General features: G+C 37.9%; 1 protein-coding gene across 1 annotated transcript; it reads left to right on the forward strand.

The window, feature by feature from the left end:
• Positions 1-44479: 44479 nt before the first annotated feature.
• On the forward strand, positions 44480-101749 carry LOC149160313 (putative protein phosphatase 2C 59). The gene is made up of 5 exons (XM_089434577.1): positions 44480-44537; positions 57963-58015; positions 58185-58237; positions 60349-60466; positions 101498-101749. Exons 1-5 carry the CDS (start codon positions 44480-44482, stop codon positions 101747-101749), a joined length of 534 nt encoding a protein of 177 aa, XP_089290703.1.
• The last annotated feature ends 42430 nt before the right edge of the window (positions 101750-144179 follow it).

A 144179-nucleotide genomic window follows, 5' to 3' on the forward strand; every position in this document is an offset into this window, starting at 1 on the left:
ACAAAACTATATATACGTCAAAGCTATTACAATAGATTCTGACTGTCAACACCTCGAGGTTCTGTTTATATGTGGCTACCTTTTATGGTTACTATTGAATGTGTGATTGGCAATAGTAATGGCAACTTAGGGCTGCCAAATTTCCTTCGATTCCCTCACTACATCCTAACGCAAATAGTTGTTCAATGCCTTGGGTGTCTTTCAAAACTGGTAGGCAGCGTCTTCTTTGATATTTCTCGATGGTTTTAATTCCACTACAATCACAACTTTCATTTACATAAACTTCGTGTTTTCGCACGAGCGACGATTGTTCCAAGGTGAAATGTCACTTGGATGGTTTCAATGTTGTTGACCCATCATAACTAACTAACGGATATGCCCATTACAATTTTATACCACCCCATTATCAATATCAATTATGCATGGGAACCAATTAAAGCAACTTTTCACATTAATTTTATATGAGCATGAGAACATGTGTTAACAAGCAGCCCATAAAGCCTCATTTTGAATGCCATAGTCACTTAGAAGGAATTCCTCTTGTAGTAGCATCCTCCCTACTAAACTTTGCTAGTGCTAACATTAGAACCACCATTACAACAAGATATCTTTCTAGTGTTGACAACACCATTATAGTAAGATACCTCAAGAGAGACAGAAAATTTAAAAAGTATGATAGTAATACTTATCCAGAAGATGGTATTGAAACTAGTAATTGTTCACGAATCCATAAGATTGTAAGGTCATTCTCATTATCATAATCATTGTCATCATCATCACCATCATCCTTGTCATTGTTATTGCCATCATTACATTATCATCATAATCACCATTCATGCCATCATCATCATCATTATGGACATTGTTTGCAATTGTTCATAATTGTAGATGTTGTAAGAAATATCATCAACCCAAAAAATGTGATCAGTGCTAGAAAAGGGTTGTTTAGGACACATTGATATACGTAAGAGAAATAACAACTCTATTTTTGACAGATGATCGATGATCATCATCATCACCACCATTATCATCGTCATTGTCATTTTTATCATCCCCATCATCATCATTAATGTAATTTCTATCGACATTGTTGTAATCATGCATCATCATCATTCATGCCATTATTGTTTTTGATGATGACCTAGATGAAAATGATGATCATGACACCAAAGATAATGCTTATGATTATGACAATGACAACATCTAAAATTGGGAAGATTCGCCAACGTCATTAGCATCGTCATCATCATAATCATTGCCATCATCATCATTGTCATTGTAACCACTATCGTCTTTATCATCATAATCACAATTCATGTCATCGCCATCATCTTCATTTTCATCATTGTCAATATTATTGACATTGTCATCAATTGTTCATAATTGTCAATGCCATAAGGAATATCATCAATGCAGAAAATATGATGAGTGTTGGAAAAGGGATGCAAAAGCGAACATAGAAATGGGGGCAACAATAGAAGTAAAATTGGATGAAAAGTGGATACAACATAAGTAGATGCACAACAACATGAAAAACCTGACACAAAAGTGGATGCAAAAGTAGATGCAGTTGTCAATGCAAACTTGGATGCAAACATGAAGGCAAAAGTGGAAGCAAACATGGGTCCAATGGTAGGTGTAAAACTTGGCACAAATTGTGGTGAAACAAATGTGGATGCAACAACGGAAACAAAAGTATATGCAAAAATGGATGAAACAAAAGTGGATGCAATAGGGGATGCAAACGTGGAAGCAAATGTGGTTGCAATGGTAGGTGCAAGATATGGTGCAACAAAAGTGGATGTAACAATAGACAAAAAATATGCAAAATAAGATGCAAAAATGGATGTAAAAGTGGAAGCAAACATTGATGCAACAGGCAAAACAAAATTGGATGCAAAAAATGGATATAATGTAAGTAGATGCAAAAGTAGATACAAAACGAGATGCAAAACCCAATGCATAAACCTGACATAAAAGTGGATGCAAAAATAGATGCAATATTTGATGCAAAAGAGGATGTGAACATGGATGCAAAATTGGAAGCAAACGTGGATACAACAGTGAGTGCAAAACATGGTGCAAATTGTGGCATAACAAAAGTGGATGTAATGATAGATGCAAAAAAAGAATCAAAGTATGATGCAAATGAAGATGTAAAAAGGGATGCAAAAAGTGAAATTTAAAATGGGTGCAACAGTGGATGAAAAATTGTGTGCAAAAGTGGATGCAATAGAAGTCGATGCAAAAGTAGATGCAAAACGAGACACAAAACCCGATGCAAATCCCGGTCCAAAATTGGATACAAAAAGGGATGCAAAAATAGATGTAGTAGTTGATGAAAACCTAGACGCAAATGAGGATGCAAACGTGGATGCAAAATTATAATCAAAAGTGGGTGCAAAAGGAGGTGCCAAACTAGGCGCTAATTGTGGCACAAAAATATTAGATGCAATAGTGGGTACAATAATAGACGCAAAAGAGGATGTAAATATGGATGCCAAACAAGAGGGAAAAGTGGATGCAACAAAAGTAGATGCAAAATTTTATGCAAAACTAGACACAAAACACGATGTAAAACTTGGCACAAAAGGGATGCACAAATGGATGAAAAAATGGATGCAAAAAATGATTTAAAAAAGGATGAAAAAAAGGATGCAAAAGTCGATGCAAAAGTTGATGCAAGTGTAGGTGCAAAAAGTGGATGCAAATGAGGATGCAAAAGTATGTCAAACAAAATTAGGTGCCAAACTTGATGCAAAACCTGGAACAAAACCTGGTGTAAAGGATGACACAAAACTTAGCATAAAATTTGGTGCAAAACGTGGTGCAAAACCTATTGCAATACCTGGTGCTAAACTTGGTGTAAGATTTGGTGCAAAACTTGATGCAAATTTTGTGTCAAGTTTTGCACCATATTTGATAAATGGATGCAAATAGCACCAAAAATGGGCTCTAGATGCAAAAAAAGAAGTAAAAAGGGACGCTAATCACTGGTTTTGTTGTAGTGAAAGGTGCAAGGAGAGGCCGATAGATTTTTAAATTGGAAAAATGGTATAAAAATTGAGAAAATGGTCTATGGGTAATATTTGTAGATATGTATGTAGCTACAATGGACATTTTTGCAATTCCATCCTAGATTTTTAAACTTCCTTAGCTACGACACAAATTTAAAGTCAAATAAATACTTACAAAGATGGGCATGGTGTTTGAGACCTTGCATAGGTAGACATGAGGGGTCTTCTTGTTTCTTTTCATATTCTTACTTTTCTCCATGTCATTCCTGTTCTTTTTCTACAACTTCTATAACAACTCCATTACAAACACATGGCATATTACATATTTGCAAAACCATTCCTTTACATTCCACATAGGAGTGGAAAGTCAATGGTGGTAGTTGGTACATTGAGTGGGATATGTCATTTGTGAGTATGAATAATGATGTAGTTAGTTTTGAAGCCTCAAAGGATACATATGATGCAAATGATTTCTTTTGAAAAGTTGTTGAATTCAGTTTGCCAAAGAAATTTGCAAAATACAGGACTATATATGCCTTTGCCAATGTTGTTAGGCCTAGGGTTCAAATCAATATGGATTTTGTGCTTGGAAGTCTTGAACACATTGAAGTGATAAAAAAATTGTCACTAACAACAGATTTCTAAATTAAACCACTTCACTCTATGACAAAGGATTATCGATGCAAGAAAATTAATTGAACTATTTTTCGAAGAAGCTTTCGTGCTTGTATATTTATCCAAAACTATAATTAGTGACAGGATGCATCATACTAACTTTCGATGTCATTTTCGTGGAATTTATTGCAAAAGTTAGATAAAAAGATTCAGTTCATAGCTCCATCTCATATCCACAAGATGATGGGAAAACAAAGGAAATAATTGGACTATCTTTCAAATAGGCTTTTGTGCTTGCATAGCTATCTAAAACTACAATTAGTGACACGGATACTGCCATACTAACATTCTATGCCATTTTGGAGGACTTTATTACAAAGCAAGATAAAAAGGTTTCGTTAGTGCCTAGCTCCACCTAACATCCACAACATGATGGGCAAACATAGGAAATAGTTGACCTATTTTTCAAAGAAGGTTCTATGCTTGCATAGTTATCTAGAGCTATATTTAGTGACATGGATACTGTCATACTAACTTTCTATATCATTTAGGAGGACTATATTGCAAAAGCTAGATAAAAGTATTTAGTGCATAGTTCCACCTAATATGCACAAGATGATGGGAAAGCAATGGTGATAAAGTTATAAACAAAAGCCTCAGAAATTTGTTGCAGAATAGTTTTGGTACCTGAAACAATGGGACCTCACTTTCCCAAAAGCTAAGTTTGCCATAATTCTCGTGTAAACAAATCCATAGTTCATACTACTTTCAAAACTGTTTATGGAAGAAATCCAAAACTGGCTGCAAACTTAGTGGAACTATCAAGTGACACATATGTCAAACGGGTAGATTCTCTTTGCCAATTGTTTGCTTAATGTAGCGCCCTGCTTTATGTAGAGGTTTTCTTGGTTGTAAGCTCCTCCTGTTGATTAACCAGAGGAAATTTAGTAAAAACGTTTTTAATCCTTGTTTTCCCCATTACTGTCCTTAGACATACTGATGTGACAAACCTAGTTTGCGGAAACATCAATATTTGGTTGAGGATCATGGTTTGGATTCTGCAAGAGATATGGCATTCAATAACGTTATAAAATCTGGGGTTGGCCAACATATTTCCAACCTTGGGGTGAATAATGAAACCTGTGTTTGGATGGTTGCAAATCAGATCTATGCTTTGATGAGTTTAAACCTAGTGTCCATATTCACTACAGGCAATTCACAGATCTAGATTCGTTGCAGCGTTATAATAAGAATTGATAAATCACCCCATCACACAAGGGCTGGAAGAATGATAGACCACCCCACCACACCTGGGCTAGAATAATTGATAAATCATCCCACCACACCCAAGCTAGAGATTCTATATTGCACCTCTCTTATAAGTGTGCATTCATGATATTTACCTCATATATTTTTGCATTTCATAAACCACATTTTTCTATCCTGCAACATGACATACCTCCATCGGAATGCTTTGGGGACACAGATATCCTTGGATCAAAGTCTGAATGAGTTCTTGCTGTCAAGGGACATCATTTGCTCCTGTGATGAGGATTTTTTATTATCTAGAATAAAAAATGGAAAACCACGCTAAATGCTTGTTTAAAAAATATCAAAAGAATATATCAACTCTTTAACATATATAATTTAAAGTTGGTAGTATTCTTGATTTTGCAAAAAGAACTTTAAAGGGGAAGTGTTTGATATGATGAGTAGGCATAACTACAAAATTCCATTATTGAAGGAATCGACTTGGTTGGGTACTCAACTTATTTTTCCATTAGAAGAATAAGGTAATTCAACGTACCTCACAAAGTCATTGACCACCAAATTTCCAGACTCTATACTGCACCTACAAAAGAAGGTTTTGGAGGAAGGAATTTTGATTGTTCAAGCTAACCTCCTTTTGCTTTCACAGTTAAGTTTTGTTCTTTTCCCTACTTGTTGTTTAGCGTAGTGTTTTTTTCATATTCCTGTATACAACTTCTGTTCAAGCTAACCTCCTTTTGCTTTCATAGTTAACCTTTTTTTTTTCCTATTTGTCATTTAATCTAGTGTTCTTGTCATCTTTGTGCATACAACACTAGTAATAGAGCATTTTAAGCAAAAGTAACTATTCTTTTTTGCACAGAACATCCCCTAGGGTTGAATGTTCTCAGTGGGCACAATGTTATGGCTATGGTTTGAAATGTTAGAAATTCGTGGAACTGCGTAATCGCATGATTTCATTGTGGGAGACAAGGCACAACATATAGCTGAGGAAACATGTACAATGTTGAACAGTTTGGCTAAGTAGATGGAGGAAGGAGGTTATGTCACATACACAAATTTTGTATTGGATGATGTGGAGGAAGAGGCAAAGGAAGACATTCTGCATAGTCATAGTGAAAAGCTAGTTGTGCATACAAATGTAGTGATGCTAGAAAGCGATGGTTTAGGTCCTAAAATTTTTTAAATGAGCAAAGAAGGGCAAGGATATTAATGGGCTAAAACAAACCAGAATAGCAGGAACTTTAGCAGTAACTGTTTTAGGAAATTAATAATATATTATTATCTAAAAAGAGAGGTGTAATTGAGTGTTTTTTGTTGATGAAACCATACCAGAAACGTCCTTATGTGATATATGTACAAGTAAAACATTACCAAGTGAATATATACAATGATGAGCAGCTGAAATTTGAATCATATACAATGTTGACGAGTATTGTCACAAAAGTGGATACAATTTTGTACATGATTTGCAATGTATTTCTTGAGATTTTACATATTCTCTATACATAGAGACGTGTTTGGTAGGTAGTAACTAAACATATATACAATGAAAGTATTCTTTGACATCTAAACATATATACAATAAAAGCATTCTATGACATGTAGATGTAATTGACAATGAGCAGCTAATCATATATGCATGATGGGGCATGGCATCGGCAACACCAGTTAATGTTTATTGTGGTGCCAAATTGTGTGAGTTGTTCCTGCAATTGATTCCGCATTTTCCTGTGTGCGTCCCTTTCATGGATGTGAATTGTTTTCTTGAGTATTTTTCTTATCTTCTTTAACAATTCAATGGTTGGACGCAAATGGTAAAGAGGCAATGATTGTTGGGGCAATATCCTTGTTTGCTTATCTTGTAATGTAAGTTCTTGTTGCTGGATTTCTTGGCAATACTCATACAACATTTGGAGGTAGCCTGTATCCATACCTGTTTCCATCCAAAAATAAAACATTGTAAGTGACAATGGATGTGTTTGCTAAAAGAATTTCTTTTAATGAAATGAATTAAAATAAATGAATTTCTTAAGAAATTTTTAAATTGCAACGAATGCTAGACTTTGTTGTTCGTAGCGGAAAACATTTTGTTTGAAGATTAGAAATAAAATAAACAAAACCTAAACCAATATAAAATCATATGAGGTTAAATGTAATAGCAAGCAAAAGTATGTGAAATTTGGTTATGTAGTAAGTGGTGTTTACCATGCAGGTAAATCTGGAATACAGGTTGTATGATTGGCTAGAGTGTATTCTCCTGCATAGATTTTGATGCGAGCAATGATTCCTCTTGTTGTATATGCTTAAGATATGGATTCTCATGCATTTATGCAATGCATGAGAATGGAAATGCTTGATTGATTTGAATGTCTGCCAATGTCCGCACTCTTGAAATTGCAGTGAACGTTAGCCCTTGTCATTCTTTGGTGTCGATGTCTACTGTTGCTTTGTCTAATGCCATTCCTTGTAACTTGTGTATTGTTAAAGCCCATGCCATTTGAAGTGGTATTTGATGGCGTATACCCATGTGATGGGAGAAATGGGGACAGATGTTGGGTGTGATGTTGGCATTATGATTCTGGTACAGGTGTTGTACTTGATGGCAACTCACTCAAGTGGCAAATTTCTATTCAGGCTCTTAAAATGATGGAATATAAGAAGTTCGCAGGTGCATCGTTCAAAAGGTGCAGACCCACAGGTTCACCATCCAGGGAGTGCGAACATACCCGCAGGTTATCCGTTCATAAGGTGCGGTCCCCCAGTTCACTCACTCTAATGCAAAGAAGCGCGCTCTCGTGGGGTTTCTTATGTTTGGACCATGGTATTTAGCCCGTCGATTCATGATCCTATGGTTTTGGCCCGTGGTATATGATCTAAATTGTTGAACCCCGGTTTGGATCCCTTGTATTGGTGTTTGATGGTTTTGTCCCATGGTGTGAATAAGGGATTGACTATAAAAAGGGGAAAGAGATCACTTGACGGATCACTTGTGAAATTTGAATATCTTAAGATCTGAAATTTTGTTTGGTTTTACAAAGCTAGATCTAAATCAAGGAGAAATCTTAAGGCGAATCTATTGATAAGTCGTGATCTCTCGGGCGCATGATCAGATCTGTGGATCTGACTGACTGTGGCACATTGGAGGACTGTTAATTTGGCCCTAATCAGAGGTTCACAGGTGATCCACGGTGAAATTGCGGCGGTACGCAATGCAGGAGAAGATACAGTGCGGGGGTACGCAGCGCAACAGAAGGTGCGGAGACACGCAGAGGCAAAGGAGGAACAATGCGGAGGTACGCGGTCAGACCAAAAGTACAGTGTGTATCTGACTTGAGGTACGCAGTTCAGATAAGGAGAAAGTGCGGTGGTACACAGAGCTCAGAAGGATACAGTGCGGATCTGCGCAATTCAGGAACAGAAAGGCTGCGGATATCTGCAGGTTTATATCAGTGAAGTTGCGAACATGTCTTAAAACATTTGTTGACTGTCTTTTATCTATTGCTGCAGAGTTCTGGGTTTAGATTTCTAGTATTACTTTTCTGTTTACAACATTCTGAGAAGTTGGGTCATTCATTGGTTGATTGTATAAGGAGATTGGGTGATTTGCATGTACTTGATGATTATTTGATCTTCTTGGATCCAGTCTGAAAATTAATGAAACGTGGTCCTTAAAGAAGAGCTAAGGGGGTTGTAGCTCCCTTCCAGGAGAGACTGGAAAACGAGAGAGAGTTGTAGCTCTCTGCAAGTTGCAGCGTGCGTACTGGTAAAGGACTGCACCAGTACAAAATCCTTGTAAAAGAAGTTTCTAATTGAAAGAAGATAGAGACATATTGCAGCAGGTGGTTTTCACCCACATTGGGTTTCCACCTTATATCTGGTGTTCTTTGGTGTGCTTTACTTGTTCTTGTTCATTTTTATATGGCACTAACATACAAATTAATTAAAGTATAAATTTGGAAGGCATATTGAAAAGAATTTGATAATACTGATTCACCCCCCCTCTCAGTATTATTTCCAACAATTGGTATCAGAGCAGGTTCTTCAGAAGAAGCTTGATCGCTTGAAGAAAGATCTTGCATCATGAGCAACTACGAGAGGGAAGCATCAATCAGGCCACAGATTTTTGATGGGACAAACTTCGTTTATTGGAAGGTAAGAGTTACTTCCTATCTTCAATCTCTTGGTACAGAAGTCTAGGATATCATAGATACAGGGTATACTTTCCCTTCTGCAACTCCTACAGATCCAGCTGAGAAGAAGAAATATGAAACAAATGCAAAGGCAATTAATACTCTATTAGGATGCCTATCTCAATCAGAATTTGTTAAGGTAATGCAGTTTAAATCCGCAAAAGAGATATGGGACAAGATTGTTCTGAGCTATGAAGGAGATGATCAGGTAAAACGAGCAAAACTTCAAACCCTCAGAATTCAGTATGAAAATCTGAGGATGTATAATGATGAAAGTGTGGCTAACTATTTTCTTCGTGTAGATGAGATTGTTAATTGTATGAAAAATTTGGGTGAAGAAATAAAAGAGGCAGTTGTGGTTGAAAAAGTTCTAAGATCTCTGTCCCCTAGGTTTGAATCTAAAGTTTCTGCTATAGAAGAAAAGGAGAATCTACAAATCCTTAAAATGTCACAGCTGCACGGAATTCTAACTGCTTATGAAATGAGGAAAGGAGATCCATTAGACAGGAGAGAAGCTGCCTTCAAGGCTTCAGGCAAAGGAGAGTGCTATGAGTCAGGACATGTGTCAGAGGAGGAAGAAGAATCAAATTTTGTCAGAAATCTTCAACGGGGTACTGGTCGTTTCCGAGGTAAGTTACCTTTCAAATGCTTTGCTTGTGGAAGAGTCGGTCACTATGCTGCCAAATGTCCTCACAAGGATAAGATCGACAAAGGGAAAGAACCTGTTAGATGGAACAAGAAACATAATGCAACTAAGAAAAGTTACTACACTCATGAAGACAGTGATGGTCTATCAAATAGTGACGAAGATGAACGAGGTAATGATTATAAATTTTTAATGGCTTTTGAAGATGATGATTACATGGATGCTATAGATGTGGATGATTTTTATGAAGAGATTTCTAGACTCAAGACATGTTTAGAAGAAAAGAATGTGATCATTGATACTCTGCAATTTCAACTTGATGAAAAAGGAAAATCTCTTGAGAAGTTAGAATGTGAAATTGTTGGCCTTAGAAAAGAAATTGAGAAAACAAAGGTTCTTAATCTTAAGTTTGTTAAAGGATCTGAAACTCTGGATGAGATTATCAATGTACAACGTTCTCCACTAATTAAGACAGGTCTGGGTTATAATGGAGAAACATCTCAAGCATCCACCTCAAAGAGTTATCTTGATGCAGCAAGGAGGAATGAGCAAAAGCCAAATGGAGATCATCAGGTAAAGCAGGGACTGATTACAGCAAGAACAAACAGAGACTACCAGGTAAACCAGGGGCAATCCATCTTAAGGGTGAACAAAAGCTACAACCAGCCACAGGTAAAAACTTCTCAATTTGCTTCAAGAATGGATGACAATAGAAATTACAATCATTTGGCTGGTAGATTTGATAATTGCAGAAGTTTCTTCAATGGCCAATGTTTCTCTTGCCATAACTTTGGTCACAAAGCAGCTCAATGTGTTGCCTATAAGACAATCATGACTAGAGAAGTTCAAAAACAAAGAAGTATGACCGGGATTATGAAAAGGACCTATAACAATTTTTCGGCCCTTGAAAATCAAATTGAATGTTCTCTTTGTAATAACTTTGGTCATGAAGATTCTGAATGCAGGAGCAGGTTTCGGCAGACAAAGGAACAAGCCTCAAGCACCCGAACATGGAGAACAAAGGAATCACAACCAGAAAGATGTGGGATAGCTTTTTATGCAGAAGGACAGGAAAATCTATGGTACATCGACAACGGATGTTCGAAGCATATGACAGGTGATAAAGAAAAACTTGAATCATATACTGCTTTAGAAAAGGGTAAGAAAGTTTCTTTTGGAAATGATACCCCTGCAGCCATAAAAGGGAAAGGCACTGCTCACTTGAAAGAAAAGGTCAAAGCTGGAAATGTTTTGCATGTTGATGGCTTGAAGCATAATCTACTGAATGTCAGTCAGATGTGTGATCAAGGAACCGAGGTAATATTTCGATCAAATGGATGTAGCATTCATGACCTTGATACAGGAAAAACAGTGATCAAAGGCAGAAGAACTCCAAATAATCTATACATATTTGAATAAGGACAACAACAATGCTATTTGAGCAAAGATGATGAACATTGGTTATGGCACCGGAGGTTGGGGCATCTAAGCTTTTCACAAATAAGGAAAGCATGCAAATACTAGGCAGTTCGTGGTCTTCCAGATATCAAAATTCCAGACAACACCATATGCAAATCATGTCAGTTTGGTAAGCAAACCAGAACTAACTTCCCTGAGAAGGAAGGATCAGCCAGCAGGCCTCTTGAACTAGTCCATACAGATGTATGTGGTCCATTTAGGACAAGGTCACCTCGAGGAGAAGAATACTTTATATTATTCATTGACGACTTCTCCAGGATGGTTTGGTTGGGACTTATGAAACACAAGGACGAAGCATTCGAAAAATTCAAATCCTTCAAAGCCTTGGCTGAAAATGAATCAGATCACAAAATTAAGTGCCTCAGGTCCGACAGAGGTGGGGAGTTTACCTCAAATGAATTTTTTGATTTCTGTGAAGAAAATGGAATAAGAAGGGAATTCTCTACAGCTAGGACTCCTCAGCAAAATGGAGTGGTGGAAAGGATGAACAGAACAGTCCAACAAATGGCTCATGGTATGCTTGATGAATCTGGGACTCCTGCAACCTTCTGGGGTGAAGCAGCATTTGCTGCGGTTGTTATCCTCAACAAAACAAATGTTCGAGTGAACAACACTCAAACTCCTCATGAGCTTTGGTATGGTGAGACTCCTTCGGTAAAGCATTTCAAAATTTTTGGGAGAAAATGCTATATCAAGAACACTGATGAACAGCTTGGCAAACTTGAACCTAGAGTAGATGAAGGCATTCTCCATGGTTATTCTCCCCACAGCAAAGCATATAAGTGTTACAATAAAAGACTTGGAAGGATTGTTGACAGCATTGATGTAGTGGTTGATGAAAAAGGATACATCCCTAGGCAAGTAAATCATGAAAATATCGAAGAAGATGAAGACTACTCTCCAAATTAGACAAATGATGAAGAAGAACCTCAAGAGGCACCTGAGGAGCAAATAAGGATAGAAGAAAAGCCTCCATCCAGGTATGTGTTGAGCCTCAAACCTACATCTTCCTATACACCCTCTTAGCCTTCTTTTTCCCACTTACTTCATCCATCAAGCTGTTAAATCATTGCATTATAGTCTAAAAAGAGTTTCTGACATGGTTTTCTAACTATGCTTATGACTGTTGTTTGGTTTAGATTTTTGTTCAGCCAGTTGCGGAAACTTGTCAGTTTCCACAGCCAGCACAGATTTCCGCAGCCAGCATAGGATTCCGCAGCTATTTTGTTAAAAGCTATGCTACAGGTGTCCTATGAAGAAACGAGCCACATGGGCAAGCTACAGGTGACGGGTACATGGAACGTGTCCCTTCAAATCTGCCAAATCATCCATAGAAGGTCACGGTCAACAAGGGTCAAAGGCAAAGCCAACCAAGGAATTTAGCGGTGGCACGTCTCTGTTTGGAGCACGTGAAAGTTTACGTGGCCTAGTTCTCAGCCCACGGAGACATCGACACACCTGGAGATCATCCCTGTAACCCGAATCCAACAACTACCACTCTGAAGATTTAATAGGCATGATGACAGTTACGCTAGATCTCAGCTGAGGAGATCTACGTGTCTTTGGCAACGCAGTTGATAGCATAGGATTCAGTTAGTCAGTTTCAACACTTTTTCATTATAAATAACGCGTTGATGAATGCTGTAAAGAAGCTTTTTGGAATGTAATTTTTGAACTGTTTTCTATTATCACCCCACTGTACTCTGTTTTATATATGTTGTTGCTGCTTTAATACATGAGAAGACTACTTTCTTAAGCTCGTTCTTGTGACTGTTCGTTGACTGGCTGAGGTGGCAGAGGGCCCCTGCGCACTAAAGCCCTGTATAGTTGTCATTTAATTTTATTATGTTTCTGTCTTTATAATTACTAGCTTGTATATAACATGTTGTTTTGATGTTTTTAATTCACTGCTATTTATATTTTCACTTTTGTTTTCTTATAGCTGTCAGCTGATCAACGTTTTTCTGTAGGTTTTCTTAGGCAGCCCAGGAAAATTTTCATCTTTTTGATAACTATTGACATATGAGATCATCTTGTCCTTCCTGCTAATTTCCATTTTCTGAAGTTTAATTCCAGCACTGTCCTTTTTCAAGTTGTGATTTGCTTATTTCTTTTTCTGCTACTTAGACATCATACTACTCATTTGTTTATGGTTTCTTTCTATAGTCAAGTGACTCTATTAGTAAGGAATCAGAATATTACTTATTGTAGTGTGATTTAGTTATCATATTGCTTAAACTTGTTCATGATTGCTTCCCAGAAGGTAGATTGAGGTGAAGGGTAAAGGATCTGAAGAGTTGAAGTAGTGTGATTAGTTTCCTTTATGCAATTTAATTTCTTGCCACTTAGTTATCATATTGCTTAGACTTATTCATGATTGCTTCCCATAAGGTAGATTGAGCTGAAGGGTAAAGGATCTGAAGAGTTGAAGTAGTGTGATTAGTTTCCTTTATGCAATTTAATTTCTTGCCACTTAGTTATCATATTGCTTAGACTTATTCATGATTGCTTCCCATAAGGTAGATTGAGCTGAAGGGTAAAGGATCAGAAGAGTTGAAGTAGTGTGATTAGTTTCGTTTATGCAATTTAATTTCTTGCCATTTAGATATCATATTACTTGACTTGTTCATGATTGCTTCCCACAAGGTAGATTGAGCTGAAGGGTAAAGGATCTGAAGAGTTGAATTAGTGTGAATTAGTTGCTTTGCTTTTAATTTGAGTTGCTTTAAGTTCAGTTTTTACTTTCTTTTCATTCAGCAGCAAGGATACTGGGCCATTGTCATTAGTTCACTGTTTGATACATTTACTTCCTCTTAAGAATTGATTTCATTACAGTTGTTTTAAAGCTTTCTCTTTGATCACTTTTAAGTTTGGGGAAATCACTGTATAAATCACCATCACCATCCACACTTAACTTTCATTTTCGCCATCACACATTAGGAAAAGATAAATCCAAAAACAAACTAGAAAACTCAAAAACGACAAAAGACTCAGGAATGGTTATCTAGTACATATAATACACTTCACTTCGTCAGTTTACGAATCCCGGATTGACATTTTAAATAGCAATTTAGAATACACTAAATTGACCAAACATTTTGGCGCCGTTGCCGAGGAAGTGAAATTAGGTAGCCAATTTCTTAAAAAAAAAAACAAGAAAATTTCAAGGAAGGAAAATTGATAACCTTTCAAAGTATGCTCTCCTCTTGCACTTAGTGTGATCTGGAGGATCAGAAAAGAGAAAGTTATTGGTTTAATAGTTTCTTGAGTATGCTCTCTTCTTGCACCTAGAGTGACCTGGAAGATCAGAAAGAGAATTATTAGCCCGAATTGAAGAAAAATAAAAAAATGACATGCATAGAGCAAGAGATTCTAGGGGAAGGTTTTTAGCTAGAGCCAAGAGTTCAATTTTTACAACTCCTTCTACCTCAAGGAATAGACAAGATACACCTCCATCATCTCCAACCTACACTCCTATCCCTAGGATTCCTGGAATTCAAGAGACAGTAGTTGAGTTAGGAGACTCTTCCTCACCATCCATTGAATCTGAATTAGGAAAAGATTCTTTCTTTTCTTCTACAAGGAGACACATTGTAATTGAAGAAGTAGAATCACCTGAGGAAGAAGAGGGAGAAATTCCTCCTCGATTGCCATTAGTAGAAGAACCAGAGGACTCTGAAATATCTGAGAAAACTACCATGACAGAAGAGGGAGTTAACGGATTTGGTAGAGGTAGAGGTAGAGGAGGAGGAGGAGGAAATAATGGAGGAGGTAGAGGTAACAATGGAGGAAATAGAGATGGAGATAACTCATTTGGATTTCCTATAGTCGATGAGGATTCTCGAGCAACAATGAAAAATATTTCACCATCTGTCCTCCCAAACTTTCATGGGTTAAGAAATGAAGATCCTGAAACATTTCTATTTGAGTTTGAGGTCGTGTGTCGAACCTATGATTATCTGGAAGACTCTCAAAAACTCAAATTGTTTCCTTCAACATTGAAAGGAGCTGCTTTGAAATGGTTCATGGGATTACTCACTCAATCCATTAGGACTTGGAATGATATGAAACAAACATTCTTGGATAGATACATGGATTATTGTATGCCTACCAACCACAAGGATGAAGTATTTAAAATGGTACAAAAAGAAGATTAAAACTTGGAGGATTTACTTGAAAGATTCCAATACAATCTGAAGAGAGCAAAGATGAGTAACTTAGATGAGGAGACCTTGAAAGCCCTTCTATTAAAAGCCATTAGAGATGAATGGATAGATATTTTGAACATGATGGGAAAAGGAGACATATCCCAACTTCCACTTCATGACATAGCAGAACTGTGTGTCCATCTCTCAAGAGGAAAATCTAAAACTGGAAAAGGGCCTAGAGATCCTTCTCTCATCAGAGCAAACAAATCTGCAACTGGATCATTAAGTAGGGCTGAGATTGGCAATATGCTTGATGAATTCAAAACTGATATCTTAGGGAGTCTTAGTGAGCAACTAGACACTCTTAAGATCCACAACAAGCAGAAAGCAGAAGCTGAAGCTTTAGCCATCTTTTGCCCAAAATGTAGGAAAAAACATGCTCTCAGGGAATGTCCCTTGGATGCAAAAGTTGTAGAAACATGTGTGATCTGTTCAGAGAATCATGAGACCAAGGATTGTCCTTCAATTCCTGGGCTCAAAGCTGTCTTTCAAGAAGATCCAAATACAATTGAGTCTCTCTGTTTTGTTGCAAGGAGACCTTGGCAGGGGCAACAAAATCAAGGGTTTAACAACTCTATGAATTTTCAACCCCCACCAAATTGGAATCCTTGGCAACAACCTTGGTCCCAACCTTAAAATCCTTTTCAATCATGGGTACAAGGTATGCAAAATCCTTATGGGAGATTTGCTCAATTTTATCAATATCCTCCATCATTTCAAAACCAACAGGCTCCACAACTTCCAAATCAAAACCCACAACTATCATTGCCATTTCAACAACAACAACCTTCTCAACAAAACCCAAATTCTCAACTCTTGCTTCCATTCCAACAGAAGTCAAATCAACTTCCTTCTCAGGCATTGCCAAATCCCAATAATAAAAACCCTCAAAATGCTTACATGATAGAAGGTCAACAATTTCCTGCCTATATGATTGTTCCTCTCAATGATGTACAACTCAGATCTGGTAGAGTTTTAGATAAACCTTCTATAGATGCCCAAAATCAAAGCATTTCTGAGGAAGAATCTCTTGAAGCCAGTAAGGGTTCTGAAGCATCTCTTCAAAACCCAAACAATCAAAAAGAAAAAGAAGAACTAACTCCTACAACTCCTATAGTTGAGAAACCTGTATCTTCATCCACACCTCCTTTTCCTGAAAGATTACAAATTGATGAAGGGGTGGAAAAACAAATCTTGTTGCCTGACTATGATTTTTAAGATGAATTGAAGAATGTCTGTATCAAGATTCCCTTGTTACAAGCCATTAAAGAGATTCCTATTCTAGCAAAAACAATAAAGGAGTTGAGTCTTAAAAAACCAGGAAGGAAACCTAGAGACACAAGAAGAATCCACCTAGTAGGGAAAATTGCAGACATCATGATGGGAAAAATTACTATGCAGAAGTATGTAGATCCCGGTAGTCCAATTGTCAAAACACATATCAATGGGGTTGAAATTCCAAATACTTTGATTGATTTAGGGGCTGCTATCAACATTATGAGTAGACAGACTATGGAACAACTGAAACTTCCTAATCTTCTCTTTACACCTACTTTACTGCAACTTGCAGATCGATCAATTATTAAACCAGATGGTGTATTAGAAGACATTTCAGTCTCCTTAGACTCTTGGGAATATCCAGTGGATTTCATGATTTTAACTCCCAAGAGTAATTTAGGAGGACATCCTCTCATTTTAGGAAGACCTTGGCTAGCCACAGCCGATGCTTTCATCAGTTGTAGGTCTGGGGATATGTATATTTCTGATGGTAATTCGACAAAGAAATTCAATCTATATCCTCCAGCAAAAGCAATCACAAAAATAGGAGATAATGAATGGATTGATGATGAAGATACTATACAACTTGTCTTTACCATTTCTGAAGTTAGTGAAGATAGTCAAATTCTGAACACATTAGAAAATTTTGAAACATCTTCAGAATATGACCACACACAATTTCAGTTAGATTCTGACATTGAATATCTATCATCTAGACAAATGTCTCTTTTCTCTATGGAAGAATTTAGTAGTTCCGCCATTGAGATCTTTCCAGGAAAAACATTGAATATCAACAAAAATTTGGAAAGATCACAACAGGAAGAACTAACCAAAATCTTGCAAAAACATTCTACTGCATTTGCATGGGAGTATACCGATATGAAAGGTATTGACCCGAAGACTTGCATTCATCACATCTATATTGAGGAAAACAGTAGACCAATCAGACAACCTCAGAGAAGGATGAATCCAAACCTTAGGGAGATAGTGAAAGAAGAGCTCCAAAAGTTACTTAATGTGAACTTCATTTATCCAATTTCAGATAGCCGATGGGTTTCTCCTTTGGTTATAGTACCTAAAAAGAATGGTAAATGGAGAGTATGCATTGATTACAGGGAATTGAACAAAGCAACTTTGAAGGATCACTTTCCTTTACCCTTTATTGATAAGGTATTAGATACTTTAGCAGGCAAAATGTATTTTTCATTTTTGGATGGTTTTAGTGGTTACAATCAAATTCAGGTAGCACCTGAAGATCAGGACAAGACCACATTTACCTGTCCATGGGGAACTTTTGCTTATCGAATACTTCCTTTTGGATTATGTAATGCACCCGCAACATTTCAAAGGGCAGTACTAGGAATCTTTTCTGATCTAATCCATGATTGTGTAGAGGTTTATATGGATGATTTTACAGTTTACGGTAATTCGTTTGAAGAGGCATTAGAGAATTTGGAAAAAGTCCTTATAAGATGTAAAGAAACAAACCTATCATTAAGTCATGAAAAATGCTTTATGATGTTTATTGAAGGGATTGTTTTAGGACATCATATTTCAGGAGATGGGATTAAAGTTGATAGATCAAAAGTTGAAGTCATCTCCAAGTTGCCTATTCCAAATTGTCAAAAATATGTTAGAAGTTTTCTTGGATTTACTGGATACTATAGAAGATTTATTGAAAACTTCACCAAAATAGCATCCCCACTCTTCAAATTACTTACAAAGGATTGTGAATTCAAATGGGATCCTAATTGTCAATCTGCATTTGAAACTTTGAAAACAAGAATATCTGAAGCACCCATTTTGAGAGGTCCAAATTGGAAACTTCCTTTCCATATTTCTACAGATGCTTCAGATACAGCTCTAGGAGCTATGTTAGGACAAAAGGATTTAGTTTCTTATGCCATTTACTACACCAGTAAAAAATTGACTCCCACTGAATTAAACTATACTGTGACTGAGAAAGAATTCTTAGCTGTTGTTCATGCAATCAATAAGTTTAGACACTATATAACCGGCTATGAAACTTTTGTCCATACTGATCATTCTGCAATTAGATATCTTATGAATAAACCTGTTACTAATGGCAGAGTTACAAGATGGCTCTTACTTTTACAAGAATTCAATATTACTGTGTTGGATAGACCAGGGAAACAAAATACAGTAGCTGATTTCTTGTCTAGAATCCAAAATACTAACAAAGATTCTCCTGTAGAGGATAAGTTTCCAGATGAATATTTGTTTGCAGTAACTACTAAGACTCCTTGGTATGCAGATATTGCTAACTACTTGGTTACAGGGAAGCTACCTCCACATCTATTTCCTAGTAAAAAAAGAAAAATTATTCAGGAGAGCTCAAGTTATTCATGGATTTCTAATGAATTGTTTAAAACAGGGCTAGATTGTGTGATCAGAAGATGTGTTTGGGAAGATGAAATGCCTGACATCCTCAAGGCATGTCATGATGAACCATGCGGGGGACACTTTGCTGACAAGAGGACGGCCTATAAAATCCTTTCTTTAGGATATTATTGGCCTTCCCTTTTCAAAGATGCAAAACAACATGTCAGAAGGTGTGACAGCTGCCAAAGAGTTGGGAGACCGACTCTTTCAAATGAAATGCCATTACAACCACAGGTACTCATCGAACCCTTTGAAAAATGGGCTTTAGATTTCATTGGACCCATTAATCCACCATCTAAACAAAAGAAGTATATATTGGTATGCACTGATTATGTCACTAAATGGGTAGAAGCCAAAGCATTGCCTTCTGCCACTGAAAATTCAGTTGTTCAATTTCTTTTTGAGGATATTTTTACTCGTTTTGGTGTCCCAAGAGAAATTGTGACAGATCAGGGAAGTCAATTTACATCTAACTTGATGGAGAAGCTGATGGAAGAATATAAAATCAAGCATAGAAAATCTACTCCTTACCATCCGCAAGCAAATGGCCAAGTGGAATCTACAAACAAAGTTCTTGAAAGCATCATCACCAAAACTGTTCATCTACACAGAAAAGATTGGGCAGAAAGGCTTCCTGAAGCCTTATGGGCTTACAGAACTACATGGAGGAATACAACAGGACATTCTCCCTATGAACTTGTTTATGGGAAAGAGGTCCTACTCCCCATTGAGTTTCAAATCAAGACTTTCAAGATGGCAGTCCAGTTGGGGATGAATCTATCAGAAGCCCAAAAGCACAGAATGGAGCAGCTGAATGAGCTAGATGAGATCAGACAAGATGCAATTTTAAGGACTGATCTAGTTCAACATCAAAGAGCAAAGTGGCATGACAGATACATCAAAGAGAGAAAGTTTCAAGAGGGAGATTGGGCGTTACTGTTTGATTCCAAGTTTAAAGACTTCAAAGGAAAATTTTAGACTCATTGGCTTGGGCCATATGAGATTGACAAAGTCTTTAACAATGGAGTGGTAAGAATCAAGACTATTGATGAATTTCAAACTCCTCTCATTGTGAATGGCCACCGATTGAAAATCTATCATAAGCCACTCTCAAAAGAGGAATTTGTCAAAATGTTCCAGGAGAATTCTACAATAAGGCTGGTGGAGAAGAATCCTTCTCCCCCATCAGCCTAGTCTTTGTTTCTTTCAGTAAAAAAAAAAAAAAAAAAAAAATCGTATAAGCCTGAAAACCAATCATAGATTGGCAGTCTTATACAGAAAATGTAGAGTGAAAATCAGGGACACCTGACACTCTATATTTTCCAAAAAAAAATCTCCTCTCCTTCTCTTTCCATCTTCACTCCATTTCATTTTCTATCTCACTTCACCTCCATCTCACTCTCATTACCATTTCACTTCACTCCACTTCATCTTCATTTCATTCCACTCATTCCATTTCACTTCATCAATAAAAGTCCCTTTCAGGACTATTTTCATTCAGTTAGTTCTTCTCTAACTATCTTTGTGCAGTCAAGGGGGTGCTGTCTCAGTTTCCGCAGCTGGACACCGTTTCCGCAGCCAGAAGCAGTTTCCGCAGCCAGAAACGATTTCCGCAGCCAGCATCACTCTGTTTTCAAATTTACAGTCAACTGTTAGTGCCATAATCATGAAATGCAGGTGTAATTGAGCTAAAGACATGGGGCATCTCCAAGACATCAAGGAAGAGCAATTGGTTAGAAGCCTTGAGGAAAAATTGACAAAGTTTCCAAAGGTATGATCAAAAATCTTTATCAAATAACAATTCAAGTCATAATTACGCATAGTTATCAAACCATAACAAGTTCTACTATGTGCAATGATTTGATACGATAGCTCCACTACCACTCCTATTCCACGATATCACTCCACACACCTTGCATTCATTTCTCCAACGGTCTCATGATTATTCTGAGTTTAAACTCAAGACTGACTGCACTTCCATTTATTACCCGTACTCTTGAGACGTGACCTATTGTGTTACGGTTCTTCTTAGCCGTAATTTCCGCAGCCGTCTATTGAGACGTGTAAAAATTTCATACATAGTCATCAATCCGATTCCATTCGTTTACCACTCCACTAATACCATACTTATCGCATGCATCCGCATTTTATTTTGAACTTGTTCACTGCTACTCATCCTCCGTTCCTCCGGTAATTCGGGTACTGCCACTACAGTTTGTTCTCCATTCTCGACTGCAGTCACTACAGTCATCCTAAAACCCCGACTGCAGTCACTAGCCGTTTTTTTTCCTGAACCCTTACATGCAGAAGAACTCTCAGTTGGAATTTAAAACAGCAGATGGGAAAATTACTGAGAGCCGAGCCAGAAGGACCGAAATACTTGGAGGGTTATCCTCAAACTAAGGAATTGCTAAAGAAAGCCAGATGGCTACAATTTATTCAAAAGTTTAAAGGCCATAACAAGGAGGTGACCAAAGCTTTTGCGCGGTCTTTTGATGGACAAACAGTGGAGATTGGAGACTTAAAGTTTACAGTGACTGAGGCCACAGTAGCAGCTGCCACAGTTCTACCTCAAGAAGGTGAAAGGTGGTTTAAAAATAGAAGTGTGGATGATCAAATATGGAGAATCATGCTACAAAACCAAGGTATGGATACCACCGTATTTACAAGAGGCATCCCTGTTCATGCACTAAAAGAGGAATGGTCTAGTCTACTGTTAGTCATCCAGAAATTTATCACGTGTGAAGGTCGTTTTGGTTCTATGTATATGTATCATGCTAGACTTATGATGAATTTCCTAGAGGGTCACACTCTTAATTTGCCTCATTTTCTGTTATTGAGTTTGAAAAAGATGAGTTTTACAGTTCAAAAACACATAGGCAACATTGAATCTCATCTCTACCATCATGGATTCATAAAAATTCTTATTGAGGACCAGTTAAAGAAAACTAAGGATACTTGGGAGCAATTTTTAACAAGAAACTACTTCCAAGAGCCGTCTGAGGCCTCTGGAAGCAGTCCACCAAAGATTCCAAGGAAAAGTAGGAGGAAAGAAAAGAACATTACAGTCCAAGACTCCCCTACAATAGAAATTCAAGAAACTGTCCAAAAAGAAGAAGAAAATAGAGCTAAAAGTAAGAAACAGAAGAAAGAAAAAGGTAAAAGAACCATTCAAGAAGTTTATCCATCCCCTGAGCAATCCATAGAGGAGGATTATCAACCTCTGTCAGAAAGATTAGTACATCTTCAAGCTGCTGCTATAGCAAAGAAAAAGGAAAAAGGAAAACAGAGTGCGCAAGAGAAGAGTACTAGTCTATACTTAAGGAGGAGCACTAGGCTAAAAGGAAAAGTGAATAAAAACCAAGAAAAACAGTCTCACTTTATTGATTTAGGTGAAGAGACAATTGAGAAGTCTCTAGCCCAGCCAAGCATTGAATCAAGTCCTCCACATAATGAAAACCCTTTTCGGCCAGAAAGAGAGAACAGTCCTCCTCCTCCACCAAATTTTGAGCCTAGTCCGAGAAAGACACCTGAGGTAGATCCTAATCAGCAAGAGGCATATAACTACCTGGAGTCCTTAGAACAATCAGATGCAGGACCAAGTACCACTCTGCCACTAGATGCACAAGTTCAGTCTTTGAAACAGGAAGTATTTGAACTAGAAGTCCTAAATAGGCATATCAAACAGGAAAATGAAGCACTCAAAGAGCAGAGTAAAGTAGACAAGATTGTCCATGATAACACTATGCTCCATTTAGGACTGTGGCAAAAGAAAAACAGGAAACTGAAGAGGAGGTGCAAAAAGTTAAGCAGAGCATTGATTAATCTCAAGTTCAAATGTCTAGTCAGGAAACCAAGGATGATGTTAGCATCAAAGAAGAAGAAAAGAGGGCTAGATGTCCTAGTAGAAGCCTCAGAACATGTGGATTAGAGGGAAATAACTAAATTTTGGTTGCATGAGGACATGCAACACCTTCACAGTGGGGGTATGTTGAGCCTCAAACCTACATCTTCCTATACACCCTCTTAGCCTTCTTTTTCCCACTTACTTCATCCATCAAGCTGTTAAATCATTGCATTATAGTCTAAAAAGAGCTTCTGACATAGTTTTCTAACTATGCTTATGACTGTTGTTTGGTTTAGATTTTTGTTCAGGTAGCTGCGAAAACTTGTCAGTTTCCGCAGCCAGCACAGGATTCCGCAGCTATTTTGTTAAAAGCTATGCTACAGGTGTCCTATGAAGAAACGAGCCACATGGGCAAGCTATAGGTGACGGGTACATGGAACGTGTCCCTTCAAATCTGCCAAATCATCCATACAAGGTCACGGTCAACAAGGGTCAAAGGCAAAGCCAACCAAGGAATTTAGCGGTGGCACGTCTCTGTTTGGAGCACGTGAAAGTTTACGTGGCCCAGTTCTCAGCCCACGGAGACATCGGCACACCTGGAGATCATCCCTGTAACCTGAACCCAACAGCTACCACTCTGAAGATTTAATAGCCATGATGACAGTTACGCTAGATCTCGGCTGAGGAGATCTACGTGTCTTTGGCAACGCAGTTGATAGCATAGGATTCAGTTAGTCAGTTTCAGCACTTTTTCATTATAAATAACGCGTTGATGAACGCTGTAAAGAAGCTTTTTGGAATGTAATTTTTGAACTGTTTTCTATTATCACCCCACTGTACTCTGTTTTATATATGTTGCTGCTGCTTTAATACATGAGAAGACTACTTTCTTAAGCTCGTTCTTGTGACTGTTCGTTGACTGGCTGAGGTGGCAGAGGGCCCCTGCGCACTAAAGCCCTGTATAGTTGTCATTTAATTTTATTATGTTTCTGTCTTTATAATTACTAGCTTGTATATAACATGTTGTTTTGATGTTTTTAATTCACTATTGTTTATATTTTCACTTTTGTTTTCTTATAGCTGTCAGCTAATCAATGTTTTTCTGCAGGTTTTCTTAGGCAGCTCGGGCAAATTTTCATCTTTTTGATAACTATTGACATATGAGATCATCTTGTCCTTCCTGCTAATTTCCATTTTCTGAAGTTTAATTCCAGCACTGTCCTTTTTCAAGTTGTGATTTGCTTATTTCTTTTTCTGCTACTTAGACATCATACTACTCATTTGTTTATGGTTTCTTTCTATAGTCAAGTGACTCTATTAGTAAGGAATCAGAATATTACTTATTGTAGTGTGATTTAGTTATCATATTTCTTAAACTTGTTCATGATTGCTTCCCACAAGGTAGATTGAGCTGAAGGGTAAAGGATCTGAAGAGTTGAAGTAGTGTGATTAGTTTCCTTTATGCAATTTAATTTCTTGCCACTTAGTTATCATATTGCTTAGACTTATTCATGATTGCTTCCCATAAGGTAGATTGAGCTGAAGGGTAAAGGATCTGAAGAGTTGAAGTAGTGTGATTAGTTTCCTTTATGCAATTTAATTTCTTGCCACTTAGTTATCATATTGCTTAGACTTATTCATGATTGCTTCCCATAAGGTAGATTGAGCTGAAGGGTAAAGGATCAGAAGAGTTGAAGTAGTGTGATTAGTTTCCTTTATGCAATTTAATTTCTTGCCATTTAGATATCATATTACTTGACTTGTTCATGATTGCTTCCCACAAGGTAGATTGAGCTGAAGGGTAAAGGATCTGAAGAGTTGAAGTAGTGTGAATTAGCTGCTTTGCTTTTAATTTGAGTTGCTTTAAGTTCAGTTTTTACTTTCTTTTCATTCAGCAGCAAGGATACTGGGCCATTGTCATTAGTTCACTGTTTGATACATTTACTTCCTCTTAAGAATTGATTTCATTACAGTTGTTTTAAAGCTTTCTCTTTGATCACTTTTAAGTTTGGGGAAATCACTGTAGAAATCACCATCACCATCCACACTTAACTTTCATTTTCACCATCACACATTAGGAAAAGATAAATCCAAAAACAAACTAGAAAACTCAAAAACGACAAAAGACTCAAGAAATGGTTATCTAGTACATATAGTACACTTCACTTCATCAGTTTATGAATCCCGGATTGACATTTTAAATAGCAATTTAGAATACACTAAATTGACCAAACAATATGTTCAAAAGAATCATCCAGAATCTCAGATTTTGGGGCAGAAAGAAGCAGGTGTACAAACAAGAAGAACAATTGCAGAAGCCTCAAGCTATTTGGCATTGCTCTCCTCCACTGAACCAAAAATGTAAGAGAGGCATGCAAAGATGAATGCTGGGTCAAAGCGATGGATGAAGAACTTGAGCAGATCGAAAAGAACAACACTTGGGAGTTGGTTCGTAGACCAAAAGATAAGAATGTCATAGGGACAAAATGGATCTTCAAAAATAAGTTGAATGAAAATGGAGAAGTAATTAGAAACAAGGCCAGACTTGTGTGTAAAGGGTATGCTCAACAAGAAGGAATAGACTTTGAAGAAACTTTTGCTCCCGTTGCTAGACTTGAGGCCATCCGAATGTTCCTTGCTCTCTCAAGTTTTCAGAAGTTCAAAGTCTTTCAAATGGACATGAAATCAGCCTTTCTGAATGGGGACTTAGAAGAAGAAGTGTACATTGAGCAACCAAATGGGTTCATTCTTGGGAATGATCCAAATCTTGTATGCAGACTAAAGAAGGCTCTCTATGGTCTTAAATAGGCTCCAAGGGCTTGGTACTACCTTTTAGACAAATATCTTCATCAACAAGGTTTTTCAAAGGGATTAGCAGATAGCAATCTTTACATAAAAATTGAAAATGACAAATTACTAATACTTGTTGTGTATGTAGATGATATTATCTTTGGCAGCAATGAAGAAGCTATGAGTCAAAGCTTTGCCTTGGTGATGCAGAAAGAATTCGAAATGTCTTTGCTTGGAGAACTGACATATTTTCTTGGATTGCAAATCCAACAAAATGAAGGCGGGATCTTTTTGTCTCAAACCAAGTATCTCAAGCAGATCTTGAAGAAGTATGGCATGGAAGATGCAAAACCAGTATGTACCCCCATGGTCAGAGGATGTAGCCTCAGTGCAAATGATGAATCAGCAGCAGTGCACCAACCAACCTACAGATCTATGATTGGAAGTCTACTTTATTTAACAGGTACCCGACCAGACATCATGCATGCAGTGGGAATAGTTGGAAGATTTCAGGCAAATCCAAAGGAAACTCATCTTCAGGCAGTGAAGAGAATTTTCAAGTACCTTCAAGGAACTCAAAACTATGATTTATGGTATCCTAGAGATACAGATCTCACACTTCATGCTTATACAGATGCAGATTGGGCCGGAAGCGTGGATGACAGGAAGAGCACAAGTGGTGGTGCATTCTTTATGGGTTCCAGATTAGTATCTTCGTTCAGCAAGAAATAGAGTTCGATTGCTTTATCTACGGCTGAAGCGGAATATGTGGCTGCTGCATCTTGTTGCACTCAACTCCTTTGGATGATGCAGACCTTGCAGGATTTTCAAATCACTTGTACTCCACCCATCTCCATCTTATGTGATAATACAAGTGCAATCAGCATTTCAAAGAATCCTGTCATGCATTCAAAGACCAAGCATATCCCGATCAAGTATCACTTTCTCAGGGAACAAGTGCTTGAACAAAAGGTCAAGTTGGAGTATGTTCCTTCTAAGGAACAAGTTGCTGATATACTCACCAAACCATTGCCTAGAGAGACCTTTGAATACCTCAGGAAAAAGCTGGGGGTTGTTGATGTATCATCTTGTTGTTGAATCTCATCTGTTGGTTGTATGCATGTTGGATTGTGGATTGGTCGAAGATAGAATGGCACAGGTTCAGGGGGAGCATATAATGCATTGTTGGCATTATGGTAGAAGATCTTGGAGGAAGTTCAGAAGGAGATCATGGGTGCTGATCTAAATATTGCTGCAATATGTCTCTATCTCTTTCTCTTATGGTGTATGGTGGATTATGGTTTGTAGATCTGGTTTTCCGTCAGGAGGAGCACGTTCTCAGGGGGAGCATAACCCTTTGCCCTTGATGTCAAAGGGGGAGAATGACGATCTTGATCCTCATTGAGGTTGCCATCAAGTCCAAAGGGGGAGATTGTTGGCATTATGATTCTGGTACAGGTGTTGTACTTAATGACAACTCACTCAAGTGGCAAATTTCTATTCAAGCTCTTAAAATGATGGAATATAAGAAGTTCGCAGGTGCATCGTTCAAAAGGTGCGGATCCGCAGGTTCACCGTCCAGGGAGTGCAGACATACCCGCAGGTTATTCGTTCATAAGGTGCGGTCCCCCAGTTCACTCACTCTAATGCAAAGAAGCACGCTCTCGTGGGGTTTCTTATGTTTGGCCCGTGGTATTTAGCCCGTCAATTCATGATCCTATGGTTTTGGCCCGTGGTATATGATCTAAATTGTTGAACCCCAGTTTGGATCCCTTGTATTGGTGTTTGATGGTTTTGTCCCATGGTGTGAATAAGGGATTGACTATAAAAAGGGGAAAGAGATCACTTGACGGATCACTTGTGAAATTTGAATATCTTAAGATCTGAAATTTTGTTTGGTTTTACAAATCTAGATCTAAATCAAGGAGAAATCTTAAGGCGAATCTATTGATAAGTCGTGATCTCTCGGGCACATGATTAGATCTGTGGATCTGACTAACTGTGGCACATTGGAGGACTGTTAATTTGGCCCTAATCAGAGGTTCGCAGGTGATCCACAGTGAAATTGCGGGGGTATGCAGTGCAGGAGAAGACGCAGTGCAGGGGTACGCAGCACAACAGAAGGCGTAGTGTGAGGTACGCAGCGCAGAAGAAAACAAGGTGTGGAGACACGTAGAGGCAGAGGAGGAACAATGCGTATCTGACTTGAGGTACGCAGTTCAGATAAGGAGAAAGTGTGGTGGTACGCAGAGCTCAGAAGGATACAGTGCGGATCTGCGCAATTCAGGAATAGAAAGGTTGCGGATATCCGCAGGTTTATATCAGTGAAGTTGCGAACCTGTCTTAAAACATTTGTTGACTGTCTTTTATCTATTGCTGCAGAGTTCTGGGTTTAGATTTCTGGTATTACTTTTCTGTTTACAGCATTCTGAGAAGTTGGGTCATTCATTGGTTGATTGTATAAGGAGATTGGGTGATTTTCATGTACTTGATGATTATTTGATCTTCTTGGATCCAATCTGAAAATTAATGAAACGTGGTCCTTAAAGAAGAGCTAAGGGGGTTGTAGCTCCCTTCCAGGAGAGACTGGAAAATGAGAGAGAGTTGTAGCTGTCTGCAGGTTGCAGCCTGCGTACTGGTAAAGGACTACACCAGTACAAAATCCTTGTAAAATAAGTTTCTAATTGAAAGAAGATAGAGACATATTGCAGCAGGTGGTTTTCACCCACATTGGGTTTCCACCTTATATCTGGTGTTCTTTGGTGTGCTTTACTTGTTCTTGTTCATTTTTATATGGCACTAACATACAAATTAATTAAAGTATAAATTTGGAAGGCATATTGAAAAGAATTTGATAATACTGATTCACCCCCCCTCTCAGTATTATTTCCAACATGTGAAATGTCCCATGGTGTTCCTTTGTATTGTTGAAAGTCGACAACCACGAAGGATGGTAATTCTGGGGGCTTTGAGTCAATTGAATAAAATATCGAGATGACTTTCCCAAGTGCACCATTGACGAGGCCTGCATTCACCCATAAGTTGCCGGTGAGCATAACTTTTTGTTCGTTGCATAAGAGCACTTTTGCAGGAAAATGCTCATCTTCTGCTGTAGTAGAAGTTTTCTGTCCTTGTTGTTCTACAGAGCAAAGCACGACTGGGATGTTCAATTTTTTAAGCATTTTCTTATTATGCAACACAACCGAGTTGTTAGTTGCATGTAAGTGCATGGATTCTTCAAATGTGCATTGCTCTTCATGCGTTAGAGAAGAATTTTTCCTTGACATTAAGAGTTGCCAATCTTCATGTGTAGATATTCTATTTCTGAGATTTGTGAGTATTTGCCGAAAAGTAAGCTGGGGACGGGCTAGCTCCTTGTTGAGGAAACACAGTTGAAAGTGTTATGAATGTGTCAAAGCTGCACCAAAGTGTAGTGCCACGCGATGTCCCAACGTATAAAGGAATGTCTTTTACAGGTGGTAGCTGGCCTAAATCTCCGACAAGGATAATTGAGCAATTACCAAATGGTGCATTTCGGTGAAGAGGGAATGCCTCTCTTAGATGATCATTAATGAAAGAAAGCATTTTTGGACTAGTGAAGCTCATTTCATCAATGAGAATATATTCTACATGACGGAGTTGCTCTTGTAGTTGTAGGAGTGGTTGGCCTTCAAGAGGATGCATTGTTTGGATAGGGATATGAAGGGCAAAGTGAATTGTGAGGGCATTTATGCTGAAAGCTGCAACGCCGGTTGGTGCAAGTAGCAGTAAAGGGTTTTTGTTTGTTGGTGAGTTTTCCACAAATGCATGGTGCAGATAGTTAATCAAATGGGATTTTCCTGTCCCAACTGTTCCTTGTATGATGATTTTGCATGGGCATTTTGGCAAAGGAGTTTTAAAGTGTGAAAAAATAGTGGTAAAAGCTATGTTTTGGGTAGGAGATAATGTGTGATCTTGGGGAAGGTTGGAAAAAGAATGATGTTGGTTTTGAATAGTTGAACGATTGAATTCAATGAAATTTATCGCAGTTTCTTGCAAGTGGGGAGGGATAGTAGTATGCGACCAATTGTGGTTGGCATCAAAGTCGCGGTAGCTAATCATGTTGAGGTCATCAACTGCAATATTGTAACGTGGGTGCAGCTGAGAGAGGATTTTCCATTCATTCATCTGCATGGAATCAGGAGGGGTGTCGGGGGCAATTTGATCTTCAGTATGTGGGGATTGTGGGTTTTCAATTTCTTGATGGACATGCCATGGTGTATATGTACCCTTTATCTGTTCCCAGTGTGCAATTATTTCTGCATCAGTTGAACCTATATCATTGGGGAGTGTGTGGAAGCAGAAATACAATAGTAATTCACGCCAGCAAAAGGTGGCATAGGAAGGATCATCAGAGGAAGGAATGACATTGTAACGGGGCAAGACATGTACAATCATTGGAGGGAATATGTGTTTCCATTGGTTTTTTTTCCATTGGGCAGAATATGACCATGAGCATGCAGATTCAAGGAGGGGAAGTGATTCTAATGAAACAGGCCTGTTCATGTATGCAAGGATGAATTTTGGTTTTGAAAGGGGATTCTCAGTATCTTGTGAAACACGTTTAAAAACAACCTTGTTGACATTCAAAGAATGAAATGTATGACTACACGGAGAGAAAGGCAACTTTTGTAACATATGGCATATTTCTTGCGCTCCAATGTCTCTATCTGCAATGGTTTCTGTGAGGAGTTTTCAGATAACAACAATCTTAGGTGCTTCTGGAATGACACTTTGTGAAATTCATGATAGCATTTGACGATAGCTCTTAGATCTTGTTTCTGCTTTTGCTGCATACTTTGCAATATAATTTAGCACATCATGGCGAGATAGGACTGGTTGACAATCAGCATTTGCTCTCCAGATAGAGAGTAGATCGGCATTGTGAATATTCAATATTTCATCATTGCGAGCAGGGACGTAGGTGCTATGCCCTTTATCATGAATGAAAAGTGAAGATGTAGAGTTTAATTCCCATGGCACTCCATACTGACAGCTAAGTACATTGTATTTATTGCAGAGACAAGAAAATTCATGACACTTTGTATGATGTTGAACACAGTTGACGAGCTCTGTATAGTCTTCAGGCTGGTTGGACTTGAATATTGATTTTGTTTCAAGAAGACACGGGTTATGAATTGTTGATTGGTGAAGAGGAATATTTCGGTATTCTACCTGATGTGGATTCCAGGCAGTTACGTAGTGGTCGAAATAATTCTGTGCATTAGCAACTTGCACTGCATTGTTCCAGTCAATTGTGTCCATATTTGGTGCATTTTGCAACCAAATGAAGCCATGAATGTGTGAAGATCCTCTATGTTTCCATTTGTATCTGAATATAATATGAAGGTAAATTTTGGTTAAAACATATACGCAGCGTAGAAATCAATGTAGAGGGAAATGGATATTAAAAAATACCTACACTAGTAGTCTATTGAGTGGAGGCTTTTTTGCAAGATTTATTCGAGGAAAATTGTAAATCTACAGTGCATATATTGGGATGTTAGATGTGGGTTTTTAATGATGTTTTGAATTCTCCATTGGAAGTCGTTGTCTGAACTAGAAGGAACACTAGTAGGCATGATCATGTGCAAGTCATACCATTTAGTATCAGTTGCACTAAGAGCGAAAAAGAATCTCAGGCTTCCTATTTGCATGATCATGTTAGTCAGTTCAGAGCATCGTTTGTTCTAGAAATACTGTGTTCCTCGTAGGCCTAAACCGAATCGCATTATTTGATTTAGAAGTCTTGAATCTGGATAGTCATGGAGACACTGTCGTAGGTCCGAAACCATTGTTGGCAAGTTGCTCTCAATGTACTTCTTCACAAAAACACTAGCAGTTGTTTGACTATGGTGGCACATTAGAATGTTATAAAGATAGTAGCGGAATCTTGGATGTTGGCCAAATCAGTTATCATGGTAGTGCAGCAAGTGCAAAGCATATTCATGCATCTCAACTTTTGTAAGTCTTGGTTGCATGATCATGGCAATGCCTATAGGGAAGAGTGTGGGGAATGCGATGGCAAAGAGGCCTATGGTGTTGTATTCATTCATAGCTATTGAAGATAGTGGAGGCCAATCAATAGAGCTTGTTGAATTTGCATGGGGCAAGTGAAAATAATCACAAATGTGCTCAAGTTCAGTGGATGAATTTGGGAGTATTGGAACGAAAGAAGAGGGTTGGATTTCTAATGGAGGTAGCATGAAATCAGTATCATAAGTAGAATTGGTAGTGGTTTGATGGGGTTCTAAAGAGGAGGTGGTTACATTATGGAGAAGAGAAGAAATATCTATAGGGTGATCTGGTAGTGCAGAAATTGCAGATGAACTGAATTGAACATCACTATAGTAACGATCATTTTTTATTTTGTATTCAAGTGCTATAAGGACACGTGATTTTCAAACGAAGAATTCATAAGCCTTTTCAGATCGATTGTGCCTTTTCACAATGAGGATGTCTAAGTCAGAAATCATTCGAGGTAAGTAGTTGGCAATAGTAGTGATGTCTTAAGGGAAGCTAATTATATGGCCGCTATATTTTTATTGACCACCACGGGCATGAGTGACTTGTAGAATGGGGTTTACACATGCAATGAGCATTCTTCAACTTGTGTTAAATGTTGAAGGACATAGGGTCATTCACCAGGGTTCATGTTGTTCAGTTCAGAAAAATGATTGGTGGAATTAGATGATGCACAACGAAAGTAAGAAAGGCTACCGTGTAGAAGTTTGGTTTTCATTCCTGGGTATGATTCTTTGCATATTGTGCAAACATGCATGGTAGAAAGTTCATCTATCCTTTGTCGAAAGCGACAATGTTCTTCATTAAGGGGAGGGTTATATTGGATTTGATGATGGTGAGGTGGGTTGGTTTGTATAGTTGGGAGAGCATTTGAGGTGGGAAGGGATGTAGAGGAAGTAGTAGGGTTGTTGTAGTTTTTATAAAGAAGTCGTCGACGTGCATTTATTGTATCCTTGTACTGTGCATAAAGAAGATGGTGCCGCTTGTTTTTTATCCGCCTTTTGAGTGTTTTTTGGCATATCTAAACAACTACAGATAATTATTGTTAGTTTTCATAAACGAGTATTGCATGTTTGGAGAATGTATTACATGTTTTAGAATTACTTTTTTTTATTTGAACATTGGTGAAGTGTAGGTAGAATAGGTAAAAGGAAAAACATGTAATTAACAGTATTACAAAAACATAAGTTATTATGGCATCTATTATTGAGAGGAGAAGAGCAAGATAACCATTATTTTTCTTTCTTTTGTTCCATTTTCTTTTTGACAAGATTGAATGATAACATGAATAGTTTACCAAGCAAGAGATCAATGTATAGCCATGTAAACAATGAATGGAAAACTCATGTAGTAAGTATTTACAAATGTTGATATCTATATTATGTAAAATGCAAAGGGTAAACATACATATTTTGGAATAACTGGAAGAGAGTATTTGCAGCAAAAGTGTGCATTACAATAGCATGGGCGTAATTCAGAAATGCCAGTTTATGTACAAGTAGTAGTGTTTGAAGAGACCATAAAAAGCTTTCAAAGGCGGCGAACAACAGGCCGTTTTGAAATGGACATTGCTTGAATGTCATTAAGGGCTTCTTTGCATGCAGAGGCATATTGAATTTCTTCTGAATTTATCAGTATTGGTTGCAAGCACTCAACACCATTGAAGTAATCTGTTTTAATGGAAAGTGTTAGCAGGAAGCGACGTCCTGTAATTCGGCCACAAATTTCTTGCAGATCAGTTGGTTTGATAGAAAGAAGGAACAGTCTTTTTCCGTGATGCCCATGAGCTCGTTTCCTGCGTCATTGAAAGCTGTGATGTTCTGTAGGTGATTGGTGTGGTCATGTAGCTCAATTTTAAGTTTGTAACGGTAGTCACATTCTGGGAAGTCGCCGTTACATTTTGTACAATGCCAAAGATTGTTAGAATGCCCCACAACCTTTTCCATGCATTGTTTTCCATTAAAATCTAATGGACATGCTAGAAAGTAGAAGTCGTCCATGTGAAGAGTAGTTATCATTGCATGAACTGAAACCCATATTGCTTTCTCAGAGGTTTTCATCTAAGCAATTTCATGAAATGTCTTTCATGGTAGGGCACGTTTCGAAGCAACACCATAGTTTCTACTCAAAGATGGAGAAGAAGAGCTATAACTTGTTTCATAGAACCATGCATGTAGTTGATGAGTTTCTTCAACTTGTAGATTTATGATGAGAGTGCTTGTTGATGCCGTCCCTATTTTGGTGCCATTAAATTCAGATACACAACCTCCTTTGATTGCAAGGATTGGTGGGTTGTCAAAAGAGTGGAATTCATCAAAGTTTTGTCCTATAGCATCACAATGGTCTCCCCATAATGTTACATCAATGCTAAAACTTGACTTATCTTTTAAAATGAGTGTTTTCCTTAATGTTTCACTTTAGTCTTTTCGTTGAATTGTTGATGTAGGTGAGGTGGAGGTAACAACACCAATCACATCAACATTCATATTTGGACTTGCATTTTTTATTTCAGCAATAGTTTTGAAGTGAAAGCTCTGGTAAGGAAACGTTGGATAATCTATGGGGCATGGATTGATAGTGGAAGCAACAAACAAGTAAATTTCCCATTTTTTCTTGAGGTGGTTGTAGTTTGGGTTTGCTTCTTTGACTGTGCCATTTGAAACAATGTATAGTTGGACAACTTGAACAAGACTGTAAAGAGATTCGGCCAATTCAGCAAATGCAGAAAAGTGGATCTCTTCCTTATCACGATTGATAAGGTCAAATCCAAAAACTTTTCTGGAGCCTTGCACATTGTTGTAAGTCTTCAATGTTGTTTTTGCAGATGCTCTACCTTGGATTGACCAATACTTTCGGTAAGGATTGAGTGGCTTGAATGGAATAGTTGTAGTTGTCGCCGTAATTAGTGGAGTAACTACAGAGGGCAACGTATCTTCTACTGATGAAGAGCCATACTGGGATGTACCTGCCTTTGCATGTATTAGTGTTGATGAGTCCTTGGTCAATGCTGCTGTATGCATTACAACTTCAAGCTCAACCACTCGGATGGACCTTATGAAAACATATGAAAAATGAATTAATGAAGATTTTTTTTTTTTTTTTTTGTAATGCAGGAAGCATATAGAAGATAAAAAATAAAAAAGAGTAAATTAAAATGTTGGGCCTTACGAGAAGTTTTGAAGCACCATGCAAGCTGCTTTTTTAACCATAATTATTGAGCCAATTTGAATATCTTCAGATGCAACTTGTGGGCTATATGTTGATGGTAGCAAATTATTGTGTTGATGTGTTCCATCAGATAGAGTAATGTAAAAGTGTGAGGATGTTGTTTTTAATGATGTAACATAACCAATATTGATTATTTGGAGTAGTGGTTGAATCTCAGTGGAACCATTCAGCAGCAGAGGAATGGCATTTGCAGTCAAGTCTGGCTCCATAATATTAACAGAGGGATTCTTTTTCCGTGGTAGTAGTACCTGTAATTCATCAAATCACCATAGCACAAATGTCTAGTAAAGAAAGATGTGATGTGAATGCGGGAACTAATCTAGCAAGGCTAACTTTCGATGGTGAAACAATAATAAGGGTAGAAGGTATGAGAGTAAATTTTCATTCACATCACTATTAAAGATGAGATGACCTTGTAGGTGTTGTCAGTTAAGGTTAGCTTAGGTACAAGTACTAGTTCATCAAAAGATCCATGTGATATTAATTTGGACTCATCTGTTTTTTCAATAGTAACATCTATTGCTTCCATAAATTCTAAGAAGATTTCAAATGTTTGTATATCGCTGCCATCAAGTATGTCTAACACCTCAATAAACTCTATTTTTGTTGTAGTAGTCGATTTCCATTTAATTATACCAGATAGTTTTTGGCAAACTCCAACACTTGACACCACTTAATATGGAAAAAGAATCCACACTTGACACCGCTTAATATGGCAAAAGAATCCCCTAACTGGTACCATTCAGGGGTCATACAAAATCTCAGGGGAGTCTTCTAAAATGGTGGTTTCTTTGTCACAACAAGCTCATCTTCCTACATAGATAATGGACAAATAAGAGACTATTTGCTAACACTAATTAAAGAAGGGAAATTTATATCTCTAGTCCCATTTCATCCCAACAGGGAAACTTTACAGATCAAGAAAACATCTCATTGGTAGTGCAAAGTCACTCAAATGCCATGCCTGGGGAGGCTCCACCTAGTGGTGTTGTCTATGTGGATGCTAGCCTTTCACATTGGCTAAAACATACAAAACCTAGCCTTCTTGTTATAGGAAATTAGCACATGAGCGAGCTCTGCCTGAGCACAGTCAACGAGTATTAGATCCTTCTAGGACAAACAAATTACTATAAGAGATATAAATTATCCACAGAACTTTCTAATCGTAGCAAACTGCTTCAGTGACAATATCCCTGGCTGTGGACCTCATCAAGAAAGTAACTAAATTTATCATAATTGTTCTTTTAGGTTGCAGATCCGTACAAATAGTTCAGACTCCAGAGAGGCCAGGGTAATTTAATTATTACAGTTTACACTACTCAGTTGACATTTGTTGTGGTGCTCAATCTGTTTGTCAAAAATAGCTGCTAATTGAATATAGTACTTGGTGGAACATTATAATTATTATGGATGAATGATCAGTCCTATTAAGTGTGCATGAATGATCAAGAAAACATCTCATTGGCAATGCAAAGTCACTCAAATGCCATGTTTGGGGAGGCTCCACCTAGTGGTGTTGTCTATGTGGATGCTAGCCTTTTACATTGGCTAAAACCTACAGAACCTGTTGACAATGGCTACAGAGTGCTTTCATTTCAAAAAGATGGCAAAGCAAATATGTCTAAAGGTATAGAATTGTCTTCATGACAAAATATCATGGACTCAGGGACTAATAGACAATGGAATTCTCCACGATCTCCAAACCAACAAGTTGCAACAATTCATGCATGACCACTTTTAGAATCACTTTCACCTCCAAGTACAGATTGTAGACCTATTTTTGCAGTACTAGGAATGCATAATTTGGAAGGTGTGATGGAAAAGTAGTCATCACCTTTAAGATCACCCTCAAGAAGTAATGATGAAAGGCCTATTTTTGGGGCCCTATCAATCGAGCAAGAAGATCCTACTCAAGCTATATTTCTCAACAAAAGAATCATAGATTTATAAAGTTCTCATGGCTTGGAAAGTTTTTATAAAGAAGTTCATTAAAATATTGAGCATCCTATGTGGAATATTGATGTGTTCCACTAAGAGAAAGACATTTGTTTGGACAAAGGCAAGTGAAGCTCCATTATTAGTCTTTACTTGATTTTGACAAAACTTTGTGCGTTCAATGTGATAATTCTGGTGTAGAAATTGGAGTATTGATTTAGGAAGGACAACTTGTTGCATATTTTAGTTAGATACCAAATGAAGCTAGAAGGAGGTTATCTCTCTAAGATCAACATACTATATAATTGTACAAGATTTAAAAATATTGCAGCCATATTTTGTGCACAAGAAGTATATATTGTTAATTTATCATCAGGCCCTAAAATATATAAAATATCAAGCTTAGTTAGCAAGATACAGATACAAATATGGATCCAGATCCAGATACAGATACAGATCCCCAAAAATTTTGAAATTCTAGAATTTGGATGTGGTGGTGAAACAAGAGCAAAAAATATAAAAATACATTTATAACTAAAAAAATATCAAAGCCATTCAAGAATCACAACTAATCATAACCAAAGAAGTGATTCCTCATGCATGTTTCTAGTAGTATTAACCATCCATGTATCATAACTGATAATTTGATAAGCTATAAGAACCATTGATATTTGATCATTTTAAGGACCATTTCAGCATAAGCATAAACCAAGTCATACAAAAATTTTTGAGCCATGTCCATATGAACAGTGAATAAAGTAGTTTTCTTGAGGGCTATAGTGGGACTTAATAACAGTGTGGGTGAAGTGAGAAACTTCATGGCACATAAAGGTATATCACACCTTGACAGCAGACCTTGACCAAAATCATAGATCAAACCTTCAAAGTAGACATTGAGATCTGATGTTTATAGATCAAACCTCAAGAGCAGATCTTGACAAAAGGATAGATCAGACATTGACCAAGAATAAAGTTTAAAGTTTTAGCCTTTAGGCACTTAAGTTTTTGGGAACTTTTCATTAAAAAATCAATTTTGGGGGGGATCAGGGGGTCAAAATAGTGCTGGAAGTTTGGAAACTGTTTGAAATTTCAAGTCTATTTCCTTTTTGATGGGATCAGTTTCATGGGCTCAAGATCCTTTTCCTTCTCCAAGGGGTCTACTTTTATGACAAAATCACAGATCCACAGATCCTTCACACAGGTGTGGAGGATACGACAACATGGTACCCAAGCAACTCCATTACAAACACCTGGCATATTACATATTTGCAAAGGATCGGGCAATGTCATTTTGGTGGAATTTATTGCAAAAGTTAGATAAAAATATTCAATTCATAGCTCGATCTCATAGCCACAAGATGATGGGAAAACAGAGGAAATAATTGGACTATCTTTCAAATAAGCTTTTGTGCTTGCATAGCTATCTAAAACTACAATTAGTGATAGGGATACTGCCATACTAACATTCTATGCCATTTTGGAAGACTTTATTGTGAAAGCAAGATAAAAAGGTTTAGTTAGTGCCTAGCTCCACCTAACATCCACAAGATGATGGGCAAACAAAGGAAATGGTTGACCTATTTTTCAAAGAAGGTTCTGTGCTTGCATAGTTATCCAAAGCTATATTTAGTGACAGGGATACTATCATACTAACTTTCTATATCATTTGGGAGGACTATATTGCAAAAGCTAGATAAAAATATTTAGTGCATAGTTCCACCTAATATGCACAAGATGACGGGCAAACAATGGTGATAAAGTTATAAACAGAAGCCTTAGAAATTTGTTGAAGAATAGTTTTGGTACCTGACACAATGGGACCTCACTTTACCAAAAGCTAAGTTTGCCACAATTCCCATGTAAGCAAATCCATAGTTCATACTACTTTCAAAACTATTTATGGAAGAAATCCAAAACTGGCTGCAAACTTAGTGGAACTATCAAGTGATGCATATGTCAAACGGGCAGATTGTCTCTACCAGTTGTTTGTTTAATGTAGCGCCCTGCTTTATATAGAGGTTTTTTTGGTTGTAAGCTCCTCTTGTTGATTAACCAGAGGAAATTTTTGGGGCTTGATCACAGAAGTTTTCAGGAAACCTATCATTTCTCCCTTTTTCTATTTTCTATCTCTGGAAAATTGTCTGTGCAAAAGAGAAAAAAAATCTCTTGCAGCCTGTTAACACCCAGGTTGTTCCCTTTGACTCCTGAGGGAATACGGCCGGGGTAACCACTAACCAAGCTTTGGATTACAGGTTCTAGCCAACCTGTAATCAGAGAGGGCTCTCTCTTATAATTTTTCACTTTGTTATTTGTAGATTTTAGGCTAGTTATGAGGTGAGGGTTTGGTTTAAAATTTTGGTTGAGTGATGTCTTTCAGTACCTAAGATGAGATCTTCAGACAGTTTTAGTCCATTGGGCAATGGAGTCTGTGGTTGTAGGTTGTTTGAAATGTTGAGTGGGATTGTCTAAACTGCAGGGCCATTTAGATATTTCATGAAACAAACTTGAAATTGTGATGATGACATATGATTAACCAGTGGAAGGCAATTAAGAGTTTTCCACTAAGCTGGTGGTGTGAGAAAGAGAAATCTTGCCTAGGAGCAGGTTTGAATTCCTGAGCAACAGTCCCTGTGAAAGTTTAGTATGAAGGTGCAGCAATTAAGAATTACACTATCATAACTATAACTGAGGAAAACATTCATAACAGCATAGATTGAGTTCAGGGTATTCAATGAATAAATCCTGAAGCTATTCTTTTTCTTTGCTATTAAACTGTGAAACATAGGACATGAATGGATTATGAAAGAATGAAAAACATAACAAAGAGGTTAAAGAAACTTATTTGTGCCATGAAACATGCAGGAATCCTGTAGCATTTAGCAGACACACCACAACGCATTCAAACAACACAGAACTTTGGAAATTCCATCAGCTCTTTGTATTAAAACTCTGAACCATTACAGCATAGGATGTCTTGAAGAGAAAATCAACAACCCCTGCAAGCTTATGCGAGGGGGAATATATACAATCGGTTCTACAAAAATATCTGAACCGCTGAGTCATTTGATAAATAAATATGTTCACCAACTTTCAGAAATAGCAGATAAAGAAGTTATTGCTGCTCTAAATACAAAATAAATACTCTTTAATTCTGTCAGAAGTCTTTTTGACCTTTGGAGGCCACTGAGTCGGTCGAGCATTCTGCATTAATGCTGAGTGATGTGTCTTTATGGCCCTGTCATGCTGTAGCGTACTCGGCCCTGTCACCTGTAGCTGTCAGTGCTGCTTTAGTGGCCGAATCTGTCTGCTGAGTTGGCTCAGTCCACTCTTCTCTAGTCATACTAACTGCATAGAATTTTCTGAACATGATGACTTATATTTTGATGAAAAAACTTGATGAAAGCCTGTCGTTTACAGTAATGACTGTATCATGCTAGTCCACCATTCCTGTGTAGGCAATTGATGCCTCAAAATTGCACCTAAGGTTTCATCTGCCTCTGTATATTTGTAGAAATTTGGAGGCACCTCGAACAAATGCCTGATTTCATTCATAATAAAAAACAAATTCTCCACTTTTTCATAAAGGCTCTGCCTAGATGCAGGCCTTGCTTCCTCTGGAGTGCTTGATCCTGCAGTGATCTGATTGGTGGCAAATGCATTTACCCTTTTTGTATAGTTCTCATGGGATAGCAACCTTCCTACGCTGTTCAGTAAGCTAGGAAGGCCTCTGTTATGCAATACTGTGAATTTTTCCACAAACTTATTTACTTCTGTTTGCATTTCCTGGCATCTTCTATCCAATGTTTGCACCAGGCTTCTCAAAGTGAGCACTCATTTTATCAATAATATGGTGTCAGTTCAGCCAGAGATACCCATGGCTGTCAGCTGAGAGCCTGTACGGTTGTTGAGGACGTTGAACATCCTGTTGGCTATCTCAGGCATGTTTCCAAGAGATGCCCTTGCCTTTTGAATTTCCTTGTGGGCCCTGCCAATGAGATCCATGTGCTCATGAATAGTCTCTATGTACTGCCATTGATCTGTTATTGACTGGCCAATGTTGGCCCATAAAACTTTCTTGACCTCAGCCACCACCTTGTCAAGGGTGAGCTCTTTCTCCAGCTCCTTTATCTTCTCCTTAAGAGCCTTCACTTCTCTTCCTTTTTCAGCTACACTTTGCTTAGATTTATCATATTTTTCATTAAGAGTAGCTAGCTTTTCCTTGGCTTCATTCAGCTCTGCCATCTGGGCTTCTAGGACTTGAATCTCATTCATCAATTTCTGCATGTCAAGGCTTGGAGCCTGCTCTGATGTTGGTGCTGGTGCTGATGTTGGTGGAGCTGTCTCAACTGTCTGCCCTGTGGGAGGAGTGACACTTTGAGGGGGGTCCTCAAGGTTGATCACTTGTTGAGGGGGCTGAGATGTTTGGCCTCCTTCTTTCTGTTGTAGGGCTGCCTGTAATGCAGCCTCTGTCTCTATCAATTTTCCCTCTATCTGTACCAATTGCTTATGTAGTGTTAGGAGCATAGCTGCTACATCCTGGTATTTTCTTTGCTGGGCAACCTCCTCTGTTTGAGGGTGAAGGGTTGCTGGGATCTTCACCATCTTTCTTAGAGCTGCAATGTCTGAATCTCTTATCTTTAGCAGCTCCTTTATAGCTTTGGGATCCTTTGGGTCATGCCCAAGCTCTATGATTATATCCTCCAAAGACCTGATCCTGTTGTCTTTGGCCTGAGAGGATGCCTTCTCCAACTCAAGTTGGGCAGTTGTATTGTTCAGGCTATTTTCCAACTTATGTGCCAAGAAGGTCTTGTCTGCCAGTGTCGAATATACCATCTCACCCGTTTGCTTGTGAAGTTCTATCTGGTCCATAGGGTGGATGTCTTTTGCAAGAACCTCAAGGTTGGTTCTTATATAGTCTGCAGCTGACTGTGGCTGCAGCATGGTGGGCATGAAATGACTCATGGTCATTTTCCCCTCTGTTATGTCATAAGCTGACATAAGCCTCTGCTGGTTTGTAGGGGCCATCTTAAGCAAGTGATTATAGAGCTGGAGCCTGACTGGCTCATTTCTCTTCTTGATGTCAATGAATTGTTGCTTGATTCCTGTTTCAGCTCTCCTTTGCTGACTTGAGGAGCTGACCTCTCCTCCAAGGGTTTTTTCTTGTTCCTGTTGAAAGGAACTGGCAGATGCCTCCATGCTGGGTGGGCCCATGCCCAAGGATTGCCCAATGGGCATCTCTTCTTCTGAAAGGGGATTTAGTCTCTGTCTATTCTCCCCTTGATTTGTGGATGTGGTGAGGGGAGTCTCCTGCTCTCTATCCCTCTTCCTGCTTTTTTCCTCATTTTGTGGAGTTTGGAGCACCGAGGCCTCCACTGTCGTTTCTTGCCTAGGAGGCACAGTTTCTTGAGCCTGCTGCTCTTTGGATTTTGGGGCCTCAGCTGTTTGTTCTTGCTTCTCTTTTTGCTGTTCTGCTGTAGGAGGTGGTTGTTCCTGCTCCATATCCTTTTCTTTACCCTTGCTGGAAGCCTGATGAGTAGTTTTGGCTGCTTGCTGGTGGACTGTAGAGGATGAGGCAGCTGCTCCAAGTTGCCTTTGATGAGAAGAGGAAACCTGTCCACAAGTTTCCAAGTCAGCTTCTTTCTCAAGATTCTTTGCCTGTCTTTGTAGTATTTCCTCTCTATTAATTGCCTCTTCTAGAGTGCCCTCTTTCCAACTTAACATATTGGCATATTGCTCAATGTGAGGCAATCTAATGTGATCATAGCTAGCCATTTTATATTTGACCCTTCTGAGGCTAATGAAATGGTTGGGGTCATAGGGTGACCAGAAGAAACTGGTTTTTAATTGGAGGCACTCTAGGATGCTATCTGCTTCTTTCCATCCTTCTTCCCTTTTGTTGTAAAGAAATGGGCCTAGCTGGTTCCTGACTTTAAGTTGCACCTTCTTGTTTTTGCTGTGGAAATGGACTTGGTCTGCATTTCCAAACTGCCTGAAGTATTCTAAGGCAAAGAGTCTCATAGGGACATATCTTGGCAGCCTATATGGGGCCAACTCACAGCCATATATTCTAATTACTGTGTGGTGTTGGTAAAAGTACCAATCCCCAATGCTGTAGGCCTTTGAGAGCTGGAGTATCCTTTGCATCTCATCTGTCAATCTTGGAGGAGGGGTGCCCAATAAAAATGTCATAGCTGGATGGATGAAGAGGTCTATGAACTCACAGTAGCTGTATGGTGAAAAAGATGTATGGTGAAAGACTGAGCTCCAAAATACCACAAACCTTGGGTTTCCCTGGGCATCAAATTTCTTGAGGGGAATAGGGAAGCCATCAGGTTGATAAAATAGAAACAAGTGATAGATGTATGAGGTGTATCTGAACACCCTTTCCCTCTCTAGATTCATCAATTGTTCATGAATCTTATTAGCAATGTATGCAGCATAATCATAGTGCACAGCAGGAGGCATTCCAGGGGAGAAAATGGACATCACTGCCAGAATGGTTTCATCAGCATCCTCAGCTGATCTGTAACCCAGGACATAACTGATCAAATCCACAAGCAACCTGCCCAACTCATTGAAATATACGTTTCCTATAGGAGGGGTCCTTAGAGTTTCAGAGCCTGATTGAATGAACAACTGATTTATCTTTAAGATTTGGGCACTAGACAGCTTGCCTCCTTTCTTTAGTAAGTCCATCATGGAGAGAGGAGTCAATGGCTTTGCAGAGTGAAAGTTCAACATTTGATTTATAGCCTCAGGGGTGATATGGAACAAAACTGCGCCTGAGGTACTGAGGACAGCTCTTTGACATGGGTCATAGTTGGCACTGCATCTGTGAATTAAATCCGGAAGGACATTGACTTGAGGGAGGTTATAAATGGGCAAATTGGAGTCCCAAATCCCTAGAATATCAGTTCCACTTAGGTGCTGGGTCTTCAGCTCATTTAGCATATGAATGTTAAACTTGGAATTCATTGAGAATGTTTCTGTCATCTGATAATCTTTATCACCCAGGGGTTTCCACTCTAGCTCTCTGTGTGGGGCATTCAAGGGTGGAATGTTCAATGCTACAGGTGCTTCCATGGTTAAATAGTACTCTGAATTGTACTAGGACTTGTTTTACTGGACAGAGCAACACAGGGGTATTTTTGCAAGAGTAAGGCAAATTGCAAGGGAAAATGGGGTAAATTGTGGTTAGAACAATTGAAATGCTCCAAAGAGAGTTGAATGAGCAAATGCTGGGACTAGTAACGCTGTTTTCCCGGTGAATTAGTGCAGCTCTGGTTTTAAGTCCACGAATGCGCGAACTGACCGTAAGTTTATGAAAACTTGGCTAAATGTGGGCTCTGCAGGTGAATTTCGACCCAACAACTGAAAATAAACGCTGGTCACCGGGGATTTGCTGGTAATTACACTGTTTTTTACTCTTTTACGCTAGCTTTGGAGAATTATGGACAAAACCAGGCGCGGAGGGAATGATTTGGATAAATACCTGGTGAATGCCGGCAATGGTGACAAATGCAGGTGGATTGGAAGCGCCCACGGTCTTTGAATCGATTTCTGCAGGTTGGTGGTGAAATGGTCGTAATTTGCATGCAGAGAGGAGCAATAGTTCTTTAGGCAAAAGTGACAAAAAACACGAATTTTGGCAAAAATATGGACTTTTTGGGTTATTGGCGCTTTTTTTGGATGACGTCAGCATGACGTCATCGGGTGGGGTCGGGTATGGAAGGGTGACGTGGCGGCCTGTGAGTGGTCCACGGGGACTGGTGAGGTGGCGGACAGGTCGGAGTAGTGGCAGGCCGGGCGCTGACGCGGCGCTGAGTGGCATGACGTGGGCGTGATGTAGCGGCGACGTGGGCAGGCGGTATATGAAGGGTGGTAAGCGGTTCCATCGGACCGCTTATGGTACGGTGGTGGTATTGGCAGGCGGCCTCCCGATAGGATTTGGGAGCGACGCGTGGCAGAGGCCTGACGTCACCCTCTGACACTTTTCGGGAGGTAACGTCCGGTCATCGGGGGCCGCCCGATATGGATATGGGCCGTCGGATGGGAAAGCCCAGATCCGACGGTCGACGGGTCGATAAAACGAAAGGACGATACGGCAGCGGGGCGGGGAATATTTTATTGTATTCCTTGAAATGTGCGCGCAGGCGGAACTTTAAACATTGGCGGAAAAATAGGTTTTCAATGTATTTTTGTATTCAAATAAGCATTGCAAATAAACTTTGGACAAAGCGGAAAATTGGGTTTATTTAGTGTTTATTGCAAATAGTGCGGGTCAAGGGTAATAGTGGGTTTTTACAAGGCCTTTTCGTAAGTTAAGTGGGTAAATGATTTCAAAGGGTTGTAAAGGGAAAAAAGGGGTAGAGCTTAGGTTATTAAACCAACGTGGGGTTAGTTTAATCCCTGATTTTGCACAAAGCATCTTGATCCAGACTCGAATTCTGCATGATTTTCCAGTATTTGGACATATGGCTATAATGCCAAGGGGGAGGGAATATACATTTTTTGGGGTTTTATACACCATGGTGTTATAGTAATAGGGAAAGGGAAAGATAGGGAATTAAGTGTAGATAGAGTTAGTAGTTAGTTTTGGAGGGGAATAGGAATGGGAAGTGATAGATACTAAGTTTTAAGGAAACAAACTTAGTTAGGAAGTAGATCAAAATGAAAAGAATTTTACACAAGAAATGTGGCTCTTAATGAAACAAGAATCAACAAAAGACTTTGACATTTTCTCATGAACATAGGTGGTATTGGGATGTTAGCGAGAAATGTGATGGGGGATAATCAGGAAGTTAGACATGCTTCATTGTATTGCTGTAAAACTGCTGGATAAGAGATCTGCTCTGGCACCATGTATTTCCTTTACTTGGGCCAGGGATATGAAAGAAACCATGCTTCTGCAACCCCACCTACCTACCCACTCTATTGCCTAGCATTTTTTGTTACTCCAAGGAGGGTGCACTTAGACTTGCAAACCCTTATGTGCCTTTTCTTTTCCTTTGGCTTTTTCTTTTGATTTTCTATCTAAGGCTAACCTTATTGCTTCCAAGGCCCCAGATTAAACAGTTGGGAACCTTCATTCTCTACCTAACTACTTTATCTGCCAAGATTGAACAGTTTGGACAGATTTCTTTCTCTAATCTATAACAAAAAATTGAAACATGGCATGACCCAGCTTAGACTGTTGGATCATCCATTCAGAAGTAGGACAGCATCAACCAACTGTAAATATGTGTCTTCCACAAGAATATGAGATCTTTGCATCACCAAAGTAGATCATATTGGCACTTCCCCTGCCAATCATGAAAAATGAAACCTATTGGTATAGGTAGCTAACAGTGGCTCCACTTGGGGATGGTTTTTCTTCTTGAAAGACCAAGAACAGCAGGTCAGACTGCCTTGGCTTTTGACTTCTTCTCAAAACTTGAAAAACTTTCTCTTTGGGCTTCAACACTGGAATCTGCCATCATTGTGGAACTTGCTGAGATAAAGGCCTTTTTCTGCTTATATACAGCACTCCTTAAACTGAACTATTTACATGCTGAAAGAAAATAGTATATACAACTGATTATGTACAGGGGAACAATCATGCTATATACATGGAAAGTAATCAAAGTAGTGCTTTAACATCCGGCCATTTACAGGGCCCTCTTCAGCCTTAGTGCCATCCAGATTTTCCAGGAAATAAGTGTTATTTCCTTGTACTGCTTGAATAACAAAAGGCCCTCTCCAAAGGGAGTCAAATTTGCCATGCTTACCCTTGTCTTCTCTTCTTGAATCCCATTTAAGCACTTTGTCCCCAATGAAGAAATCTTCAGCCTTGGTTCTTCTATCAAAGGCTTTCTTCAGTTTCTCTTGTAGGATTTGAACTCTGTCATACACTTGATCTCTGGTTTGCTGCAAACATATAATTTGGTTTACTCTTCTTTGCATGTCATTTGGTTCAGCTTGGCTTTCTTGAAGTAGCTTCATGACAGGGACCCCTAGGGATGAAGGGAATTTGGCTTCCATTCCATAAACCAATTCATATGGGCTGACCCCTATAGATCTCTTGGTTGTTAGCCTGTCTGCCCATAAGGCATTTACCAGCTTCTTGTGCCAATTTTTCTTATTCTCTTCTAGTACCTTCTTAATGATGTTGATAAGACTTTTGTTAGATGATTCAGCTAACCCATTGCCTTGAGGATAGTATGCAGTAGAATGGCCCAAAATAATGTGGAATTTGTGGCAAAAGTTCACCATTTTCTTGGATCTAAAAGCAGCAGCATTGTCTGTTATAATCTTGTCCGGACAACCAAATCTAGAGAGGATATTGGTCTCAAGGAACTGAATAATGGTAGAGTCATTTGCTTGTCTACATGGAACAACCTCAATCCATTTAGTAAAGTAATCTGTGGCTGTTAGAATCCATCTATGTTGGCCTGAGGATGAAGGATGAATTTCCCCAATGAAGTCCAAGCCCCATTGCTGAAAGGGTTTTTCTGTTGCAATAGGCTTTAAAGGAAGTGGTAGTAACTTTCTTTTTCCCTCAAACACTTGGCATTTGTGACATGAAGTGGTAAATTTTTTAACATCAGAGAATAGAGTAGGCCAATAGTAACCTGCTCTTAATATCTTATCCACAGTGGACTTCCAGTACAAATGTCCACCACAATCTCCTGCATGAAATTCTTTCATAACAGTGTCAGTTTCATCCATATTCAAACAGTTCAGCAGTATACCTTCATGATTTTTCCATAGTAAATTACCATTTATAACAAAAAATCTTGAAGCTTTCATTTTTAGAAATCTAGATTTGGTTCTGGACAATCCTGGGGGAGCACACAGGTTTTGCAGTATATAACAGATGTCAGAATACCACAGGGATTGTTCAAAGGCTACATTGATCTTTGGAGTCGCCAGCTCCGATTCATTGTCCAGTTGGTTAATGTCCAAGGCTTGAAAGTTTGCTTCAGACATCAATTTAGCCAAACCTTGTCCTTTTATCAGTTTTGTAGGTCTTATCTCAATGTCAAATTCTAAAATGTTGGCAATCCATTTTCCTCTTCTGCCCTCTAAGTTTTCTTGAGTGAGTATGTCTTTCACAATGGGACTTGGTACATAAGCTATAACATGGGAGTATAAGATGTAGATCCTAAAGTCTTTGATAGCTTTGACCAAAGCATAAGCTTGCTTCTCCATGATCTGATATTTCAGAGGTGCATCTCTAAGAGCTCTACTAAAGAAAGCAATGGGTTTTTCATTTCCTTGGTCATCTTTTTGTAATAAGACAGCAGCAATGGAATGTTGGGAGGCAAAAGAGAAAATGATAAATTCTCTGTCAAATTGAGGATTTGTTAAGACTGGGGTTTGGGTAAGGGCCAATTTTATACCTTCAAAAGCTTGATTTGCTTCTACTGTCCATTTTACTTTTGAATCCTTCTTTAGCATGTTGTTTAGTAATCTGATCAGTTCTGCTAAGTTTGGGATAAACCTCCTCAAAAAGTTGATCTTTCCCAAGAAGGCTTGTAATTCTTTGATGTTTCTTGGATGGGGCATTTGCAAGATGGCCTGTATTCTGTCTGGGTCAATTCTAATGCCATCCTTTGAAATGATGTGACCTAACAGCTTACCTTCTTCCAAAACAAATAGAGACTTCTTAGGATTTAAGGAGATCCCATACTTCCTACATGTTATGAATATTTGTCTTAAGTGTTTCAGATGTTCTTGGTCAGATTTTGAGAAAGGTGTGAGGTCATCTAAGTAAATGACAAGAAAGTCATGAATCTCTTTAGCAAACGCAATATCCATTGCTCTTTGAAATGTAGCTCCTGCATTTTTCAATCCAAAAGGAATTTTGACATATTTGAAAGTTCCCCATGGGGTTGTGAATGCTGTTTTGTCTTGATCATCAGGGTGGACTAGGATCTGATTAAAGCCTGAGAATCCATCAAGTAATGAGATCCTTGAAGCCCCCACCACTCTTTGGAGAATATGATCCATTTTAGGTAAGGGATAATTGTCTTTAAGGGATACTTGATTCAAATTCCTTAGGTCAACACAAAGCCTGATCTCTCCAGTTTTCTTTCTTGTGGGCACCAAATTTGAAATCCAGTCTGAAAACCTGATTGGTGCTATGATACCCGCTTTAAACATTTTTTGCACTTCTTTCTCAATTGAAGGGAGAAGCATAGGATTGATCCTTCTCAATTTTTGCTTGAATGGCTTTTGATTAGGCTTGAGAGGGATAGTGTGTTGGATAACAAAGGTGTCATAGGATTTTAAATCCTCATAACTCCATGCAAAGACATCTTGGAACTCTTTAAAGAGGTCAATGTATTTAGGCTTCTGGTCAGGAGGTAAAGATGCAGACAATTTTATTATTTTGGGTTTTTCAGTAGTCCCAATGTTGCATTCTTCAATGGCAGCATTAAGGGGCTGCATTTTTGGTTTTCTAGGAACATCATTTGAGTCAAAAATGTCCTCCAATGGAGTTAGGCCTGTTGGTAGAAAGTTATCCTTTAGCTCTACAATTTCAGCCTCTGTACCAGCTACTTCATCCAAATGCAGTTGTTCAAGTTCTTGTATTTTTTCCTTGTCAAAGTTTGTTGGACAGAGTATTTGATTTGTTGTTTTGGGTGACATTGCTATTTGGTCCGGTTCACTCAATGGTTGTGTGTCTTTCACAGAATCAACATCAATGTTCAGGCCTAAAAATTCATGCTGCAAGGTTAAGAAATTATTTTTTTGTGTATCATCCTCAAATACTTCCCAGTCTTTAACATTGTTTGGGACAGAAGGTCTGTGTTTTATCTCAGCTGTGAAACAATGGTTAGGTTCAAAAGGCAGTTTGCATGTACTAGCAAATGTAGCTAAACTGTGTGCATGAAGGTTGTGGGTTCTAGCTATTTTGGTTATTTGAAATTCATTAAAAGTTTTGAGCATTTCAATAGCAGCAGACCTGTATGACCTTAGTCTTTTGTCATTGGTGACAAAATTGCCTTTCACTTGTTGGATAATAAGGTCTGAATCTCCCATGATCGAAACTTTTGTGGCCTGCAATGATTTTACCAGTTTGAGGCCTAGCAGTAAAGCCTCATATTCTGCCATATTGTTGGTACATCTGAAATTTAGCCTAAAAGCTCGACCTTCTGCATGATTGCTTTGTTTGTTATGAATCCACACCCCAGCTCCTGCCCCTAATTTGTTGACTGATCCATCAAATTCAAGAAACCATAGGATCTCTTGATTTAAGGGATTTTCAACATTTTCTCTATGACTTGGGATTATAAGTTGGAGTTCTTGTCTTTCACCTGGTTCGCCTTCTAGAACAGTTTCATTACTTGATTGCACACCCTTGATTTCTTGGGAAGTTGATTGCTCACTCATGTTTGGATCTTGTTCAAGTATGATGGATTTGTTATCACCCATTGGACTTACATCATCATTGAACAAAATAAAGGAATCCATATCTGAATGGACTGCAAAAATAGGGAAATTTTGAGGTTTTTCTTCACTGCTCACCATGTATTTCATGAGTGACTCTCTGTATAGCCTCTTTGGTTGCCCAAATACAAAAATGGTGGCATATGACATGTCTAATTGCAGGGAACCTTGGAGTTTAGCCCCCCATGATCTTGATAACAGCATTCCATACTTGGGTGGGATATCAGCAACTACAACATCCATCAAGATTGTCTTATTTGGGTATTGGACAAGTGACACACATAGATCCTTTATCAGGCCTAAACACTTAACTTGGCTGGAGTCAAATGAAAAAGGTCCTTGTATGGTCTTGTAATATCTAGATTTAATCTTTCCATGACTGATTTGGGCATCAGGTTGTGAGAGGCACCTGAGTCAAACATTGCATTGTGTAATATCTTATCATGAACATGCAAGCTAACATAAAAAGGTAAGATTCCAGTAACTGTTGTCTTTCCATCAACCTCTGGACCGAAAAGTAGTTCTGGGGTGTCGTCCAACACATTGACATCATCTTTGTTATGAGTAAGTTGAAGGGATTTCTCGATTTGTTGTTTATAGATGTTATGTTTGGCTAACTCTGAGAGAGGAATGGCTATCTTCAATTTTCCAATTTCAGCTTCTAAGTCAAAAGGTTTTTCAGATTGGGTCTTGGTGTTCTGGTTAACAACCTTTTCTCTTTCAATTGAATTCTTAGAGCTTTCTTCCTGATTCTCATCTTGATCTTGAGGCTTGTCCTTTTTACTCATCTTTTGAGAAGTATTGCTGCTTGGATTGTGCTGTAAAGGAGATGTAACCACTGGTTGTTGATTTGAGGGAGATGCTTCAGTTATTTCTTCAACTGTTACTTCATTTGTAACTGAATCAGTTTTGTCAATTGGCTCTGTGATAATGGCCTTTTTGGGCTGCAGGCTATCCTTTGTTTTCTCAGGCTGTGTCACATTTACAGTTCTGCTCCTTAGCTTGTATTGCTTATGAACTTCATAAACAGCTGTGTCATAGCCTTGTTTAAAGTCAAATGACTCACCTGACTTGGTTTGGAACTGCTTAATGTCATCATCTTTATGATCTTCTTGAGTCAGGAAAACTTGCTGATCATCATTTAGGCCCATCAGGTTAATGTGGGTATCATCTATCTGCTCATTTGAAGTGGATGCTTCAGTATAGTTTTCCTGGAACGAAGGTCTTATTTCTGGTTCAGAACTGGCCTTGCCAACGTTAGGGTTTTGATTTCTCCTAAAATTGGGATTCCTGATAGGGTTATTTTGTGGTGTTTCCCATGATGACTTCCTCTCCACTGATTCTACTCTGTCACCTAATCTCTGCATACCAGTGATTATTGCATCCAGTTTCTGATCCCAGCTTGAAGGCTCTTCTTTAAAGGTAGTCTTTCTTTCAGTTCTTGTCCTATTTCTTTTAGCTATCAAGTTGGCTTCCACACTCACTGCTATGTCTTGCATTTCAGCTAGAGTTCGGGGAGCCCTTTCTCTTAATTGGTATGCCATATCCGAATCAAATCCATCAGGAAAGGTATATAGGGCCAGATCCGGTGGGGGTCTAAGATTTTGGGGAATGGCATTGCAGACATTGTTAAACCGAGCACAGTAGTCCAAGACAGTTTCTTGTGGACGTCTTTTGATTGTATTATATTTAGATAAAATATGAAGTGGGTCCTTTTTCTTCTCCTATCTGTTGATAAATGTTTGATACAGGGTTTCAGGGTCAGCTATAGAGTTTACTGGAAGTGACCTAAACCATGTTCTTACATCTCCTGTTAGGCTTTGCACAAAAATTTTCATTCTAATCCCATCATCATCTATCTCATAGTTCTCGAAGTAGTCCTGCATTTTCTTAGTATGCTGAAGGGCTGGATAAGAGCCAGAACCATCAAAGTATGAAATCTTGCTTTGATACTCTTGAGGCATAGGAGCTGGATTGGCCGGTAACTGCAGTGGAGCATATCTATTAGCCATGTTTGGAGGGATAATAGGGATAACAGGGATGAATGGGACAAGTGGAGGGAAGGGGATGACAGGGGTATGTGTAGTTGATGGAGGGGTTGGAAGAATACCTTGTGAAGTGGATGAATAACTAGTAGATTCTGGACCAGTGGTATGAGGATGTAGAGAAGCCTTAGCAGGGGTTGGAATGTCAGTTTGGAGACCTGCTTTTGAACTCGAATCAGATAAAGTCCCTTATGATTTGTGTCTCTTAAGGATCTTTGAGATCAAGTTTGGGTTCTGAAACTCAGGTGATGGGTCAGGATCTGGGTTAGATCTTGTATAACGAGTTTTCTTCTTAGGAGCCAGTTTCTGTGATTTCTTTTTAGGAGAATTTTCAAGGAAACTATGATATGTGACAAGGACTGATCCGGTAACACACTTGCATGGAACTTAAGACTGAATAAAGATTGACTGAGGCAGCTTTTATATACTCCTGCAAATGCAAAGCAGAGGCAGTTTCTAAGGTTGTCTGGCTGTCACTCAGGCTTTATCTACAACATTAAGAATCATACAGGGGGTTACAAATTTCATTCAGGTCCCCAGTGGAGTCGCCATTTATGTTAACACCCAGGTTGTTCCCTTTGACTCCTGAGGGAATACGGCCGGGGTAACCACTAACCAAGCTTTGGATTACAGGTTCTAGCCAACCTATAATCAGAGAGGGCTCTCATTTATAATTTTTCACTTTGTTATTTGTAGATTTTAGGCTAGTTATGAGGTGAGGGTTTGGTTTAAAATTTTGGTTGAGTGATGTCTTTCAGTACCTAAGATGAGATCTTCAGACAGTTTTAGTCCATTGGGCAATGGAGTCTGTGGTTGTAGGTTGTTTGAAATGTTGAGTGGGATTGTCTAAACTGCAGGGCCTATTTAGATATTACATGAAACAAACTTGAAAATTGTGATGATGACATATGATTAACCAGTGGAAGGCAATTAAGAATTTTCCACTAGGCTGGTGGTGTGAGAAAGAGAAATCTTGCCTAGGAGCAGGTTTGAATTCCTGAGCAACAGTCCCTGTGAAAGTTTAGTATGAAGGTGCAGCAATTAAGAATTACACTATCATAGCTATAACTGAGGAAAACATTCATAACAGCATAGATTGAGTTCAGGGTATTCAATGAATAAATCCTGAAGCTATTCTTTTTCTTTGCTATTAAACTGTGAAACATAGGACATGAATGGATTATGAAAGAATGAAAAACATAACAAAGAGGTTAAAGAAACTGATTTGTGCCATGAAACATGCAGGAATCCTGTAGCCTTTAGCAGACACACCACAACGCATTCAAACAACACAGAACTTTGGAAATTCCATCAGCTCTTTGTATTAAAACTCTGAACCATTACAGCATAGGATGTCTTGAAGAGAAAATCAACAACCCCTGCAAGCTTATGCGAGGGGGAATATATACAATCGGTTTTACAAAAATATCTGAACCGCTGAGTCATTTGATAAATAAATACGTTCACCAACTTTCAGAATAGCAGATAAAGAAGTTATTGTTGCTCTAAATACAAAATAAATACTCTTTAATTCTGTCAGAAGTCTTTTTGACCTTTGGAGGCCACTGAGTCGGTCGAGCGTTCTGCATTAATGCTGAGTGATGTGTCTTTATGGCCCTGTCATGCTGTAGCGTACTCGGCCCTGTCACCTATAGCTGTCAGTGCTGCTTTAGTGGCCGAATCTGTCTGCTGAGTTGGCTCAGTCCACTCTTCTCTAGTCATACTGACTGCATAGAATTTTCTGAACATGATGACTTATATTTTGATGAAAAAACTTGATGAAAGCCTGTCGTTTACAGTAATAACTGTATCATGCTGGTCCACCATTCCTGTGTAGGCAATTGATGCCTCAAAATTGCACCTAAGGTTTCATCTGCCTCTGTATATTTGTAGAAATTTGGAGGCACCTCGAACAAATGCCTGATTTCATTCATAATAAAAAACAAATTCTCCACTTTTTCATAAAGGCACTGCCCAGATGCAGGCCCTGCTTCCTCTGGAGTGCTTGATCCTACAGTGATCTGATTGGTGGCAAATGCATTTACCCTTTTTGTATAGTTCTCATGGGATAGCAACCTTCCTGCGCTGTTCAGTAAGCTGGGAAGGCCTCTATTATGCAATACTGTGAATTTTTCCACAAACTTATTTACTTCTGTTTGCATTTCCTGGCATCTTCTATCCAATGTTTGCACCAGGCTTCTCAAAGTGAGCACTCTTTTTATCAATAATATGGTGTCAGTTCAGCCAGAGATACCCATGGCTGTCAGCTGAGAGCCTGTACAGTTGTTGAGGACGTTGATCATCCTGTTGGCTATCTCAGGCATGTTTCCAAGAGATGCCCTTGCCTTTTGAATTTCCTTGTGGGCCCTGCCAATGAGATCCATGTGCTCATGAATAGTCTCTATGCACTGCCATTGATCTGTTATTGACTGGCCAATGTTGGCCCATAAAACTTTCTTGACCTCAGCCACCATCTTGTCAAGGGTGAGCTCTTTCTCCAGCTCCTTTATCTTCTCCTTAAGAGCCTTCACTTCTCTTCCTTTTTCAGCTACACTTTGCTTAGATTTATCATATTTTTCATTAAGAGTAGCTAGCTTTTCCTTGGCTTCATTCAGCTCTGCCATCTGGGCTTCTAGGACTTGAATCTCATTCATCAATTTCTGCATGTCAAGGCTTGGAGCCTGCTCTGATGTTGGTGCTGGTGCTGATGTTGGTGGAGCTGTCTCAACTGTCTGCCCTGTGGGAGGAGTGACACTTTGAGGGGGTTCCTCAAGGTTGATCACTTGTTGAGGGGGCTGAGATGTTTGGCCTCCTTCTTTCTGCTGTAGGGCTGCCTGTAATGCAGCCTCTGTCTCTACCAATTTTCCCTCTGTCTGTACCAATTGCTTATGTAGTGTTAGCAGCATAGCTGCTACATCCTGGTCTTTTCTTTGCTGGGAAACCTCCTCTGTTTGAGGGTGAAGGGTTGCTAGGATCTTCACCATCTTTCTTAGAGCTGCAATGTCTGAATCTCTTATCTTTAGCAGCTCCTTTATAGCTTTGGGATCCTTTGGGTCATGCCCAAGCTCTATGATTATATCCTCCAAAGACCTGATCCTGTTGTCTTTGGCCTGAGAGGATGCCTTCTCCAACTCAAGTTGGGCAGTTGTATTGTTCAGGCTATTTTCCAACTTATGTGCCAAGAAAGTCTTGTCTGCCAGTGTCGAATAGACCATCTCACCCGTTTGCTTGTGAAGTTCTATCTGGTCCATAGGGTGGATGTCTTTTGCAAGAACCTCAAGGTTGGTTCTTATATAGTCTGCAGCTGACTGTGGCTGCAGCATGGTGGGCATGAAATGACTCATGGTCATTTTCCCCTCTGTTATGTCATAAGCTGACATAATCCTCTGTTGGTTTGTAGGGGCCATCTTAAGCAAGTGATTATAGAGCTGGAGCCTGACTGGCTCATTTCTCTTCTTGATGTCAATGAATTGTTGCTTGATTCCTGTTTCGGCTCTCCTTTGCTGACTTGAGGAGCTGACCTCTCCTCCAAGGGTTTTTTCTTGTTCCTGCTGAAAGGAACTGGCAGATGCCTCCATGTTGGGTGGGCCCATGCCCAAGGATTGCCCAATGGGCATCTCTTCTTCTGAAAGGGGATTTAGTCTCTGTCTTTTCTCCCCTTGATTTGTGGATGTGGTGAGGGGAGTCTCCTGCTCTCTATCCCTCTTCCTGCTTTTTTCCTCATTTTGTGGAGTTTGGAGCACCGAGGCCTCCACTGTCGTTTCTTGCCTAGGAGGCACAGTTTCTTGAGCCTGCTGCTCTTTGGATTTTGGGGCCTCAGCTGTTTGTTCTTGCTTCTCTTTTTGCTGTTCTACTGTAGGAGGTGGTTGTTCCTGCTCCATCTCCTTTTCTTTACCCTTGCTGGAAGCTTGATGAGTAGTTTTGGCTGCTTGCTGGTGGACTGTAGAGGATGAGGCAGCTGCTCCAAGTTGCCTTTGATGAGAAGAGGAAACCTGTCCACAAGTTTCCAAGTCAGCTTCTTTCTCAAGATTCTTTGCCTGTCTTTGTAGTATTTCCTCTCTAGTAATTGCCTCTTCTAGAGTGCCCTCTTTCCAACTTAACATATTGGCATATTGCTCAATGTGAGGCAATCTAATGTGATCATAGCTAGCCATTTTATATTTGACCCTTCTGAGGCTAATGAAATGGTTGGGGTCATAGGGTGACCAGAAGAAACTGGTTTTTAATTGGAGGCACTCTAGGATGCTATCTGCTTCTTTCCATCCTTCTTCCCTTTTGTTGTAAAGAAATGGGCCTAGCTGGTTCCTGACTTTAAGTTGCACCTTCTTGTTTTTGCTGTGGAAATGGACTTGGTCTACATTTCCAAACTGCCTGAAGTATTCTAAGGCAAAGAGTCTCATAGGGACATATCTTGGCAGCCTATATGGGGACAACTCACAGCCATATATTCTAATTACTGTGTGGTTTTGGTAAAAGTACCAATCCCCAATGCTGTAGGCCTTTGAGAGCTGGAGTATCCTTTGCATCTCATTTGTCAATCTTGGAGGAGGGGTGCCCAATAACAAGGTCATAGCTGGATGGATGAAGAGGTCTATGAACTCACAGTAGCTGTATGGTGAAAAAGATGTATGGTGAAAGACTGAGCTCCAAAATACCACAGACCTTGGGTTTCCCTGGGCATCAAATTTCTTGAGGGGAATAGGGAAGCCATCAGGTTGATAAAATAGAAACAAGTGATAGATGTATGAGGTGTATCTGAACACCCTTTCCCTCTCTAGATTCATCAATTGTTCATGAATCTTATTAGCAATGTATGCAGCATAATCATAGTGCACAGCAGGAGGCATTCCCGGGGAGAAAATGGACATCACTGCCAGAATGGTTTCATCAGCATCCTCAGTTGATCTATAACCCAGGACATAACTGATCAAATCCACAAGAAACCTGCCCAACTCATTGAAATATACGTTTCCTATAGGAGGGGTCCTCAGAGTTTCAGAGCCTGATTGAATGAACAGCTGATTTATCTTTAAGATTTGGGCACTAGACAGCTTGCCTCCTTTCTTTAGTAAGTCCATCATGGAGAGAGGAGTCAATGGCTTTGCAGAGTGAAAGTTCAGCATTTGATTTATAGCCTCAGGGGTGATATGGAACAAAACTGCGCCTGAGGTACTGAGGACAGCTCTTTGACATGTGTCATAGTTGGCACTGCATCTGTGAATTAAATCCGGAAGGACATTGACTTGAGGGATGTTATAAATGGGCAAATTGGAGTCCCAAATCCCTAGAATATTTGTCCCACTGAGGTGCTGGGCCTTCAGCTCATTTAGCATATGAATGTTAAACTTGGAATTCATTGAGAATGTTTCTGTCATCTGATAATCTTTATCACCCAGGGGTTTCCACTCTAGCTCTCTGTGTGGGGCATTCAAGGGTGGAATGTTCAATGCTACAGGTGCTTCCATGGTTAAATAGTACTCTGAATTGTACTAGGACTTGTTTTACTGGACAGAGCAACACAAGGGTATTTTTGCAAGAGTAAGGCAAATTGCAAGGGAAAACGGGGTAAATTGTGGTTAGAACAATTGAAATGCTCCAAAGAGAGTTGAATGAGAAAATGCTGGGACTAGTAACGCTGTTTTCCCGGTGAATTAGTGCAGCTTTGGTTTTAAGTCCACGAATGCGCGAACTGACCGTAAGTTTATGAAAACTTGGTTAAACGTGGGCTTTGCAGGTGAATTTCGACCCAACAACTGAAAATAAACGCTGGTCACCAGGGATTTGCTGGTAATTACACTGTTTTTTACTCTTTTACGCTAGCTTTGGAGAATTATGGACAAAACCAGGCGCGGAGGGAATGATTTGGATAAATACCTGGTGAATGCCGGCAATGGTGACAAATGCAGGTGGATTGGAAGTGCCCACGGTCTTTGAATCGATTTCTGCAAGTTGGTGGTGAAATGGTTGTAATTTGCATGCAGAGAGGTGCAATAGTTCTTTAGGTAAAAGTGACAAAAAACACGAATTTTGGCAAAAATATGGACTTTTTGGGTTATTGGCGCTTTTTTTGGATGACGTCAGCATGACGTCATCGGGTGGGGGTTAGGTACGGAAGGGTGACGTGGTTGCCTGTGAGTGGTCCACGGGGACTGGTGAGGTGGCGGACAGGTCGGAGATGTGGCAGGCCGGGCGCTGAGTGGCATGACGTGGGCGTGACGTAGCGGCAACGTGGGCAGGCAGTATATGAAGGGTGGTAAGCGGTTCCATCGGACCGCTTATGGTACGGTGGTGGTATTGGCAGGCGGCCTCCCGATAGGATTTGGGAGCGACGCGTGGCAGAGGCCTGACGTCACCCTCTGACACTTTTCAGGAGGTAACGTCCAGTCATCGGGGGCCGCCCAATATGGATATGGGCCGTCGGATGTGAAAGCCCAGATCCGACGGTCGATGGGTCGATAAAACGAAAGGATGATACAGCAGTGGGGCGGGGAATATTTTATTGTATTCCTTGAAATGCGCGCCCAGGCGGAACTTTAAACATTGGCGGAAAAATAGGTTTTCAATGTATTTTTGTATTCAAATACGCATTGCAAATAAACTTTGGACAAAGCGGAAAATTGGGTTTATTTAGTGTTTATTGCAAATAGCGCGGGTCAAGGGTAATAGTGGGTTTTTACAAGGCCTTTTCGTAAGTTAAGTGGGTAAATGATTTCAAAGGGTTGTAAAGGGAAAAAAGGGGTAGAGCTTAGGTTATTAAACCAACATGGGGTTAGTTTAATCCCTGATTTTGCACAAAGCATCTTGATCCAGACTCGAATTCTGCATGATTTTCTAGTATTTGGACATATGGCTATAATGCCAAGGGGGAGGGAATATACATTTTTTGGGGTTTTATACACCATGGTGTTATAGTAATAGGGAAAGGGAAAGATAGGGAATTAAGTGTAGATAGAGTTAGTAGTTAGTTTTGGAGGGGAATAGGAATGGGAAGTGATAGATACTAAGTTTTACGGAAACAAACTTAGTTAGGAAGTAGATCAAAATGAAAATAATTTTACACAAGAAATGTGGCTCTTAATGAAACAAGAATCAACAAAAGACTTTGACTTTCTCTCATGAACATAGGTGGTATTGGGATGTTAGCGAGAAATGTGATGGGGGATAATCAGGAAGTTAGACATGCTTCATTGTATTGCTGTAAAACTGCTGGATAAGAGATCTGCTCTGGCACCATGTATTTCCTTTGCTTGGGCCACGGATATGAAAGAAACCATGCTTCTGCAACCCCACCTACCTACCCACTCTATTGCCTAGCATTTTTTGTTACTCCAAGGAGGGTGCACTTAGACTTGCAAACCCTTATGTACCTTTTCTTTTCCTTTGCCTTTTTCTTTTGATTTTCTATCTAAGGCTAACCTTATTGCTTCCAAGGCCCCAGATTAAACAGTTGGGAACCTTCATTCTCTACCTAACTACTTTATCTACCAAGATTGAACAGTTTGGACAGATTTCTTTCTCTAATCTATAACAAAAAATTGAAACATGGCATGACCCAGCTTAGACTGTTGGATCATCCATTCAGAAGTAGGACAGCATCAACCAACTGTAAATATGTGTCTTCCACAAGAATATGAGATCTTTGCATCACCAAAGTAGATCATATTGGCACTTCCCCTGCCAATCATGAAAAATGAAACATATTGGTATAGTTAGCTAACACAGCCTATTGCAAGTGAAATTAGGAATGGAATTCTTCTATAGGAATAATAGGGGATTTCATATTAGCCATTGCTAAATCAAATAAACAAACTCTTGATTAGTTCAAATTTAGTTGTGAAGCTTTGAAGATTACATTCAGTTGAAAGTTAGATGTGAAGCCCAGTGATTGTCCCTTGCAGGTGCATTGCAAGGAATTGCCAGGAAGTTAGAGCAATTTTACAGAACCCTGAATTAGTCTCCAAAGTTAAGGATGCCGGATTATGCCTTCTCACTTATGGGGATCTCAACAATTCTCAAGTGAGTATAATTTCCAATCATATATTTATCTTGAATTACACGCATATTTGAACCAAAGTAGGTTAAATATTTTGAAACAGTTCCAAATTTCTTAATCTAGATCAGCAATACCGAAGAAGAAAACATGAATTTAATCAGATTTAGTTAGACAAACAGTGAACAAATTTCGTGCCAAATGATTGACCACTCGACTGAAACTTATTTTAATGTGAAGGGGTGTGGAAAATGGCCCTCATTAATGGCAATATATTCTAAACTGAAGCTGAAATGTACCTGTAAGGCTTACAAATTCAAGGCAGAGAACTGATTTATTTGATGCAAAAAATTTATTTAACCTGTACCTGCCATTAAAAACCCACAACAAACCCCTGGATTGAGATTATAACACTATAAGAAAAAAGAGACAAAATGGGATCAGAAAAGCCATTCTGAACTAACCACTGAACTTTGAACAGAAGAACCAGAGAACTCTGAGCAGCTGAATGAACAACTTTTGAATGAAAAGCGCATTTGCTGGAATGGAAAGCACATTTGATACCTTTGATAACCCTGATGGAATTACCAAGTTTTTCAAATACCTTCGATAACCCTGCGAATAACGAAGAGCTAGCGAGTAACGCAGGTCATGCAGAGGAGGGTGAACAACAGAAATGGTAACATTACTATAGAAAGTCATGGAAGAGCTCAGAAACATGATTGCAGTAGGTCATGGAAGAGAAAGCGGAAAGCAGGAGGAGCAGAAATCGGAAAGCAGGTGAGGGAGGAATAGTCTGAACATATGCTAGTTGTAAAGTAAACCCTATGCCAGTTGTCAAGGTAATCAGATGCTAGTTGGATGTGAGAGAATGAAAAGACAAAAAAATTCAACCAAAGGAAGGCCTATCAGCCTAAATATATGCGGTGTTTGGAGGAGGGTGGACCGGCGGGGGTCACGACCCATCGGTTCTTCGATTTTTTTTTTTTTAAATTCTTATATATATGAAAAGGGTTTGGTGGGTGGCGAGGGTGGTGGCCCACCACCCCTAATATATATATATATATATATATATATATATATATATATATATTGTTAACATAATGGTCCTTTTTAAATATTTTGAATTTAAGGGTTATTGGGCAATTTAACAAGGCCAAAATTTCGATCGATTTCGGGAGCTAGGTTTCGTGCCCTCAGGTCAATCAAATTGTAGGACACTTAAACCTAGCCCACAACCCAACTTTGACCAAAACTTTGATTGGCTCGTTCTCCCTCGTACGAGCTTGGATTGATGAACCTTTTGCATTGTTGTGATCAGGACGACGAGATCTATGCTTTGGTCCTAGTTCGAAAGTATTCCGATAACTTTGATTTTCGAGCTTCCATAAGCCCTATTTGTCCTGTGTGTGTCCCTAGAGCCATCTGGACCATTGTATGACTCTGAAGAAGGAAGTGGCAGAGTTTGTTGCTAGATTCTTAGAATGTCAGCAGGTGAAAGCAGAGTGTAAGCATCCTGGAGGGTTTCTTCAGTTGATTCCGATTTAGAGTGGAAATGGGAGGTCATCTCCACGGATTTCATCATAGGTTTTTCGAGGACATTTAGACAACATGATTCCATCATAATTGTGTTAGACAAGTTGACAAAGGTAGCACACTTCATTCCAATAAAATCTACGTAATTAACTAGTGATGTGGAAAAGGTATTCATTGAAGATGTAGTGAGGTGGCATGGTGTTCCATGGAATATTGTGTCAAACAAGGATGCTAAGTTCACTTCTAAGTTTTGGAAGGAGTTGTTTGCAAGTTTGGGGACAGCGTTGGCCTTCAGCACAACTTATAATCTATATATAGATGGACATATAGAGAGGGTCAACAGGATATTGGAGGACATGTTGAGGATGTATGTATTGCATCAGTAGAGGAGATAGGAGTACCTTCCATTGGTTGAGTTTTCTTACAACAATGGGTATTAGGAGTTACTGAGGATGAGTCCATTTGAGGCACTATATGGGTGGAGTTGTAATACTCCCATAAGGTTGAGTGATCCAGTGAATAGGGTATTAATAGTACATAACATGTTGGAAGAGATGGAACAGGAAATGCATGTTATCAAGAAGAATCTGAAGGCAACACAAGACAAACAAAAAATTTATGTAGATCAGAACAAGATGTTTAAGGAGTTTCAGGTTGTGGAATAGGTGTACTTGCACATCAAGCCCAAGAAGAGCTCCTTGAGAATTGGATCATGTGCCAAGATGGCACCTTGGTTTTGTGGAACTTTCAATATTCTTGAAAGGATTGGACAAGTAGCCTATCGACTTGCACTACCTCCAATAGTGAAACTCCATAATGTTTTCCATGGGTCAATGCTTAAAAAGTATGTTAAAGATGTTGATCATGTGATTGACTGGTTTATATTGTAGGTGCATCCAGAAGGAGAATTCCAGCCGAAACCTTAATATATATTAAAAAGAAAGATGTCCATGCTCCAGAATTGAGTAATCGAGCAAGTTAAATTGCAGTGGAAGCACTTTGGGCCCGATGAAGCTACATGGGATATGGTGAATTGGATGCAGGTTATGTGTCCTCCTCTATTCGTTGCTTGAGAAAATGTTTTTGGAAAAAAATTTAGTGTGGTGTTTTGATATATGTATATGGATGTAAATAGCACCATGAGTTGTGTTATAAATCTCTAATAAGCAACATAGGTGTCATGTCCTTATGGTTGTCATGTTGTTATGTTGTCATGTTGGTTTTCTTCTCAATAGGTTGATCATTGTAAACATTGCATCGAGATAAGTTATAAAGCTCCATGGGAAGTATGTTTTTTTATTTTCAGCAAGATTTTCTAGTTGTAGGTGTCATTGAACACTAAGGATGGTGTTCCCCCAAGGGGGTGGGTTCTGTAACAACCCTGCTCAAAATTCCATGTAATAAAGTTAATAAAGGAAAAATAATAACCAAGGTCATGAGACACATATTCTAAGTTGAATGTTGAGAAAAAAATCTTAGTGGGTGTTCATTTGTCTTATGATGGCTAAAGGAAATTGGAAAAGTAAATGATAAATGCTTTGGAAAGGCATAAGGCATTAATTGACATTCTATTTATGAAAATAATAGAAATTAGGAGAAAAGGAAGGTGAAAATTCACAGGTTGCATGTGAGGAGGAAAATGAAGGAAAATAATGGAAACTGAAGAAAATAGAGGCCTCATTAATAAAAATAATTTTGATGATAAGTTGGTACCTTTTGCCAGTTCAGTTTTGGAGCTCTCTCTCTCTCACTCTTGGACACTTAGGGAATTCTTGGAGCACTCTAGCATTGGATCAAGGAAAGCGAAGGAAGGATGAAGAAGGCAAAGGGAAGCAAAGATCAAACAAGGAAGAGCAGGATCAAGTGGCTACATCGAGATTACTTATAGGTATCAAATTGCATGTGTGATATCATTGCTCTATTTGGCATGCATGACACATGCATGTGTTTTTTTAGTTCTCTTGTTGTCATTGGCATGGGTTTTCCTAGATGTGACAATATTTTTTAGCCTTGCCTTACCATTTTCGAATAGCCATGGTGTGGTGGGTTCTCTTGTATGTGGTTGAGTTGGATTGATGGATGGACTCGAAGCAAACTGGGGTGGTATCAGGATTATTCACAAGGCCTAGGACTCCCAAGATGGGATATATGGTAAACACTAGTTTTGAACACCTTGATTGAGCCTAGGAATCCCCAATCAGTGAATGGCGGGATACATGATAAAGCTTAGAGGCGAATACCCTTGATTGGGCCTAGGAATCCCTTAAACAGTAATGGTGAGATACATGGTAAAGCCCAGAGGGTGGTGACCTTGTAGGTCTAGGAATCCCTTAACCGGTAATGGCAGGATACATGGTAAATCTGAGAGGTTGAGACAAACAAATTACTCACAGTTTAGGTGGAGAGATCCGGAGGCATCCATGTTTGTTTAGGGCCTAGTGATATGGTGGGATTGTGGTAAAGGCTAGTTATATTGATGAGGGTTCAGGCTAATAAATCCCTTGGTGAGATATATGGTAAATCTTGAGGAAGCCATGGTTGGTTTTGTTGTGAGTCCCACATTCATGCTTGGAATATGGCACAAGGGTGACTGGCTAGAAGAAAGATTTGGAATCTATGGTCGGATGGTTCGTGGAAGTCCTTGACTTAGTTGGCTTATGCATTCATAAATAAGAGATCCTTCAGCTTGGTATTTCATGTGTAAATATATTGGTTCATATGTGATTCTTATGGTTGTTATATCCTTGTTATTTATGTTGGTTATATGCTAGTTGTGAGTATGTTTTGATTAGAAAATGAGTATATAATGAATATATGACCTAATAGATGATAATGCATCTATTGTGACAAGGATCAATGTTTCTTTATGAATCTCAGATAAGTATGAGACCCCTATGCTCAAATATATTGTTATGACCTATAGATTACATATTTGTGACATGTTTGATGAAATGCATGTCATGGATAGTAGGGGTAAGATCAAGTACTTGTACCAATGATTGCATTAGTAGCCTTATTCCATTGTTATTTACCATTTTTGAAGGTTCCATGAAGTTGTGAGAAGTGGCATAAGACCTAGCTCTGAAAAAAAGTGGTTTAGAATCCAAGGTCACTGGCTCAGAACTGGTTGAAAAATTCCACAGTCATTGGCATGCCTTGTTGTGGGAGTGACTGGAAGGCCTTAGTCACATGCATGGGTTTTCATGGGAGCAGCGAGGGTCCATATCAATAGAATGCCAATTTGTCTCAAAGGTTGGTCACTTGGAAGGGTTGGTTGGCTCTTGAAGATTTTGTAGGATGCGTGGAAGGTCTGAATGGTTTTTTGTTGTTGGTTCCACTTCCTTAATTGTACGTGGGGAGTTGAATCACATCATAGTAGCCTCTTGTCATATGTTTACCCCAGTGAACCAGTTAACTTGGGTAAATATGGGAGGACGGTGTTACAACAAGCTAGAGCATATAGAAGTTGATTAGGAATAGATTTGTTAGACTATCGAGTATTTGATCTTGCCCTTAGGATAGCTTATTTATTGGGATCATTTCAACCTCTAGGAGATGTTGTATTCATCAATCATATGAAACTCTTAAAGTTCCTTATAATTTATGGAGTGTCTATTTGTTGATTTATCTCTTCCAAGGCATTGCATAAAGATCACCTAATCTTATCTTTGCAAAAATTCTTACTTTTGTGGAAATGGACTACAATTTCTTTTCTACTATGATAATTTTATTATAAAGAAATGGACAATGACCTTGCCTACATGGCCAGATGTCTAGTTAGATAATTTTTTTGTGGATCATTTCTTAGGTTCAAATCTTGGTTTCTTTTGTGGGAAGATGATTGGCAAGTGAAAGTGATGATTTCAATACGAAACATTGGAGCAACAATCAAGGAAAAGTTGTGTCTACATTTAGGACAAAGAAGAATAATTTTTTGTGTGAAATTTCAACTAGACACTAGTCATTTAATTGCACTGAGATCTAAAAACTATAAGATACACTACTGTAATCTACAAAATAAAATAATGGCTTAGATGATTTATAAGGCCTATGCACTCACCATCCTTTGAAGTATACATCAGATTATTAATATTTGAAAAGGTGAAAGTGAAAAGTGGCATCAATGCCTCTTCAATATACAATCCATTACAAATCCGTTTGACAAAAGAACCTCTTTTAGAGGAATACAATGTTGTTGATAAGGTCAAGAAGCTCAGTGCTTGTGATCTCTACAAATTTGCATGTAATTTTGTGTATCGATCTAGATTCTCTCATGTGTGTAAGTCCCATTGGATTGGAAGAATTTATTACATTATAGTTACTGAATATCTATTTTGATCCATACTTCTCAACCAAATGCTTTGTCCCAAACTTATGATTACATGCTATAAAATCACATAACGTGTCCTATTTTATACATGTAGCAGTACAAATAAAACACTATCAAACAAAAACAATATTACAACTTGCTTACAGGAATTGACATATGAAAAAATAGGTATGCCACATTCTTCTTACTTTGTTGCGCTAAAAGACCAGACAAATAGAAATTGTGACAAAGCTCTAGATGCAGATGAAAAGAATGATCACATTTTTTCTAGTTTCCTTAAGGTTAAGAGACATATCATTGACTTCATTAATGAGATGGAGTTCAAAAATTCTCCTAAGATTAAATACTTTTGTAGCTTGAAAACATAGGTTATTTCCCTCTTGTTGAAATTGATGGATATGAGAATGTGGTTCCAAGGATTGAATTTGAAACAAATGGACCACATCAAGATGGAAATACAAAATGAATAACTTTAAATCCATGCATTGAAATGCTAATAGAATATGACTTCATATGAAGATATATTTTGTAATGAATAGTTTCTTGTGAATTGAATTTTGTGAGACCTAGTTCATGAATGGCCTGGCAAAGAGAAATGTACAAAAATACTTGTGGAAGAGGAGCCAAAGAATTGAGGAAGAGTAAAAGAGGAGATAAACAACTATACAGGGAGAGTATAGAATAGGTATTGAGAGAAGGAATAATTCATAATTAATGACCAAGTAAGACAACTAAATAAATCTTTCCTATATCAGAGGACTGATGTCTTATTAAAAGTAGTAGTTTGAAAAAGAACAAGTTGGAACATGTAAGAAGTAGGAGTGGGTGCTTCCAACAATTTGTATCTTGCGAAAGGAAAGAGAGGTTGAAGCCTTATGTAGGTAGAAGCCTACAAAAATTGATGTAAAAGAGGGAGTGGGTGCTTGTTAGGGAGGTGCCAACTTATGAACTACCTTTTTATTTAATTGATCCACTCTTTCTTTTATTTTGTCTTTTGCAAAAAGAAAGAAACAAAAACAAATTGGCATCCTTTCAGAGAACATAAATTTATTTTATTTATTTATTTATTTATTTTCAGAAATTTTCTTTTATGCTTTTTCAAAATCAAGGATAAGACAAGAAAATTCTTACCCAAAACCCCCATTTCTACGGTACCTAACTCTCCTCAGTTGACTGTGAGCCTCCTACCCTATCCACAAGGACCTTTGAGGCCTTTTCGAGTGAGAAAGAAAGGATCTTTGAGGATCTTGCAGAAGGAGAAAATCCTTCAACCCCCACCACTGCTATGGATGAGGAAAGAAAGCTTGAATTGTTTTTATTCCCCACATGGAGAAGCAAAAATGAAAAATATTAACCCATATGTGCTTCCGGAATTCTATGGTCTAATCATAGAAGATATTAACACCTTTATGTTTGAGTTTCATGTTGTGTATAAAACTTATGACTACACCACATACAAGAAAAATCTCAAGTATTTTCCTTCCACCTTGAAGGATACAACTCTCTAGTGGTTAATGAGCCTTGAAGGCAATAGTATCACCACTTGAGATCAAATGCATCAATATTTTAACAATAAGTATCAAGATTATGTAGAGGAAGGGATACTAGAGATGAGATTTTTAGAATGCTTTGAGGTGAAAATGAGTCTTTAGAGGACTATGAAGAAAGGTCCCAACTAAGTTACAGAAAGGCTCATAATTGTACTGCAAGACCATACTCCTTAAATCTTCTACTATAAAGGGGAATCAAATAATATCTCATGGAAAATATCAACTTATTGGCTAATGGAGATATCTACCAGCTCATCTATGATGAGATTAAGCGAGACTTTAAAAATAATTAAGGAGCCACTAGAAAAATAGGTAAAGTGAGCAAGAGTTCAGTAAGTCCTTATTCCTATGTGCTTATTAAAAATGAAATAAGAGGGATGTTAGAAGACATGAAAACCAAAATATTGCACACAATTTCTATGTAGATGGATACTTTGAATATTAAAAGAAAACATGAAGCAGAAAAAGCATTGGTTGTGTTTTACCCCTAGTGTGCTAAGAGACACCCTAAGAATGAATGCCCTTGAATGTTATAGAAGTTTTTTTTTTGTGTGTGAAGAAAATCGTTCCACTAATAAGTGTCCATTTTTTCTAGGTTTGAAGGATGTTTACCAAGGAACAAAAGGGAGCATGGAGAATTTTTTCTTTAACAATCAGAAAATACCAAAAGCTCCAAGACCATTTCAACAATTTATGAACTCCCCTTCTCATTTCAATCATATTTTCAATGCTCAATATCAACTTTGGTACCCTCCTAATCCTTCGCCTTGACCCATGCGCACTCCTTGGCCATATCCTCCTCAATCCATTGTTCCTCCCTTCCAACCATATTCTAACCATCCTCCTTAATGGGGTAATCCATAACAAGGATGGCGGACTTAGGCGGCCCAACCACCTACTTTGATGCCTCCCCCTAAGAAACAAAAAGTACCCCAGAATGTTCCTCCAAACCAACCCCAGATTCTTACTCAATTGAATTCCGACCCTAATAATAAGCAAACTTAACATGTTTACATAGGAGAGACTACTTCTGTAACTTATTATGTAAAAATAGAAGAAATCAACCTTATGTTAGGGAAGGTTCTCCCATATTTTCACCTATCTTATCCTAATGAAAATAATAAGAAAATGATAGAGGTTCTTGTGCTGCAGATATTCACATAAAACCTACATATGTTGAAAGGTTGACAACCTGTTGATGCCACGAAAATCGCTGCAACAACATTGGGGGATAACCACCCGGTCCGGACCTTAAAAGCAGCTCCTTTTCCGTTTGGTGTGGTGGCTCCGACTGTTCATCTAGGTCCAGTTACCTTCTCCCTATTGCTATTGGTTTATAATGTATCTTTAACTACCAATAGACAGGGACATCAGATCACTTCTTCTTGCTGATCAGGCAAGAGAATGACCCTTAAGCTGATTTGGGTTCAGCCAAGCCTCAACTAAAGTTTTGCCTCTTTGAGGAGAGGACTTAAAAGAATGCAAAACTACTCTAAATGCAAACTTATTCTATGATGCAAGCAAAAGAAACTAATCTAAATCCTATCTTAATTAGGCAGATATAGATCTAACCCAACTAAGAGCAAGATAATTAAAGTATTGGGATTTAGATATGTCTTGTTTATAATTAATATCAAGTTAATGAAGTAGTTCAATTAACTGATATTATGGATATCAAAACACATCCTATTGAGACCTTTTTACTGAAATAATAAACCAACAACACTCAGGAAGTAGTTCACATAAATGATATTGATTATCAAATCAGCAAACCCAATAACTAAACAATAATATGTGGAAATAGTTCACAACATATTACCACTCAATAAATCAGTTTTAATAAGACAGATTTCTGAGTAAATAGTTACTCAGAAATCATAAATTAATCCATAAAAAACAGAGATACATAATAACAAGATTGAGACAAATTACCCATATTGACAATAGTGCACAAACATGAATAAAATGAGACATCCCTGTCACTATAAAAATGAAACTGATATTTAAAACAGTAGTATTAGAAATACCAATTTATTGCATCCATTTCTCTGTTCTTGGTCTCCAACAGCCCTTTACATTGCTTGAACTTCTGCCTTCAAAACTAGAGCCACAATAGTGCAAGCTTTGTTCTTAATGCATAATTCAAGATACAAAGGAAAAATCATCAATAATCCCCAGATCTGAGATTTTTCACTCCTCCCTCCTACAACTCTAAATTCCTATTACAATAGTGCTTTCAGAAGTCTCTAAAATTGCAGAGGAGAGCAACCCCTTTTACATTCTGCAATCTGTTATTTATAATATTTGTGAAGAAATTTTGGAGAGGAGAGTTTGTTGAAGAGAGATCTGCCAAATATAATTTTACTTGCTCCTAATTTTGATCTTCAATTGCTGGAGCATTCTCATTGCTTGAAATCCTTTTCTCCATATCTTTTCCACTATTTTCCTGCAAAAGAAATCAAAATAAATTAAAATGCAATCAAAATATCATTTCTGGCAATTAAATCAAATCCAATCAAATTCTATTTAAATAAATAATTAAAAACAAAATATAAGCTCTGTATTGATGCTTGGAATGGTTTGATTGGTAAATGATATTATTGACCAATGGATCTGCAATTAGAAGAGGCTTTGGACAAATGAAATTGAAAACCATAACTCAGAAAATTGATTTTGTTTTCAAAATTCGGAGCCTGATCTTCTGCCTGATTTTTGGCCCAATAAATGATCAAATCTGTTGGTGAAACCTCCTTCCAAATGTTCTCCTTGATTTTCTCTTTCCAATGAGCCGTCCCGGGCCTCATTTGGCCAAGTAGAACTCAATTTATGAGCTTCCAAAGTTGATGGGTCAAATCTGATATGAATCTGGAAATTCTGTTGCTGGGCTAAAAAATTGTAATAAAAAACTAATCCTAAATTAGTCTCTAATTAATTCTAATTTAATTATTAATTATGACATAAACTTAATTAATCAATAAACTATTTATTAGTTAATATCTAACTAATATAATTAACAAATTAATCTGATTGATTTGATTAATTAATATAATTAACTATTTATAATCTAATTAATCTAAATAATAATTAAATTTTAATTTAATTAACTTAATTAAATTTTAATATTAATTAAATTAATTAATATAAAATTTATTATTACCAAATATTAATTTTAACATTAAATACCCCTACCCTTTATTAACTCCACACTTAAACTAATATACCAACCTACCCCATACGTATGAATCCAATAAGCAAGTCGTTTGAACCACTTATATAAAACCTTGCTTTTTATTCCTTTTCGCATCAGCAATCGAGAGAATGGCGGGGTTCATTAAAACGCATCAAGTGAACTTCCCCGATGCGATATCGCATCGGGGTTATGGGTGTTATGGTGTGTATTGCGAACAAGACTTCAAGACTCCCGACCCGATATCGCATTGAATTTATTGTTTTTTAAACTTTGGTTAATGTTACATTGTCCTTTGGTTAATCGGCAAATCGCATCGGGGGTAGCTCAAGGGGTATATCGGGGGTTTTGAAAATGTGTTGCGAATAAGACTTGCGATGCGATAAAAAGTCCCGATGCAATTACTTTTATTTTATATATATTAATTTTATATATTAAATTTTAATTTAATTAAATTAATTATATTTTATATAATAATTAATTTAATTATTTTGAAATTTAATATATAAAATTAATGTTTTGTTTTTAATGAAATTTAGTTATGAAATTAACTAAATTACAGCCACTTGAAAAATAAATCAATAAACTACAGCCACTTGAATGTTTGGATTTTGGGATTAGAGTTTGATTTAGAAATTAGAGTGAATTTTTTAAAATCCCGATAATTAATAATTTGGCCGCATAACTAAAAATGAAAAATGTTAGTAAAAACTCGCTACGGGTTAATATTTAAGATGAATGCATTATTGAACTAATTTATCTACAAAATGAAATATTGTATATTTTATGCATTTTTAACTCAGGCTAGATAAATGATGAGACTTCAAAGGAGTGCCATTTTCAAACCAGTTGACCAAATGAGACGAAACAAGTGTCAATGAGAAGCTTATAAAAAATCAACTCTAACAAAGCAATCAAAACAAGAATCCAAAGAAAATGTAAAATTAACCAAAGCGTAGTGCAATCAACTAAAATAAAAATCCAAAAAGGTGCTTAGCCAAAATTTTTATAGAAAGGGGCCCCATTATTCGAAGTGGACGCATCAATAATGGGGGGTGTTGTGTTTTTACCACAACAATTGGTGACACACGGGAGAAGAACCAGTTATCTCTTTTTGTTATGAATGAGATTTTCCTAAAATTAAAGTAAAAATAATTAAAGAAGAGAAAATATTGCGTGAAATGCTTGACTAGGTTCATTAGTCTGACTAAAAGCAAGAATCATCTAACTGTAATCTTTCTTAAAATTTCTCATAAATTAAAATATTTCAAAACTCTATATCAGTCATTAATTAGCTGAAGGGATAAAGCAGGGGTAACTTTACAGCTTAGCTTTTAAGATATACTCATTTGTCACAGGTAGAGCCACTGTTGCCAGCAAACATCTATAGTCTCGACAGGGTTACCTTTTCAATCATCAATGATTCAGAATCCCATCTTTTTCAGAATTATTGACCTAGAGATAAATCCATTTATATATGTATTACTTTTTATTTTTTTTATTTTTATTAAATCTTAAAAGCCATTGTCCTAGTATGGTAGCCAAATAGTTGACAATGCCATTCACTGGTTAAAATTGGACTAAACAAGCTGGCTCGTGATGAGACCCCTTGTCTTATAATTGTTTGCAATCATAAGTCATTACCCTGGTTTGTTTAGCAGTGTTGGTAATGTTAGCCTATTTTTCCCCTATGATCATGGTAAGCAGGCTCACAATGAGACCTCTTATCTTTTAAGTTTAAATATATTTCTGGATTATTCTCTAGAAAAATAAGACTCTTTGGGACAGGGAGAATCATTGACTCCTTAAGAGTTAAGAATGACAATTTCAGAGTTAAAGATGCTTTGCTGTAAAGTGTCTTTACTTGGTTATAAATAACTTTTCTTGACCGATAATAAAACTTTGAAAGATCCTAATGAAATTTTGAAATCTCAAAATGATTACAATTTGATGAAAAAGAAATTTTCAGATTTTATGATACTTTGCCAACTTTTCTTGATTGGTAATCTCTTCCTTAAATATGTTTACCTTTATAATAAGAAAATCAAACTCTGCTAAGAGATTTTTAAGAAAAAGCTAATAGATGACTATTAACAATTTTTCTCCATGTATCCTGACCATTGTTAGGTAACAAGAAGACCTTCCATATAAATAATGGCAAAGTCACCAAAATCAAAGCTGAAATCCGAAGGAAAAGAATTCTTATGCTAAAATGAGAAAAGAAATCAGCGAACAAAAAATAAAAACAAATAAATCTCTAAAAATGGGAAGGAAAATCCAAGTTTAGCATGATAAATTCAAACAAGAATGTTTATACCAATGTCTCTAACAATATGAAGAAAAGAAAATAAGCATGTAATCATTCCTTCTTATGTTGAGATCTAGAAAAACATACCTTGCAGAGTTGTGAATGCTTTAGGCTTTTAGATAACAGTGATTGTAAAATTCAGCGACAATGAATACCTTCTGTCTGATATGAATCTTCTTGTTTCCAAGCATCATCTTAATCATTTTCTAAAAAGGAATGCTTAGAGAAACAAATTAAAGGTTCAGAAACTTCCTGGTGTGGCTGTTTCAATGAGGATTATCGCCGCTTCTTGAAATAAAGCTAGGAGAAGAGTATGGACTTTCAAAAATATGATCTGGCAGAGGATTGAAAGCTTTAAATGGAGAGCTGCAAAACAGAGTCTTATATCAGCGTAATTTAAAAACAAAAATGAAACTAGAATGATGAAATGGAAATTAATGAAAATGGGCACATGAATCTTACCATTGGATAATTGCTTTTGATCTTACCTGAAAGGTATCAATTTCCCCAAACTCGCTGACTCCTTATTTTAATTATCATTAAAAACATGAAGAAATCCCACTAACCAAAATCCTATAACCCAAAATCATTATTTATTTTATTTAAACTAAAGCAAACAGTAAAATGTAAAAATAGAATGCTTAGTGCTCAGGGGAATTGAAATAAAAGAAATGCATCAGAGATGAGAATGAGAATTTGCAATAATGACTATTCCTCAAAATATTATAAGTTCAATATAAACTCCATGATTTGATAAATTGTCCAGAATCAAGACCAAATCCAAGATAATAAAATTTAAATATAAAGATAGAGGTCTTGAATTCCATTTTTAATTATGGAATTATATATTTAAAACTAAAATGTATGAGAAATTGAAATGATTTTTGTATGCTGCAAATTTGTCATCAATTACCCTTTTCCCATAGTGGTTAGCCAAGCTCGCTTTAACACATCTACTCATCAGATGATCTGCATCAAATGTCTCTTCACCATGCTTGAATTTTAATTTGCAAGACTTCACTTTGTTGCTATGCCACATATCGTTTGAATGTTAATGGCTTAGAGGCATGCATTGGAAGCTATCACATCGGAGATTGCAATGGCAAATTGCCGATAAGAACATGTGCAATGAAATGAAGCGATAGCATCATTAAAGAAACATTATATCGGGGATCAGAAAATATTTACATTATGCTTCCCGTATCGCAAAACGCACAAAGAAGTGACTTGAGCATAAAAATGTGATGAAATGATTGCACTATCGACGATGCGATGGATGTCGTAGCTAATCGGCAATCGGGAAACTTTGGGTACCCGATGTAACACAGTATATTTTTTGCGATGACGATATGCAATGAAGAGCGGACCCGATTACTTTTTATGATGGGATTTTAATAACATATCGGATCCGAGACATCGGCCATAAATAAAACTGCAAGGAAGCGATTGCGATATCGGCGATGCGATGGATGACATAAATCGGCGATCGGCAATCTTAAGCACCCGATGTAACACAATATGATTGTTGCGATGCCGATATGCGATGAATGACGTGGCTAATCGGCGATCGCGATCGGCAATGTTATGCGCACGATATAACAATTCTCAATATGCCGATATGTGATGAAGAGTGGACCCGATAATTTTATGATGAAAATTTGATAACATATCGGATCCGAAACATCGGCCTCCTTTAAAGTTATACTCCTACCATTATTGCGATTGAACGGACGCGATATTTTTATGAATTTGATTTGAATTTCATATCGGGTCCGGAATTATGTGTTTATCGCAATATCGGTAAAATCGATTATCGGCGATTCATGTTCATGGAAGTATACTTCACTTGGAAAACTCTGATATGTGAAATGCAATATGGCATATGAGTAAGATAATACATCGGAGGTCTTTGATGAACAATTTTTTATCAAAAGAAATACTAAAAACTACTTCCGATGAAATCTTATGATGCGAATGGTCTTATGATATTTCTTGAAATTTCAATTGGGTTTTCTAATGAATGAAAGCAAAATTAAAAATGCTTAAATTCTAATGCATCACAAATAAAATTTCCCTGAGCCTATTGCAAATTTGAATTGGGTTTGCTGCTTACTTCAAGTTTTGAAAACAAATGAAAACCTGCAAATAAAACATAACACAAATCAAAAATAAACTAAGGAAAAGATGAACTAATAATGGATGAGAATAAAGTTGTAAATACGTACCTGAAAGGAATTTGTCTGTAAATTTTACCTGATAAATCTTCAAATTCTTCCTTTGATTAAAATCATCTCATTATTTATTCTAATTCTAAGTGTGCAATCAGCCTAAATGAAATCAATCATTCATGTTCATGGAATATAAAATTTTCCAGAAATAAATATGAAACTATGCTTCCTTTTCGAAGTGAAACAATAATTTATTACCTCTGCTCATTCCGAATTAATCTTGAGAAAAATCTGTATTGTTATAGTGACTGTTCAATAATGCCTTTAGTAAATAAACATGATGCGTTTTACAGCATCAGATAATAAACTAAAGATTAAAATGAGATTAAGCCACTAATTGAAGAAAAATATCAAAACAGATTTAAATGTGTGCACTAGGAAAAATGGGTATCCTTAAGATCAACTTTTGGCAAATTCCGAGAAAGACAATATGAACTTCATATGGTTACCGTGACAGGTTAGACTGACTAATAATGATTGAATTAAAATTAGGCTTATCATAGTCAGTCATACATTTCATGGAATAATGGGATCATGAAGCTTTTATATCCTTAAATCTTTACCATATAAATTTCAAAAGAAAATTTTAGAAGGAAATCTCGAAATAAAGAAAAGTGGCTTTGAGGTAATCGATACCAAGTGCAATTTTAATTGAATTTAATCAAGACATTATTCAAAATAGGCAGAGCAAGAATTAAAATTTTCTGATAAGGAAAAATGTTTCCACTGAACATGTATGAGAAGGCTGATTGCTTTGTTTTATTTTTTAATCTACAGAACTATTACAAATAAATTAACTACATAAAACAAGCTAGCTAAATTAATTCTACTCCTATTCTAACCATATACATGAAAATGACTAGGTATAGTCATATTTCCAGTGTAGCCATTTTCTCATTTTTATTCCCGCGTTTATGTACAGTTCAAATGTTAGTAATAAAAATACAGATTTGACTAAACTAAGGAAAATAAATATGAAATCAGAATGTACAGTTATTGTTAGGAACTTAATTAAAATTTCTCTCTCATGAAATTTCCTTTCTAATTGAATACCAATTGGATCATAGAAATCTGGATGGATTTCTATTAAAAATTGGGAAATATTCAAAGGAAGAGATAACAGGCCAGATTGTGACGATGAGCATTTAGATTCTTTGACCTGAAAAAATTTGTTAGTGTTATGTACAAATGTTAAATCATTGACAATTTTCCTTGAAGGAAAAATTTCCAAACAATTTTCAAATGAGTCAATGAAAAATGGATGGAAGCCTTTCAAATAAAATGGCAATTTATTAATTGAATTGAATTGCTGGCCAGATTGCAAAAATACATTCTCTTGTTGACATTGCCTTTGAAAAGATAGAAGCTTTTGATGAAACATTAGCATTGATATAAATTGGAATATTAATATCTTTTGATGCTCATGATTATAATATGAAACTTCGATTTCCCAATCGGACAATGCATCAATTGAGTGTTTGATAGTAAGGTGTTCAATATGCCAGCGAAGAGTGTGAAAATTTTGCAAAATAAAATCAGAAAATAAATCTAAGTTTAAACAAAATAGCTGAGGAAACAAAAATAAAATGAAATCACTATTTGTACAACTAATGTTACAGCACAATTGAAATCGTTTTGAAATAATTTCATTTTCACAAGGAATGGCCAGAATTATGGAATTTGGGTAATTTTGAATTCCAACTTGTGAAATAGAAAATGAATTATGATTATGAATAGGAATGGGAGTTTGATCCTCATGATATGAATCATAAATTGGAATGTTTTCTTGAATAATGAAATCATGAAAATAATTTGCTACTCTAAAATGAGGATTAGTTGGGATAATTCCAAAATTGAAGCGTTCCTCATTTTCAGATGTTATTTGAATTTTCTCATGAGGATTCTCTTGAGAGGAATAGAAATCAACATCCTCAATGTCAGAATAATTATCATAAATGACTTCACAAGATTTTCTACAATTCCCTTCTATCTCATCCAATATATCAAAACAAGGAGGAACAAGAATTTCTGGTTCATTAATGGCAAAAGAATGATCGATTATTATTTCTTTATCTTGATAAAAATTTAATGGTAATTCATTTAAATCATCCTCTTTAATTTCTGAAATATCATTAATATCAGGAGGAAAAATATTACTATTATTGAAAATATCTGGATAAAGGGAAAAATGTGAACCTGAAACAATGCATTTAAAACTGTCTCTGTTTGAGAACTCTTGTGCATTATGCTCATTGTAAATTTCAGATTGCAGATCATTCCTTTGCGTGCATATGCTTTCTTGAAGAACGCTGCTTTGCTGCTCTGATTTTGGCATTTGCTTATCATGGAGAAATTCAGAAATTTGTACAGCAGTTTGCATTTTGATTGCTGCTTGTACTTGCTGATTTGCGATTTGATTTTCCGAATTTACTTCAAAGTAGCTTTCAGATTTCAAGGCGGCTTTTTCTCCAAAATTGTTGTTGTTGTCTTCTTGCATTTGAATGGAAATATTTTCCAAGCTTTGTAAAACCACTTCATCACCATTTATTTGCACATCCAAATTGGGATTCTCATTTGTATTGGAAGGGGATGGAACAAAGCTTGAATCAATTTCATATGGATTGGGAATGGTTGGAAGAGAACTAATATATTTAAACCAATCTAATGATTCTTCTTCCGTAGGTTTATCTTCGTCGCTAAATCTTAAACAATTCAAGTGAAATCGAATATGAAAATCATTAACAGATTCATTTTTAAACCTTCGTAGATATTCAATTTCTTGACATACCTGTTCATAATCGTAGCCGTCAAATTTACAAATGAAAATTGTAACAAATTGATCCCAGCTATGGATTGAGGCAACTGGAAGAGTTTTGCACCAGTTTCTGGCTTTTGCCGCAAATGTGAGAGTAAAAATTCTGCATAAGATGCCTTCATCAATTCCTTGAAAATCATAATTTGAAACATTTTGAATAAATTGAAAGACATGATTAAAAGCAGAAGAATTTCTCTTACCATTGAACTTTGCCTGAGACAAGAGTCTTACCACTTCGGGTGGAGTATTGGAGGATGCACGTCCATGGATACAACTCCATATTGGAAGGTCAAGAGGAGCCATCACAATAAATAAAGAATTAAAATTGAAAAGACTCCAACAGACAAAAATCTCAGGCCCTCCTTCTAGCGCCAAAAATGTTGATGCCTCGAAAATCGCTGCAACAACATTGGGGGATAACCACCCGGTCCGGACCTTAAAAGCAGCTCCTTTTCCGTTTGGTGTGGTGGCTCCGACTGTTCATCTAGGTCCAGTTACCTTCTCCCTATTGCTATTGGTTTATAATGTATCTTTAACTACCAATAGACAGGGACATCAGATCACTTCTTCTTGCTGATCAGGCAAGAGAATGACCCTTAAGCTGATTTGGGTTCAGCCAGGCCTCAACTAAAGTTTTGCCTCTTTTAGGAAAGGACTTAAAAGAATGCAAAACTACTCTAAATGCAAACTTATTCTATGATGCAAGCAAAAGAAACTAATCTAAATCCTATCTTAATTAGGCAGATATAGATCTAACCCAACTAAGAGAAAGATAATTAAAGTATTGGGATTTAGATATATCTTGTTTATAATTAATATCAAGTTAATGAAGTAGTTCAATTAACTGATATTATGGATATCAAAACACATCCTATTGAGACCTTTTTACTGAAATAATAAACCAACAACACTCAGGAAGTAGTTCACATAAATGATATTGATTATCAAATCAGCAAACCCAATAACTAAACAATAATATGTGGAAATAGTTCACAACATATTACCACTCAATAAATCAGTTTTAATAAGACAGATTTCTGAGTAAATAGTTACTCAGAAATCATAAATTAATCCATAAAAAACAGAGATACATAATAAAAAGATTGAGCCAAATTACCCATATTGACAATAGTGCACAAACATGAATAAAATGAGACATCCCTGTCACTATAAAAATGAAACTGATATTTAAAACAGTAGTATTAAAAATACCAATTTATTGCATCCATTTCTCTGTTCTTGGTCTCCAACAGCCCTTTACATTGCTTGAACTTCTGCCTTCAAAACTAGAGCCACAATAGTGCAAGCTTTGTTCTTCATGCATAATTCAAGATACAAAGGAAAAATCCTCAATAATCCCCAGATCTGAGATTTTTCACTCCTCCCTCCTACAACTCTAAATTCCTATTACAATAGTGCTTTCAGAAGTCTCTAAAATTGCAGAGGAGAGCAGCCCCTTTTACATTCTGCAATCTGTTATTTATAATATTTGTGAAGAAATTTTGGAGAGGAGAGTTTGTTGAAGAGAGATCTGCCAAATATAATTTTACTTGCTCCTAATTTTGATCTTCAATTGCTGGAGCATTCTCATTGCTTGAAATCCTTTTCTCCATATCTTTTCCACTGTTTTCCTGCAAAAGAAATCAAAATAAATTAAAATGCAATCAAAATATCATTTCTGGCAATTAAATCAAACCCAATCAAATTCTATTTAAATAAATAATTAAAAACAAAATATAAGCTCTGTATTGATGCTTGGAATGGTTTGATTGGTAAATGATATTATTGACCAATGGATCTACAATTAGAAGAGGCTTTGGACAAATGAAATTGAAAACCATAACTCAGAAAATTGATTTTGTTTTCAAAATTCGGAGCCTGATCTTCTGCCTGATTTTTGGCCCATTAAATGATCAAATCTGTTGGTGAAACCTCCTTCCAAATGTTCTCCTTGATTTTCTCTTTCCAATGAGCCGTCCCGGGCCTCATTTGGCCAAGTAGAACTCAATTTATGAGCTTCCAAAGTTGATGGGTCAAATCTGATATGAATCTGGAAATTCTGTTGCTGGTCTAAAAAATTGTAATAAAAAACTAATCCTAAATTAGTCTCTAATTAATTCTAATTTAATTATTAATTATGACATAAACTTAATTAATCAATAAACTATTTATTAGTTAATATCTAACTAATATAATTAACAAATTAATCTGATTGATTTGATTAATTAATATAATTAACTATTTATAATCTAATTAATCTAAATAATAATTAAATTTTAATTTAATTAACTTAATTAAATTTTAATATTAATTAAATTAATTAATATAAAATTTATTATTACCAAATATTAATTTTAACATTAAATACCCCTACCCTTTATTAACTCCACACTTAAACTAATATACCAACCTACACCATACGTATGAATCCAATAAGCAAGTCGTTTGAACCACTTATATAAAACCTTGTTTTTTATTCCTTTTCGCATCGGCAATCGGGAGAATGGCGGGGTTCATTAAAATGCATCAAGTGAACTTCCCCGATGCGATATCGCATCGGGGTTATGGGTGTTATGGTGTGTATTGCGAACAAGACTTCAAGACTCCCAACCCGATATCGCATTGAATTTATTGTTTTTTAAACTTTGGTTAATGTTACATTGTCCTTTGGTTAATCGGCAAATCGCATCGGGGTTAGCTCAAGGGGTATATCGGGGGTTTTGAAAATGTGTTGCGAATAAGACTTGCGATGCGATAAAAAGTCCCGATGCAATTACTTTTATTTTATATATATTAATTTTATATATTAAATTTTAATTTAATTAAATTAATTATATTTTATATAATAATTAATTTAATTATTTTGAAATTTAATATATAAAATTAATGTTTTGCTTTTAATGAAATTTAGTTATGAAATTAACTAAATTACAGCCACTTGAAAAATAAATCAATAAACTACAGCCACTTGAATGTTTGGATTTTGGGATTAGAGTTTGATTTGGAAATTAGAGTGAATTTTTTAAAATCCCGATAATTAATAATTTGGCTACATAACTAAAAATGAAAAATGTTAATAAAAACTCGCTACGGGTTAATATTTAAGATGAATGCATTATTGAACTAATTTATCTACAAAATGAAATATTATATATTTTATGCATTTTTAACCCAGGCTAGATAAATGATGAGACTTCAAAGGAGTGCCAATTTCAAACCAGTTGACCAAATGAGACGAAACAAGCGTCAATGAGAAGCTTATAAAAAATCGACTCTAACAAAGCAATCAAAACAAGAATCCAAAGAAAATGTAAAATTAACCAAAGCGTAGTGCAATCAACTAAAATAAAAATCCAAAAAGGTGCTTAGCCAAAATTTTTATAGAAAGGGTCCCCATTATTCGAAGTGGACGCATTAATAATGGGGGGTGTTGTGTTTTTACCACAACACAACCCTAAACACACACACCTCAGAATAGGTTGAAATTTTGGGAGAATTGAATAATTAATGTCCAAATACCTATCCTCCAAGCCATTATGGATGTTCCCATTTAAAACAAATTCATCAAAGAATAATTTCTTAGAAGGCTTAGAAGGAAGATAAGGGTTGCACCTACCATCATTGTTATTGGGAAAATAATTGAATTGATGCTTGGGCGAGTAATCATCCCTAAGTATTTCGATCCTTAAAGTCCAGTAGTAAATGTACATATAAAAATATTGCAGTTCTAAACATTCTCATTGATCTAGGAGCTGCAATCAATTTCATGACCAAGGAGACTATGTTTAAACATGGGTCTCCAGGAGTCCTTGAAAAATATCACTACAGTGTTGTAGCTTGCTGAAAGATGCATAGTGGAGCCATAAGGAATAATCAAAGATGTAATGGCTTCCAAAGACTCCTAGGAATACCCCACAAAATTCTTTTTCCTCCAGCCCAAAACCAAGTTCAATGGTTATCCATTCATTCTAGGGAGACCTTGGTTAGTTATTAATGATGCATATATTAGTTTTAGGGCTATAAACATGACAATTACTAATGGGTAGTCTAGAAAACAACTTGTATTATCCCCTAGCTCAACCTATTGTTGAATATAATTTTTCTTCATGGGTGGAAGAAGAAGAAGAGGATTCTGACCTCTCGTCACCCTATCCTATAGGCACAATAGAAACCACCATATGTAGCAAGAAATCTAATGTAGGTGACTTGATTGACAATTTTCTGTAAAATCAATATCCTACTGTTATGAACATTGATGGGGTGAAAGAGGAGCCATCCCTAGGGAAGCCTAGCTATTCCAAGGGCATCCCATGGGTAAAATATTAATGAGTATCTTGAGTATTCGAAATTAGTTCCATAGTAGCCATTTTTGCGTGATATTTCAAGTCTATAACAAGACTCATCATCAGGACAAATTCTACAGAGAAGAGCAAGAATGATGGATAATAAATATGTAATGGAAGGATATGAAATGTGAAAGAGTCAACCAATCAACCCTAAACTTTATATATATCTCTCTCTCTCTCTCTATATATATATATATAAATATATAATTGGAGAATCTATCTTATGTTTTATGTTAGTTCATATTAATAATTGATATTATTAGTAAGAAAGTTTAATAATTTAATAGGGTTAATTATTATTAGTGTTAATTATTGTACCAAGAGGCGCTCTACAACCTAGTATAGGGTGCATGGATAAGCGTTGGGGTGAATAATAATAATAATAATAAGTAAATGTCAGCTTTATGTAAATTAATTCTCATATTACTTAACCCTAGATCCTTGTGATGCCCTTAACAGAAGATTAAATCCCTGCGATGGAATTCGATGAAGGGTTTGCAAGTTTCAAAGGAAGCTGCAAAGACAATATTGTTTGTTATTTTGTTGGAAAAACTCTTTTTTCTATATATATCTGCATTCAAGCTCTAAAATCACGATGATGTTAAGTAAGTTTTTACAATTTAAACCATCAGGGTTACAAGGTTTACCTATTGAGTGTGAAACACCAACAAATATGTTCTTTGACTTCTTTCTAATACCAAAAGCAATGACCCATTCCAACGTGGATGTGGATACATACCTTTCAAAATGGTTTTGTATCAAGCCGTGGTTCAAAACTAACATAAATGTCATTTCATATTTTACCTGAGTTTCTTTTGAATATATTTAGTTTATTCTCCAGCTTTTCTTTACTGTAAGTGTACCACCACTCAATTCTCAGTTGCCAAATGTGAATATCACTTTTATCAATGCTTACTCCTCCATCAAGAAACTCATCGAAAATCCACAAAAATATGTTATATATAATCTACAGACTGTAAAAATTAAATTTTCACATATGATCAAATGCTATAAGGTTAGTTAATGTTGTATTGAGATTTAATTACATAGTGTTGAACCTCAGAAATCCTTTTACCAATCAAACAATGTTTTGCAAAGAAGTATATTATAGATATTCCATAGAAATATATGTCTAATTTTGTTGTGATTGATGTATTTAATGTTTAATTTATTCATTTGGATTACATAGGAATTCCTCGTGGATGTATCTTCATGGACTGTATGTATCTCTGAAATATCGATGCTGCATCTCTTTGGATATGAAAATTAGTTTTATGATATGAAGGATGTAGGACCTATCCAAGAAGGATCCAGATACGATACATATCTGGATGTATTTTGGAGGGAAGGATCCAACAATATAGCGTTGAATGAATTTTTCATGATTAACTTAATGAATAGTAGCAGTAATCATCTTTGAAAGAAATTTATATCAAAACAATGCTCAAAATTGTGGTCTTTAGTAAACATTCAGAACAATCTTCCTAGTCATATTTAGTTGAAAAACATTCACTTTGAACTTGATGTCTGATTTTCATTTTATAGTGAATTAAATATTTACTGAAATGTCTCTCAAACTATAAATTTATTGTATTTATTTGGCAATCGGACGGAGCATTTTCTTCCATCTTATGATGCTTTTTGTCTCATGAAACCAGTATAAAATGAAATTTACTCAATTCCTTCATCATCCTTTTTTTTAATATAATATTTGTCACATTTTACATTGTATTATTTTATGAAATTCCTTATGTTCTTTAGTACTAATCTTACAATAAACATATACAGTTACATCAAAGTTCATGTTCTACCATAATTATTTTGGCATTGGAGATGAATATAACTTACAACAGTTCCACATGGAAATTGAAATCACTAGGCAAAGTCTTTTAAATAAGTTTGTTAGATTATAATGAGTATATTTAAAATATTATTATTTATTTATAAGATGCATATTAGTGAATTTCTTTGGGGTTTAGTTAATTCGTGTTCAAATTTCGAGGGAAAAAAATGTGAAAGTTATTTAGATGCATCATTATTTTTAATCTTTAGTAAATTTACAATTTACAAATTTAAAAATTTAAACTAAATTTTAAATAAAATTGACAGTTGATTCGGAATGGATCTTGTAAGTCAGGTCGAAGTTTTCTATGCAACCAAGATGGTCCTAGGTAGTGAAATTGTTTTCTACTTGTGCACAAATTGATCACCCTAGTTGCTCATGAAATCAACATTAAGTCAAAGAGACCGAATTACTGATTCTAGTGGTATATCCGGATTAATGTCCATTGAAGTTTTTACTACAATCAGGTAAAAGTCAAAGTTAGCATTTATCTCGGGCCAAAGTCAAATACACCAATTAGTTCATTTACCAAATTAATGTTGGTTGATATGTTTTACTTGAGTGCAAAGAAATAGATTGCCACGTGCGTAATGAATGGCTACCACGTGGCCTGACCACCCTAGTTGCTCGCGAAATCAACATTAATTCAAAGAGACCAACTTACTAATTCTAGTGGTATATCCGGATTAATGTCTGTTGAAGTTTTTACTGCAATCAGGTAAAATTCAAAGTTAGCATTTACCTCGAGCCAAAGTCAAATATGCCAATTAGTTCATTTACCAAATTAATGTTGATTGATATGTTTTACTTGAGTGCAAAGAAATAGAGTGCCACGTGGGCAATGAATGGCTACCACATGGCATGACCACCCTAGTTGCTGGCGAAATCAACATTAAGTCAAAGAGACCGACTTACTAATTCTAGTGGTATATCCAGATTAATGTCTGTTGAAGTTTTTACTGCAATTAGGTAAAATTCAAAGGTAGCATTTACCTCGAGCCAAAGTCGAATATGCCAATTAGTTCATTTACCAAATTACTGTCGATTGATATGTTTTACTTGAATGTCTGTTGAAGTTTTTACTGCAATCAGGTAAAATTCAAAGTTGGCATTTACCTCGAGCCAAAGTCAAATATGCCAATTAGTTCATTTACCAAATTACTGTCGATTGATATGTTTTACTTGAGTGCAAAGAAATAAGTTAGCATTTACCTCAAGCCAAAGTCAAATATGCCAATTAGTTCATTTACCAAATTACTGTCGATTGATATGTTTTACTTGAGTGCAAAGAAATAGAGTGCCACGTGGGCCAATGAATGGCTACCACATGGCCTCTCCATGGCATTTTAAAATTTATTCATGCATGCAGGGTTCTAAGGGGGAACTTGCAACCTCGACTCTCTCTTGCAAACACCTCTACCAACAAGCTAGCTACATGTTTCTTGCAAAACAAGGGCACAATGTTGATGATAAGGGAGGTAAGGTATAACTATGGAATATAGTTATAAACCTAAGCTACAACCTAATGTATGGTTTAGGAGCATAACTATGGTATATAACCTAAATGGCATATGTATCAAACTCATGTTAATTTATCAAAAACCATGGAGTATATTAATGTGGCATGGACTTCTTAAGGTCAAAGCCATATGTTAAATCTTATGAAAAAGATATAGGTTTGTTGGAGATTTTAAATGACATTCGAGCTTAGATACAAGCCAACTGAGTTTGGAGACATGGCAGGTCCTCGCAGTTGTGGCACCGATCTGCAAGTCGGATTATGTGGCAACAAAAGCATAGTAAGGTGGCATGTAATCGTAGTTGTGGTACCGAACTCGAAGTCAGGTTATGTGGCAACAGAGGCGTAATAATGTGGCTTTTTCATTGCAGTAGTGGCACCGAACTGGAAGTCAAGCTATGTGGCAACAAAGGCATAGTAAGGTGGCTTGCTCATCGCAGTTATGGCACCAAACTGGAAGTCAGACCATGTGGCAGTCCAGTTGTGCAGAGGTAAACCCAAAGAGTGTGCATTCCGTAGATATTTAGATGGTGTAGTTAAAAACCTTAGGCTATATTTTCATAGTCCAGAACTAAATAAAAAATGTCGTGGTTCATCGAACTATACACAATAAATCAGATGGGTTTATTGAAGCCTTATATTAAGGTTCTCTTCACCATCTATGTCGATGGTATTAATGAATTAGGATTATATTAAAGTATGGATTTGTTACATATATGGTTTTGATATTTGTCAAGTGCTGGACCAATAAAATTTGGTATGCCAAAATATAATGTATATCCCTGCAAGCCTTATCATTAAGGTTGTGGATTAAATTGACATTCGGTTTATTGGTGGTCCATACAACAGGGTTTATAATATATTTTTTAAACTATATTGGTCATGTATTAAATCACTGAGATGTGTTGTGGTGCCAACAAGTTTCCTTGTTAAAACAACCAAACAAAACTCCAAAAATTAGCATTGGGGAATAATATAGAAGAGGTCGTAGTACCATCCCAAAGAAGAATTCATAAGGATAATTTAGAAGACAGTTCTAGGAAGCAAAGACGAGCTTTTTAGTGAAGCCTTTTTGGAGGAAGTCTAATAAGCCAGAGTGTTGTCGAAGTGTAGTTTGAATCGCCAAGGGGGTAAAGCCACTGCATCATCTGGAAGTGTGGAGTAGCTTGAGGTTTTGGTAAAGCTAGGTTTTGGATTTCTGAAAGCATCCTGAAGCTGATTTGAGCCATTTAAGAAACAAAACTAAGGTTTTGGCATGATCTAGATTCAACGACAATGCTTGTTCATCAACAGCAGTAGTAGATTCTACCAAATTTTTTTCCTAAATTGTGTCTCACTAAGACAAGTAGAGACGAGGTAAAAATCAATGTATTTTTGAAACTTGAATACTCGATTTCAGTAGAGGTTAGAGTCAAAGTTATAGGACTCCATATTTTGTGGTAATTGATAAGTCAGTTGTAGGTTGTCAAGTAATTTTGTAAGATTTCTCTGAAGGAGAAAATTTCTAGTCTGAGGGAAATATCCGCAATTGAAACAACTATATTTATGTACCTCTTTCTATTCATTGGAATATGAACGGCCAGCTAGCCTTTTAGAGTAGGGCCCGGAGACGTAGCTCATGAGGGATGAACTCCATCAACAATCTCGGTGTCTTTATTTCTAACATTGCATGTTTAAAATTGCTGAGTCCTTTATGGTTAATTTGCTCAACTAAGTTAAACTAATGTTTAAGAAAGACCCATTGAAGACTTGCCAAGTGTTATGTCTCAATCTAATTCCTCAATTTTAGATCATATTTTGGTATTAGAGCAAGACCCTACAAAGTGTAAGAATGGGTAAAAATTCAAGGCAGCTCCAGTTGAAAGAACTTGAAGAGTTCAATCAACAGTTTCAATAAGAGAATGTTGCATTGCGGTGAATGGTGCAAGCTTTGCAGGAGGACAAGCAAAGACTACAAGAAAAGATTGAAGCTTTGTAGAAGAGTCGAAGGAGAAGCAGTCTGTCAGTTCGAAGTTCATCTACTGAAGGGAAAAATGAAGTCTTGCCACTTTATTAGAAATATGAAGACAATTCATCTCTGTCAATGACTCGAAAATCACAATCGATAGAAGAAGATATTAAAACCTTTTCTTCATCTTCTGAAGAATCCCCTTATGCACCCGCCTCGCCAGGCAATGATTGTTACACAACATTTTGTCACTGTCCCTGTACTGCCGATTCCTTGATCCTGGATAACCTCAACAGTGAACACCACATGCTTTTCCTTCATGAAGAAACTCCCATTATGTCCCTCTTCATGAGCAGATCAATTCCATTTTGCACCATTTCCCCTGAAACTTTTGTTTTTCCTAGTTTACAAGACTGATGCTAATGACCTTTGTCTTCCCCACGCCTATGTGTAGAGATTAGCACTATCCCTAGCGTCGACCGAAGTGACTGAGCTATGTTCCAGTTGCACCGGTCTTGTTATGGAAAGTTTTTTTAAATTAAGAGCCGAAGCTTCCAGCTCTAGAAGCTTTGTAATGAAGTCTGGTAAATGGTTTGGACGGAGAGGGTCGAGGATGCAAGTTTGAGCATCTTTCCCCTATAATGATGGAACTACCTCAAGCGATAATACCTTCTCTCATGAAGAGTGGATCCATCTCCCAACCATTCATCCTATATAAACCTCCCTTCTTCCCAAGCACAAGCTAGTGTTAATGTTGGTGTGCTAGTGCTATTTTGGTTTGGAGTAAACAACAAGCTATTCATAGTTGTAGCTATCTAGTTGTGTAAGGGAGAAGAGTGATTTGGTTTGGAGTGAAGCCTAAAGGGAAGAGGTTTAAACCTATTGTCAATTGAGGACATCATGGAATGCTAACAGAAGTGTGTGGGAACCTGGTCTTGTCAGAGGAGTGTTAGTGAATCAATTAAGCCAAGTGATTCCATTGTTTTTAACTGAGTCATTCAAATCATTGTAAGCATTTCTCTTGGGTGCATTTTGATAGTATTCGACACCCTTCCTTTGATCAATCAAGAGTGAGTTCAACAGGGAAAATTTTAAGAACCCCCCCTAAATTTATAAATATAATAAATGGGCGAATCTCCATGGTATATAGGAAAAATGGAAGGCGATTTTATCAATAATATAATATGTATATATAATTTTTTGGCGAATCTCTCACCAGGCATGGCGAATATTTTACTCAATTATAAAATCTTGTAAGATCTTGGTGAGTCTTTCACTAAATAATAAAACTTTGTAAAATCCTAGTGAATCTTAGCATAGGCTACATGCTGGTTTAATTCCCCCATTTAAATAGGCTACATTACAGGTGAATACCATGGGTCAATACCATGTGCCATTTTGGTGAATACCATGGGTCAATACCATGTGCCATTTTTATTTTTATTAATTCTAATATTAGGGTTAATAATGGTTTTTTGCATGGTATTAATAACAATCTAGTCCATGGTATTTGTCCCATAGTATTTTGGCCATAGGTTTCACCTAAATATAACACATTTTTTGAGTGTTCGTAAATATAAGGTGACTTATGGAGTAAATATAAAAAAATATTTTATTTTTTTACCATACCTCTCGTTTATTTATATTTTTATTAATTTACCATACCTCTTTTACAAATATGGTATTTGGCCCATAGGATTCACTTAAATAAAACCTCTTTCTTGAGCCTTCATAAATAGAACGAGGGTTATGGACTAAATATAAAAAGAGGTTTTATTTATTTACGATACGTCTATTTATATTTTTATTTATTTACCATACCTTTTGAGTAAGTATAAAAAGACGTTTTATTTATTTACCATACCTCCACTTTACTTATATTTTTATTTGTTTACACCCTTACATGTATATAAGGTGACTTATGGAGTAAATATAAAAAATGTTTTATTTATTTACCATACCTCTCATTTATTTATATTTTTATTAATTTACCATACCTCTTTTATAAATATGGTATTTGGCCCATAGGATTCACTTAAATAAAACCTATTCTTGAAAATGGGCGAATGGATTCACTTAAATAAAACCTATTCTTGAAAATGGGCGAATGGAAGGTTGTAAGTCGTAATTTCAAGGGCTAAATTTACTTTTTTTTACCCTCTCCCTTAAAATAAGGTGGGCTATTTGAGGAGATTTGTAAAAATGTACTATGATACAAAATATTCGCCCACTAAAAATTTAAAACCCCTTAATTTCGCCAAAGGGCGAACATTCGCCCCTAAAATTATCCTTGGAGTTCAAGCAAGTGCAAAGTTCAAAACATCAAGCGAGCCTGAAACTAAGCGAGTTCAAGTTTAATGAAATCAAATATTCAAACAACAATCAAGCCTGTTCATATCTACAACAAGTGAGTGTGCGTTCAAGCAAGCAAGCTCAAACATTCAAGCGAGCAAGTTCTAAAAATCCAACAAGTATTAAAAGCAAGCAAGTTCTAAAAATTCAACAAGCATTAAAAGCAAGCGAGCATGAGTTCCAGCAAGTTCACATGGCGAAAAGCATTCAGTTGTTACAGATTCTTAACAATTTGATCCTCTCAACTACTGAAGACATGATGCAAATTAGCAAAGCAACTCTTGTTGATATTTCAATGAATCTACAACATGCACATGAAACAATTGAGTTCCTTCGATTAGAATCACAACTACAAAGAAATGAGCTGCAACAGAAGAGTGCTACTTCCAAGTCATTCAACCATACATATGAAGATAAAGGTGTTGATTCCAAATCACTCATCCAAACAACTTCAAGTGTAGAAGTTGTTCATGATCAAATTGAACTTGCTTCTTCCAAACCAATCATCAAGCTGTGGGAAGAACTTCAAAGTAATAAAAACCAACGAGGATTAGGATATGACAAAGATGAAAACAACTTGCATATCCCCGATTATTCTAAGCCAATCAAGTTCATTAGTGCAGGATTTCTTGATCAAATAACATCAACAAGCCATGAGAAAGATGAAGACAAACCCACATGCAAACATTGTCAAAAAAAAGGTCACATGGAAGATCATTGTTTTGATCTCCATCCTTGTCACCATTATGGCAAGAAGAATCATTCATCAGAGAATTGCCACAAACAAGACCAACCTACTAGATTAAAGATCAATTATGCATGGATTGATCATTGGGAATGGTCGTCAATAGTAAAATGATTGTATAAGTTTTACTATAGAATTAAATATCAACTATTGCATCCAACAGTCAATTGAAGATGGTACTCTCATGCACCTAAAAGGGGGAGTACAACAGTGAAACTCTCCTACACCTGAGGGGGGGAGTTTAGAATTCAGAAATCAAGTGCAAATGATTGTCTCTCCTTTCAGTTGATACAGGGGGGAAATGATAATGGAATTAAGGGTGGTTGTCAAACTGAAAGTCTTGACAACATCATCAAAAGTAGCCAGTGGGTATCTTCAAATAAGCCAGTGGGCAATTTCAACATCAACAAATTCGGCAGTGGGCGTTCTCAATATTTTGTTAGTGGGCAAAGGATGCTGATTGAAAGCAAAGGACAAATGGATCCTTTTGCAGCTTGGCACATGATGGAGTTGTCAAGAAAAATTTCAAAGATGACTCAGACTTGTAGCTGACTCATGTTCTCTTCGGATTGGAGTTATTTCAGCATCCAGCTTTGGCAAATTTTCAGGCAGTTTTTTTGAGGATCAACAGTTTCAACATGAGGACTTGGAGATGGTCCCAGGTTCTTATTTTGGACTTATCATTGGGGGGGGGAATGTTAGGCTCACTCTCATATGTTAAAAAAATTCAAAGTCCAAATAATTAAATCAATTAAAATCATGAAAGTTAGAATTTAACCCTATCTTTCTAGATTGAGTTTGTTCCTCATGGGTAGGAGTCAGTTTAGGCTTAGTTGGTTGAGAGATTCTCTCCAACTAGTTAGGCTCCTAGATTAGCGTGTTGTTGAGATATTTTCTCAACCATAGAGTCCAAGATAGACATACTATCTTGAGACAAACTTCCTCATGTATTTATTTGTATTATTATCATTATTTGTACATTGCATTGCATTATGAGAGGACTACAGTAAGGCTGAGGCATTTTTCACCATCTCTGGTTATTCTATGTTTCTAGTATTTTTTATGTGTGTTAATTTTATTTAATATTCTACATGTGGTATCAGAACTACTGGTTTTTTCCCAGATGTTACTTTCTTGTGGATTCAAGCTGGGTTGGAGCATATGTTGGGCCATGAATTTTGGGGTTCCGATAACGCTGTGAACTGAATGAGATTTATGCAGAATTGCAGCAAGCCCAAGGTCAATAATTTCAAATTCGATCCATTGTTCAATGTTATTTGCTCTTGGGTTGCAATCTACTCCAAAACCACAGAGCGCCCCTTCTCATAGTTTCACCTCAACACGCCTTGGAATCACCGACAAATGGAACATTATTGGCCATGTTGAGACGTTGATTATATAGAGAGTCCGTGTAGCTGCGTTGTTTGACTGGTTGTTCGAATAGAGGGTCATATTGGTCCAGTGAACTTTCCCTTTCATTCACTTAGCACTGAGTGTAATAGATGAGCAAAAATGGTTGCCTGCTCATTGTCCTCCTCACATTTATCTACCCAACACCAATTACATTAAATACCTCCAATGCCTGGTTTTACATGTACCATTGAGACGTAGAAGGGAATTGGCCTTGTGCAAGTTTCCACTTCCGACTTTAGAACAAATATTTCGTTCTTCTTTGATTGCCATAAATCCTGGAGACAAAATTCTTAAATCATGAGGAATTCTTGAAACTATGTCAGTCTACGGTCAAAAAAATCGAATCTTGATATCCAGTTATTCGTCTGTCCAACACTAGTATTCGAAAGATTTTTCTTGGTCAAGTATCAGAGCTCCAGATGTTAATTTTCAGCATCAACATTGCCCAAAAAGTCAAGGGCCCACATGTGGAAAGGAATCAACCTAAGGGAATTTATGTTGAGATTTTTTGTTTTATTAAATTTGGAAAAAATCTCATGTATGTGACAACAATAGGATTAGTTGCTATATTAGCTCCAGTATTTTTTGAGGAGGAGTTAACGCATCCTATATTTGTTGTGAGGGAATTTATGATTCAGTTTTATACTCCAGCTATAAGAAATGTAATCCCGTAGAGAATTGAGTGTGTGTAGAGAAAATAGGGTGAGCTGAGGGTATGTGTGAAGAATTAAAATTGTTGCAATCTCCTGTTGAATAATAAGATTTCTGATGCCTCTATTCTAGTGGATGTAGCCCAGATTGGTTGGGTGAACCACGTTAAAATCTTTGTGTTATGGTTTTCTGATTTTGTATTTTTTGTGTATGTATGTTTATTTTTATTTCCGCTGCGCATTGTTTGGTCTAACAATTGGTATCAGAGCGGCGCAGCGGAAGCGTGGAGGGCCCATAACCTACAGGACTCTAGTTGTGGAGCTGGTACGTGTGACAGAGACGCGAAAAGTGAAGCTTTTCTGGTTGGCGCGGTTTTGGCTGGAACAGCAGCGCCAATTTTGAGCTAAAGAAGGGGCTGGCGCGGTTTATTTAGTAACAGTCACACCAATTGGCGCGGAAGTTCTAGGAACAGTCGCGCCAGCACGCCAACGCGCCAGAAAGGGCTATTGGCGCAGAAACGAAAGGGTTAATCATGCCAATTTCCTGCCTTGCACGGATTTTGTTTCAGGCATGGGTCTTCCGCCATCGAGGAGCGCCAGGCAGTTTATTTTGTTTCAGGCATGGGTTTTCCACTGTCGAGGAGGCCAGGCAGTGTTTCCTTCTGGTAAACCTACAATTTTTTTTGTTTGTTTTGTTTTAGAATTGTAATTACACGGTACGACAGAGGCATTTTATAGTATAAAGAAAAGGAATTTTTAATTTGGAATTGGAGATTCTGTTTGTTACAACATGGCAAAAACTCAAAGTGTTCGTTTTGAGATCGAGAAGTTCAATGGCAAAAATAACTTCAAAATCTGGAAAGTGAAGATGCATGATCTACTTGTGCAACAAGGCGTGGCAAAGGCACAGTTGGGAAAATCCAAACAACCTTACACCATGACAGATGATGAATGGAATGAATTGGATGGAAGAGCTCTGAGAGGTATTCGACTGTGTTTGGTGGATGATGTTTTGTTTAACATCGTGTCAGAGTAAACTGCTGCCGGTTTGTGGACAAAGCTTGAGAAGCTGTACATGACAAAATCCTCAACCAATAGGATTCTGAACCGACAATTGTACAGTTTGCGCATGAAGGAAGGTACAACTATTACTAATCATTTGAATGTCTTTAATACTCTCCTGATGCAATTATAAAGTATAGAAGTAAAATTTGAATCAGAGGATAAAGCTATAACTTTATTATGCTCGTTGCCCGAGTCATGGGATCATTTTGTTACTTCTATAAGTCTAAGTGTATCAGAAACCCTTGAATTTGATGATGTTGTTGGAGCTTTGTTGTCCGAAGAGACAAGGAAGAGGTCAAATTCCGAAACCTCTACATCAGAAGCAATGATGGCTAGAGGTCGTTCTAGAGAAAGATGGTCCGGTAAGCACAGCGACTCGCGTTCAAAATCGAAAGGGAAGAAGAGTAAGGTAAAGTGTTGGTTTTGTGGAAAATCGGGACATTTGAAGAAGGACTGTTGGAAGAAACAGCAAGCATCCAAAGAAGACTCTTCAACAGAGAAGAAAGAAGCAAACACTACAAATACAAGTTCGGCATCCAAGACAGGTATGAGTGATGAAGTGTTATCAGTTGATTTGTCTAGTCATGATCAACATTGGCTGTTAGATTCTAGTACACCAAATCACATGTGTATTCATAGGGAATGGTTTAAAACTTATAAACCAATCAATGATGGAGTAGTTTACATGGGAAATGATGTCACATGTAACATTGTGGGAATTGGAACCATTCAGCTTAAAATGTTTGATGGGACAAATAAAATTTTAACTAATGTAAGACATGTACCTGAACTAAGGAAAAACCTCATTTCATTAGGAGTACTAGACACTAATGGATATAAAACCTTTATTCAAGGTGGAGTAATGAAAGTTTATAAAGGAATTTTACTAGTAATGAAAGCAAAGAAGGTTGGAAATCTTTTTCAGTTAGAAGGAAGAACAGAGTCAAATCATGTTTCTACAGTGTCTGAAAATGACAGTAATTCTATTTGTTTATGGCATCAAAGGTTGAGCCATATGAGCGAAAGAGGATTAAAGATTTTATCTGATCATAAGTTACTTCCTAATTTAAAGTCTGATAAGTTAGATTTCTACAAACATTGTCTGTTTGGGAAACAAAGCAAGCAGAAGTTTAAAACTGGAAAACATACTAGTAAGGGAATCCTTGATTATATCCATTCTGATGTTTGGGGTCCGTCTCCTACAACCTCATATGGAGGTTCGTCATATTTTGTATCTTTTATTGATGATTTCTCTAGAAAAGTGTGGGTCTACATGTTAAAGAAGAAGTCTGATGTGTTTACAGTTTTCAAATAGTTTAGAGCATTAGTTGAAAACATCACTGGAAGAACTATTAAATGTCTAAGAACTGACAATGGTGGCGAGTTTACTTCAAAGGAATTTGATAATTATTGCAAGGAAGCTGGGATCGAAAGACATAAAACCACTGTGTATACTCCACAGCAAAATGGAGTTGCTGAACGCATGAACAGGACTCTTTTAGAGAGAGAAAAAAGTATGTTGAGTAACGCCAATTTGCAGAAGGAATTATGGACAGAAGCGGTTGCTACAACTTGCTATTTGATAAATCGATCACCATCAACTGCAATAGGAGGAAAAATTCCTCAAGAGGTATGGAAAGGTCATCCTTGTGATTATTCTAAACTGAAAGTTTTTGGTTGTGATGCATATGCTCTAGTTCCAAAACATCAGCATTCTAAATTAGATCCTAAATCAAAAAGATATATCTTTGTTGGATATGGTGATGGGACTAAGGGATACAGATTGTGGGATCATACTACTCATAAGATCATCATTAATAGAGATGTTAAATTTAATGAATCCTCACTTGAAAGTTCAGATGTAGATGATAAATTGAAACAGGATAATGTATCTAAGCTTCAACACATTCAGTTTGAAACCAGTTCTAATACTGATGATGATGAAGATAAACATGGTTCAGATGCTAGTCATGAACAAGTTTCATATGTAGATCATGAAAAAATTTCAGATGTAGATCATGAACATGTTTCAGATGCAGATCATGAAGAAGTTCCTACAGATAATAATCAGCAAATTGTGGAAGTACCAGAAACATCTTTAAGGAGATACACGAGAATTAAACGTCCTCCTAGAAGGTATGATGATTATGTTACTTCAATTGCTTTAACCGCTAACGATGATGAACCTTTGTGCTATCAGGAAGCTGTAGAAGGTTCTAAAAGTGAAAAGTGGAAAGAAGCTATGAAGGACGAGATGATGGCATTAGACAAAAATGACACATGGGATCTGGTAGATATTCCTAAAGACAGAAAAACTGTGGGATGTAAATGGGTGTACAAATTGAAAAGGGGTGTTGATGGCTCAAAGGACAGGTACAAAGCAAGGCTGGTCGTGAAAGGTTTTGCTCAGAAAGTAGGCATTGAATTTCATGAGATATTTTCACCAGTTGTAAAAATTGTTTCAATTCGAATTGTATTAGCATTAATTGCCTTACTTGATTTAGAATTACAACAACTAGATGTTAAAACTGCATTTTTACATGGATATTTAGATGAGGAGATTTACATGGAACAACCGGAAGGGTTTGTTCAAAATCGCAAAAAGAAATTTGTCTGTAGGCTCAAGAAGTCATTGTATGGTCTGAAGCAGTCGCCTCGACAATGGTACAAGAAATTTGATTCTTTCATGTTGGGTCAAAATTATATAAGAAGTGAATATGATCATTGTGTTTACTTTAAGAAATAAAGTAATGGCATGTTCATTATCTTATTGTTATATGTTGACGATATGCTTTTAGCAAGCAAAAGCATAACAGAGATCAACAGGTTAAAGGCTCAGATGGCTAGGACATTTGATATGAAAGATCTAGGAGCAACAAGACAAATTTTGGGCATGGAGATTTTCAGAGACAGAAGCAATGGTAAGTTGTGGCTATCACAACAGAAGTATATTGAGAAAATACTCTTGAGGTTTGGTATGAACAATGTGAAGACAATTTCAGTCCCTTTAGCTTCCCATTTTAAGCTTTCTTCAAGTTTATGTCCTAATACAAATGAAGAAAAGGAATATATGTCTCAAATTCCATATGCCAATATAGTAGATTGTTTAATGTATGCGATGGTCTGTACTCGACCAGATATTTCACATGCAGTTGGGGTTGTCAGCAGGTATATGGAAAATCCAGGAAAAGAACACTGGTCAGCAGTGAAATGGGTGCTTCGGTATTTGAGAGGCACAAGTGATTATTGTATCACTTATAACAAAAGTAGTGAATTTGTTTGCGGATATGTTGATTCCGATTTTGCAGGTGATTTGGATAAGAGAAGGTCAACTTCAGTGTATGTCTTTACTCTTGCAGGTGGTGCTATTAGCTGGATGTCAAAGCTACAGAATATTGTTGCTTTATCCACTACTGAAGCAGAATACATAGCTGCTTCGCATGCTTGCAAAGAAGAGGATTGGTTGAAAGGTTTGATTGGTGAGTTTGGTAGGTTGCAGGACAACATCAGGTTATTTTGTGATAGTCAAAGTGCAATTCATTTGGCTAAGAATCCGGCCTATCATAGTAAATCTAAGCATATACCTATCAAGCACCATTTTGTAAGACAAGTTATCACTGAAAGGGGTGCTTCTATTGAAAAAGTCCATACGAAGGAAAACTGTGCAGACATGTTCACGAAACCCGTTTTGTTAGAGAAGCTACATTGGTGTCTGGCTTCTCTTAGCTTGCAGAAAAGATAAAAATAAATGAACAGGGTATCAGGCTAATTGTTGTCAAGGTGGAGATTGTTGAGATTTTCTGTTTTATTAAATTTGGAAAAAATCTCATGTATGTGACAACGATAGGATTAGTTGCTATATTAGTGTTGAGTCTTGAAAATGTCATTCATTTCCATTACACTTTCACTATTATGTCCATTATATCACCTCCATTTCACTACTATGTCACCACATTCATCCCACTTTCATTATCATTGGGCCACCTTTATGTTTTTCCAATCTTTATTAATTCTAAGCCTTTTAAGTGAATTTGTGGTTAAACATTAGAAAATAATGTGCATATGCTTATACCTAACAAATGGGTTGAGATTGTTGACATGTGTAGGTTGAAAGGAGACTTCTAGAAGACCCTTATGTGGCACTCTAAGGCCAAATTCGAATTTGGTTGGAAAGAATCATGGGATCATGAGGATATGTGTCACATCTCCTAATTGTATTGTAACTTTAAGAAGACATGTGTCTTATCAGTTCCTATTTTGATTAGGACTCTAGAGGTAGAGGGAGAGATTCATGGACTCTCATTAATGAGATGGCTTATCATCTTTTTGTATAAATAGGAGATCTCTCTCCTTCATTTGTTAGTTTTTAGTCCCTAGTTCTTAAGTTTGTAGTTCTTCTTTGATGGCTTTTGAAAGCTTTGGAGAACTTTGTTGTACTTTGTACTTTTGAAGAATTTGAATAAAGCTTTGATGTTCTCAACATGGAAGGAGATGTGAAGTAGATGTCATGGAGCACATTAGAATGTAAGGTAGAGTAGATTTCATTTTGTAATTTTTCTTTGATTTCATTATGTCATTTGATTGCTTTCAAGTTGGTAGATTAGATTTTTCATTCATGCAATTTTAATTCATGCAAGTGTGTTCAACCGGTTGATTGTAGATTAGTGATGCACATAGCCTTTTAATGACTAATGACATGATAGAATCATCTTGTCCTTCTGCTGAAGCAATAAGGATACTGGGTCTCATAGTCACTAGCTCATTGTTTGGTTGTTGCATTCTATTTTGATTGTAGGTTAGTGATGCACATAGCCTTTTAATGACTAATGACATGATAGAATCATCTTGTCCTCCTTCTGATTTATTTTATGAGTTCTAATTCCAGCATTGTTATTTCTTTCATTTTTGTTTTGCTCATTTACTTTCCTACAATTTAGATATCATATTGCTTAAAATTGTTCATGATTGCTTCCCATAAGGTAGATTGAGCTGAAGGGTAAAGGATCAGAAGAGTTGAAGTAGTGTGATTAGTTTCCTTTATGCAATTTAGATATCATATTGCTTAACTTGTTCATGATTGCTTCCCATAAGGTAGATTGAGCTGAAGGGTAAAGGATCAGAAGAGTTGAAGTAGTGTGATTAGTTTCATTTATGCAATTTAGATATCATATTGCTTAACTTATTCATGATTGCTTCCCATAAGGTAGATTGAGCTGAAGGGTAAAGGATCAGAAGAGTTGAAGTAGTGTGATAAATTAGTTGTTTTGCTTTCAGTCTTTGATTTGCTTTAAGTTTAGTTTTTACTTTCTTTTTTTTCATACAGCAGCAAGGATACTGGGTCTCATAGTCACTAGCTCATTGTTTGGTTGTTGCATTCTATTTTAATTGAAGTAGCTGCACATTTACACTTTTGTTTAAGTAGCTGCATATTTACACTTTTGTTTAAGATCTTTTGAAGTGCTTTAGAATAGGATTTCCATTTGCATTAGACACTTTAGGAAACCAAAAGAACAAAACCCCCAAAACAACATAAACTATAAAACAATGAAGTAAGAAAAAGGTTAACTAAGCACATATGGTGCACCACACTTCATCAGTTTACGATACCCGGATTGATAATTTATGTAGAGCAATTTAAGACGTTAAATTGACTAGACATTTTGGTGCTGTTGTCGGGGAAGTGTAATTAGGAGACCTTATTTCTTACATCTGAAAAAAAAATTAACAATTCTTGAGTATGCTCTCCTCCTGCACTTTGTGTGATCTGGAGGATCAGAAAAATGATTGTTATGTAAAAAAAAAAAAAAAAAGTTAATAATTCTTGAGTATGCTCTCCTCTTGCACTTTGTGTGATCTGAAGGATCAGAAAAAGAATTGTTATGTAAAAAAAAAAAGGAAAAAAAAAAGGGAGACAAAATAAACTTCAACATTTCAATTGATTCAATAAAAAAAAAAAAAAATGAAAAAAAATGAAAATCAACTGCTTTGATAGGTTCAAATTGTCCAAAATTATCTGGTTATGGTTTGTAGTGGTCTTCAAAACACTGTATCCTGTTTTAATAAGGTTTTGCAACTTAGCTGCGGAAACTGCCCTGATTCCGCAACTAGTTGAGAATTCCGCAGCTGTTTCAAGGTTTAGCAGGTTACAGGCATCCAATGAAAAAACCGACCACATGGGCATCTCCAGAATTGTCCCGACATGGATCCTATCCTAGTCACCCAGCTCAGATCGATGAAAAACCAGCCTAAGACCTCAGTCAAAGTCATGTTTTTAGCATGCTTTTCTTTGAAGACTTTGCTGCCTGAAATTAAAAATCATTAATTCTTCTTATAAAAATTTACAATTTCAGAGAAAGAAAAAAAAAAGAAGAAAAATTATGGCCATCTTGAATCCTAGCTTTTCACTGTGGCTTCAACAAGTAAATCTGCCTCCCTGTTCAAGCTTTGGCCTGAAATAAACCTGCAACATAAAAAAAATGCACTGTATATGTGAGAAAAAAGGGGATCGAATGTTAAAACGATTAGGTAACAATGAGGAGGTGAATGAAAATTTGAAGAGTCCATGATAACTCCATCAAGGGGCCTCGAAATTTCTTTTTAGAGGCTGAAATTTATTATTGTTCAGGTGGATTGTGCTCCTTGTTTAAGGACCGAATTGTGCATTTTTGGAGGTTGATTCCTGTAGGAGGCATTCATCATTTAGTGGCAGATTTTTGAGTTGATTTCACCTTTGGATAGCTACATTATCGATTAGAAACAGAGGGTTGAATTCTTGAAGATAGCTTCTGGTGATCCATTAAATTATTAAGGGCAGAGTAGTCATTTTTCTCGAAGGGCGAGAGCATGTAAGCTGATTACATTTGCTGACAAAAGGACAAATTTGTTAGCTGAATTTTATCTTATTTCAGGGGTCAAATCCTCTTACTGTTGGAGCCAATTTCCTCTGCCATTATATCCATCAGATTGCAGGTCTACTTCATGGGATGAGTTCAGCATTCACCATAATTATTTGGAGATTGATCTGAGTTAGAATGAATCAATAAGCTCAATTGATGCCACTTAGATTTCCGCCACCTACAAAACCTGTGATATAAACGACCTGAGCTGTAAGTTCAACAAAATTCTTAAGTCGTTGTTTTAAAAATGCAAGGTATCATTATTAAAAACAACCACTACAACAATTGTTTGGAAACGTTTCAGATAACAAACCTGTGACTATCAGTCGCCCCAATTCTTCAACTCTGTCCCTCTGTCTAAAGATCACAAGCCTAACAGGGCTGATGAACGGGAGCATATTGAGCAAGCCAGGGGCAATGTTATGTGGGCTAGAACATGGAGAGTAGGAGGTGTTCTTGCTGTATCTAGGGCATTTGGCAATCGGTTATTGAAACAATATGTTGTGGCTGAACCTGAGATTCAGGAAGCAATAATTGATGATGATTTTGAGCTTCTTGTAATTATTGAACCTGTGTAATACACCTGCAGAACAGTAAAACTCAAAAAAACGTAATAGCTGAAAAAACGTCTAACTTCAAACGTTCGATTTGCTCAAACAAAGACGAATTTCAAGAAAATAAAACATGGGTTTTTTTTCCAGGTGGGTTAATTAGATAACCCAGAAACCGTTTGAAGAAATTTGTGGCGGTCTGGGAGAAATCCTCGGTTCTTTAGAGCCTCTTTTTTGCCGCCGCGTGAAGAAAAACGGAATTTGAGTTAATTAACTAGTGTGATTGAATTCGGCGCGCCTGAAGAAGGGGAATTCCAATTTTGTTATGTTCTGGCACCTACTCCACCTCTACCACGTCTTCCACCCTTTGCCACCACGTCCTCTGCCCATATGCCACTCATTGTAATTTATTAAAACCCGTTAAACAGCAGTTCCAATCCAAGATGACTCTCTATCATTAAAAAAAACCGTTTGTTGATTTTGCCACCCGTCTAAGCACTTGCTCTGCCACCTCTCGATTAATAACAGTTCTAATTAAACAAAACACCTGTTAACATCAATCCAATTGAAGACAGCTCTCCATTACGTGAACCAGTCCAAACTGATCTGGCAATTTCTATCTAACTTCACTACTCCACTCCATTCCTGCCACTTGTTCTCTGTTTCTCCATTTACCATCACTATATTTTTCTCCATAAAACCATGTCAATTCCCCGCTAACACATAATGAATCTTCTTCATCCATCATTCACACAGATAAATTGTTAGAACAAGAAGGAAAGAATGGGTCTGTTGTTGAGGGCAGAACCGGAAGGGCCCAAGTTTGTGGAAGGGTCGGATAGTTATGGTTATAGGCTGTTTATTGTAGGAATTTACAGGGTAATTTCCACAGAAAGAATACCAAAAGGACACCGCTCACAACCAGATCTCAAATCAATACACCAGTATTTTTGACGTGGTTAAAACCCTCAGAGTGCAAGGAGGGAAACAGTCCACGGCCTGTCCCAACGTGGGTACTACAGGCAATTTATTAATCAAAGAATGAAAATTTACATAAGCTTCTCTCATGCACGGATTACCCGAACAATGACCCTCCATGCGCTTTAAATAGAACTCATGGACCAATCGGGTGTCAAGCCACGGATCAAGTGTCGGTAATACCGAGGTGAGAGTGAACCGTCGGATCACTACATATCGTGACCGTCGGATTGTAAGTTACAAAATGTACAACGGTAAAGAAACACACTTTACCTAACTCTAACCTAACTCTATACTAGACCAAGTTGAACTTAACTATATCCTATGTGTCGGAATATCCTAACATCCCCCCTTAAGAACAACTTGGGATAGGATTGAAGGATTTACAAATATGACACAATAGGAGAAGGAAGGAGGCACTAGAGCCTATCCCCCCTTAGTGACAACTTCCTGAACTCCAAGCATATATCGAAGTTTAGTGAACTTCGCCTCTGTGAGAGCCTTTGTGAAGATGTCTGCAACCTGATCATCTGTTGGACAATATTGCACTTCAAGAACATGGTCATGAATGAGCTTTCTGATGAAGTGCATGTGTAGTTCAATGTGTTTGCTGCGCTGATGCTGGACTGGATCTTTGCATAGCTGAATGGCACTTTGATTATCACACCAAAGTGTGGTTGGATGCTGCTGCTCAAAGCCAAACTCTGATAGGATCTGACGAAGCCACAAGGCTTCCTTACTAGCTTCCACGGCACCACGATACTCTGCTTCTGCTGACGAAAGAGAAATGGCAGCCTGTTTCTTACAAGCCCATGTAATAGGTCCTGAACCAAGAGTGAAGACATAACCGGCAGTAGACTTCCGATCATCAGGGTCACCAGCCCAATCAGAATCAGTGAAACCAACTAACAGAGGAGCTGCTTTGGCACTGTAATGAATCCCAAACTGTACTGTACCTCGAACATAACGAAGTATTCTTTTAGCTGCTTTCCAATGACTTTCACGGGGGTTTTGCATAAAACGAGCAACAAGGCCAACAGCAAAGGAAAGATCAGGACGAGTATGGGTTAAATACAAGAGTTTTCCGACAAGTTGACGGTATAAGGTAGCATCAACTTCAGGAGAAGTACAAGAGACTGAAAGTTTGACTCCAGACTGAAAGGGAGAAGGGGCTGGCTTACAGTCTTCCATGTGAAAATGACGAAGAATATCACAAGCATACTTGGACTGGGAAAGGAAAATACCCTCTTGGGATTGCAAGACTTGAAGACCGAGAAAATAGTGTAAGTGTCCTAAGTCTGTCATTTCAAATTTCTTTTTAAGGCTGACTTCACATGGTTTATAAGGTTGGGATCACTACCAGTAAGAATAAGATCATCAACATAAAGAACAAGGATGATAAGAGAGTTGCCCACTTTCTTGGTGTAGACAGTATTGTCAGAATGACACCTAGAAAAGCCAGATTCTAAAAGAAAGCTATCCATTTTGGCATACCAAGCCCGAGGAGCTTGCTTGAGGCCATAAAGGGATTTCTTAAGTCGACAAACAAGGCTGGAGTCTGTTTGTATGAAGCCAATGGGTTGTTCCATATAGATTTCTTCCTGCAAGTCCCCATGCAAGAAGGCAGATTTAACATCCATCTGATGGACTTCCCATTTTAAAGAGGCAGCAAGGGAAAGAACAAGGCGGATAGAGTTCATTTTGGCAACAGGGGAGAAGGTTTCAGTGTAGTCAATGCCTTCAACCTGTGAAAAGCCCTTAGCAACGAGACGAGCTTTATGTTTATCAACTTTCCCATCTGGTCCATACTTGGTTCTGTAAACCCATTTACATCTAACAAGTTTGCGTCCCTTTGGTAGAGGAACAAGATCCCATGTATCATTTGTCATCAATGAATGATATTCTTCATTCATAGCTGCTTCCCAATGTGGATGGCCTGAAGCTTCTGCAAAAGTGTCAGGATCATGATTTACTGGAGCTTGAGCCAGTAAAGAAGAGGCTCTTTCAAACTGAGAACGTGTACGTCGCTGATCTGTAGGATCACCGGCAAGATCACCTGCTGCATCCCGAGTAGCACGGACCCATCTTGGAAGTTGAGGATCCTGAGAAGGTGGGGGAGGATTATCATCCTCGCTTTCATCATCTGAAGAAGAAATGTTTTCAAAAGTAGAAGAGATAGGAAGAGGTGGCACATCCGCCGGACTAGGCTCGCAGGCCGATTTATTTTCATCAAATTTTACATCTCTTCTAATGATAACATTTTTGGACTTAAATGGAATAAGTCTATAACCTTTTACATCTTCAGAATATCCAACAAAAGTACATTTCTCACTCTTAGGTTCTAAAGCTTTATGCTTTTCATCTGGAATATGGGCCCATGCTTCACTTCCAAACACACGAAAGTGACTTACATCTGGTTTAATGGAACTCCAAGCTTCTTCTGGAGTGATATTCTCTAGAACCTTAGTAGGAGTGCGATTGATTATATAATTTGCACAATTAATTGCTTCGGCCCAAAAACTAAGACTGAGTCCTTTAGATTGCAGCATACAATTAGCCATTTCCTTTAAGGTGCGATTTTTCCTTTCAGCTACACCATTTTGTTGTGGAGTGTATGGAACAGTATGTTGCATTTGAATTCCATTTTCGGTGCAAAAGTTGATGAATGTGTTTTTAACATATTCTCCACCATTATCAGTTCTTAGCTTAAGAATTTGATGTCCAGATTGTTTTTCAACAAAGGCTTTGAAGGCCAAAAAAGTGTTAAATACTTCGCTCTTGAGTTTTAAGAAGTATACCCAAGTGCGTCTGGAGAAATCATCAATGAAAGTTAAGAAGTACTTGCAGCCAGAGAATGAAGCAACAGGAAGAGGACCACATAAATCACTGTGCACAAGCTGTAAAGGGGCTGAGGCGTGCCAAGAGGCACGTTTGTCAAAACTGTCCCGATGATGTTTTCCGAGTACACATCCGGAACAAACACCATCTCTGCAAGATACCATAGGAAGACCTGTCACCATATTTTCTTTACATAGATGCTGAAGGGAGCGATAGTTTAAGTGACCAAATCGCTCATGCCAAAGTTTGCTCACTTCATCATTATGAGCAACAAATACTGAGGGAAGATTGGATGACCCAAAGTTGTGAAACTTATACAACCTTTTGGAATCATCAGCAAGACCAGTAGCTAGAATCTGTTTAGGATCTTTTAGATCCTTGATTACAACATCATGAGGTGAAAATTCAACAATTTTACCTTCACCTGAATGAGTTATCTGATAGACAGATAGAAGGTTGCAGGATAAGGTTGGAACACATAATACATCATTAAACTGACCATTGTCTAGATGAACAGTTCCAGTCCCTACAACATTAAGAGATCTATCATCACCAATATATATATTTTTGGTGTTACAATCATTTAAAGAAGAAAACATGGCTTGGTTTTTGGCCATGTGACAAGAGGCTCCAGAATCAATGAGCCACTCATGAGAATGAGAAGAAGAAGAAGAAGATACATTTAATGCATAACCAGACTGAGATGATTGACAATGACATGCAGAAAGTGCCATTCCGGAAGTTGAAGTTGAAGTAGGCTCCACATGGATGTTATGTTTCTTCATTGCGGCTTCCAAGGCTTCCATCTTCTTAAAGCATTTAGATTCTAAGTGGCCATCTCGATTACAAAAGTTACAATGTCTATCAGTCTTCTTCCATTTGTTTTTATTGGTCTTATCATTTTGCTGAAATGATCTTTCATTTTGAGGCTGAGATGGTTTAGGACCATTCTTTTGAGGATATGACTTCTTAGGATTCTTTGAATTTGGTTGCTGCTGGGCGGCTAACGCTTTCGTGGAAGAGTTTCCAAGATTAAGAAGACCAAGGTGTAAGAGTTTTTCTTGTTCTCTTATTAAGGAATCACAAAAGGAGTCAAAGGAAGGGGCCTTGTAGTCTTGTCCTTGACAAATGAAAGCTTCCCTTGTAGAATGGAAAGTGGAAACAAATACAGAGTAGGCTGGTCCCAACTTAGTAAGGATGGAATAAATAAGGTTACCATCTTCTTTCTTAACTTTAACACCTTCCAAGAGATATCTAAGGGTCTTGAATTTGGACAAGAAATCTTCAATGCAAGAAAAATTATTAGGATCCAAAGTAAGCAGCTCATTTTCAAGTTGATGGGCTCTAATTTCATTTTTAATCCCAAAAACTTTAGCAAGTTTTTCTAATGCTTCATGAGGAGTCTCAAGTTCTGCAATGTGGAATCTAAGATCAGGAGAAACAGACATCCCTATCAAACCACGTGCTTGATCTTGTCTATTTTCCCATTTTGCCGCCTTGTCTTCATCTTTTGGTTTCTTCTCTTGGTCTGTGGCTATTCTGTAGAGACCTTTACTTCTAAGTAAATCTCCCATGTAGGCTACCCATTGGAAGTAGTTAGTGCTGTCAAGAATGACTTGGCATGGACTTTCCATTTTAAAAACAACTGAAGCTGAAGATGCTGAAAGTAAGTGTTCCAATGGATAGATCTCGAAAAAATAGGCGGTTTTAAAAAAAACGGCTCTGAAAAAGGCTTCCGGATGAAGAAGTTATGGCTTTTTGAAAAAAAAATGTTGACGTTGCCGGCAAAGTGCGCGAATGTGCGGGAATGAAAAAATCCGCCCCCACAAAATGGAGACTTGAACCCAAGACCTCTACTCTCTTAAAATAGCTTTGAACCAATTGATCTATACAAAAAATTTGAGAGAGAGAGAGAGAGAGAGAGGGGGGGGGGGCCTTGGTTTGCGTGCTTGCCTTGAGAAAGCTCTTTTTCCCTACAAAACACAAAACACAAAACCCAACACGAATATGCAAAGAAAAACGAACCTTACGGCTCGAAGTTAGCTTTAGCCAAAAAAACTAGAAATTTTAAAAAAAATCTCAAAGTTAGCTTTAGCCGAAAAACTAAATATTTTTCTCAATGTTTCTGATTTTCCGAGATCACACTAAGGTGCAGGGAAAAGAGCATACGCATGAGAAAAATCCTTCCTTTCTGTTTCTGATTTGCCCAGATCGCACAGAGTCGCAGGGCAAAGAGCATACGCAGAAATGAAAGGTATAGATCCGGTTAAAAAAAGGCTAAATAAACTGAGACCGAAATAAGCAGAGAGAAAATAACAGTAAACTGCAAAAAAACACTGTATACCTCCCGATCTGAAAAATGACGCAGCTAGGGCTACCGGAAACCTTTTCGCGTGAAACGAAAGGGGTTCCTCACTGGAACAGATGCTCCGAACGCAACAGAGCAGTCCTCTCAGCCCGAAAGCAGTCAGAAACAGCAGATCTAGGAAACGACAGCCGCATGCAGTTCTACCGGCTTCAGATTTGGATCACCAACGGACGCGGCCCTCAAATAGCTCTGATACCATGTAGGAATTTACAGGGTAAGTTCCACAGAAAGAATACCAAAAGGACACCGCTCACAACCAGATCTCAAATCAATACACCAGTATTTTTGACGTGGTTAAAACCCTCAGAGTGCAAGGAGGGAAACAGTCCACGGCCTGTCCCAACGTGGGTACTACAGGCAATTTATTAATCAAAGAATGAAAATTTACATAAGCTTCTCTCATGCACGGATTACCCGAACAATGACCCTCCATGCGCTTTAAATAGAACTCATGGACCAATCGGGTGTCAAGCCACGAATCAAGTGTCGGTAATACCGAGGTGAGAGTGAACCGTCGGATCACTACATATCGTGACCGTCGGATTGTAAGTTACAAAATGTACAACGGTAAAGAAACACACTTTACCTAACTCTAACCTAACTCTATACTAGACCAAGTTGAACTTAACTATATCCTATGTGTCGGAATATCCTAACATTTATCAAACTATAAGTCCATCAATAAAACTGTTTTGATCCATTCACAGAGTTCCTACATGCAGACAATGAAAAAAAAATTCAAAATTGATGATCGACTGTTTTAGCTTAACTTTCTGCAGCTATTTTGTTAAACTCTAGGTTGCAGGTGTCATCAAGCAAAACAAGCCACATGGGTAGCTGGGGGAATGTTAGTACATGGAGGGTGTCCTATTCATTTGGTCAAATTTGATGAAAAAGACCCCGGTCAAAAGGAAGTCAAATTGTGTGTTATCACTAAGTCGCCACACTGAGTCGCCACACTATGTCGCTGCATGTCAAGAAAAAATAATAATTTTGAATCAATGAAATGAACAAGTTATTTGCTCACTTTTCTGAAGGTATTGATTAATTTTGGATTAATGATAAAAAATGAATGGCTAACTTTGTATCCAAGATTTTTAGCTACAGAACCGTGCACATTCCGCAGCTAAAGTCTAATTCCGCAGCCAGAAAAACCTCATTGTTCAAATCAGCCTATCTTTCTCATACAAAATCAGATTTTGATGATTTAAGTACCATTGGAAAGATCTCAACAAGATCTACACAATGAGAAATCCATCATTTGGATTTGAAATGGCAAATAATGAAATAAATTGCTGAAAAGAAGCAACATCAACTTGAGGCACTAATTCCAAATCAGGTATAAATTCTTTTGATTTTTCCTTTGAGAACTTGTTTCACTAATACAAATTCTTAGTTTTTTGTGTAAATATCATAACTAGAGAGATTGGCCATCTCTCTCTTTTGATAATCTTACATTTCATTGCAGAAGAAGTATTAGTTTTTTTGCAGGTTCCAAGAGGAAGGACAAATGACTACAAGAGAATGGTGTCTCTCTAAGAGACCAATTTGTTTCATAAGAGGATGACCAGCAACAAAGAGGAAATATGCTGATGCAAAATCAGATCCAAACACTTGAAAAACTTTCAGATACTATTGTCTCCATCACATCCATCCATCACATCCATACTTCATAATAAACCATTCATCTCATTCCACTCCATACTTTCCACTTACATTCACATACACTTTCCATCTCTTTTTGTTCATTCATAACCCACAAATAAAAGCAAGAGGCTCATTCATATGCTTATTACCCATTGCCATTTCTACTCTCCATTGCCATCTTTCATTTTCATCTTCCATTTCCTGTCATTTTCATTTTGCAAATAAGCCCTGCTTCAATGCAAATTATTGAGTCCATAGTCCTTTGAGTCTAAGTTCTTTGTAAAAACACCTTGAGGCTTGCATGCCTTAATGGCAAGTCCTCATGCTGACAAACAATGGGAATACATTAATGTCCCTTGTTCATTAGATCTTCTAGGTGACTCGACATCAGCAAATTCATTCGTACCTAGCAAGATGTGTTTGGGCATCTTGACTCTCATTGTCATCAATGGTCAGAGTTCTCGTGTTGACTAGTGGCATCCATTAATGGCCACTAAGCCAACAATTTCCTACTATGTTCGACATCAGAACATCTTTTCACATAGTAGGAATTGTGCCAGTGAGTTTTGAAGACATGAAGACTATTATTTTCAACATTTTGGAGCAGATTCAACAAGTTTTAGTAGAAGCAATAAAAAGTCATCCTGTCTCTCTATCCATGACTCCTCTTGTTCAGCCACTTGAAGAAGAATACGATCAGAAATTTTCAGCCACTACACATACAACTCATCCATTCCAAGGGTAAGTGAAGGTACATCATTTTCTAACTTTTGACCATAGAATTCCATAAAATGCTAGAATGATAATTGTTGGAAAAACATTTATCTTCCTCATTTCATAAAATTGCCAATACCATCAGTTGGGGGGGGAGGATACATTCATATTCATATCTTGCCATGTCCATATCATATTCAAGAGCTCACATACTTCCAACATATATTAATTATTACATTGCTATTATGAGCATACAATGGCTTTTGAAAAAGTGCTTAAAGGATAAATTGGATACAAACAAAATCATGGTTGTCACACAAGAACCAACCATCATGAAATCCAATAAAGATATACTTTGCAACAATAATCAAAATATCATTATGCAAAGTTCAAAGATTAAAATAGAAGGCAACAACAAAAAATGGTTGTAACACAAGAACCAACCATGTTGCAATTCAAGTGAAACACTTTGCAGAAATATGAAGTTATCAAATGATATCATGCAAAGTTAAGCCAAAGCTCAAGGATCAAAAGTGTTAATGTAATATATATTGCATGAGGACATGCAATAGCTTCAGTTGGGGGGTATGTTGAGTCTTGAAAATGTCATTCATTTCCATTACACTTTCACTATTATGTCCATTATATCACCTCCATTTCACTACTATGTCACCACATTCATCCCACTTTCATTATCATTGGGCCACCTTTATGTTTTTCCCATCTTTATTAATTCTAAGCCTTTTAAGTGAATTTGTGGTTAAACATTAGAAAATAATGTGCATATGCTTATACCTAACAAATGGGTTGAGATTGTTGACATGTGTAGGTTGAAAGGAGACTTCTAGAAGACCCTTATGTGGCACTCTAAGGCCAAATTCGAATTTGGTTGGAAAGAATCATGGGATCATGAGGATATGTGTCACATCTCCTAATTGTATTGTAACTCTAAGAAGACATGTGTCTTATCAGTTCCTATTTTGATTAGGACTCTAGAGGTAGAGGGAGAGATTCATGGACTCTCATTAATGAGATGGCTTCTCATCTTTTTGTATAAATAGGAGATCTCTCTCCTTCATTTGTTAGTATTTAGTCCCTAGTTCTTAAGTTTGTAGTTCTTCCTTGATGGCTTTTGAAAGCTTTGGAGAATTTTGTTGTACTTTGTACTTTTGAAGAATTTGAATAAAGCTTTGATGTTCTCAACATGGAAGGAGATGTGAAGTAGATGTCATGGAGCACATTAGAATGTAAGGTAGAGTAGATTTCATTTTGTAATTTTGCTTTGATTTCATTATGTCATTTGATTGCTTTCAAGTTGGTAGATTAGATTTTTCATTCATGCAATTTTAATTCATGCAAGTGTGTTCAACCGGTTGATTGTAGATTAGTGATGCACATAGCCTTTTAATGACTAATGACATGATAGAATCATCTTGTCCTTCTGCTGAAGCAACAAGGATACTGGGTCTCATAGTCACTATCTCATTGTTTGGTTGTTGCATTCTATTTTGATTGTAGGTTAGTGATGCACATAGCCTTTTAATGACTAATGACATGATAGAATCATCTTGTCCTCCTGCTGATTTATTTTCTGAGTTCTAATTCCATCATTGTTATTTCTTTCATTTTTGTTTTTCTCATTTACTTTCCTGCAATTTAGATATCATATTGCTTAAACTTGTTCATGATTGCTTCCCATAAGATAGATTGAGCTGAAGGGTAAAGGATCAGAAGAGTTGAAGTAGTGTGATTAGTTTCCTTTATGCAATTTAGATATCATATTGCTTAACTTGTTCATGATTGCTTCCCATAAGGTAGATTGAGCTGAAGGGTAAAGGATCAGAAGAGTTGAAGTAGTGTGATTAGTTTCCTTTATGCAATTTAGATATCATATTGCTTAACTTGTTCATGATTGCTTCCCATAAGGTAGATTGAGCTGAAGGGTAAAGGATCATAAGAGTTGAAGTAGTGCGATGAATTAGTTGTTTTGCTTTCAGTCTTTGATTTGCTTTAAGTTCAATTTTTACTTTCTTTTTTTTCATACAGCAGCAAGGATACTGGGTCTCATAGTCACTAGCTCATTGTTTGGTTGTTGCATTATATTTTAATTGAAGTAGCTGCACATTTACACTTTTGTTTAAGTAGCTGCATATTTACACTTTTGTTTAAGATCTTTTGAAGTGCTTTAGAATAGGATTTCCATTTGCATTAGACACTTTAGGAAACCAACAAGAACAAAACCCCCAAAACAACATAAACTATAAAACAACGAAGTAAGAAAAAGGTTAACTAAGCACATATGGTGCACCACACTTCATCAGTTTACGATACCCGGATTGATAATTTATGTAGAGCAATTTAAGACGTTAAATTGACTAGACAATTAGCTCCAGTATTTTTTGAGGAGGAGTTAATGCATCCTATATTTGTTGTGAGGGAATTTATGATTCAGTTTTATACTCCAGCTATAAGAAATGTAATCCTATAGAGGATTGAGTGTGTGTGTAGAGAAAATAGGGTGAGCTGATGGTATGTGTGAAGAATTAAAATTGTTGTAATTTCCTGTTGAATAATAAGATTGCCAATGCCTCTGTTATGGTGGATGTAGCCCAGATTGGTTGGGTGAACCACGTTAAAATCTTTGTGTTATGGTTTTCTGATTTTGTATGTGCTATGTATGTATGTTTATTTTTATTTCTGCTGCGCATTGTTTAGTCTAACAATTTACAGTGTTGCCTATTTCTGCCAGCGTATGGGCATGCAGCCTTGTGATGTCGCGATCAAGCGTATAGTAGAATCTGTGCTGAACCGTGATAAGTTAGCGGGAGTTGTTTTAGTGTAGCAATATTGCAGATGATGTGAGAAAGAGATTCCAACATCAAATCCTATTAAAAACTCCATGAGATTGTGAGAAGAAGATTCCAGCATCAAAGCCTATCAAAAACTCCATCAAATTGTGAGAAGAAGATTCCAACATCAAAGCTTGTCAAAAACTCCATCAAATTGGACAATAGTTAAAGTTATGTCCATTATCAAACATTTTGTTAAGGGTAAGAATTTTACAACTCCATGGATTTCAGACCTGAACATTAAAATTTCTATCACAATTCAAATTAGCAATTCGTGTGGCCTGAAGCACCCAGTCTGGAAGTCGTTGGTACAATTTTGTGAAATATTGAGCTGAGACACAATTAAAATGCTCCAAAAGACAATGTTGAGATTATTTAGATTATTTTCCTTAACTAATGGAATTGTGGCGCCAATTTTTTTTTTAATAGTGTGGCTCAAAACCATAATTTTATGGGAGTTTAAAAAGGGATTGAAAACCAAAACACTCTTTTTTGGAGAGATAAGGTGTATAAATTTTATGTTTGGAGTGATGGAAGATTTAATGTTTTTTAAGATATATGGTGAGGAGTGGTAAATGTTATTTTTTATGTAATGGAGTAATAAGGTTATAAAGTGTGATTTTTGAGTAGAGAATAATGTAAATTTTAAGAGAAGTGCATTAAAATGTTAAATTTGGAGAGATAAGGTGTGATTTTGGGGAGTAATAAGGTGATTTTTTTTATTTTTATTTTTTTTGTAATTTTGGAGTGATAAGTGTTTTGTATTTGGAGCGATAAGTGAATTTTTTTATCCAAAGTAATGTTTTACTTTGAGAGAGATTGAGTCCATGAATATCTATATCTTGAAGACAAGTTGCTTCAAAGGGTTGCGAGCTTGGAATTATCATTGCTTGGGAAGTTGAAGGTTGATGTAATTCACTATTTAATAAAGACATATTTTTTGTGGTGTTGAAGTGTCCTAGATCCACCTGAAATTGAATAAGGGGATCTTAGGTGCACCATGAGTATGCTTGTGATGGCGCATGATTCTTGATTTTGCTCATGTTTTGTGTCTAGTTTTGACACTACAATTATCTTATCTAACACATGCAAGGAGTCTACAACAAGTGAATGAAACAAGCACATTAATCAACGCACATGTAATTAATAAGCTGCAACGAACATTCAATCAAGCACAAGCAATCACATGCATTTACACAACTACAACACATAATCAAAGTTGGCAACATCAACAAGCAAATTCACCCAAGGAAAATCAAGTCAATGAAGTTGAAAACCCCGCATTTGAAGGCAAATTCTACATCAACATTCAACCACAATTAGTCATTGTGTAACTTACAATTTTTTTTTTTTGTAAGTCAGCTTGTAATCAAATTCAAAGTAAGTTGAATTATAAGGGTGCATTATCGATTGAAATTGACATCCAAGCTTTAAATTGATAATGAATCAATTAAGCCAAGTATTTCTCTTGGGTGCATTTTCAATAGTATTTGACACCCTTCTTTTGATCAATCAAGAGTGTGAGTTCAAGCAAGTGCAAAGTTCACAATATCAAGTGAGCCTGAAATTGAGCGAGTTCAACTTTAATGAAAGCAAATATTCAAACTATTGGGTGTGGAGCCTGATTATCTTCTATATTCAAAGGTATCGTCACATTGGACCCCAGTTCGAAATGGGGGCGACAACGCCACCCGTAAAATATTCGCTGTAGGGGGGGTCCAGGGGGGGGCGGTTGCGACCTTTGGGAGCCCCCCCCTGGCGGGGGGTGCCCCCGAAGCTAAAAACAGCTGTAAAATTGCCTTGTAAAAGTATAGTAATTTCTAGTCAATCTGGGACATTCATTAGGCGGATGATCTGACAGTAGAACTTATGTTTAGTTTAGGGTTTTCTGCCTTAGAAGGCAACCCCTCTCTTTGTATGAGGGCATTGTATTTAAGGCTGTGTGATAGATGTGTATTCTTTGAGCGGGAAACAGAGAGGTGAGACTATGAGAGAAAATAGAGGATATTACAACGGATTTGCTATAGGTTGTGTCTCTTCATTTTACTAGATAATAGAAAGGAAGGAATGGCTGTTCGGGATGGACATAGCCCAAACTGGGTGAACCACGTATATCTGTGTCTCTCTTGTTTTGTGCGTTTTCTGTGTTTATATTTCTGCAATATTTTATGTGTTCCATTGCTCCGTAATATATAATTTTCTAACTGTTATCACTCAGGTTGTCCTTAAAGCTCCTTAAAGGATACGGCCGAGGTAACCACAAACCAATCTTTGGACTGCAGGTCCTAGCCTACCTGCAATCAGAGAGGGCTCTCTCTTTATAATTTAGCTTTGTTTTGGGTTGATTTTAGGCTAGTTATGATTTTCTTGGGTTTTGTTTTGATTTTGGTGGGATGGAGGATTCTTTCAAACAGAGTTGGGATGCATAGTGTGAGAAATTCAAACCATTGGGCATGGAGTCGTGGATTAGGCTTGCTGTTGCGTTTTCTTGGTCACAAGAGAAATACAGAGCAGGATGGCTACACATAAAACAATATCAAGCTGGAATAAGGATGGAATGAAGGTCAGTGAATGAAAGGCAACTAATTAGCTCTCATTATGCTAACAGAGGGAAGGTGAATGAACATTTATATAGGAGCAATCAAGGATTCCTAAACAACATTCATATATGAAGGAACTAGTGTAAATATGAGCAAATCAGTATTCATATTTAGGAATAATTCAGAGGAAAACATAGATAAATCATAGAAATTGAGAACATAATACAACTAAGTGAGCTCTGAACTATTCTTTCTTTCTGCTATTTAGATAGTGAAACAATGATGGCATAAACACATATAAACTGTAAACGAAGATAAGAAACACTTATTGGGCTATGTAGAAGTGTTAGGATTCCATAGTCACTCTTCAGACATTAAAACACAACAGTCAGTTCATCTCCCAAACATTCCAGCGATCTTTGATTATAGAGAATCTCAGAAAATACAATGCAAGTCTAGAGGAAGTTATCTACCAACCAACCCTTTACATCTTACAGAGGGTTGTTTAAATAGAAAATATTTACAAACATCCCTTGAACAGGTGTCAAGGGAGAAAATATCTCAAAATATCTATCAAAACAGATCCAAAGAGATCTGTGCAATAACTGCTTCTAATGCTAAGTTGCTGGAAATAAATGCAATAAAATATTTAAAACAACTGCACATGAGGGAGCAGCCTCATCAAAATGGCTCTTTAGGGCTGCGCATGATCTTGCAGCTTCACAAATGAACCTAAAGAGTTCCTTGAGCCACGCGCTGTCCTCTGTGTGATAACTGCGCATTTAAGGAAGCAGCTCTGCTCCAAAAATATGACTAGGAACAATGTCTCTGCAATAACTCTGCCTTGAAAGCCTTCATCTATGCCTTTAGGTGGCTTTAAAGCAATAAAAGAAGTGTTGATGAGCCTTAATGGCTGAATGATGCTTTGTTGACTTTGCTGGGTTTGCTTTGCTTTCATCTGCTTTGAAAAACTGGACTGATACTCTTTGCCGCTTTTGGAGATGCTATGGCACGCCTCTGGGCCCCTCCTGGCTTGAAAAGGCCTTTAACTACTACATCGCCCATCATGGCCGCTGTTCGACCCAAAAAACTTGCTGTGAAGTCCTCCAGCTGCCTATGGGAGCTTATTAGCCCTTGCCGATCCAAAAACTGCCTTTAATCTGATAAATTGCTACAAAAATGATGAAAAGGGATCGCCCACAGATTTGCCGAGGCAAAATCATGAATTTTGGCACAAATAGAGCCACAAGCGATGTATAATGGGCCGAGCAAATCCGTGCTTGCCTTAGATTTGAGTGGGCGGAGGCGCCGCATAGAAACCTGCATAAACCAACCCTCCCTTTGAAACAGGAAAAATACCTTTAAAACTGCAAATTTTGATAAAAAATGGCGCTTAGCGAATCGCTGTTCATAACATTAAATGCTGGCCGTTGGATCCGGCGCGGGCCGATCCAACGGCTAGCACTAAATCGCATCGGGGCGGACCATTGGTCCCAAAACATAGTGCTTCCAAAATGCTGCGGACCCGAAATGCTTATAGGCCCTTTCTTTATTGAGATCGGGTCTGGCCCATCGGCGAACTCTTATCGGAGGATTTGAATGAAAATGGGCATTGGACCCGAAATCCCTTTCAACTACTCTTTATAAATTATCGGATCCGGGTATGGGGTGCACAGTACCAATCTTTGCGGACCCGATATGCCTTTATGCCGCTCTTTATTACTTTTCGGCTCCGCTGGTCGGAGCCATATAGGAGTGATGCGATTAGATATGGGCCGTTGATCTCTGGGCCTGAATGGGCGGCTGAGATTAACTCGGCAATTCACTATCGGCGGGGTCATGGGGTTGCCACATAAAAACGCCGAAACCCATCGGACCCGATATATTTATACAGGCCCTCTTTATTTTATTTCGGGTCCGACCCATCGGCGGAACCCAAATCGGCGGTTTTAACAGAGGAATGGGTCCGCGGACCCGAAAAACCCTTAACAATGCATTTGATAACTCATCGGCTCCACCAAATCGGAGCAGTATATGGGGCGATGCGAAATGGGGGCCGCGCGACAAGATCTGGACCGTCAGATCCGGGGCCCGATCCAACGGTCCTGGATCCGTCGGCGAATCGGCAGTCGGAGGGACCAGAGGGCGGCACATATGGAATTGCCGAACTGCGCGGACCCGATATGCTTTTAACGGTCCATTTTATATGTTTTCGGGTCCGGCCCATCGGCACTATGCCCCATGCCTTGAGACTTAGCCATTTTCGCTTATATATGTCGCTGCCCCCTCCCGATAGCGATATCGCATCGGAGGGGGTCCAAATGAAACTTTATTATATCGGACCCATGTTTTTGTGAACTGCCAAGCCTTTTGGGAAATCGGAAGGGTTCCTTTATAGTTTGGCATGGATTCTAAGGCATCGGAAGGGGTCCGATAGCCAAAAAAGGGAGGATTTTATCCTTTTTTGAAGGTTTTTCATGGTTTTTGCATGGTTTTTATATTCTTATGCCTTGGAAGGAGTCCAAAGGCACTTAGGAGGAAAGTGATGTGGTTTTGAGAGGGGTTTAGTGGCCAAAGAGGGTTTCATGCCTTATAAAGGCAAACCAAGGTAAAAGGGGTGATTTTTAAACATGTGAAGGAGAATTATGCAAAGGAATGAGTCCTTATGCATTTGGAAGATGGTCAGAGGGGTCAATGAGGGTTCTTGCTGAGTTTCATATAAACTTAGCAATTTCCAAGGATGTATATGGTTATTTTCAACCAGGGGGAGGGATAAATATATAGGGGAGTTATATACATAGTTTTTGTAAGGGAAGGGGAAATAGATAAGGGGCTACATAGTAGTGTTAGTAGTTAATATGACAATGATGAGAAAAAGCGCTAAGTATGATGTCTTAGGCTATTAATGGGGAAAATGACTTCATAGAAGTAGTGTTGACATTCCTTGAGTGAAGTAGATCTTCACCAAGGTAAATGATATGGAGAATGATGAGACTAAGAGGTAGCAAGCAGATCTTGACCTCTTTTAGGGAAGTTAGTGAGTGATTTGGGGAAAGAGGAAGAAGGGGAAGTTAGTCATGCCTTGCTTGAAGTCCTTCAAATGGAAAACTGCCTCAAACTTGTGATATGATAGATATAACACTTGACAATATGAAATGGATCACAAGCCATGATTCTGCAACCACAAAGCTACCTACCCGACCTACTTGCCTAGAATTTTCTCTTGTTTTTGGTTTGGGTGCACTTGAACTAGCATACCCAGCTTTTCATTCTTTTCTTCTTGCTGTCCTCCTATCTACAACTACACTTATTGCATCCAGGGGCTCAGATTAAGCTGTTGAGCACCCTTGTTTCTCTACCTATTTACAGATCTGCCAAGATTAAATAGTTTGGACAGATGTTTATTCTCTATATTCTAAAACAAGAAATTGAAATCTAGGGAGACCAAGATTAAGCTGTTTAGACCTCCCCTAGCTGAAAACTCATCAAAAATGGAACACAGTAGTGGCATTTAGACTAGCCCCCCCTCATGGATACTTCTTTGGCCATCTGTAGCAAATATGGAGCATTGCAGCAAGCAAAGTCTGACATATTTGGCATGTAAAAATGTCAATCATGAAAGATGATTAACCTGCTGCAACAGGAGGCTAACAGTGGCTCCACCTGGGGATGGCTTTTCCTTGTGACAAGCCAAGAACAGCAGGTTAGACTTCCTTGATCTTCTGTAGTTGTTGTTATTTGAAAGTTTCTTCTGTGCTAACTGCTGAATGACTGGAACTTTAACTTCTGAATGCAACACTCCTCCTTATCTGAAACACTATGAAAAATTAAGCATCGCCTGCTTTCTTCTGCGTGCTTGATATTGCATCCACTTTTGCTTGAGCACTGCCTTGTGAAATAAACACAAAAAGGGAATAAAACTGGAGCTCTTCTTTTCTTGTCTTTGAAAGGGTGCTGAAGTAAACTGAAAATCCTCCTTTCTTTTTGATACTGTTGACTTGAAGACTACAAGCTGCAAACAACTTCTTTTTAACATAAATCACTGTGATATGACAGTGCTGCTCTTGTTGTTTTGTTGAGATTACTGCAGAGACAGAGATTAAAAATAGAGGGCTTGCATTGGCTGTGTCTTCACAAACTTTGTTGCTGCTCCTCTAACAATCGGACTGTTTATGCAAAATAAAAACAAAAGTGCTGATATATACAAATATCAATGTACAAAGAGATATTTACAAAGCTGCGTTATGTTCAACAAAAGGGATCATGATAATGCTTCAGCATACAGCCATTTACAGGGCCTTCTTCAGCAGTGCTGCCCTCTACAGATTTGAGGAAATATGTGTTATTTCCCTGAACAGCAGAAATAACAAATGGCCCTCTCCAAAGGAAATCGAATTTTGCATGTTTTCCCTTGTCTTCTCTTCGTAAGTCCCACCTTAGAACTTTGTTGTCAACACAGAAATTCTCAGCCTTAGTCCTCTTATCAAACATCCTTTTGAGCTTCTCTTGCATAATTTGAGCTCTGTCATAGACTTGCTCTCTTGTCTGCTGCAAATGAATTGTTTGGTTTATCCTCCTTTGTATATCATTTGGCTCAGCTTGAATCTCTTGCAGCAGCTTGATAATAGGAATGCCCAGTGATGAAGGAAATCTGGCCTCCATGCCATATACTAGCTCATAAGGGCTCATCCCAATGGATTTCTTGGTTGACAATCTGTCTGCCCATAGGGCATTTGTGAGCTTTCTATGCCAGTTCTTCTTGTTTTCTTCTAAGATCTTCTTGATAATACTGATCAGGCTCTTGTTAGATGACTCGGCTAAGCCATTACCTTGAGGGTAATAGGCTGTGGAATGGCCTAAAGTGATATGGAATTTATGGCAAAAATTGATCATCTTTTTGGATTTGAAAGCAGTGGCATTGTCAGTGATGATTTTCTCAGGGCAGCCGAATCTAGAAAGGATATTTCACTCAAGAAATTGAATAATGGCGGAGTCATTGGCTTGCCTACATGGAATGGCTTCAATCCACTTGGTGAAATAGTCGGTGGCTATTAAAATCCACTTATGCTGGCCTGAGGAAGAGGGATGGATTTCTCCAATGAAGTCAAGACCCCATTGTTGAAAAGGCTTTTCGGTTGAGATTGGCTTAAGAGGCAAGGGCAACAACTTTCTTTTGCCCTCAAAGATTTGGAAATTGTGGCATGAGGTGGCAAACTTCTTTATATCTGCAAACAAAGCGGGCCAATAGAAACCAGCCCTTAAAATTTTATCAGTAGTGGACTTCCAATATAGATGTCCTCCACAGTCCCCTACATGGAATTCTTTCATGACTTTATTAGTTTCATTCATGGTCAAACAATTAAGCAATATGCCTTCATGATTCTTCCAAAATAAAGCACCATCTAAGACACAAAATTTCAAAGCCTTCATTCTTAAAAATCTCTTCTTGGTCCTGGACAATCCTGGGGGAACAAACAGGTTTAACAATACAAAGCATATATCAGCATACCATGGGGATTGCAGAAAGGTGTCACTGATCTGTGGAGTCGCCAGCTCCTGTTCATTGTCCAGTTGGTTGATGTCTAAGGCTTGAAAGTTTGTTTCGGACATTAGTTTGGCTAAACCTTGTCCCTTTATTAGCTTGGTTGGTTTTATTTCTATGTCATACTCAAGAATGTTAGCAATCCACTTGCCTCTTTTGCCTTCTAATCCTTCTTGGGTTAATATGTCTTTTACAACAGCATTTGGGACATAGGCAATCACGTGTGAATATAAAATGTAAATTCTGAAGTCTTTGATTGCTTTAACAAGGGCATAGGCCTGCTTCTCCATGATTTGGTACTTCAGGGGTGCATCTCTTAAGGCTCGACTGAAAAAAGCGATTGGTTTTTCATTTCCTTGATCATCTTTTTGCAATAGGACAGCAGCTATGGTATTATCAGATGCAAATGAAAATATGATAAAGTCCCTATCAAATTGAGGACTTGTGAGGACTGGGGCTTGAGTTAAGGCAACTTTGATACTATCAAATGCTTGCTTGGTTTCCAGAGACCATTTTACCTTGGCATCCTTCTTTAACATGTTTCTCAACAGTCTTATCAGCTCGGCTAGATTTGGGATAAATCTCCTTAGGAAATTGATCTTTCCTAGGAATGCTTGCAGCTCTTTTATGTTTCTTGGATATGGGATTTGGAGAATGGCCTGGATCCTTTCCGGATCAATTCTAATCCCGTCTTTTGAAATAATATTTCCAAGTAATTTTCCTTCTTCAAGGCCAAATAAAGACTTCTTGGGGTTCAAGGAAATGCCATATTTCCTACATGTTAGGAACACTTGTCTCAAATGTCTTAGGTGCTCTTGATCAGATTTGGAGAAAGGGGTAAGATCATCAAGATAGACAACCAAGAAATCATGGATTTCCTTGGCAAATGCAATGTCCATTGCCCTTTGAAAGGTGGCACCTGCGTTCTTTAGGCCGAAAGGCATTTTCACATATTTAAATGTTCCCCACGGTGTTGTAAAGGCTGTCTTGTCTTGATCATCCAGGTGAACCAGTATTTGATTAAAACCTGAAAAGCCATCTAGCAAAGAGATTGTAGATGACCCCACTACTCTTTGTAGGATGTGGTCCATTTTGGGAAATGGGTAGTGGTCTTTAAGGGAGACTTGGTTTAGGTTTCTCAAATCTACACAAAGCCTAATCTCACCTGTTTTCTTTCTTGTGGGAACAAGATTGGATACCCATTCAGAAAATCTAATGGGTGCTATGATACCTGCTTCAAACATTCTTTTCACTTCTTTCTCAATTAAAGGGAGAAGCACAGGATTGATTCTCCTTAGTTTCTGTTTGAAGGGCTTTTGATTTGGCTTTAAGGGAATGGTATGTTGAATAATTGAGGTGTCATAGGACTTCAAGTCCTCATAACTCCTAGGAAATACATCTTGGAATTCTTTGAACAAATCAACATATTTGGGCCTTTGATCGGGTGGCAAATATTGAGATAGTTTGATCATTTTGGGCTTCTCTGCTGTCCCAATGTTGTGTTCTTCTATGGCAGTGTTTATAGGCTGCATTTTTGGCTTTTTGGGCACATCATTTGCATCAAACATGTCTTCTAGTGGAGTGAGGCCAACCGGGAGAAAATTGTCCTTTAGATCAATGATTTCGGCCTCTGTTTTGGCTATTTCCTCCAAATGCATCTGTTTCAGCTCTTCTATGTTTTATTCATCAAAGATGGTTGGCTGTAGCAATTTTCTAGCTGTTTCAGCTGTTACAGTTTGCTGGATTTGGTTTATTGCTTGCAGGGGATCATCCATGGCATCCATATCAATGTTTAGGCCTGAAAACTCATGCTGTAAGGTAAGAAAATTGTTGATTTGAGCATCATCCTCAAACACTTGCCAATCCTTAATGTTATTTGGGATAGCCGGCCTATGTTTTATTTTAGTAGTGAAATGGTGATTTGGCTCAAATGGAAGCTTGCATGTACTAGCGAAAGTGGCTAGGCTGTGAGCATGAATGTTATGATTTCTTGAAATCTTGGCAAGCTTGGATTCAGTGAATGTATCAAGTATTGCAGTGGCAATAGTCCTATAAGCTCTTATCCTTCTACCATTGGTAACAAATTTGCCTTTCATTTGTTGGATTACTAGGTCTGAGTCACCTAGAATGGAAACTTTGGCAGCTCCTAAAGCTTTGAGCAGCTTAAGGCCTAAGAGGAGTGCCTCATACTCAGCCATGTTGTTGGTACATCTGAAGTTAAGTCTGTAAGCATGACCCTCTGCATGACTATTATGTGTATTGTGAATCCATATTCCTGCCCCTGCTCCTGACTTGTTAACAGAGCCATCAAACTCTAAATACCATGTGATTTCTTGCTTGTGGTTAGTATTAAGAGTTTCAGTCATTTTAGGATTGGGCAGACCCGAGTCTTGTGTTTCGGGAGGTTTTTCTTGTGTGCTAGTTGCATTGGCTATTGTGACAGTCTCATGGGTATGTGCAACCGATTCTTCATTGATGTGTGCTTGTTGTACTAGAGCCATAGGCTTATCATCAGTTGGAGGACTTGTTTCATCATTAAACAAAATAAAAGAATCCATATCAGAATGGATTGAATAGATAGGGAAATTCTGGGGCTTTTCCTCACTACTTACCACATACTTCATTAGTGTTTCTCTATACAGTCTCTTTGGTTGCCCAAAGACTGAAATAGTGGCATAGGAGAGGTCTAATTGGAGAGATCCTTGGAGTTTTGCCCCCCAAGATCTTGACAAGAGCATGCCATACTTTGGTGGTATGTTAGCAACCACCACATCCATGAGGATTGTCTTGTTTGGGTATTGGACTAAGGAGACACACAAGTCTTTGATGAGGCCTAAACATTTGACTTGACTTGAGTCAAAGGAGAATAGATCTTTGTAGGGTCTTGTTACATCAAGGTTTAGCTTCTCCATTACAGCTTTGGGCATAAGGTTGTGTGAGGCACCTGAGTCAAACATTGCATTATGTAAAACTTTATCATGTATGTGCAGACTGACATAAAAGGGTAGAACAGCTCCATGTGCTAATTTGCCATCAACTTCTGGACCAAAAAGCAACTCAGGTGTATCATCTAAAACATTCACATCATCCCTATTCTCTAGCATTTGCAGTGATCTTTGGATTTGTTGCCTATACACATCATGCTTTGCAAGTTCAGATAAGGGGATGGAAATATTAAGTTTGCTTATTTCTGCTTCTAAGTTGAATGGTTTCTCCAATGGAGTCTTTGTGTTGACAATAGCAGATTTCCCCTTTTCAAGTGTATTTTCTGCATTTTCCTCTTGGTTATCAGTGTTATGGTGAGTGATACCTTGCGGTATTTCTGTTCTGGGAAGGCTTTTAGGAGTGCTATTTACATTTTCCTTTGAGGACGAAGGTAGCAGAGGCTGATCATTAGAGGGCTGCATGTCTGGTGTGTCTGTTATATCCTCTATTGTGACTTCTTTCGAATCTAGGATTGTTTGTTTGGTCGGTTCTGTGGAAGCAGCTGTGTCCTTAATCTTCTTAGGCTGCTCTGATTCCTTCTGTTTGATGGGCTCGGAATCATAACCTTGTTTGAAGTCAAAAGACTCACCTGACTGGGTCTGAAGTTGATTTATCTCATGGTCATCTTGGTCTTCTTGAGTTAGAAAAATTTGTTGCTCACCCTTCAAATCTATTAAGTTCATATAAGTGTCTTCTATGGGTTCATTAGAAGTGGATGCCTCTGCGTAGTTTTCTTGAAACGGAGGTCTTATATCATGGTCTGGGCTAGACCTACCAGCGTTTGGATTTTGATTTTTCCTGAAATTTGGGTTCCTTATGGTATTGGGCTGTTGCCCTTCCCATGATGATTTCCTCTCAACACTCTCTACTCTGTCTCCCAGCCTGTGCATGCCATTGATAATAGCATCTAGCTTTTGATCTAAGGCTGAGGGCTCTTCCTTGAAGGTGGTTCTTCTCTCAGTTCTAGCTCTGTTTCTTTTGGCAATTAAATTTGCCTCCACAGTGATAGCCACATTTTGCATGTCTGCAAGGCTGTTAGGGGCTCTTTCTTTTAATTGGTAGGCCATATCTGGGTCGAATCCATCAGGGAATTTATATAAGGCAAGGTCAGGTGGGGGCCTTAAGTTTTGTGGGATAGCATTATAAATGCTATTGAACCTTGCACAATAGTCCAAGACTGTTTCTTGTGGACCTCTTTTGATTGTATCATATTCAGCTAGTATGTGCAAAGGGTCTTTCTTTTTCTCCCATCTGTTAATAAATGACTGGTATAAGGCTTCTGGGTCTGCTATGGAATTGGCTGGAAGTGCTCTAAACCAAGTCCTGACATCACCTGACAAGCTTTGGACAAAAATCTTCATTCTCACACTATCATCGTCAATCTCATAGCTTTCAAAGTAATCCTGCATTTTCTGTGTATGCTGAAGGGATGTGCAAGCACTTGTGCCATCAAAATATGTGATTTTAGTTTGGTAATCCTGAGGCATAGCTCCAAGATTAGCAAGCAAATGCAAAGGTGCATATCTGTTAGCCATATTCACAGGGATAAGAGGGACAATAGGAACAACTGGGATAATAGGAGTAGTAGTGGTAGTATGTGCAGTGAATGCAAGTGTGGAAGGAGTGCTTTGAGTCGTGGATGATGAACAAGGGGAACTAGGGGTTGAACGAAATAGCACTTTGACAGGGGTTGGGCCACAGCATGGCTGAACTACTTCCGGACTATTATCAACGAAATCCTCTCTTCGCTCTAGCTTCCTGAGGTTCCTTGGGATTATATTGGGATTTTCAAAAGCTGCTGGGGGATTTGGGTCTGGATTTAACCTTGTATAACGTGAATTCTTTCTGGGAGCCAGCTTCTAGCTTGTTTTTTGGGGATTTTTCTAAGAATATATGGGTTAGAAAGAAACTTTTGAAGGTCTGGTTCTTTCCCAGTGGAGCTTTCCAACTTGATTTGTGAAATTAACTAAGGATTTTCCCCAATGGAGTCGCCATTATGTTATCACTCAAGTTGTCCTTAAAGCTCCTTAAAGGATACGGCCGAGGTAACCACAAACCAATCTTTGGACTGCAGGTCCTAACCTACCTACAATCAGAGAGGGCTCTCTCTTTATAATTTAGCTTTGTTTTGGGTTGATTTTAGGCTAGTTATGATTTTCTTGGGTTTTGTTTTGATTTTGGTGGGATGGAGGATTCTTTCAAACAGAGTTGGGATGCATAGTGTGAGAAATTCAAACCATTGGGCATGGAGTCGTGGATTAGGCTTGCTGTTGCGTTTTCTTGGTCACAAGAGAAATACAGAGCGGGATGGCTACACATAAAACAATATCAAGCTGGAATAAGGATGGAATGAAGGTCAGTGAATGAAAGGCAACTAATTAGCTCTCATTATGCTAACAGAGGGAAGGTGAATGAACATTTATATAGGAGCAATCAAGGATTCCTAAACAACATTCATATATGAAGGAACTAGTGTAAATATGAGCAAATCAACATTCATATTTAGGACTAATTCAGAGGAAAACATAGATAAATCACAGAAATTGAGAACATAATACAACTAAGTGAGCTCTGAACTATTCTTTCTTTCTGCTATTTAGATAGTGAAACAATGATGGCATAAACACATATAAACTGTAAACAGAGATAAGAAACACTTATTGGGCTATGTAGAAGTGCTAGGATTCCATAGTCACTCTTCAAACATTAAAACACAACAGTCAGTTCATCTCCCAAACATTCCAGCGATCTTTGATTATAGAGAATCTCAGAAAATACAATGCAAGTCTAGAGGAAGTTATCGACCAACCAACCCTTTACATCTTACAGAGGGTTGTTTAAATAGAAAATATTTACAAACATCCCTTGAACAGGTGTCAAGGGAGAAAATATCTCAAAATATCTATCAAAACAGATCCAAAGAGATCTGTGCAATAACTGCTTCTAATGCTAAGTTGCTGGAAATAAATGCAATAAAATATCTAAAACAGCTGCACATGAGGGAGCAGCCTCATCAAAATGGCTCTTTATGGCTGCGCATGGTCCTGCAGCTTCACAAATGGACCTAAAGAGTTCATTGAGCCACGCGCTGTCCTCTGTGTGATAACTGCACATTTAAGGAAGCAGCTCTGCTCCAAAAATATGACTGGGAACAATGTCTCTGCAATAACTCTGCCTTGAAAGCCTTCATCTATGCCTTTAGGTGGCTTTAAAGCAATAAAAGAAGTGTTGATGAGCCTTAATGGCTAAATGATGCTTTGTTGACTTTGCTGGGTTTGCTTTGCTTTCATCTGCTTTGAAAAACTGGACTGATACTCTTTGCCGCTTCTGGAGATGCTATGGCACGCCTCTGGGCCCCTCCTGGCTTGAAAAGGCCTTTAACTACTACATCGCCCATCATGGCCACTGTTCGGCCCCAAAAACTTGCTGTGAAGTCCTCCAGCTGCCTATGGGAGCTTATCGGCCCTTGCCGATCCAAAAACTGCCTTTAATCTGATAAATTGCTACAAAAATGATGAAAAGGGATCGCCCACAGATTTGCCGAGGCAAAATCATGAATTTTGGCACAAATAGAGCCACAAGCGATGTATAATGGGCCGAGCAAATCCATGCTTGCCTTAGATTTGAGCGGGCGGAGGCGCCGCATAGAAACCTGCATAAACCAACCCTCCCTTTGAAACAGGCAAAATACCTTTAAAACTGCAAATTTTGATAAAAAATGGCGCTTAGCGAATCACTGTTCATAACATTAAATGCTGGCCGATCCAATGGCCAGTGCTAAATCGCATCGGGGCGGACCATTGGTCCCAAAACATAGTGCTTTCGAAATGCTGCGGACCCGAAATGCTTATAGGCCCTTTCTTTATTGAGATCGGGTCTGGCCCATCGGCGAACTCTTATCGGAGGATTTGAATGAAAATGGACATCGGACCCGAAATCCCTTTCAACTGCTCTTTATAAATTATCGGATCCGGGTATGGGGTGAACAGTACCAATCTTTGCGGACCCGATATGCCTTTATGCCGCTCTTTATTACTTTCCGGCTCCGCTGGTCGGAGCCATATAGGAGTGATGCGATTAGATATGGGCCGTTGATCTCTGGGCCTGAATGGGCGGCTGAGATTAACTCAGCAATTTGCTATCGGCGGGGTCATGGGGTTGCCACATAAAAACGCCAAAACCCATCGGACCCGATATATTTATACAGGCCCTCTTTATTTTATTTCGGGTCCGACCCATCGGCGAAACCCAAATCGGCGGTTTTAACAGAGGAATGGGTCCGCGGACCCGAAAAACCCTTAACAATGCATTTGATAACTCATCGGCTCCACCAAATCAGAGCAGTATATGGGGCGATTCGAAATGGGGGCCGTGCGACAAGATCTAGACCGTCAGATCCGGGGCCCGATCCAACGGTCCTGGATCCGTCGGCGAATCGGCAGTCAGAGGGACCAGAGGGTGGCACATATGGAATTGCCAAAGTGCGCTAACCCGATATGCTTTTAACGGTCCATTTTATATGTTTTCGGGTCCGGCCCATTGGCACTATGCCCCATGCCTTGAGACTTAGCCATTTTCGCTTATATATGCCGCTGCCCCCTCCCGATAGCGATATCGCATCGGAGGGGGTCCAAATGAAACTTTATTATATCGGACCCATGTTTTTGTGAACTGCCAAGCCTTTTGGGAAATCGAAAGGGTTCCTTTATAGTTTGGCATGGATTCTAAGGTATCGGAAGGGGTCCGATAGCCAAAAAAGGGAGGATTTTATCCTTTTTTGAAGGTTTTTCATGGTTTTTCCATGGTTTTTATATTCTTATGCCTTGGAAGGAGTCCAAAGGGACTTAGGAGGAAAGTGATGTGGTTTTGAGAGGGGTTTAGTGGCCAAAGAGGGTTTCATGCCTTATAAAGGCAAACCAAGGTAAAAGGGGTGATTTTTAAACATGTGAAGGAGAATTATGCAAAGGAATGAGTCCTTATGCATTTGGAAGATGGTCAGACGGGTCCATGAGGGTTCTTGCTGAGTTTCAGATAAACTTAGCAATTCCCAAGGATGTATATGGTTATTTTCAACCAGGGGGAGGGATAAATATATAGGGGAGTTATATACATAGTTTTTGTAAGGGAAGGGGAAATAGATAGGGGGCTACATAGTAGTGTTAGTAGTTAATATGACAATGATGGGAAAAAGCGCTAAGTATGATGTCTTAGGCTATTAATGGGGAAAATGACTTCATAGAAGTAGTGTGGACATTCCTCGAGTGAAGTAGATCTTCACCAAGGTAAATGATATGGAGAATGATGAGACTAAGAGGTAGCAAGCAGATCTTGACCTCTTTTAGGGAAGTTAGTGAGTGATTTGGGGAAAGAGGAAGAAGGGGAAGTTAGTCATGCCTCGCTTGAAGTCCTTCAATTGGAGAACTACCTCAAACTTGTGATATGATAGATATAACACTTGAAAATATGAAATGGATCACAAGCCATGATTCTGCAACAACAAAGCTACCTACCCGACCTACTTGCCTAGCATTTTCTCTTCTTTTTGGTTTGGGTGCACTTGAACTAGCATACCCAGATTTTCATTCTTTTCTTCTTGCTGTCCTCCTATCTACAACTACACTTATTGCATCCAGGGGCTCAGATTAAGCTATTGAGCACCCTTGTTTCTCTACCTATTTACAGATCTGCCAAGATTAAACAGTTTGGACAGATGTTTATTCTCTATATTCTAAAACAGGAAATTGAAATCTAGGGAGACCAAGATTAAGCTGTTTGGACCTCCCCTAGCTGAAAACTCATCAAAAATGGAACACAACAGTGGCATTTAGACTAGCCCCCCCTCATGGATACTTCTCTGGTCATCTGTAGCAAATATGGAGCATTGCAGCAAGAAAAGTCTGACATATTTGGCATGTAAAAATGTCGATCATGAAAGATGATTAACCTGCTGCAGCAGGAGGCTAACACTAACAACTGGTATCAGAGCTGAAGGTCTATTTGGCTGATAAACTCACAGGAAAGAAGGGTTCCTGGTTCAAGTGGGAGCAATGGCAGAAGATGATAAGTTTAGGGTCAAGAAATTTAACGGCCAAAACTTCTCGCTATGGAAGATGCAGATGGAAGATTATCTGTATCAGAAAGATCTATACCTACCATTGGGTGGAAAATCAAAGATGCCGATGGGTATGACAGACGAAGAATGGAACCTTCTCGATAGAAAGGCACTTGAAACAATACGGTTGTGCCTTGCTACGTTAGTCGCCTTCAACATTTCGAAGGAAACCACGATAGAGGGTTTGATTCAGGCGTTGAAAAACCCTCGGCCTCAAACAAGGTATTTCTTATGAAACGGTTATTTAATATGAAGATGTCGGAAGGTGGATCTGTTGCAGACCATTTAAATGATTTTAATACAGTTACAAGTCAGTTAAGCTCTGTATGGGTAAACTTTAATGATGAAGTTAGAGCTCTGTTATTCTTGTGCTCATTACCAGAAAGTTGGGATGGTTCGGTAATGGCCATTAGTAACTCCGTTTCTGGATCTAGTACTTTAAAGTTTGATGATGTTGTCGGTGCTATCCTTAGTGAGGAAATGCGACGGAAAAGCTCCAGTGAGACATCGGGAAATGCTTTGAGTGCAGAGTCTAGAGGAAGAAAAATGGAAAGAGGAAAGAGCTCAGGATATCGCAGTAAATCAAGGAAAGGCAGATCCAAGTCCAGATCGGGGATAGTGTGCTGGAAATGTGGAAAGAAAGGACACCTAAAGAAAGACTGTATATCTCGGAAGGGAAAAGAAGGAGATACACAGCAAGAAAACAATCATGAAGCAAATGTGACAGGTGAGGTGTTACAAGATGCTTTGGTTCTTTCTTTTGAAAATATTATTGATTCCTGGGTAGTAGATTTAGGGGCTTCATTCCATGCCACCCCTGATAAGAAATACTTTCATGACTATGTTCAAGGAGATTTTGGACAAGTTCGTTTGGGTGATGATAAACCCTGTAAAATCGTTGGAATAGGTAAGTTTTTTGTAAAACAGCAGAATGGAAACCAATGGCTATTAAAGGAGGTAAGGCATGTTCCAGATCTAAAGAAAAATCTGATTTCAACAGGACAGTTAGGTGGTGAAGGTTGTGTGACAACTTTCACAGATAAATCTTGGAAGGTCACCAAAGGAGCCCTGGTAATAGCAAAAGGTGAAAAGGTTGGTACATTGTATTTGTGCAATGGTATTTCTAACTCTGTTAATGATTTAACTTCCAAAGGAGCAGATGCAGCATTATGGCATCATAGGCTCGGACACATGAGTGAAAAGGGGATGAAGATTCTTCACTCAAGGAATTTGTTGCCGGGTTTGAAGAATGTTGATTTGGACTTCTGTGAGAATTGCATTTATGGAAAACAGAAGAGAGTCAGATTTCTCAGAGTTGGGAAAGAAAAGAAGAATGAAAAATTAGAGCTTGTGCATACAGATGTATGGGGACCTGCTCAGGTATCATCTCTCAGTGCCTCTCGTTATTATGTTACTTTTATTGATGATGCAACTAGAAAAACTTGGATTTATTGTATTAAGAATAAATCTGATGTATTTGATACTTTCAAGAAATGGAAAGCTTTGGTTGAGATTGAGACAGGAAAGAAATTGAAGTGTCTTAGATCAGACAATGGAGGTGAATATTGCAGCAAAGAGTTTGATAGGTACTGTTCAGAGCATGGAATTCACAGAGAGAAGACAGTTCCAAGAACACCACAAGAAAATGGTGTGTCAGAAAGGATGAACAAAACAATCATGGAGCGTGCAAGGTGCATGAGATTGCATGCAGGATTGCCTTTACAGTTTTGGGTAGATGCTGTAGATACTGTTGTTTATCTAATAAACAGAGGGCCTTCAAGTTCCTTGGATGGTGGTGTTCCAGAGGAAGCATGGATAGGTAAAAAGGTAAACTACTCTATTTTAAAGACTTTTGGTTGTGAGGCCTTTGTCCATATTGATAAAGAAAATAGAACAAAGCTTGAGGCAAAGTCAAAGAAATGTACCTTTATTGGATATGGTTTTAATGATTTTGGTTATCGCTTATATGATTACGAAAATCACAAAATCATTAGGAGCAGAGATGTAATATTCAATGAAAAGGTCTTGTATAAGAATCAGTTGCAGGAAAAGAAACAGGAAAAGGAAAACAAGGAATACGCAGTTCTTGATGAAATCACTGAAAAAGTAAAGGTGCCTGAAAATAATAATAATCAACAACCACAACAACAACAACCACCACAACAACAACAGGCACCCCAAACACCTGAAAGTGGTGTTAGAAGATATACCAGGATAAGTAGACCCCCTGAATGATACTCTCCTTCATTATATTATTTATTGTTGACTGATTCTGGTGAACCCGAATGTTATGAAGAAGCAATGCAGGTTGAAAGCAAGAAGAAGTGGGAGGTAGCCTTGGAAGAAGAGATGGACTCCTTAATGCATAACCAGACTTGGGATTTAGTCAGGTTGCATGTAGGAAAAACTACATTGAAGAATAAATGGGTTTACAAGCTGAAGGAAGAAGATGGAGGAAAACAGAGGTATAAAGGTAGACTTGTGGTGAAGGGGTTTGCACAGAAGAAAGGTATTGATTTTGATGAAATATTTTCTCTTGTTGTTAAAATGGCTTCAATCAGAACTATTTTAAGTCTTGTAGAACCTGAAGATTTGCATCTTGAGCAGTTAGATGTAAAGACATCCTTTCTCCATGGGGATTTGGAGGAAGAGATATATATGCAGCAGCCAAAAGGATATGAGGTGAAAGGGAAGGAGAAACTAGTGTGCAGGTTGAAGAAGAGCCTGTATGGCTTAAAACAGGCTCCAAGGCAATGGTATCTAAAATTTGACAAGTTTATGTCTAAACAAGGTTATACTAGATGTCACTCTGATCATTGTGTTTATTTGAAAAAGCAAAACGATGGCAGCTATATTATATTGTTATTGTATGTAGATGACATGCTTGTTGCAGGATCTAACATGCAGGAAATAAATGTGCTCAAAAGAAAATTGGCAAATTCATTTGCAATGAAGGATTTGGGAGCTGCAAAACAAATCCTTGGTATGAGAATAACTAGAGACAGGAAAAATTGTAAATTAACATTGTCTCAGAATGAGTACATACAAAAGGTGTTGAAAAGATTTAACATGCACAATGCAAAACCAGTTAGTACACCTTTTGCTAGCCATTTCAATCTTAGCAAGGAAATGTGCCCAAAGACCCAAGAAGACATGGATTATATGTCTAAAGTTCCATATGCATCAGCAGTTGGAAGCTTAATGTATGCAATGGTCTGCACAAGGCCTGATATTGCACATGCAGTGGGAGTTGTAAGTAGGTACATGAACAATCCAGGAAAGGAACATTGGATGGCAGTGAAATGGATTCTCAGATATTTGAAAGGTACCACAAATCAAGCATTATGCTTTGGTGGTTCAAGCATCTCCCTACAAGGATATGTTGATGCAAATATGGCAGGTGACAAGGATAATAGGAGGAGCACTACAGGATATGTATTTACTGTTGGAGGAACAGCTGTCAGTTGGGTTTCAAAAATCCAAAGTGTTGTTGCACTTTCAACAACAGAAGCAGAGTATGTTGCTGCTACAGAGGCTAGTAAAGAAATGATTTGGTTACAAAGGTTTATGGGTGAATTGGGTAAGGAGCATGATATGGGCACGTTATACAGTGATAGCCAAAGTGCCATTCATCTTGCAAAGAACTCAGCATTTCATTCTAGGACTAAACACATACAACTCAAGTACCATTTCATACGATCAGTGTTGGAAAATGGAGAGTTGAAGCTGGAAAAGATACAAACTAGCCAGAATCCTGCAGATATGCTAACAAAAGTTGTAACCAGGGAGAAACTGAGAATATGCTCAGTTTCAATTGGTCTTCAAGGATGACGATGAAGATGAGAAACAACCAGGTCCAAAGAGGAGTCATTGTCCAACAAATGGAGCAACAGTGGAGTTGCTACAATCAGTCTCCAAGTGGGAGATTGTTGGGTGTGGAGCCTGATTATCTTCTATATTCAAAGGTATCGCCACATTGGACCCCAGTTCAAAATGGGGGTGGCAACGCCACCCGTAAAATATTCGCTGCAGGGGGGACCCAGGGGGGGCGGCTGCGACCTTTGGGAGCCCCCCCTGGCGGGGGGTTTCGGGGGCAGTGCCCCCGAAGCTAAAAACGGATGTAAAATTGCCTTGTAAAAGTATAGTAATTTCTAGTCAATCTAGGCCGTTCATTAGGCAGATGATCTGACGGTAGAACTTATGTTTAGTTTAGGGTTTTTTGCCCTAGAAGGCAACCCCTCTCTTTGTATGAGGGCACTGTATTTGAGGCTGTGTGATAGATGTGTATTCTATGAGCGGGAAATAGAGAGGTGAGACTGTGAGAGAAAACAGAGGATATTACAATGGATTTGCTGTAGGTTGTGTCTCTTCATTTTGCTGGATAATAGAAAGGAAGGATTGGCTGTTCGGAGTGGACGTATCCCAAACTGGGTGAACCACGTATATTTGTGTCTCTCTTGTTTTGTGTGTTTTCTGTGTTTATATTTCTGCAATATTTTATGTGTTCCATTGCTCCGTAATATATAATTTTCTAACACAAACAACAATCAAGCCTGTTCATATCTACAGTGAGTGAGCATGAGCTCAAGCAAGTAAGCTCAAACATTCAAGTGAGCGAGTTCTAAAAATCCAACAAGTATTAAAAGCAAGCAAGTTCTAAAAATTCAACAAGCATTAAAAGCAAGCGAGCGTGAGTTCCAACAAGTTCACATGGCGAAAAGCATTCAGTTGTTACAAATTCTTAGCAATTTGATCCTCTCAACTGCTGAAGACATGGTGCAAATCAGCAAAGCAACTCTTGTTGATAGTTCAATGAATCTACAACATGCACCTAAAACAATTGAGTTCTTTCAATTAGTGTCACAACTACAAAGAGATGAGCTGCAATAGAAGAGTGTTGCTTCCAAGTCATTCAACCATACATATGAAGATAAAGATGTTGATTCCAAATCACTCATCCAAACAACTTCAAGTGTAGAAGTTGTTCATTATCAAATTGAACTTGCTTCTTCCAAACCAATCATTGAGTCGTGGGAATAACTTCAAAGTAACAAAAATTGACGAGGATTAGGATATGGAAAAGATGAAAACAACTTGCATATCCCCAATTATTCTAAGCCGATTAAGTTCATCAGTGCAAGATTTCTTGATCAAATAACATCAACAAGCCATGAGAAAGATGAAGACAAACCCACATGCAAACATTGTCAAAGAAAAGGTCACATGGAAGATCATTGTTTTGATCTCCATCCTTGTCACCATTGTGGCAAGAAGAATCATTCATTAGAGAATTCCTACAAACAAGACCAACTTACCAGATTAAAGATCAATTATGCATGCATTGATCCTTGGGAATGGTCGTCAATAGTAAAACGATTGTATAAGTTTTACAATAAAATTCAATCTCAACTATTGCATCCAATAGTCAATTGAAGATGGTACTCTCATGCACCTAAAAGCGGGAGTACAACAGTGAAACTCTCCTACACCTGAAGGGGGGAAGTTCAGAATTCAAAAATCAAGTGCAGATGATTGTCTCTCCTTTCAGCTGATAAAGGGGGGAAATGATAATGGAATTAAGGGTGGTTATCAGACTGAAAGTCTCGACAACATCATCAAAAGCAGCCAATGGGCATCTTCAAATCAGCCAATGGTCATCATCACCAAATCAGTGAGTGGGCATCGTCAAATTAGCCAGTGGGCATTCATCAACATCAAATCAGCCAATGCGCAGTCTCAACATCAACAAATTCACCAGTGGGCATTCTCAATATTTTGTCAGTGGACAAAGGATGCTGATTGAAAGCAAAGGACAGATGGATCCTTTTGCAGCTTGGCACATGATGGAGTTGTCAAGCAAAATTTCAAAGATGACTCAGACTTGTAGCTGACTCATGTTCTCTTCAGATTGGAGTTTTTCCCGCATCCAACTTTGGTGGTTTTTCAGGCAATGTTTTTGAGGATCAACAGTTTCAACATGAGGACTTGGAGATGGTACCAGGTTCTTATTTTGGACTTATCATTGAGGGGGGAATGTTAGCCTCACTCTCATATGTTAAAACAATTCTAAGTCCAAATAATTAAATTAATTAAAATCATGAAAGTTAGGATTTAATCCTACCTTTCTAGATTGAGTTTGTTCCTCATCGGTAGGAGTCAGTTTATGTTTAGTTGGTTGAGAGATTCTCTCCAACTAGTTAGGCTCTTAGATTAGTGTGTTGTTGAGATATTTTCTCAACCATAGTGTCCAAGATAGACGTACTATCTTGAGACAAACTTCCTCATGTATTTATTTGTACTATTATCATTATTTGTACATTGCATTACATTATGAGAGGAATACAGTAAGGCTGAGGCCTTTTTTGCCATCTCTGGTTTTTCTATGTTTCTAGTATTTTTTATGTGTGTTAATTTTATTTAATATTCTACGTGGTATCAGAGCTAAAAAGATATACGGAGCATGCAACATGTTGTGTGAATTCCTTTTGCGTGTGGGAAGAATGTTGGAGCACGGAGGTGTATGCAACTCTGTGTATGAACAGAGCAGCATGTGAACAGATGAATGGATGTCATTGTGGGTAGAGGAAAAGAGATTTGCATGGAGAGTTCGTTTGAATGATGTCATAAGACACAATTACAAATGCTGCCAAAGATAAGTTTTCAGGTTTAGGTTGGGGCATTGAATTTTGGAGATGAATGGCATAGATCAGTTGAATCGATTCCTCCTTGGTCAAACCATAAAAATAAATCTCTAGCATTGACTTGTTGAAATATATTGTGACTGTAGCGTTGATTTACAAAATTTGACTGACGTCTGTATATTGAATATATGATTTGTTGTAATTAGTATGGTGTACATGATTTTATGAGCATTCAAGCTCTGCGTTTAGATCCATGGCCGATGGGAATTTCTTACCTGTATGAGTTGTGAGGCAAAGTCTTCAAGGTGCAGGGTATTAATATGTTTCCAGGTATGTGTCCCATTGTGAAGCGTGTAGGGAGTGTTGTCTCATTTTCTCTTTGAATAGAAGTAAACTTGCAAGTTATGGATGGAAGAATGCAAACCTTGTACCAATCAATAGCATATTTTCTTGGTCAATAAGCATAAATTGTTTGGCCAGAATACCGTTCAACAAGAATTCCATTTGATAAGGTAGAACAAAATTGAAGTCACTGAATCCGATGGAAATTTGAATGGATTATGACAGAAGAAAGTTGCATTTGTATAATGAGGGAATTAACTTGCTTTAAATATTATTCAAAGTTTTTGTTGATTGACAACTAAATTGTGCAGAAGTTTACAATTCAATCCACACCACTACTTATCTCAGATCAGTTAATTGAGCATGCAATTAATGCCAAATTGTTTTGATTGCAGATGTTAGACTATTGTTGTGTAGATCAGATTTAATGTAACCAAACATTGATTTCGATATTGCAAACGTTGGTGTAGATCAAATTGGTGAAAGAAGGAGATGCCAAATCGTTGTTGTGCTGTTGAACTATGTGGCATATTGACACTTCTTCCTGAGTGGTGTTTATAAATTTATGTGTTGTTGGTTGTGGAACATGCCAGAAGTTAGACTGCTTGAAACTAGTGTGAAACCAGTGTGGTAAAGTTACGATCTAGTGTTGAAACCACTCCGTATTGGAGGGACCGAGTTATCAGTATGTGTGTATTCAAATGTAGCAACTGCATATTGTTATAGTTGTTTTTTATCTGGTTCAACATGAGCCTTAATATGTGATTCTCCTTGTTTATATGATTTAGGTCCTTCTAAACCACAACTAGCTCGCTATTGCGCTCACCATCCATGTCATTAGGATTTGAGGTATTATGTGAATTTATCGAAGCTACATCATGCTTAATTCGTAGCTTTCTGAGAAGTAAAGCTGTTCGGATAAACCCATGCCCTAGAATATTTGATTGCAGAGCTTTTTTCTCACCGGGAAATAAAACCCTCATGACAATCTTGATTGCCTGATTCCATTTCTTGATTTTTCCCTCCAGTGATGTGCAGGCAGTCTTATGAATTTTGTCTATGCTGAGTTTCTCCAACCCTAACCGACACAGAGTTTCATCCAAGAATTCTTTTCTAACATCAGTCTAAGATCGGCAGCATTCTTGATCATATTGGCCTACAATTAGCCACTTCGCGATGGCTCTGATGCCAAGCACGACATCAAGCCTCACCAAGTGAAGTAAAAGCCCCACTTTTCAGTAGTCGTGCCGTGTGAGTATCCCATATGTCGAATCTTCTTTGTTGCGACCCAAGCCTCTATCCTCCAACCTAGAAAGTTAGTTGTAGAGCCACTTGGAGACTTGTTCCTTGTGTGAAAATCTGCGTTGAAGAAGATCTGGGTTGAAATCTACATGAAGCAGATGTATTCAATGTTGTGTAGTTGGATTTTTTTTTCTCTACAACAGTTTTTTCACAAGGAGAACTGCAACGTCAAGACAATGGTTGTAATCTCTCTTTGGTATCAATATATATGCAACTATCGATTGATTTCGTACATGTTTTGTCATCTTACATATTCATGGCTTAATGTTTCTTGACTAGTTAAGTAGGTTGAATTACAATTTGTCTGTTATCATGGTTGTTGTTTGTTGTTGTTTACTTGTTTCAGGTGCTTGAAGAAGGAAGCGAGAAATAGCTGGAGCGAGCAAGCAAGGAAATCATCAAACGAGATAAGCGTACTAAGAGGTAGGCCCTCTTAATTGGTTCTAACCTAAGTAAATCTTCCATAGAATGTACCTGTTGTCACTAGACCCATTATCGGACTAGAGGAATTTGTTTGTGTCCACACTTATAATTTTACTTCACCACAAATTGGTGACTCCACTAGGGAACCAATCCTTTTTTTGTCTTGGATTTCATGATTTTGTGAGAACTTTCCTAGTTCCACTTTTTCCCTTTGGTTCTGTTTCTTTTCTCTTGCTTACTGGCCTGAGTTGAAAATTCATAGTAGCAAATCTGGTCTCTATTTCAATTTTTTTTTTCTTAGCTCCCTCGATCAGCATGCTTAATCCACTGACAGTCGTGCTGATCAGCGTGATATGCTGAGGAACAGTCATGTCGACTAGCCTCTGGTGCTTGTTGTTAGTTAAGCAGTCATGCCGATGCTTGTAAGTGAAGATTAGGGTTTGACCCCCATCTTGGCTAGTGTGTTCTGATCTTATGATTTTGACCCCATTTGCTTGTCTAAATGTTTCTTTTCTGGCATGGATCACGTTGCTTGTCTTGTTGTTGGTAAAGTCTATGTTTCATTAGTCTAAATGAGATTCTCTTTTCATGTTTTCATATGCTCGAAGAGCTTATTGTCTTGAATTTTTTTTTGATGAAGATTTGTATGTGAAAAGCTTATTTCATTGTTTCATGAAAAAAGTATGAAATTCTAGTTTGTTGCATCATTGTGCTACGATAACTTGCATCACTGAAGGATTAGAATTGCATTGGCATTTGGAAAAGGAAAAAATCTCTTTTTCTTTTGAAATGACTATTTGATATGTGCTTATTAGGAAATTAGGAATTGGAATGCATTTTTCATTAGTTTATTTTTAGAAAAAGTAAGGTAGTGAAAGATCATTTCACTTTCAGTTGCTTGAATGTTTGCATTTGATTGAGTAGTTTCTACCTTCTCTAGTGTAGGCATTTCATCGAATTGAAAGGATCTTGTCTCATTTAGTTGCACTTAAGGTTTTTCAAGTCACATTCGCTAAGACGTGAAAACTGAAACATAACTCAAGATAAAATTTAAAATGAATTCAATTAACCTAAGGCATATTTGACATTTAACGATCATATCTAAAAGTTCTAGGCTAGAGATGTGTTTCGATGTCTTTAAACCTAGCAACTATTCTTAGCTTCGGCATTAGACATTACTAGTATGGATTTGTGATCCCTGTACCGTTGAGTATATAATGGGAGACCCCTTTAGGCTGCAATCCTTTATCCTTAGGAAGCTGAGTTAGTCGCCTTGAAAATGTGATACACCGAACATAACATTCGGGGAGATTTCCTACTTGCACTTCTTGGTTCGTCGAGAGGTATTTTGCAGTTCATGGTTGCCTGGTAATCCTGTTTACCTAGATCATCCAGAGCAGTCATTTGATCTTTTTGACTCATTAAACTTAAAAAACCATTCGAGCACTTGTCCTGTCGAGCTCGTTTCTAATCGAAAGCGATAGAGTCATCTTTATTTCTTTCTTGACTCTTAAAAAATGAAAGAGCACCAATATTTTATGCGTCTTAATAATTGATTGCTCATGGTCTGAAAAGACCCTGTTAGTCTTTTCTGAGACCAAATCGTGAGCTTCCCTTAAAGAACATTTTAAAGCCACGAAGTTATTTCTTCTGTCGACTAAGACAAGGTCATCGTGGTTGAACCATCTGGTTCACCCAGTTCCTCTTCCTCTCCTCCGTCTGAAAGAATGTCTAAGGAGCCATTTCCTGAGTTACCAGAGTCACTCGAGGACCAAGGTGTTGAAATTGGAATTGTTCTGAGTATTCAACCTTTGTCATCTCATCCTTCGCCTACTTTCGATACTGGGTCATTTGCTGATCTTGGCATGGAATCTCCAAACAATCCCATTCGAACTCCTGAGGACTCGTTGACCACTAACAGTTAACTTGGACTGGTTATCTATCCTCTGAATCCTCTGTTTGACCCTGTTGTGATATCACCGCAGCATCCTTACAGTTCGTATGACCAGTCAGGTGTTCCTTTGGAACTATCCCCTCGTACTTCTTTGGCCATTCGCCGTCATTTGATTCTAGACATGGAACCCGAAGGTGATGCTCCAGTCACCTCTCCAGAAGAGTTCGAAGTTTCTACTCCACACACTGTTGAGGGGGAAGAGTTGCCTTTTCCTCCTAAGGGTTTCCCCTATTCAAGGGGTATTCCTGCTAGTTTACCACCCAACTATGTGTCTTTGGCCCAACTAGTTTCAGCCTAGTGCCTCATCACTTTATCATAACCCTGTTTGGGCATCAGGCCCCATGCCTAATTTAGGTCTGTTCATTGCAAACACGACTTCCCAACAGGTTGTTACCTCAGTCTTGGTGCAACCCACCATTTCGAATACCCTTGTATCATTAATCCCAATTACCTGTCAGGCACAACCAATAGTTTTGAAGAATGTCTCTGTCAGTTTCTCCATCCCTCTAGTCAGTGGCTAGGCTATGCCACCACCTGGGGGGGAAAACCTGAATGTTTCTATGGTGTTAGGTGCCACCAATGTGAGTGGTTCACAAGCTCACATGCTTGGTATGAACCAACCTTCTTTTGGTATTATTCATAACCCTGCTGATCCTATTAGATCAAGCAATGTCCAGTACCAATAGGTTTAGAATCCCGTTGGTCCATCTAGATCAAGCAATGTTCAGCATCAGCAGCTCTATGGGGCTTAGATCCAACACCAAACTCCTTATGTTCCATATGGTTCTCAAGGAATGGTTAATAAAGCTTACACCCTCCAATCTGGGCAGTACATTCAGCCTGGCTATGGCTAGATTTAGTTCAGAAATTTCTTGGAACTCTTCAAGTACCCTTGCAATAGCAAAGAGAACCTCTACAACAACAAGGGTAGACTTTGTTACTGCAAGGGAAACTTTTTTTGCAACAAGGGCTCTCCGCGCAACCGCAAGGGAAGATGATTCCGTAGCAAGGTAAACTGTGACAACCGCAAGGTCAACCCTTGCAACAGTTGTAGCAAACCGTGCAGCAACAGATGGAATATACTCCACATACCTCCCAACCCATGTCCTCGCAGGGCCAAACTTTACAGCCTCATGGACAAATTTTGCAGCTGCAAGGTCAACCCTTGCAACAGAAAAACTAACCAGGGTAGCAACAACCCTTATATACATATCAGCAGGGTCAACCCTTGTAAGGGCAGGGTCAAGGTCAAGTCCTACAACAACAGGCTCAAAATCCTAATGTCCTAGGTCAACAGGTCCATAATCCTACTGGCTAAGGGCTTCAGGTGCAAAACCCTAACGCCCTAGGTCACTAGGTTCAAAATCCTTTGGGCCAAGGGCAGCAAGTAAAAAATCCCTATGTCCAAGGGAAACAAGTGTATCAACCTTATGCCCAAGGACAATAGGTCCAAAATCCTCTTGTTCAAGGGCAATAGGTCCATCACCCATATGTTCAAGGACAACAGGTTCAATATCCATATGTCCAAGGTCAACAGGCTCAACAACCTTTTAACCCGTACATTGCATATCAACAACCTATGGACAGAAAGTTCCAAGGTATTCAAGGTCATAATCCTCCCTATGGTTAAGGTAATCTGTAATGGGGGAAACCTCAAATGCCATATGGCCAAAATTCCCCACTGTGGGGCCAAAATCCTTGCCAGCAGGGATGGGCTCCTCCATTCAGACCCACTTATTGACCTCCCATGCCTTTTAACACCTAGTTACCATTCTTGGCTACACTTGAGTTTCCAGATGTATCTCGCCTTATGAATGATCCAATCCTTCATTCACCATATTGGCCTCTAGTTCCATCCAAGATACCAAGCGATTGTCCAAAATTCGATGGGAAAACTAAAGAAGATCCTCAGGCCCATGTGATGACATATCACCTTTGGTGCTCGTCAAACTTTTACGTTGATGATTCCATTCATCTCTGTCTTTTCCAATGAGCCCTCACGGGTGCTACAGCTAAGTGGTACATCAAACTGCCTTGAAGTACTTACCGTGACTTTAACTCTTTAGCCATGGCTTTCCTCACTCATTTTTAGTTGTCAGTTCGCTATGAAACTAGAACCTATTTTCTCACATTACTTAAGCAAGATACTACGACACACATCTATGCTCACATCCATGAATGGAGATGTAGATGTCACCTGATCAAATTTGAGATTACTGATCAGCTGCTCATTGAATGGTTCACCAAATCATTCATGGCGCCAATTGCTTGCAATATAACTATGGGTGGATGCATCACTAAAGAGCAAGCCATCACTTGTGCCCAATACTTGGATCTAGTTTACTCTTAGTTTGGCACTTTGTATGAGTTATTACTCGATGCTCCGCAACCATCATCCGATCCCGCACCATCAAAGTCACAAGTTGTACCTCTCGTTTATGGAGTTATTGGTTCAACATCCCAGACCCCTACTAAATCTTATTCCAAATAGGAGTTAGTCTCAAATGATGTTCCTAATAGTTCATCCTAGAATCCACCTAGCCCTGGTAAAACCTCAGAGGTCCACGCTATCCAGTCTACTGCGGCAGACAAATCCTCAAAAGGAAAGAAGAAAGGCAAAGGCAAGGGTAAATTCGATGCCCCAAAACAAGGTCCTCCCAAATTGTTTGTTGGAAAATCTTCATAACGGAAACATAAGTATCCTTGCCTCATTTGCGAGGAAGATCACTACACTAAGTATTGTCCCCAACGATCTGAAGTTAGTCGCTTGCTCAAAGGGACCCCCACTTTCCTCAAAGTTCCGTTTTTGTCTCAGCAGGCCCAATTGGCAGACCAACCCCAATTTTCTTCCTCTGGATCTCAAGAGTTCATGATGAGTACACCTATTAATGTGGCTACTAGATGAAAATATTATCAAACTCTTGCTTCAAAAACTAGGAAAGAGAAAGAGGCAACGCCTTCTTCTTCTACCCCGAGTTTTGGTCCTCTTCATATTGAGCACCCTAACACTAATTCTGCTATACGACCACCCTCTCGAGGTGTGCTATGGAAATCCTCGTATAATCTTAATTTCCAAGGTGCTCAGTGCTACAATATTGTTGAGGATTTGGCTCAGGCACTGTCAGCCATGTCGGATCTCGAGGTGCTCCAAAGAATCCCACCACAGTGGAAATCTTTGCTGTCAGCTATTGAGGGTATCGATCCCACCAATTCCAATTCGAT

This window comes from Pinus tabuliformis, chromosome 5_2 (assembly GCF_031772625.1).
Source record: "Pinus tabuliformis cultivar Carrire ecotype Pingquan chromosome 5_2, CPIR1, whole genome shotgun sequence".
NCBI lineage: Eukaryota > Viridiplantae > Streptophyta > Pinopsida > Pinales > Pinaceae > Pinus > Pinus tabuliformis.

Excerpts from the sequence above, each read along its gene's own strand:
- LOC149160313 (XM_089434577.1), top strand. The coding sequence starts at position 44,480 with ATGGTGACAAATGCAGGTGGATTGGAAGCGCCCACGGTCTTTGAATCG. Across the intron at positions 58,016-58,184 it reads AAATTGCAAGGGAAAACGGG|GTGAATTTCGACCCAACAAC; the intron begins GTAAATTGTGGT and ends TGGGCTTTGCAG. Across the intron at positions 58,238-60,348 it reads TGGTCACCAGGGATTTGCTG|GTGCATTGCAAGGAATTGCC; the intron begins GTAATTACACTG and ends TGTCCCTTGCAG.